Source organism: Doryrhamphus excisus, linkage group LG14, assembly GCF_037039965.1.
Source record: "Doryrhamphus excisus strain RoL-2023G ecotype Guam linkage group LG14, RoL_Dexc_Guam_v1.1, whole genome shotgun sequence".
Classification (NCBI taxonomy): Eukaryota; Metazoa; Chordata; class Actinopteri; order Syngnathiformes; family Syngnathidae; genus Doryrhamphus; species Doryrhamphus excisus.
This window is the reverse complement of record NC_136370.1, coordinates 6,952,337-7,096,515: the sequence shown is the minus strand read 5'-3', so window position 1 is coordinate 7,096,515 and position 144,179 is coordinate 6,952,337. Positions and strand designations below refer to the sequence as shown.

Below are 144,179 nucleotides of genomic sequence, written 5' to 3'. Positions count from 1 at the left end.
GAATGTGAGTGTGAATGGTTGTTTGTCTATATGTGCTCTGTGCTGGGATAGGCTCCAGAACCCCCCGCGACCCTTGTGAGGAAAAGCGGTAGAAAATGAATGAATGAATAATAATGTAGGCCACACATGAGATCAGGAGATTGGGAAGATTGGGAATCTCTGTGTGGGTTTTCTCCGGGTACTCCGGTTTCTATAGGTATGAATGTGAGTGTGAATGGTTGGGTCACGGGATATGCTAGAGCCTATCCCAGCACCCTTTGAGCAAGAGGCAGGGTACACTCTGGACTGGTCGCCAGCCAATCACAGGGCACATATAGACAAACAACCATTCACACTCACATTCATACCTATGGACAATTTGGAGTCGCCAATTAACCTAGCATGTTTTTGGAATGTGGGATGAAACCGGAGTACCCGGAGAAAACCCACGCATGCACGGGGAGAACATGCAAACTCCACACAGAGATACCCAAACAGAGAATCGAACTCGGGCCACATCATGGTTACTATATTTTTTACACTTGTATGCCAGTTAACATGATACCACTACCAATACTTAGACAGTCAGTGAATGTTTTACAATGCGGCCACTAGCCTACCAGATGCTATTGTTTTCAACCTTAAGTGGTTCTACTGTGTGTTAAAGAGACCATGTGATGACTGAATATTATTAGAGCGAAGATAACAGGAGAAAAACACATGTGTTGACTGGGTTTCGTCAGTCAAAGTGTACACTGATCTTCCAGGATGCAGCAAGAGCACAGATGTGCACACACACACACACACACACACACACACTGCGTCCCAGCTGGAGGAGTCAGAGCTGAGGAGGTCAAACGACCAGGTCAGGGGTGACACTACAGAGAACAGTGATAGAGGAAAGAGGAACACAAAGGAGCATACCACGCACAAACTGACACACACACACACAGTTAATGACTGATCAAAAATGTGTCTACATGCTGACTCTTCATCAACATGTCGTCTAGGTCGGAGGTCATAGGATTAGAAGGCGCACTAGTGGTGAAAATGGTGGTGAAAGTATGTACTTTGTCTGTTTGCTTAATACAGTATACTCATCAGTGGTTCCCAAACATTTTTTGCAGCACCCCCCTTTTTGGAGATGTTTTCCAAAATAAAGAATGAAGTTTTGGAAAATTATGTTAGGGAAAAGTTATAATAATGCAAGAATAAAGTCAAAATGTCATGGGAATGAATTGATAATAACGAGAAGAAGATTTATGAGAGGAAAGTTGAAATAGTTGGAACATTTTCAAGCAACAAACAGCAGCAGATATCAAAATATTAAGAGAAAAAAGTCACAACTGTATGAGATTGAAATTGCATTATTCATTCATTCATTCATTTTCTACCGCTTTTTCCTCACAAGGGTCGCGGGGGTGCTGGAGCCTATCCCAGCTGTCTTCAAGCGAGAGGCAGGGTACACCCAATCACAGGGCACATATAGACAAACAACCATTCACACTCACATTCATACCTATGGACAATTTGGAGTGGGCAATTAACCTAGCATGTTTTTGGAATGTGGGAGGAAACCGGAGTACCCGGAGAAAACCCACGCATGCACGGGGAGAACATGCAAACTCCACACAGAGATGGCCGAGGGTGGAATTGAACCCTGGTCTCATAGCTGTGAGGTCTGCGCGCTAACCACTCGACCGCCGTGCTGCCCAAATTGCATAATTATGAGGAAAAATAATGTCAATTCAGTGGCATTTTGCCTTTATCACAAAGCTGAAATGCTATTCTTTTTCTTTATATACATACATATATATATATATATATATATATATATATATATATATATGTTTGTGTGTGTAATGTGTTTATATAACTGCTTAGCCCTGATTTAGTATTTGTCACAATGGCTCCTCCCCCTGCCTTTTACATGCACAAGCCATTGCTAGCCAATCAGTGTATGTTAACTTAAAAAAAGGTAACAAATAGGGGGCATCAGGTCACAGCATGTGAAATAAAACTAAATGTAAATTCAACAATGTGCTGGTTAAGTGTTCTAATTACAGAAAAGTGGATTTAGCTGTTTGCCTACTGTGACCTTTGAATAGTCCACTGCATGGACTATCAGGTGGACTTGGCTCTTTTTCGTGTAGCAACAACAAACATTTTTGACTATTCAGCCACAGAGTCAAGATTTTTTGACAGAAAATATGAAATTGCATTCTCGAGTCTGCATCACAAACAAACGCTGCCATTGTACTCAAGCAATCACGATGCATTGTTGTTGGCATGATGGCTCTTCCCATTCCCGACGAGTTGGCGCCACTGCTCTGATTCTATATTCTGACGTTTATCATTCCTCTGCTCGTCAGAGAAGCGATCACATGAATTGCCATCTGTTGTCTTTATTCCATGCATGGCGATTTATTTTGATTTGATGGATTCTTTACTCATTCATCGCCTCCCCTCCTCCATATTTTTTCATTTATGTCCGAGTTTGTTTCAAACAACTTTTAGTTTATTAGTCCTACAAAGGATGCGGTGATTGGTTGTTTGTCCGAAATTTATAATTGTGCCTAAATCACAATTTTAAAACAGTTTCATGCAGAAGATTTTGCTGCCCTACACAGCTCAGAAAGGACAGGGAGAGTTGGTTAAGCAGTTTTTAGTCCAGTCCAGAAATTCTACTACAGTAATCCCTCATTTATCTCAATTAATTAGTTCCAGACCCGACAGTGATGCAACGTTTTGGTAGTCAGAGCATAGAAAACTTTTTTACGGCCTTCTAAATACATTTTTAACATGATCAAAGCCCTCTAGACATGAAAGAAGACCCTATAGTCACCTTTATACTCATATTTCCCAAAATAATGGTTTATGTTATTATTGTTGTGCCTATTGTAAGATAATTCAAGCCTGCAATAAAGGCTTGTTATTCCAGCAATCAAGTGTAGTGCTTGTCTCACCAAACATTAAAGCAACAGTGACACCTAGTGGCCAGGGTATTTGAATATGTCTTCTTAATGCCTGGTATTTCTATTTTCTATTTCTATTTATTATTATTTATTTATTTATTTAGATTTCTGAGAGGAAGGCGGCACGGCGGTCGAGTGGTTAGCGCGCAGACCTCACAGCTAGGAGACCTGGGTTCAATTCCACCCTCGGCCATCTCTCTATGTTCTCCCCGTGCATGCGTGGGTTTTCTCCGGGTACTCCGGTTTCCTCCCACATTCCAAAAACATGCTAGGTTAATTGGCGACTCCAAATTGTCCATAGGTATGAATGTGAGTGTGAATGGTTGTTTGTCTATATGTGCCCTGTGATTGGCTGGCGACCAGTCCATGGTCTCGCCTGAAGACGGCTGGGATAGCACCCCCCGCGACCCTCGTGAGGAAAAAGCGGTATAAAATGAATGAATGAATGAATTTCTGAGCGGAAGTCCGATGAAAGTGTTTTGGTATTCTTTGGCTTTTTGGTGCATCATTGTGATTCCAGAAGGAAGAAGGAAAATCGGGATGCTGACCATAGAACCAGAAACAGGAACTTACTTCTACCTAAAGAGTGAGTTGTTTTACTTTATTTTTGTTTTATTATACTCTGGTGAACTCATGTTTACGCATGTATGACATTCAGAGATAAAATGTTTCCTGTAGAGGCGATGATGGATCGTGGACACAGAATTTATTTATCATCCTTTCCAATGGATTTGAACTATATTGTTAATGGCAACCAAGTTTAGTCCAATGACAGTTTTTATGGTGCCAAACTTTCCCGTGAAACACATGATAAGGTATCTTCCCTCCTTTCCTCCTGATTGTTGTTGTTCACTTTACTTCAGCGCACACGCGTGATCTTATCAGCGCGTTAAGATATGCTAATCAGCACGCATGATCAGCGATGCGCGCTCGTGACCCCGAGTTCAATTGGGCCTGGCATGCAGCCTAATTTCACGTCGTGACCCCTGCTGCTAAACAAGACGCACGCTCACAGGCACTCCATCGCATCTCTGCTGCTCATCAATGCGCCCTTTGAAGGCCAGGCGAAGGCTCGAAAGATCCTTCGGAACGGAAAGTGGCGTCAGAGCACTCTACTTCAGAATGATGAATCGATCACAAGGAGAGATTTTGAGATGCCTGCTGACCTTTAACCCCAGCCACAGGGCAACAACTGAAGACAAGTGAAACATTTGTTTTCAAAATGAGGATGGAGAGCAGTCATGTGTTTTTTTGTTTAATGATATGTGTGATATTTTACACATCAGCTGATTTCCCGCAGCTCCTTGCACAAATGTTGTCTTCTTCATTTGTTAAGAATTCACCAGCCTCGGCTTTAGTATACCTACGTCACATTGAGAGCTGCATGGAGCGAACAACAGCGACTAATTCATCAAGTCCCGGTCTAGCGTGTTATTATTAAAGTCGATAATCACGGTTGACAGTTTTTTATTTTATTTGAGATGCAAATTTTCATTCATTCATTCATTTTCTACCGCTTTTCCTCACGAGGGTCGCGGGGGTGCTGGAACCTATCCCAGCTGTCTTCAAGCGAGAGGCGGGGTACACCCTGGACTGGTCGCCAGCCAATCACAGGGCACATATAGACAAACAACCATTCACACTCACATTCATACCTATGAACAATTTGGAGTCGCCAATTAACCTAGCATGTTTTTGGAATGTGGGAAGAAACCGGAGTACCCGGAGAAAAGCCACGCATGCACGGGGAGAACATGCAAACTCCACACAGAGATGGCCGAGGGTGGAATTGAACCCTGGTCTCGTAGCTGTGAGGTCTGCGCGATAACCACTCGCCCGCCGTGCCGCCCAGACGCAAATTTTGATGAAAAAAATTCCACTTATTCCACTGCAGTCTCAGTTTTTACGATGCTCCTATTATCAAGAGTGATAAGATGAATGTTTGTCTTACCACAACACCATTTCCACAGCATTTCAGCCATGCTACTGACATCATTAATGATTTTTTGGTTAACATAAGTGAGAGTCTTAGACAAAGGCTGAACGAAGGTCTGTTTGAGTGAGAATAACAGACTGGAAGCTTTAAAAAGAGGGATGGTTCTTGAAATCTTTGTTTTTTTCTCTGGTAACCATGGTTACCTGCAAGGAAACACATGCAGTCATCGGTGATTTGCACAAAAAGGGCTTGACAGGCAAGGATATTTATGTTAGTAGGACGCCAACCTGAATCACCCATTTATCAGATCATTAATAACAAGAGGTTCAATTGTTGTGAAGAAGGCTTGAGGGTGCCTAAGAAAGCCCAGTAGCGTATGGACTGTCTCCGTAAGTTCATTTAGCTGGGGAATCGGGGCACCGCCAGTGCGGCGCTTGTTCGGGAATGGTAGCAGGCAGGCGTGAGTGCATCTGCTCGAAGACTTTCGGAAGATAGCCTAGTGTCAAGAAGGACACATAGAAATCCTTACTGATCTTTTTTGCACTCGCTAAATGTACTGCAAAAAAGGTCAGTAAGGATAATTCATAATGCCGCCTACAGAGAACATACTAACTCCTTATTTCTAAAATACAAATACTTCAACTTGCTAATATAGTTCATCTTCAAACAGCTAAAATAATACATAAGACTAAAAATAACGAATTACCTAAAAATGTCATCCAATACTTCTCTACAAGAGAGGAGAAATATGATCTCAGGGAAGAAGTACATTTGAAACACTTCTATGCTAGGACTACGTTATGCTAGCCATAGCATTTCAGTATGTGGAATCAAACTATGGAATGGATTGAGTAAGGACCTCAAACAATGCACAACGATGAGCCAATTCAAGAAACAATACAAGCAGTTGATGTTTGCTAAATACAAGGATGAAGAGTCTTGAACCAGTCATGATGTGCTATATATATCACTATATTGACACTTACTATGGTACCCATTATGTCATTGGATGGTCATATCATCTTGTACTTTGGTACGAGGTACATTATAAAAAAAACTGTATTATGGAAAGCAGGAAGTGAACAAATGTAACAGTTACTGATTGTAAAAGTACCAGATGGAGGGGTAGGATTTAATAAGCTTTGCTTCTTCCTACTCCTTTTGGACATGTGGAACTGTGAACTGATTATGGGATGCACTCAATTGTAATCTGATGCATGTTCAAATGAAATAAAACATTACCATTACCATAGAAACCACTCCTCTCCAGGAAAAACATCAGGGACGCACGGATATTCTGCAAAAGGTAACAGGTATCGGACTCCTGAAGACTGGGGTAAAACCATTTTCTCTGATGAATCCCCCGTTCTGAAAAAAGCAAACACTACCAACAGTAAAGCATCCTGAAATATTGAATGCTTTTGAATTCATTTAAATGATTGCATTTCTTAGAAAGTGCCAATAAAAACGAGCTTTAGACACCCCTGAGTCGATACAGTAAAGTGCACGGCCATGCATTTGTGCATTCCGGCTCGTTAAGTTCAATGACAATCATTCCAAAGATGCCGCACAACCAAAATTACAGTACGTCTGACTGTCTGCTCTTGCAGCAATTAACTGTGACTGCAATTAACTGCAGAACCACAAATTTGACGGTGAGTTAGACCTCCATCGAAACATCAGAGACATCTTATACATCTGTCATCAAAACACAAACTAAAATCACAGTTATTTTGCGTTCACAAATTCTTCACATATCATAACTCTTTCAGGATTGTTGCAAGAATTTCCCTCATATTTATATCTTATCTTATCAGACATAACTGATGTTAGAGATGTTCTTTGTGCGTCTGGGCTCCTCGACCAGTCGCTTTAATCTTTAAAAAATTCCTCTATGAATTGATGAACAAGCAACATAATTTTATGTAGCTGTGGTTAAAAAGGTCAAATGTTGCTTTTCCTGCCCATTGATGTCAGCAGGCTAATGTAGCACCATAAATGTATTATATATATATATATATATATATATATATATATATACAGTATGCGTCAGTGACAAGGGGAGGGTCTCAGGGATGTTCTTGACTGTGTCATCTCTAGCAGCTGTTTCCCTAAAACCCTGCCCCAAGCCTCCCACCCCACGGCCACACAATGAAACCAATACAAAGGAACAGGAAGTGCCTCCCGTTAACTGGGGGCCCAATCAAAGCCATCATTATTCCCTTGTCAGACTTTTGACAGGAAATAGCTTCTCGGCAAAAAAAAAATGGCAGCTGTGCAGGGAGTGTGCTCTTATTGTCTTATGGGTCTTGTCTCTGTCTTTTTTTTTTTTAACTCATCGGTCGCTGCTTACAAAAGGACTCATAGACCCGTCTCCACCACGTGTGCTGCACACTGTCGCCGTCCCGCCCCCTGCTGTGCCTGCACCGGCTCCTCTAGTTCCCATCCTGAACCGAGCAATTGTCTCTCAAATCCAATGAGCGCTCACACACATGATTGCCCACACACACACACACACACACACACGACTTGGCAGCCACATCTGTAAGAGCAGCGCTCGAATTACAGCATAAACGGTTCAGGTGAGGCCTAACGCTTGCCAGATGCTGCGGTTAAGTCACCAGGAGGTTACCCTAACATCACTGTGTTGTTGTTGGTGGACACATCTGGAAACCGAAAAAAGTCCTTTTATGGACATTATCTAAGGCTGGAATTACACTGCGGGTAGTAATGCCCAGTTCTGATTAGATAGTAGCTATCTGGTCAGTTTACATCTGCTCTTACGGACACACTCACCCTAGGCTAGGGGTGTCCAAACCTTTTCCACCAAGGGCCACATCGGGAAAAATGAAAGGATGCAAGGGCCACTTTCATAACACATACTGTAGCTATGCTAAGAAATGTTTAGAAAAAAAATATACATATATATATAAAGAAGAAAAATATTACTAGTATCAACTTTGGTCTTTGCTTGTGTTCCCCATTTTTTCTGTTTTTTTATATTTCAACTGTCTTCTGAAATAATCTTTGTTAATTTTCTCCTAATGTTGTGACTTTATTCCCATGATATTATAACTTTTCCCCAACCTAATTTTCCAATAATGACAACATTAGTTGGTTTTCATTTGTTTCTTACTTAAAAAAAAATGTAAACAACTTATTTCTTCTTTATGCTGCTAAAATAACATTATTTTCCCTCATAATATAACGATTTATTCTTATAAAATTTTAACTTCTTTTTCCTTAGACCATGACGTTTTTCTAGACCTCATTCTTTTAAAATTACCGCTTGTTACCGCTTGATTTTTCTTTTCTTTTTTTTTTTGCTATTTTTTTGTTTTGTTTTTTTTCAGTTTTCTTGTTAAATTATATTTTTAGAATGTGCTGGGGGGCAATAAAAAACAGCCGCATACCTCAAATAGCCTCCAGGCCACGCCTTGGACACCCCTGCCATAGAACATCGGTGAAATTCTTGAACCCAAAGTCCATATGCCCAGAGTAAATCAGAATTAATATGATCACTCCTCCTTCCAGTTATCAATGATAACTGCCACCTTGTATAATGGAAACAAATAGGAAAGCTCAAAATAATGTAATGTATTCGATGTAATCATCGTCTTGCAAAATAATCCTCCAAGTGAAAGCTCATGGTAGGCAAATGTGTCCGATAGTTAATACAGTTATTAATGATAACTACCAACTTGCATAAACCAAACAAAACTGAACGATTGAAGTCATCCACAAAGGTTCGAACATCAACACATGCAAGGATTGCGCCTCTTGCCAGTTAGTTCTAGTAACCGCCATTTTGCATTATATAAATACCCCCCCAAAAAAAGTCAAATCGAATTAATAAAGTCAGACAGTTAGCAGTAATACAGGCTGTAACCAGCAGGGGTACATTGTAAGTAAATCATGGAGTGGAAATCAGTTAACGTCAACGATACATATTTGCTTTATCTGTCATATTTAAATACTAGAAATCGAAGAAAGGCTGTTTATCTAATCTACAGTTTGTCCGCCACCCCCCCCGCCCCCCTTCCCGCCTGTTTCTGGTAGACGTCTGGAGGGCAATAATTAACTCACTTAAGTCCCTCCACACGTTGACACAGGTGAGCGGTGCCTGGGTTGTTAAACAGTCATTACAGGCCTGTTGTGATGTGATTCAACACACACACACACACACTTAACTGAGCGCCTCGGCCTGTCTGTCACATTGGGCAAAGGGCCCACTCAAGCCCTCTCCCCTGATTGGATAAGGCTGATGTCTCATTGCTGATACTTCAACACACTGTGAATACAATGCAGTGATCAATTTAACACTCCTACGACTCTGGCAAATACTGGTCTTTGTCGGGGCCTATCCCTTATTGTGGACCTGTGCAGTGCGTCCTTCACTGCGGAAGCTTATCAGCGGCCTTTTAAGTGACGGTCTTTATCTGCCTGCAGCCTGACCCCGCGGTCTTTTACCCCTTATGCTACTCATTATTGGCAAACATTTACCCAGATGTCCTCATGTCCCTCTCTCTCATGATTTTGCTTCTTTTTAAACATGATGTCCATTTCTTAATCATTTATTTGTTTATTTCTTTTTTTTCACTTGTTTAAAACCAACTATGATGTAATCTGTCCATTTCCATACAGTACACCCATAGCAATCTATTTACAAGGTATTTGCACTTGCAAGGATGCTGATACCTTAAAACTGCTGTAATGCTGATAAATTGAAAGACTGAAAATAATCCACCAAGTCAAAGATCACAGTATGCAAGAGCATAGTAATTTAATTACAAAGTACTATTAGATATTTGCACTTACTTTAAAACTGCCATAATACAGATACGTATATTGAAAGACTGAAAATAATCCACCAAGTCAAAAGATCACAGTATGCAAAAGCATAGTAATTTATTACAAAGTACTATTAGATATTTGCACTTACTTTAAAACTCACATAATACAGATACATTGAAAGATTGAAAATAATCCTCAAAGTGAAAGATCACAGTACCTAATAGCATACCAATCAAATTAGAAGTACTATCAGGTATTTGAACTCACAAAAACAGATACGTTAATACTTACATCCATCAATACTGATATATTGAAAGACTGAAAATAATCCACAAAGTCAAAAGACCACGGTATACAGTAGCATAACAATCTAATCAAAAAGTACTATCATGTATTGTCACTCGCAAGAACAGACACCTTACCTTGCCATAGTATAAAATACATTGAAAGACTCAAAAGTAATCCACAAAGTTAATACTCACAGCACACGCTGACTCAGCATCTACTGTACAGTATGTGCCATATAATTTATATGACTACTCCTTCCACCAGTTATTAATGATAACTGCCATCTTGCATAACATACCACTATCAGGTATTTGTAGATACCTTAGAACTGCTATAATACAAACACTGAAAGACTCCAAATAATCTACAAATTCAAAAGGTATTTGGCACTTCCAAAAATGCAAATAGAGCAGGGGTCTCAAACACATGGCCCGCAGGACACTAGTTTGAGGCCCCCGCCTTGATATGAAAGTTTAATGTTAGTGCGGCCCACGCAAGTGTGATATGGATGCTGTATGGTATCATGTACCCAGAAAAAATTATTACGTTTGATTAATGTTCATGTTAAAGGTTAAATAACTGGTAATAGTTATCCTCCCTCTCCGGGTGGAAGTGGTAAGTTTTTGGCTATTTAAGTTTAAAGGAAATAACTTGAAGGCTACCGTTTAGGTCGCTAGCTCTCTAGTTTGCGAGTTAGCATGTGTCTCAAGACCCTGCAGTTGCACAATATGTTGTACATAAAAAAAGTATAAATGTGACTATAGTCGTGTTTTGTCATGTCTACAGGGCTCTAATAATGCTTTGTTCATTTTAATCTGAAAAAAATAATTTGTCTACCCACCAACTATAAGTTTTTATTATTTGCCATTTTATTATTATTATTATTATATTTATTTATTACTGATTGATTGATTTTCTTTATTCTTGATTTGTTTATTTATTTTTCATCTTATTTTGTGTAGAAAAATAAAAATTAAGATATTTGAGAACAGTGGAATGTTTTATCAGAGCTTTTCTTGTAGAAAATCGGAACCAAAGCAAAGTTTATTCATTTTCCTGTTTTTAATAAATGCGTTTGTTTTGTTTTTTTTGGAAAACCTGATGCGGCCCAGTCTCACCTAGACCCTAGCTCCAGTGGCCCCCAGGTAAATTGAGTTTGAGACCCCTGAAATAGAGTATCTAAAAGTGCCATGTGTATGTGTTAAATGTCTTATCTAATAAGCCAAAGAAATGTTTATCATTGCGGTTGTGGTACAGAAGTGTATATTCAGCATACTGGGAAGTGTGTCCTTTTCAGATAAAATGTAGTCAAAATATTAGAAACAGCTGTCAGCATGATGTTGTGTAGTTGTACGTTCTACCAAAATCATTAACAAATACCTTGTTTGCCCCTTTTTTCAGTAAAAAAGAAGCAAAAAGCAAAAAGAATGGAAAGGAATAAAGTATATATATGCATATAAAAGCATGTTTTTGTTGTGTAATCATCTCATCTTTGTAGAATGGGTGACAACCCAAATTAGTCAGAGTGTGATATCTTATCATTTAGACTTGTTTCATGGATTCTTTTCAGTGCGTCCCTGCATTACATGATAAAGCTGGCGAGTGTGTAGTATCTCAGACTCGACAACATTGTTTTCTTCTTTGTTCTGTTAGATCTTTATCCAGGTTTAGCTAGAATCCACCAATTTCCCTATTAGGATTGTTGGGCCTTGGTGGCGCTGTCCACTCTCTTTCAGTGGAGCCTGTTTTTTCATCATGATGCATCACTTCCTTGGGCCTTTTTTTGTAGTGATTGTGGAAGATTTTAGGAGGAAGCGGTATTTTTAGCTTTCTTGAGTAACTGCGACCCTTCGCTTTGGGCGGCAGACGAGCGTATTTTCAGTAAATGACAGTGCAGCTGCAGAATGTGAGCAGGAAATATCCACTATCCACTCATATGGCACACATGGCGCTATTACTGTAGCGGTGGGGCATCATAGAAACACTCACAAAAAGTCCACTAGCAAGGTCAGAGGGGTGTGTTGTGTTTGATTAGCCATGCAGCATAACAATGTGTAGATTCTAATCAGGTCACTCGGATCCCAGACCTCCTTTCTCCCACTCCCTCCGTCTGGAAGGTTCCGTCAGGGTTGACCAAAAGGGGCACCGCTGACCCAGATTGGGAAAGTATAGATGGGAGGCAGGAGGGGGGAATCAGCTGCGTATCATGTCTTCAACCCCCATGGCTTCAACACAACGACAAGGAGGTGTGTACATGTGGAAGTCACTGCTGCATCCAAGATTTCAGAGACCCTCTTGACCTAGAAAGGGTCTATTGAACACACACACACACATTCACAGGTGCAGACATACCCACCGGGGATCTGCTGTCTATCTGTGTCTCAGTGACCAGCTGAACCCCATCAGCAGCATCAGCATCCCTCATCCTCTTTTTTTAGTTTTTGGCCCAGTGACCATCTCTCTGCATCACTCTCCTTCCTCAAGTATCTCTCGCAGTGATTTCAAGTACTGCTCTCTTCCTCTCGGCTTGTTTGCACCCTCTAATTGGCTCTGTGAGCTCGTGTTTTGTTGAGGGGATTTTCTGTGTGCGTTCGCCAATGAGCTCAGCGGTTAAGCACCAGACCATTCAGCCTGCAGTGAATGTTTGGCATTGCAACTGTGGGGGTGATTTTTATCAGCAACATGCTGCAAATTTTTCACGAGACACTAAAAAAAAAAACAGACAGCATATTATAACAGCATAAGTATGTCAACATGGCTAACTGTACCAACATATGTGACATATGCGGTGCAGCTTTTTACAAAGAGGGCAAAAAATAGAAGACCGGGTGCCACTTTGATCAATTTTGTAGATTAAAGATGCTAAAACTACAATTTACCTGTCTGGGTGGGCATTAGAGGCAGGAAGTATTACTTACTAATTACTAATACTTTTAGTATTAGTGTATTTGTGCAGCTAATTTGCCAACAATATGCCAACATGTATCATTCATTCATTCATTTTCTACCGCTTTTTCCTCACGAGGGTCGCAGGGTTGCTGGAGCCTATCCCAGCTGTCTTTGGCCGAGAGGCAGGGTACACCCTGGACTAGTGGCCAGCCAATCACAGGGCACATATAGACAAACAACCATTCACACTCACATTCATACCTATAGACAATTTGGAGTCGCCAATTAACCTTTTTTGGAATGTGGGAGGAAACCGGAGTACCCGGAGAAAACCCACGCATGCACGGGGAGAACATGCAAACTCCACACAGAGATGGCCGATGGCCGATGGCTGTTGTATTTCACTGGTTTCAGTTATGACTTCAGTCTGTACACGGTACAGATGAATAAATATCAGTTTCTCAATAGTGTTTCAAATCGGGGGTCGGTGTTGAGGAGTCAAACCATTCTTGTCACCCAATGGAGGCATGTCAGAAAATAATTTAGGACCGCTGATGTACTCACATTTGATGCCATTATGTCATTCAAAATCTCCTTTGCATATTTTGTTGATTTAACCAACTCTTGAAGAAACAAGACTGTCAAGACTGAAAGATCATCTATTGAAAATGCCACCAACAATTTGTCCATTTTAACCGTTATAGACCCTACCCAAAATCTCATTTGACTTTTCTTCATTTTAACTGACAAAAAGAAACAAAAAGGAAGTCATTGTGAACAATAAATCCTAGACTATTTTCTATCATTTGTCTCTGATGCACGTACAGTACATCTCCATTTTAACCAGTTCTTAAATAAACAAAAATAGGTCTCAGTAAATATATTTAGACTATTTTCTCTGATGCATTTTTTGATGCACTTACGGTATATCGCCATTCCAAATCTCATCTGCATTTTGCCCATTTTAACTGTCATAAAGTGTACATATGCATGACGATGCACCTTACGTCTCCATTCGCATTTTGTTCATTTTAACCAACTCTTTAAAAAACAAAACTGTCATATCATCTCTATTTTGTCCATTTGAAGCCACTGTTATAGAATTGAATCATCTATCATCATGTGATGATGACCTTGTGTCTCCATTCAAAATCTCATTTGCGTTTAACTGTAAAATTAAAAGGAGTCACTGTGAACAAGGCTGTTTTTATTCTATTTTAGGTACTGTATTTATTATATATATATCTGTATTTTCAATTTAGACTGCACAGCGGTCGAGTGGTTAGCACGCAGGCCTCACAGCTAGGAGACCAGGGTTAAATTCCACCCTCGGCCATCTCTGTGTGGAGTTTGCAGTTTGTTTCTCCCTGTGCATGCGTGGGTTTTCTCCTGGTACTCCGGTTTCCTCCCACATTCCAAAAACATGCTAGGTTAATTGGCAACTCCAAATTGTCCATAGGTATGAATGTGAGTGTGAATGGTTGTTTGTCTATATGTGCCCTGTGATTGGCTGGCGACCAGTCCAGGGTGTACCCCGCCTCTCGCTCGAAGACAGCTGGGATAGGCTCCAGCACCCCCTGTGATCCTCATGAGGAAAAGTGATAGAAAATGAATGAATTTCAATTTACATCATTTTGTTGTGTGCACAAGAAAACAAAATGGAGATCTGAGCCCTCGGAATGAGACTTTATAATAGTTACTGGTTGTTCATCACAGTTAACTATTTTATGTTTTAGCATATTTCTATAGTTGTTCACTTATTTTTTTACACTTGCTGTTGTTGCTAACCCATAGCACACTTTGTCCTTTGATGCAAGCCACAGTGCTGAGTGGGATCTGTCACATGTGATGGCAAACACTTCATTAATTCCTGATGTTAAGTCAACACACATGTTCTTCCTGCAGACAAACCATTGAAGGAGATTATTTGCAGACATAAAACTAATTAGCGGAGGTGGTCACACACCACACAAGCTGGATGTGGATGAGTCTCTCCTCTGCTTGGCCATATGGAGACAACTAGCAGATGAAGAAGGCCAGCTTGCCTCTGTCATGTCTGCACACGCTCATTCTGCTGTTTATTCGCCCTTCCGAAAACAGAGCATTGGAGAGATTAGGGCCCATCGTGCTTCCATGAATGGTCATCCAATCGTACGCTCCGTCAGTGCATGTTCAGTCAACTCACTCCCCCTAACGAGAAGCAGCCATGGATCAATCCCGCTTGGCAGTGATGCCTTCAAAGGTACGGGAATTGATTGCATTATTCCATGCATTACTCTACTGTTTACAGTAGACAGCGTTGTTTTATTTGCTGATTGTTTGTGTGATAATACTGTTCAGGGGCTGGAAAATATCTGTATCTAATATCTTTTGATATGCATTCATTTTCCACCGAGGGTCACATATGAAGCATATTTCAACTCTATGCTACTAAAATAACATTATTTTTCCTCGCAATGTTACCAATTTATTCTCGTAAAATCGTGATTTTTTTTGTCATTAGAATACAACTTTTTCTGTTCATATTTTGACATTATTCTTGTGAAATTATGCCATTTTTTATCATTTTTGACTATTTCTAACTATTTCAACTTTTTTGTTGTAAATTTTCTTCCAGTAATTATAACTTTATTCCCATAAGATTTTGACTTTATACTTGTAATATTACAATTTCTCTGTAACCAAATTTTTCCAAAATTACGACATAGTTTGTTTTCTGTAATATCACTACAACATAAAACAATCACATATTTTTTGTCGCATCTTTATGCTATTAAAATTATGTTATTTTTTTCATAATATTCCAACGTTATTCTCAAGATGAAAAAGTGACAACCACATATTAGAGACTGAAAACCTAGCCACCTACGTTAGCATGTCATCCATGCTAACATGAATTGATGCAGAATCCATTTACACAAGATCATATTAAATGGAAAGAAATTAAAACTATTTTATTGACCGTTTGTTGACAAGACAGTAGCCTATTAAAACCTGAAAACATAACTTGTCGCGTTGGACGCCATCTCTGCTGTTATACCGTCCCCACGGTTGAACATGCTAACATGCTAACAGATCTATAGGCTGTTTACACAAGTTTTGAACTGAGAACTGTATTGTTTTAGACATTTTTTTAAAGCAACAACTGCATTTGTGAGCTAGAAAATGTTACCTACCTTGGTGGATGTTGCATTCACGTTGGTCATACATGCTAACCCAAGTTTTTAACTAAAAGTATTTAGGAATATTTATGAAGATGTGGACGACCCCGGCTTGGCTTTGTCAACATGTAAACTGGTGCTAATGTCATTGATGCTAACATACAAATTAATGTAGGGTCCATTTACAGAAGATTGTTTTAACTGGAAGGAAATCAAAAGCTAGAGTCTTGGCCATTTGTTGACATGATGATGGCATCATTTTCAAGCCTATCTCTGTTGATATACTGTACCTTTACTTCTGTCAGCCATGCTAACATGCTAACTGATTCATAGGCCATTTATACACGTTTTTTAACTGAGAACTGTATTGGTTATATGTTTTGGGAATTGTGTTGTTTTTACTGTGGTGTTAAACTGTTTTTGTGTTTTATGGCATTGGAACAGTAACAACTGCGATTCTGGACTTTACTGTCCATCCTTACTGTTATTAATAGAAATGTGACATATTTACGAGGATTGCAAAGTAAACTCCACATTAGAGAATCATGCTACGTAGCACAGGCCTGTCAAAGAAAGCTGGCAATTCTTAACAACGTGGGAACGAGGCCGTCGATGCTCTCATGTTGTCAGGTGACCCTGCACTTGTCCTTGAATGTGAATATTTGACACGCAGGAGGAGACATAAATGGAGGCAAAGCAACTGTACAGCAGGTGGGACGACAGCCCGCAGAAGGCCGTAAAAAAAAAAAAAAAAAAACACGACTGCCGTGCCAGGGGCCAAAACAAGCTGTGGGTGGTGTGACTCAAGTATGGAGGCTGCCAGCTGTTGGTCACACTTTTGTTTTGTCGTTTGGTTTGACCCTGAATGGAACGGGCCGCTTCTACTACAGTTGGCCATTGAGCTGAAACACCTGGGTTTGGTTAAAGCAAGCTGGGGCCATCCAGTTGAATCAAGTTGGGAAACACTGACTTGGATGACATTGGTGACGGGATCTGGTGTGACGACGGTGACGTTGGTAAGCGTTAAACCCACTCCCGGTATTGTGGAACACCCTTACATACACAGAGTGTCCCTCCTCTGTTACTTCTCTATTAGAAGCCAGAAAGTATACTTTTATGTGTTTATAAAGAACATCAACATGGGAAAAAGAAAAAAAATTGTGTATTTTCCTGGGGCTAACTGTATCCATGTGTGCTTGGCTCGGGGGTGGACAAACTTTTTGACCTATGGAACGTATTGAGTTAAATAATTTTGCAGTGGGCCGGTCCATATCAGCTATATATATAATAGTGTGAAAGGTTCTTTGCCCCCTTGTCACAACTAAATGTTTCAGATCATCGAACAAATTTTAAAAATGAGTCAAGAGGCCACAAAAGACCCCACAACAATATCCAAAGAACTGCAGGTCACACTTACCTCAGTTAAAGTCAGTGTTCATGACGCCACCATAAGAAAAAGCATGGCATAGTTCCAAGATGATAAACTACTGCTGAACAAAAAGAACATTAAGGCTTGTCTCAATTTTGCCAGCATATATCTTGATGATCCCAAAACCTTTGGGAAAATAAGTTGAACTTTTTGGAAGGTGCGTGTGCCATTATATCTGGAGTAAAAGTAATGCCACATTTCAACAAACATCATACAGTAAAATACGGTGGTGGTAGTGTGATGGTCAGGGGCTGTTTTGCTGCTTTAGGACTTGAACCATGAATTTTGCTGTCTACCAAAACATGCTGAAGGAGAATGTCCAGCTATCTGTTGGTGACCTCAAGCTGAAACCAACTTGGGTTCTCCAGCTCCAAAACACACCAGCAAGTCCACCTCTGAATGGATGAAGAAAAACAAAATGGAGACTTTGGAGTGACCTAATCAAAGTCCTGACCTGAATCCTATTGAGATGCTGTGGCATCACCTTAAAAAGGCGCTTCATGCTGGCAAAGCCTCCAATGTGGCTGAATGACAACAATTCTGCAAAGATGAGTGGGACAAAATTCCTCCACAGAGACTCATTGCAAGTTATCACAAACACTTGATTGCAGTTGTTGCTGCTAAGAGTGCCCTAACCAGTTATTAGATTTAGGGGGCAATTAATAAAACATTTAATTCAGTTGTGTTGTCACTGACTAATATTTGTATTTGTTTGAAGATGTTTTGAAGAGATGATAAATATGCCAATCACTTTTTCACTGTGTATGAATTGACATGGTTTTGCTGAATAAAGCACTCGGAATGTACATGAATGTTACTGTATAACGTTTTCAGGGAATCCCATGTCATCACTCATGGTAGGTTTAGGTCGTAAACGTGCACGCAGATTAATATGGCCGTGAGGCGTACATGTCCATACATGACATCACCACCGGAGCTCCTTCCCTGCAAGACTCCACATTAGACTTAGGTTGGTGAGTAAGATGACCTTTTGCTTCATACTTCCACAACAACAAGAGTTACTAAGTCATCCCAACCTTTTTAAAGCTTCATGTGTGACATTTATTGACATACAGATGTATTGGATAGGAATTGAACTGAGAAAAAGAGGGGATAGAGTGGAGAAAAAAGAAGAGGGGAGCTTGGTGTAATTATGCATGGCGATTGTTGATGCCTTGATTGTCTGCGTCCAGCTGCATGGAGTAGGCGGAGGGAGGAGAGGGGTGAGGAGGAGGAGGAGGGAAGCAGACTCACTGACGCCAGGCTCGGAATTCTCCCATCCATTGAAAGAGAGAGGCGATTGTGTCCGTGCTCTTTGCAGGCGAGCACCTGATCCTGCGTGCATGTGGACGTGCATGAGTGCTGAGAGAACGCTTTTATTTCGCCCCCACAAATACATCCATAAAAGACTAACTTTGGAATATTTTAACTGTTGTTTTCCCAACAGCCCTGACGGCAAATATGAGGGAATATCCATCTCCCCCCCACCCCTTGTTTGTACCCAATTTAGGATCATAGTTTGGATTTTGCCCTAAGACACAACACATAAGTAGTCGTCTTTTTTATGGATCATAACATTTATTTTTTAAACGTTTTTATCCTCAAATAATACCCGTGTTTGAATCTATGCACCAGTTTTGAATTTAGCTTGGTTGATTGACACTCAGAGTGAGCCAATCAGAACCTGAGCGCCTCCGAGGGCGGGAGGAAGGGCGGGCCGTCTGCCAAAGAGAGGGAGTGCGCGTCGGGGTGAATGGATGACGTCAGGAGGCTGGCGCCAGCATGTCTGGGACTGGCGCGTTAGATCAACACAGCTGGGCCGGGATAGGACACACAGCTGGCTTGGGCCTGCATTCCTCTACAAAACAGGATTGTGAGAAAAAAAAGAAGGGGGGGGGGGGGGGGATAAGACACAAATATAGGAGCAGAACGGGACGTGCTTCCCTGTCAGAGGACTTTCCGATTGTTTCACTGCACTTTTGTTTTATTTTTTTTCTACAAGAGACAGATGTGCAAGATAGATGACCTTTTGCCTTCATTACGCTAGTAACAACACTGTTGCCTAACTATTCAACTAGATAATACTCATGGGGCATATCATTTCATTTTCTAAAAGGGATTGCAAGATTTTTTTTTTACTTTGCTGAGCTTGCATGGAAGAAAAGTTATTGCAAAAGTTGTAGACAGTGTTGAAACATATTTTATGTTTTTAGGTTAATCTTTTTATTTTTCAAATACCCATATTACAAAAGTATTATTCTATATTTTAGTGCCGATAGGTATAAAAAAAATAGCTTGCAAAACAAATGTAGTATTATTTACCTGTGAATATGTTCGAAATTCCAATAAAAATGACTCCCCCAAAATATAATATGTTAATGTATACATGCTCCAAATATGATTTTGCTACACTACATAACCGTAACTAATGAGTCGTGTAAGGATTTTAAATATGATGTGATATTTTGTTTTTTCGCGAGCCAAGACGATGTAATTGATTGACAATCCCTTGAGGCAACCCCAGTCCTGTTTCCTCATTCTTTTCAGCCCTCTTCCACTAGCAGCCAATGAGAAACAGGCTCTCACCGCAGCATCCAATCAAAGACGAGTGCGGGTAAGGGGGCGTGACCGCGCTCCTGCTGTATAAATGTGTACTGTAGCGTCCCTTTTTGACAGCGTTGAAGGTGCTACTCAACAAGGCGGAGGTCAAGCTAGTTTTCGCTTGTAGTTCGCTTCTTAAAGGTCCGCCATGAAAGCCATCAGTCCCGTCCGCTCGGTGAGGAGCTGCTACAAGGCCGTGTGCTGCATCTCGGAGCACAGCGTGGCCATCAGCCGGAATAAACACGCGTGTGTGGACGAGCCATCCGGTGCGCTGTGCGACATGAACGACTGCTACTCCCGCCTCAAGGCGCTCGTCCCCAGCATCCCTCAAAACAAGACGGTGAGCCAGGTGGAGATCCTGCAGCACGTCATCGACTACATCTTCGATCTACAGATCGCCCTGGAGGCGGAAGAGCCACAAATGCTTTTGTCGATAAAGGTGAGCAGGCTTTTGACTGTTGCTACTGTTGCTAAGGTTGACTCCAATTCTCTTGTGTGATGTCATAAAAACTTCATGTTAAAAGCTCATCCTCTGATCTTGTAGGCTGCTGACCTCACCAGAACTTTCTCCAAAGATGGACGTTTGTGCCATTAGGATGTATCATTATGGTATGTACCACTCCTTCACCAATTAAACACCCTTTTGAATCACACGGTGGGGGCAAAGGTCAACTCCGCTTTTCATTGTTCCGGACAAGAGAGTCAGCCATGTCGGTTTCTTTTACAGTTGCCACTAAGATTTTGAACAGTGACACATAATCTTTTTTAACTGTTACTTAAATTGAAGTCTTAGCATCTTGAACTGAGGCGCAAGATCATCGACATAAGGTCAACCGAATGGAACCTTAAATCGAAGAAAAGGCGAATGACATTTTGAATGGCATTCACCAGTTTAACAGTTGCTTAAATTGAAGGTAGTTCCCAATGAGATTTTGAATAGAGACACAAGAACATCAGCATAGTCACGGCATGATGGATGACTTATTTCAAAAAATAACCACCACTGAGGTTCACTGAGCAACAGGAAGTGCAGAGATGATGAAATGATCCAGTAGTTTTAGCCTCTAATAGAAAGTAAATAAAGCAGTCAATAGTGAGCCGATGAAACGTGTCTTATGTGCTGGTGTAGAGGAGCAGAGAATTGACATATTTGGTGTGAAATGACTTGAAAATGAGACCTAAGACGCCACAGTTGAGGGCATTGATGTTAGAAGGCATTGATGTGCGTGGAAATGGGAGCTACACCATCCACCCATCCACCGCAGTGGCTAATTAGGCGAGTCGGGGCCCATGTGTAAGCGGATTCATCGCTATCTGCCTGGGGTTAATGAAAGTTCCATGCTCGGCGCCACTCTGTCTGCTCCGCTCCACAGAGAGGGAGGGGAGGGAGGCAGGGGTGAGAGATCTGACTTCACTTTTCTTCCTTTTTCTAACCCCCCCCTCTCTTTCTCCATGCAGGTGCAGGGAAACACATGTCTCCACTTCACTCCAGGCAAGAGGACAAGAGGGGCAGAGAGGGTGGGATAGGTATGTGGGAGAGTGGAGGAGAAAAGATGGAAAGAGCTGACTCTTTTCCGACTTTTTTTTTTTTTTTGCTCCAGGATGGACACAACAACACACCAAAGCCTCAATTTGGAAACATCCCGATACATTGAATTGTTTTTTTTTTTTTTTGCATTACATTCCAAATTGTAAACGCATTCACTCTCGCATGAATCGGCCGCTGTTACACCGCCATTCAAAATGTGTACATATCTACTTGGTAGGGGTGTATGTGAGGGTTTTTTTGTTTCTTTTTTGCCAAATAGGTTTTTTATGATAATCCAAACTCTATAATAGAGTTACTTGTAAATGTCTGTGGGGATTGTTTTATTTCCACAGACACTATTCAGTGAGTTTTATAAACTCTTTATTGTAAAGTATGTGTGGTTATGTCACGAAATAAAACGTTCAACAACAAAATGATTTGGTTTCATGCTTGGTGTGATGTCGCTTACCACAGGATGTATTCTTTTTGCGTTAACTTGAGTGGAAAATCAATTAAGGGGGGTTTCCTGTGCACGATTAGTTTGATATGTTAGGACATTTAGCTTTTGATATTGAAGCAGAGTTACTTCCGAATCAAGTTCATTTTTGAGGTGTTGAATTGGACTACTCTCTAGATTTTTCTCCATTAATTCATTAATGAATTAACTCCTATTGTATTCCTTTGTTGATGACAGGTGCACCTAATAATGTAACGGTTTCAAACTCAAAACGCTTTATTTGCATATTCCACAGTACTATATGACATATTAAGCCATTGAAAACACTCATTACTGAATGTTTCCAGGTAAGATGTAGTGTTCGTCAAAAATGGGAAAACAGCGCTCTCTTGTGGCGGTAGCTGGAATTACTACTCAAAAATCTATACAGCTTGTAGACTGGATAAGATGTTTTTTCATTATTCTGATGGCCTCACCTGGCTAAAACATGTTTGAAATGCCATGTAACGTAGCCATGCAAAACCTACAGCTAAAGAAACAGTGGACTTACATTGCCATCTAGTGGTAAAAGGCGGGTACTTCCTCCAATTAAATGGCATGGAAAAAATATGTTCACTTTAATGCCTGATACAACCAAAGGTATATGATAACATAAATAGCTCATGACAGTTTAATTCAAGAGATGATATCTAGAAACCTCCATGGATTTCAAGAGTTTTTCAAAATCACTTATATTCTTACATGAACATCTATAACATTGTTTTGCCAACAAAAATTTAGTCTTACAAGTTGTTTGTTGTCATCATTATATTTGTCCAAACAACTGTGCTTTTAGTTGTACAAGGCATATTTTTTTCCATGACTGTATATACTGTATAGTTCGATCATGAGTGCTAAAAAGCGGATATCAACTTCAATCTTTACTGCCATCTAGTGGTAAATAAGCGACTGTGCGATTGTACAAACCATATTAGGACATCCGGGATATAACGAACCAAGCGGTTAGCATGCCAAATTAGGTTGATTCTGTCCGTATACTGTATGCAATATATTTGAAGAATTGGTTTAATAATACAATTCTGTATTTCTTGGGTTGTTTTTTGTATGCAAAAAACACTTGAAAATTGGTTTAAATATATGATACATGAAATATATGAAATTTCTGTGAACGCACGAAATTATGCCACAAGGTGGCAGTGTTACATCTCATGCTAATAAGATAAGATATGCCTTTATTCGTCCCTCAGTGGGGAAATTTGCAACAATAATAATAGTTATAATAGTAATAATTAATAATAATTCATAGCCTATCTCAATTTTAAAAATGATAATACCAGTTACTTTTGTAACTGATTGATTCATATTTTTAATGCAAAATACAATATGTCTAATAATAACAGTTTTTTTGGCATTAGTAATCAGAATAAGGATAATTTTTTTGAATTATTATTGGAATACATGAATGAATGATGAAAGAATGAACATGATGAATGCTTTAAAATGCTTTCAAAAATGTAATACGAGGGACATGAGAAGGGACACTGCATGTAACAAATTGTACCACAAGGGGGTACTATGGGACGGAGATGCTACAAACTTGCAGTACGGTAATCACTGAAGGTCAAAAGAAGGAAGCCAGTTCTTAAAAAAAGTAAACAATAACCTAAACCTTTTTACCAGTTCCAAACATTAGATCTGCATGAGGGTAATATTGTGGTAAAATAATATAACTTCAACATACAAGTGCATTGATGCATCAACGGGTATAGTCATATTCATACTAATGCTATTGTTCATTGTTTATATTTCAACCAACATTTAACTCATTTTTAATTCCTTTTTGTATGGATATAAGAACAGTAGAAATCTATTTATTTTTACATGACTAAACTGCACAAATGTTAATATTGGTGGCAAATAATGCTAGCTTCACATGATATATGCTTCCAACTATGACAAAAGGCCTCAGTGGGATGTCCCAGCCAGCCAATGGAGATGGCGGAGCGGGAAGGGGGGCATGTCATATGGCTTGGTGTGGGGGAGGGGCTGGTTTCTTTCAGTATGTTTTCTGAGCCAATAAGCAAGAGTGTTACTGGATGAATCCAATTATCATATACAAACTATCTTAGCCTGTAGTCCACAATAGCCTTTGTGTGTGATGACCCTTTTTTCTTCTCACACATGCTATTTTGAACACTGACATGAATAAAGTTTAATATATAGTCTGAATTTCACATGTTATATTATATACAGTTTATGCACATACATGCATATATATGGTGGAATTATTTTATAGAAAAGAAATTCATGTCATTTATTCATTTGTATAGAAACATTCTGTGTATAAATAATATATGCCAAATACATACAATAGATTTTTTCACTTTATAGTATCATCTTTAAAATCATTATTAATGTATTTTCAAATATTGTTATATTTAATTTAGTTGTTAATGTAATTGGTTAAGGGACTACAAATGTTCTGATGCATATTTATATATTTTTTTTGTTACAATTTCATTGCACGGCAGGCTAATCGTTACCCAAATGGCTATAAACACTTGTCATTCCTAATTTGTTACTTTTTTAACAACATTAAAGTTACATTTAATCACACTCTCCCTCGTCCTATTCAAACTTTTACACTTTTTGTCGGTCTCTAAGAACAATGTGTCCTCAATGTAAAAAAAAAAAAAAGGCTACTGTCTCTTTAAGAAGACCAACCCCCTTCGTGGCCACTCAACTGCTTTATGTAAATCCTGACAAGCCGAGCGTGCCGTCAGCCAATCAGATTCGAGTTTCAACCGCGGGAGATCTAAATTTCGCGCGACGAAGTTTGGCGCTAAAAAAAGCTGAGTTGTTGTTCTTGTTGAATGGAGATTGACTGGTGGAGCTGCCTGGGCGGACTGGGTCGGACTGTTCACATAAAAAAGCCGGAAGCTGAACTCTGTGTGCTGTAGGTCCTCTTTTTGTGCAAGTTTGTACACTTTCAGACATGTTTTTGTCACTTTAGGACGACTTCGTGTAGACTTTTTGTTTTAAAGCAGCCTGTTTTACTGACGTCACCACTTGAGGGTTGTTGCATGTTTCACTCATGCATTTAGTTTGTGTGGTTCTCTTAGCCCTCTAGAACCGTTTTAGTCTTTAAATCCAGCACGATTGTTGACGGATTTAAAAATGATGCGGCTGCCCAAAGGCGTCTCCCCGGCGTCGGTTCGGCCGGCCAGCCAGCCCAAGATGAAGGTTCTGGCTAGCCTCCCTGCTAAAGCTGACTTCTTCAGCACCGGCTTGTCTAGTCCGCCCTTGAGCACGGTACCGGTGGGCTACTTCAGCCAGATCTGCTCCAACACAACCACGGTGGAACAAAGAGCCCACAGCCTGTACTCGACCCCCCATGGACCCGAAGCCAAGCCGGTCAGATCATCTACCGGACGACTGCCGGTAAGGAATCGAACAACGGAGTGACTATTGTGTGACTTGTGTGTGTGGAATAATAGTGCACTGCTATGCATGTTTTCGTGGGTTATGACGCAAAAGAGTGACGTTGAACGTGTCCATTATTGTGAAGAAGCTAACATTGTTCACTTTAAAGTCGCAGTAAAGTTTCACATTTTCTGGCACACAAATGACATTTGGACAGTTTTTTTAGGGATGTAACTGACAGCTGCCCCACCTGTTTGCCTGTGCATCCTGTTCATATGGGGTCAGGGGTCATAATGGACAAACGGTGCATTCAAAAGACTCATCTGAGCAACTGGTTCTCAAACTGTGGTACAAGTACCACGAGTCGCACACCAGAGATGCTCAAATGCTACTATTGAGGCTATGGGCTATGGCACGCCATTAGTGTTTTCAGTTTTATATACTTGCCAAACTGGAATGATATAAAACTTGACTTATATAACTTCATAAATTCATAATGGATCCAGGAATTTTATAAAGGATTCTTTAACGTTGCGAGAGAGGAGCATTTTCTGAATTTGTCCATATAATGCCACAAAGAAATAGAAATAAAAAGCACTTGTTCAGGACATTAGCCTTCATTTTAGATGTTAGTATGCTAACATTATCGTGTTAGCATATTAGCATTTTTTGCTATTTTCATGGGTAGACACTATATGAACACTTACACCATCATGCTAGGTGTAATATTAGCATGTCGGCATTGTTAGCATGCTAATGTGAGGTATGTTTTCATGGTCAAGGAATTTAAATATGAATGTAAGACTAATATTTTGAGTGTAAATCACAATATAGGGGGAACTATGGTGCAGTACGATCCAGGAATTTTATAAAGGATTCTTTAACGTTGCGAGAGAGGAGCATTTTATGCATTTGTCCATATAACGCCACAAAGAAATAGAAATAAAAAGCACTTGTTCGGGACATTAGCCTTCATTTTAGATGTTAGTATGCTAACATTATCGTGTTAGCATATTAGCATTTTTTGCTATTTTCATGGGTAGACACTATATGAACACTTACACCATCATGCTAGGTCTAACATTAGCATGTCGGCATTGTTAGCATGCTAATGTGAGGTATGTTTTCATGGTCAAGGAATTTAAATATGAATGTAAGACTAATATTTTGAGTGTAAATCACAATATAGGGGGAACTATGGTGCAGTACGATCCAGGAATTTTATAAAGGATTCTTTAACGTTGCGAGAGAGGAGCATTTTATGCATTTGTCCATATAACGCCACAAAGAAATAGAAATAAAAAGCACTTGTTCGGGACATTAGCCTTCATTTTAGATGTTAGTATGCTAACGTTATCATGTTAGGTGTTAGCATATTAGCATTTTTTGCTATTTTCATGGGTAGACACTATATGAACACTTACACCATCATGCTAGGTGTAACATTAGCATGTCGGCATTGTTAGCATGCTAATGTGAGGTATGTTTTCATGGTCAAGGAATTTAAATATGAAAATAAAATGAATGTAAGACTAATATTTTGAGTGTAAATCACAATATGGGGGGAACTATGGTGCTTGGCAGAGGTCTCTGGGTGATTTTCCATTTAAAAACGGTAATCTCAGGCATATTCTGATATTCTATCCAAATAGAAAACAGCATTCCGGGTGCCCGGAATTTTAATTTTTTTAACTGGGAAAATCAGAAAACGCTGTATGTCGCTTTTGCGTCGACAGCTGAACCGCTTCTTTTACAGAAACAAACAAAGTGAGCTTTGACAACACGCCAACATAATATCCGCATATTTCGACAGACAGGATCCTGCCCAGTTGAGATTTTGGTAGCATCCTGTGTTAAAATGCAACCAAGATCAGTGAACCAAGCTGTACTGTTTAGGAGAAATGGTCGGCGGGGTTTACGGTCCAAGACACCTAATGAATGGCAAAAAACTGTAAATAATGGACACACCTTTATATAACCCTAAAAATGCCTATTTCCACTCTCTGTTAAGGAACACATTTTAAATTGAGTTTGACACAGGCATACAATGGACAGTATTGTACTTGCAAAACATGCAGTTCCACATCACGTCGTGTGAAAGCATCTTTCTGCTGGATGTTGAAATCCATCCAACCACTGTGTATTTTAGTTACCATATAAATACCATCACAATACTAGTAACAGTGCAGGTCCACAACTGTCAAAACTAGATCAGGTGGGGGTCTACCGTATTTTGATTTTACAAGTTTAGTAAAAGCGGTCGAGTGATTAGCGCACAGAACTCACAGCTAGGAGACCAGGGTTCAATTCCACCCTCGGCCATCTCTGTGTGGAATTTGCATGTTCTCCCTGTGTATGCGTGGGTTTTCTCCGGGTACTCCGGTTTCCTCCCACATTCCAAAAACATGCTAGGTTAATTGGCAACTCCAAATTGTCCATAGGTATGAATGTGAGTGTGAATGGTTGTTTGTCTATATGTGCCCTGTGATTGGCTGGTGACCAGTCCAGGGTGTAGCCCGCCTCTCGCCCAAAGACAGCTGGGATTGGCTCCAGCACCCCCGCGACCCCTCGTAAGGAAAAAGCGGTAGAAAATGAATGAATGAATGAATTTTCTGTTCTATTTTTAAAGCCAGCTACCTGCAAGTTCAAGCAGAGGTAGCAAAAAATGATGGTATTTGGTATGAAACGTTTCAGAACCAGCATGTTTATTGGTTGGCATGTTCTAAAAATCAATTCTGAATGAGATGTTTAGATATTACATAGATATTACATTATCACTTGTTTTGTCACTAAAACTGGAAGAGGTTTAGTCTAACCTGTACACTCGAACCAGCAGCTGTTGTTTGTCAATTGCAGGTCACCAAAGCTAAAAAGGTTAAGGGTGGGTGACACTAGTTAGGGCCTCACAACAAATCTTATGTTAACCCCCCCTCCCCCTGCCCTCACGCCTGCATTCACTAACTACCGCAAGAGGATTAGGAAGTAAAGTAAGCTACTTGGCTAATCATACGCTAACGTGGACATGCAGTCATTAATAGTCAGAAGTTGCATTCAGGTACTGCTTAAATGTATTACCATAACATCAGCAGTCCTGTACCAGCTGATAGTCCTTATTGTATGGTCATCACAACTGGGCGACGAGCTGCTGATAAGGATGCAATATACTCGGCGTGTTTGCACACTGATAGTATATAGTCTTTGCCCCTCCCACACTCTGACCTACCTGGAGATAAATACCCAAATGTGCACCAGAGGCGTTTAAAAAGCAATGGGATATTGTTTGAATGCTATTGTTATTGGTGTCAAAGTGGGATATCAACGTAGTATTGGCACACTGTTACTGCCCACTACTTGCACAGCCTTGTTGTACAACTTTAACAAATAATATATCATACATATGTGAAAATGCTTTTCTTATCTTAATACTAATATGGTAAACGCAACCGGTGGCACATTTTAACTGTAAAGACCTTTTTAGCTAAACAGAAGAAAGTCATTGGAATATTGATTTTTGCATATATTATATTGTAATATTATAATAATATATTATAAAGCAGTTTAGCACAATATTACCATGATATAGTGTAAATTACAGTGAAAACCCAAAGTACAACTTTGTCAACAGAAATGACGATGTGCATTAAATGCAGCTTAGTGATATCAATTTACTTTTTACGGTGGATGAGTGGTTAGCGCGCAGGCAATACAGTGAGAGACCCGAGTTCGATTCCACCCTCTGGCATCTCTGTGCAGGGTTTGCATGTTCTCCTCGTGCATGTGTGGGTTTTCTCCAGGAACTCGGGTTTCCTCCCACATTCCAAAAACATGCTAGGTTAATTGGCGACTCCAAATTGTCCATAGGCATGAATGTGAGTGTGAATGGTTGTTTGTCTATATGTGCCCTGTGATTGGCTGGCCACCAGTCCAGTGTGTACCCCGCCTCTCGCCCGAAGACAGCTGGGATAGGCTCCAGCATGCCCACGACCCACGTGAGGATAAGCGGTAGTTAATGAATGAATGAATGAAAATGGAGTTTAAAAAATAATCTAAACAGAAAATAGCACATTTTTTAAACGGCACATTTCCCTGCAGAGGAATCATCAGTTGCGCTTTTCGGCAAAGGAAGAGAGTGGTCTAATGTTTTGCCACTGTTTTGTAATACGACATGTAGGAAACTGAGTGACTCATTGGGTCTCGTGTGCAAACCCACATTGTTCACTTTGTGTTGCTGAAGTTTAAAACCAATCACTGATATTACGAAACAGTGGCACACGTGAATTCTATACTGTTATAAAGAAGGATTTAGGCCTTTTTAGTCTTTTGTGAGACAAACACACACTTTTCCTGCCATGGCCTGTTGCAACATCGCCCATTGGTCAATTCCTCTTTACCTTTGACAGTGCTGTCCTCATGTGACATGGCAGCTTGACCCACGTCTGTCAACAACAATCACGAGCCATATTTAGGTTAGCTAATAAGCAATTTATCAATGATTATTGGATATTTGTATTGTGTGAGGGGAAAAAAGGACCCTTGTTAATAAAAGAACATACAGTGGAACCTTGGTTGATATCGATCAGTTCCAGACGGTCCGAAGTGAATAAAATTTCTCCTAAGAAATAATATAAATCCAATTAATCCATTCCAGAAAGCCAAAAATGTTAACACGGAACCCACTTTTATGGTATTAGTTTACATTCCAAGGCATATAAATGAGGACTGAAAGGGATAAAGAACGGGACTTGGACTAAAGACGTGATAGCCAAAGACGGCGCAGCGGCAGAAAGATCCACAAGGTTGCTGCCTTGTGTGTTTTGCAAACAAATAAGTCAATAGTGTATAATAATAGTGTCACTTTCTTTTGTCAAAGTGCTGACACTTTCAACTTTCTTTGGCTCCATTGTGGGTTAGTTTACGCCCTCATCAATAAGAAAATCGTAGACTTGTGGCGTAACTGTGTTGTCAAAGAACTACAGCATCAACCGCTGATAACATTGTAGAGTAGTGACGGAGCTGACTTTTGGTGCCTGTTTCCATGTATTAGCAAGCCAACAAGGATGTTTTGTGGTTAAAAAAAAATACACTAAGAACACAGCTGGACTCATACGGTGTATTGACAACATGACATATTGTACTCAAAGGGTTAAATGTACAGAAGGAAAGTAAAAATGTTGCTGTAAAATGTCTGTTAAAGGGGGACCTGTTATGCTTTTTCCACTTTTCTGACCTATAAATGTAGTTAAAATGTTGTATTCTCATGTTAAACAATGCCAAATTTTCAGATAATGAGGTTTGCACATTTGGAAGTGAGCCCTGAAAGAAGTTTGGGATGGCTCAAAATGCTCTGTTTGAAAAGGCGTAGTCAAACCGTTCCTTTGTGATGTCACAGAGGGGCAGATTTCCATATATGGTTCATAGTTAGCATAGTCAATAGATTTGGCATGCCGGAATGAGGCGGAATAAGGGTGGATTAAATTAAATCAGACCGTTTTGGGAGGAAGCACATGGTGCATAGGTGCAGATTCTGGAAAATCTAAAGTTTTCTGTGCAGGTTATTGTGTGTAGCTGCTCTATTGGAGACCACAGCTCAATACAAAGGGTTGGAAAATGTGCATTAACCAAAAATCACACTAACCGAGGTTCCGCTGCAGTAGAGCTCAATAACATGTTTTTTGTAGGGGTGTCATCACGATTGGGACGAAAATGGCTATTGGCCCGCATTTTGGTTATCTCTGGTTTACAGCGGTTCTTTTTTCAGAAACTGCAACCGTTAAAATGTGATGGAGATATAATAATGTTACTAAAGCGTCTTTAATCATACTAGGTGTAATAAAAGGCAAACAGAGTGTTGTAAACATTTTTTTCCATATTGATAGTTTTTTAAATGTGTTACACGATTAAAGAAAAGATCCTTCCAAAGTCCAAGACGTTTTAACTTTCACATGCGTTCTCCACCTCACTCCCATAGGATCTGTTTACTACATGGATTGTCCGTAAATGGCGGCACCGTGTTGTCAGTTTAATCATCTTTTTTTTATTCTTATGAAGCGTGTTTGTTTTCTCGGCTTGGAGACCCGTATGGCGACCACCACCCAGCCCCTAGGGAGGCTGTCACCTTCAGGGTGTGACGATGGCCACGTTGCCAACTGTGTGTTTATATTTACATAACAACAACCCTGTCAAGACTATCACCATTCACTTTGACGTGCAAACGCAACTGAAAATGCTGTAATGTGCATGCCAGGCCTGTAGTTGGTGATATCACAAACTTAACAATAAATGGTCAGAACACAAACGGAAAATGACAAAAATTGGCGTGGCACAAATCGATTAGTTTGGTAGCCTACACATGGTTTGAATGGTAAACGAAAAAGTCACTAAAATTATTAGGATCAAATCTGACACTAAACAATTGGAAGCCCATTTCACACAGCCCAATAAAGCCAGGATTTTTTTTGCACCGTCTGCCCCATGTTATCGGTCAGTGTGAAAAGCACCAAAGTTGATCCTGGAATATTCCAACTTCAAAGATGGCAACAGAGGCGCGGTGACGCCTTTGTGAAAGCATACCATTTAAAATAATAGGCTTCTAAAATCCCACAGAAAAAGGGCAAATTTGATGTGACAGAGTTGATATAAAAACTAACTTTGCCATGTTTATGCCTTGCTGTTCTGTGTGAACAGCACCAACATTGTCAAAGATGTGCGACGGCATATCTTGCATTGTCATTCTATTGAAAATAATCTTATTTCTCTATAAAATTGACAGCTTTTTCTTGGCTTTGACTGAGATTTTTGCTGCATGAGCAGTCCTAACAAGGAATGGGGGAGGCGAAGTGAAAATATATCCCTCAATGCCATACCAGTGAAAGTAAGCCTCTTCACTATAGACTTTCCAATATGTACGCATCAGAGTAGCAGCAGTTGATCCCACATTTATTTGTCATTGAAATTGTCATTTTTTTTGCCATGTCAGTGTTCTGTGTGAACAGCACCAAAGTCAGCCCAAGAGTGTAGTGTAGTGTAGTATGAATGCATATCCATCAGTGTTTCCATGGGTTCTGTGTGAAAGGCATATAAATACAAAATCGACTGTCACTGATGCGCCACTTGTATGAAACTTGTCTAAAAACACGGCTCAATGTTAACTCAATCAGTTCCCGCCAAAGTCAACTCCCGCCAAAGCTCAAAATCCACCCTACTCCTGTTTCTCATCAGCAATGCAGCCATTGTTTTACTTCCACTACGACCAGGGTGTGGTAGTAAAAGGGGGTGTTGTGTACTGAAGAAGAGTCACTATTTGCAAGACGTACTGTAACTTGCCCTTGGCTCAGTTGGAATCTGGAGTCTCATACCAGCCTGACAGGAAAGGTTTGATGCGCACTTTTCAACTGATGACTCCTGCGGCGGCTACAATATGTCAGGCTGACTGGGTGGGAGGCTTGTGATGCCAAACTTAGGTGGGGTGAGGTCACCGGTGTAAAACGTGAGCGTTGTGATACTGCGAGTACTTGCAGATAAAGGAGTGAAGTTTGCTCAGTAGCAGTGACTCACTACATAGCCACTTTACAATGTATCTAATGATGGCTTCTAAATGCAATATTGGATTCCTAGAAAAATCCCTATGCATACATAAAAGCTACCTGAAGTCAATGCTAAGTAACACTGACACAACAACAAACAGAGTAAGCTAGTATGTTGCTAAGCAGATAATGCAGTTCAGTAGTGGTTTTGGTCTTGGAACCATGCAAGCCGTTTTTGCACAGTGTCTTTCCGATGGTGGAGTCATGAACAATGGCCTTAACTGAGGCAGTTCTTCAATTTCTTTAGATGTTATTGTGGGGTCTTGTGGGGTCAGGAAGTGAACAAATGTAACAGTTACTGATTGTAAAAGTACCAGATGGAGGGGTAGGATTTAATAAGCTTTGCTTCTTCCTACTCCTTTTGGACATGTGGAACTGTGAACTGATTATGGGATGCACTCAATTGTAATCTGATGCATGTTCAGATGAAATAAAACCATTATCATTTTAACAAGGGGGGAATCGCTTTTTCTCACAGGGCTGTGTAGGTTTGGATTTTGTGTTCAGTTGTGTTGTCAATGAATAATATTTAAAATGTTTCAGATCAAATAAATAAATAAAACCACTTCACTCCACGCCACTGTATGCCAATAGGCGATACTTTGCAGGGTTCAAAACCCTTACTTGTCCATTTTCTTGCAGGGTTCTAAACCCTTACTTGTCCATTTTCTGCAGCTCCAGATGTCGCCAGCCAACAGGTGGACGTGTCGTACATTATTAGCACAATGGCAGCTTTCACTATCTAACAAGACGACTCAGCTGTTGAAGATAATTTACACTTCGAAGGTGTATTATCATTGTAGTCAAAATACACAACAAATTCAAGATTATCTTTACTCTCTTTATTCTCGTAAGATTACGACTTCTCTTGTAACTTTACTCACTCACACCGGAAGAAAATCCTTTACTAAAACCACTTCTTCTTATGTCTATAGCAAAAATCACAAGAACTAAATGTGAAAGCAATGGTGAGTTTGGGTCCACAACCGCTTATGTCGATGTCATCAGCCAGTTCAAAAGGCATCAATATAAGCTCTATTAAGCTGTATGAAAATGTTAGGACTGGTGTTTTTTTTCTAAATGGTTTTAATTATTTTAATACTGTGAGTTAGTTGATCACTTTTGTATTCATGGTGTAGCGTTCATGGGTTTCACTGTGGAAGAGCCAAGGAGATGTGGGAAGGCTTAAGGGGGAGGGTTGATTCTGAGGATTTCCTGGCGTTATGCCGGCAGTGGGTTGAGAGGTGATTAATTCCCCCACTGCCCCCACCACCACCACCACCATCTCCCCACCTACACGAGCTGCCACTGTTGAATTGCATGGGAAAGTGTGAGGGGATGCTTTGTTCTAGTACTTGAGGGCTGTTGGCACATTTATGATGGGGGGGGGGGGTAACTTTTCAGCCTTCCTTTAGCACTTTTGACTGAATTGTTGCCTCGGTTTTATGATTGAATGTATTCAAATCAATGGAGGAAGCTTGGAAGCCTTTTGCTAATAGGGACTTGAAGGGAATTGGCGTTTGGTTGGTGAATAGATTTGTTTTATTTTTTTGTTTTATATGCATGTCTCTACTTCCTATAGGCTAAAAGGAAGCTGGATCTGGAGGACCCAATTTTCCTCCCGGAGTTTCGCACCCCTAAAGGCAAAGGCAGCATTGCAGCAAGTCCAAGAAGTGAGAGCACAACTTTTATCTCATAATATATCATTCAAATAAATTTTACTCCAAATTGTCCATAGGTATGAATGTGAGTGTGAATGGTTGTTTGTCTATATGTGCCCTGTGATTGGCTGGCGACCAGTCCAGGGTGTACCCCGCCTCTCACCCAAAGTCAGCTGGGATAGGCTCCAGCATACGCACGACCCAAGTGAGGATAAGCGCTACAGAAAATGGATGAATGGACAATATATACATTATGATAATAAAATTAAACAATAAATAAAATCAATGATTATAATGAAAACTTGATTCTCTGGTCTTTGCTTTCAGCTCCAAAGTCGCCGGGTGAGCGAACGAGATACGACACCTCCTTGGGCCTACTGACTAAAAAATTTGTGGGCCTCATCGCGGAGTCTCCCGATGGTGTTTTGGACCTGAACTGGGCAACTGAGGTTCTGGAGGTCCAAAAAAGAAGAATTTATGACATCACCAATGTCCTGGAGGGAGTCCAGCTGATCCGGAAAAAGTCAAAGAACAACATCCAGTGGTTGTAAGTGGAAAGAGGTCCAAACGGGGAATAAAAGCACCCATCTGCCCTCTAGTGGCAGCTAAGAAGCATCGAATCATACAACACAGCCATAAAGTAACTGTTTGCTAATAATAATAATGGGCACATCCATAAAAATGCCTATCGTTGACTCTCAAAGCCCTATAATTTTAATTGTTAAACACATTTTACAAAGTAAAATGTATAATAAAAGATGATCAAAGGGAGAACAGATGGAAATGGTGTCATAATGAAGCCTTTTTGCCTGATCCTCAGGTAACTAGCAATGGTGTACGCCACCCCTGGGTCCTCCCAACTAGTCCATGATGATGCAGGCGTTCCTCCAATGCCATGTCTACATAATCCAATACAGATAGAAAGCAATATAGAATAATAATAATAATAATAACTATAACAATATAGAAAGCAATACAATGTAATTGGCTTGTACTATTTAACCCAGGGGTCTCAAACTCAATTTACCTGGGGGCCACTGGGGCTAGGGTCTGGGCAAGGCTGGGCCGCATCAGGTTTTCCAAAAAAAAAAAAAACGCATTTATTAAAAAAAGAAAAATATACAAACTTTTTTCAGTGCTTTGGTTCCGATTTTCTACAATAACAGCTCTGATAAAACATTCCACTGTTCTCAAATATCTTAATTTTTATTTTTCTGCACAAAATAAGATGAAAAATAAACAAATCAAGAATAAAGAAAATCAATCTGTAATAAATAAATATAATAATAATAATAAAACGGCAAATAATAACTTAAGAAACCACATATAGTTGGTGCGTAGACAAATTATTTTTTTCAGATTAAAATTAGCAAAGCATTATTAGAGCCCTGTAGACATGACAAAACACGACTATAGTCACATTTATACTCTTTTTACTTACAACATATTGCGCAACTGCAGGGTCTTGAGACACATGCTAACTCGCAAACTAGAGAGCTAGCGACCTAAACGGTAGCCTTCAAGTTATTTCCTTTAAACTTAAATAGCCAAAAACTTACCACTTCCACACGGATAGGGAGGATAACTATTAACAGTTATTTAACCTTTAACATGAACATTAATCAAACGTAATAATTTTTCTGGGTACATGATACCATACAGCATCCATATCAAACTTGCGCGGGCCGCACTAACATTAAACTTTCATATCAAGGGCCTCAAACTAGTGTCCTGCGGCCCACATTTGGCCCACGGGCCGCGTGTTTGGGACCCCTGATTTAACCCACACCCACATGGTAGCCTGTCTTGACCCCACCCATAGACTGGTACTAGCCCGTGACCTGGGGGTTGGAACCCCTGGTATGGGAAGCCAAAATGGCCAATTTGTGGAATCCATCATATTTTCTTGGGACAAAAACTCAGTGCTCTTGTTCCTGCAGGGTCGGGGATGTGTTTGAAGGTGGCGCCAGCGGAGGACAGAAGGCTCGAGCCTTGAAGAAAGAGTTGGGAGACCTGGAGAGAGCGGAGAGGTCCCTGGATGAACTCATCCACTCCAGCGCCACCCAACTCAAACAGCTTACGGAGCACAAAGACAATCAGAAATATCCTTTACAGCACTGTACATACTGTATATAAATAAATGGTATTCTGTGTTATGTACAAGTTGTGACCCTTGACCCCTTTGCTTCACATTGGGCTATGTGACGTATCAAGACATCAGATCTATCGCGAGCCTCAGGGACCAGACAGTTGTCGCCGTCAAGGCCCCCTCCGAGACAAAGCTGGAGGTGCCGGACACGGCTGAGGTGAACATGCATCTTTGGTTGACAAAAACCTCTTTGACACAGAGATCCTGCATCAGAGACATCATGCATTTGCGAAACATTTCACACAGAACAAAGCAAAGTAGAATATTGCTGTGCGTGCTTTCGCGGAATACTGCAATCAATGAATTGGATGGCAACAGTGATCATGTTTCTGTGTGAAATATATGGAAATGTTTTACTTTTACGTCGGACAAATGCAGGATCCCTGTGTGGAAAAGGCTTATTGTTTTCAATGGGATGGTAGAAACGCTCACTGAATGTTCTGAACTCCTGTTTCCACTGCCATTTTTTTTACATATTTGGACTATGATTAAAATAATTTAAGAGATTATCTGTCTGAGCGATCCGATCAAAGCCAAACTGTCTCTGTTCTATGTCACACATCAGGGCTCATTACAAATCTATCTGAAGAGCAAGAACGGCCCCATCGAGGTCTACCTGTGTCCAGAGGAGGGCCTCGAAGACGCCAGTCCTGTTAAGAGTTTAATCACACCCGAAAAGCCTACTACGACCCCAGCGCCATCACTGAGTTTCTGCGTCAAAGAAGAAAGTGTAGAAGGTATGCAGAAGAAAAGCTCCAATTTGAAGTTTGAAGACGTCTTTTTGTGACTTTTGTAGGGAAATATTGTCTTATATTTGGGTCAATACACTAACAGTGGCTCAACTGTAGATTTTTTTACATAATAACCTGCAGTAAATGAAATGACTTGTTTGAAACTACCATAAAACAACTCAGTGTTGTTAGTCATTCCCTACAAAATGTAACTAAATTTTAACCCCCCACAGAAAACGTGTCAACCTCAGCCACAGTTCCTTCCTCCGCCACTGCGGCAAACAGCTCCTCTCTACTGGATGTGGAGGGTCTTCTGGGTTTGCCGCCCAGCCTGCTCCAGATCACTGAGGACCAGCTGCCCGGTACGTCCTTCACTGCCGACCCCAACACTCCCTTTGTCAGTTTCTCCCCACCTTTGGACCACAGCGACTACCTGTGGAGCCTGGAGGATGGCGAGGGAGTGTCCGACTTTTTCGACACGTACGACCTCAATGACCTTTTGTGAATGGACATTTAGGAACAAACTATGATGCTTGTTTTACTGACGCCAAGGGTTGTGTTTTTACCGCCTTATCAAACTTGGCTGCAATTCCCCTAAATATCTCAATCATCAGAGTTATGCTACATATCACATAACTGACAAAAACAGAGGGCGGACAGTGTTTATAGCGCATTTAACTCAGGAATTATGTCTTGCCCTTGCCCCCAAAATCTTAATATCATGTCAGCGTTTGTCCCATAGGAGGCAGCATTGTACTGTTAGCTTTAATGGCCGTCACCGTGCAGCTTTACAGGTTGAAATCACTGGAAGGAAATCAACTTAAAGCCATACTAGAGCACCGAGCACACAACACATGTCAACTGCAGTAGTTTATGAAGTATGTGAAGTTTTTTCCAACGAAGGTGCATCATTCTGACTGCACCAATTGCTCAGCAGAACAGATTTTGGATAATAGTGAACAAAGGATCTGTTTGGAAGCCTAGATTCCAAAATATTTGTTTTTATAATTGCTTTAAATGACGTAGTAATGCACAATTACTATTGTATTGTATTTCTGATGTTGTCATGTTAAGGTTGTTTGTTTTTTTTGCCCCTTAATGCATGTTGTGGTTATTTCTTTCCTTTTTTTAAATTCAGAATTTTAGCTGTTGAGTTATTCCGAGACGCTCTCACCACTCGGAACTATAAAGTTGATGATATGGTTGACATTCTTTCAGCTTTTCCTCTCAGCTGTCAGAGATAAGCTAAACGGTCCTGTCCTAACAAAAAAAAGAAAAAACTTGAAAGTTTGGGTGTGAATTTGACAGCATTGGAAATAGGTTTTATAGTGTGTGCGTGGTGTGTGTTTTTTTTTCTTAGGTTTGAAGATAGAATTTTGTAGTAATTTCAATTGTCCATTGTTTGTATTTTGGTCTGTACATAGGTGATTTTGTATTTATACTTTATTTTTGCTGATGTGTTTTCATACAAGCTTTTTTGTATGACTTGCAGCACTTAATGTTTTTGTAATACAATATTGTGTATTGAAATGAATACCGAAACCATGTTTGATTAAACTTTTGCAATGCAATTCATATGTATATATATGTACAGTATGTATGCATGTGTAAGTTTACGTAATCTGTGTGTATATATAAGTATACGGTGGTGTGAAAGTGTTTGCCCCCTTCCTGATTTGTTTGTAAAACATTTTTGGATAATAAAATATAGGTATTAGTCAGTGACAACAAAATTAAATTTTTAAATGAAACTGAATTTACTAGGAAGTGAGAAAATAAGTCCAAACCTACATAGTGTGAAAAAGTGATTGCCCCTCTCCCCTGTTAAAACGTTTATTTAACTCTGGGAAAAGGTTATAAAGCCATTTCTAAAACTTTGGGACTCCAGCAAACCACAGTGAGAGCCATTACCCACAAATGGTGAAAACACAGAACAGTGATGAGCCTTCCCAGGAGTGGCCAACCAACCAAATTGACCCTAAAAGCACATTGAAGACTCATCCAAGAGGTCACAAAAGACCCCACAACAACATCCAAAGACCGGCAGGCCTCACTTGCCTCAGTTAAGGTCAGAACATCACGAAGGAGAATATCCGGCCATCTGTTGGTGACCTCAAGCTGAAACCAACATGGGTTCTCCAGCAGGACAATGATCCCAAACACACCAGCAAGTCCACCTCTGAATGGATGAAGAAAAACCAAATGAAGACTTTGGAGTGGCCTAGTGAAAGTCCTGACCTGAATCCTATTGGGATGCTGTTGCATCACCTTAAAATGCAGTTCATGCTTGAAAACCCTGTAGCTGAATTACAACAATGTTGTAACAACAATTCCGCGAAGATGGAGTGGGCATAAATTCCTCCACAGTGCTGTAAGATACTCATTGCAAGTTATTGCAAACACACACATGAGTGAACCTCTGTGGTGACATCATTTACAGTATTACAACATGAGACAAGACATTCCATCACACAGAACGGTGATCAGCAGCATCACCTAACCCTATGCAATTTTGTATCAATTTTTAAAATATGTATCATTCATTCATTTTCTACCGCTTATCTTCTCGAGGGTCGCGGGGGATGCTGGAGCCTATCCCAGCTGTCTTCGGGCGAGAGGTGGGGTACACCCTGGACTGGTGGCCAGCCAATCACAGTGCACATATAGACAAACAACCATTCACACTCACATTCATATCTGTGGACAATTTGAAGTCGCCAATTAACCTAGCATGTTTTTGGAATGTGGGAGGAAACCGGAGTACCCGGAGAAAACCCACGCATGCACAGGGAGAGCATGGAAACTCCACACAGAGATGGCCCGAGAGTGGAATTGAACCCTGGTCTACATATATGTGTCATATTTATAATAATGATGCAGTATATTGTTCTTTCTTTACATTTAATTTGGCTATATATCATATGGGTCTATGTTTTAAGTTAACATTCACTTTCTCAGCACATCCATATTTCCTGTCCATTTAGTATGTATGTTACAGGGGCCACCCTAAAGGCCATTGATTTAATGTGAAGTGACATTGTGCTGCGTAGAGAGAAAAGGTGGACATGAAGCGTGACACTGACTGGGGGCTGAACTATGAACCCACTCTAAGCAGACTGACAATAGACGCACACCATTCTTTGTGACTAGGAAACCAGCTGAAAAAAAAGGGTCCAGGGCACCCAGAAGGTCAAAGTTCTGTGGGTCACTGGAGCGTTGCGGCAGAAAAGATTAGATCATAGATTTAGGAGTACATTTAAGTATACAAGAATGTGTAAAAGATAAAGTTTTTCATCATTTTCAAATATCAACCTGGCAACAAAGTAGGCTATTATTCAACCACCAACAAATTTGAACTCTTTATTCACATGTCTATGTCCTTGCAGGCTACTTCCTGTTTCATGGACAACAACGCTGAAATTATGTCAATTGAAAATGATAAGAGTATTCTGTATAGACTCGCATGTAGACTGACCAATACAGGTCATAATTGACCAATTCTGAGTATTTGGTAATGAATGACATGTGTCATAGGTGACCAATTCCTAATACTTGGTAATGACTGAGAATGTAGAATGACCAATGAAGAGTGAGGATCCAATTAATTGTAATTGGTAATAAATTGAGATTAAGATATGCTTTTATTCGTCCCTCAGTGGGGAAATTTGCATTGCACAGCAGCAAGAGTACAGAATCAGTTAAGCAGTACAAAATACACAATATAGAAAAATAAACAATATAAACAACCCAAGTATTAACAAAATCAACAGTTTTTCCAAGAGTTATATACAATACAGTATGTAGATAATATAAAACGAGATGAGAAATAACATGTTGACTAACCAATGAAGAGTGAGTGACTATGTGTCATGATTGACATGTAGATGAACCAATGAACAGTGAATGATCAATCATTACCATGTGTAATTATTTACATGTAGACTGACCAATTAAGAGAGTGACCAATTTGCAGTACTGCGTGTAATGATTCACATGTAGACTAACTATTGAAGAGTGATTGACCCATAACTAGACTTGTTTATAGTGACTACCCAGCATGTCTTGTGGGCATTCGGAAATAACAGTTTTAAGTTACGCGTTATGTTTAGTTCGACCACGCCTGGTCTATATGCTAATTGTGACACACGCTACTAACGATTGGTCACTCACTCTTCCATGGTCAATCTGTATGTTGATCATTACATAGTACTAGTGATTGGTCACCCAACGAGCCGATCATTAAGTCCAATTATGGTCGCTCACTCTTCCTTGGTTAGTCTATCACTTGTGCTGTGTATATTGATTGACATGTAGACTGACCAATGAAGAGTGAGGGACCAGTCAACACTTCTGTTTATTAACAACATATTCTTCGGGGGGGGGGAACTATATATTTTACACGTAACAGTCCACCTGGTATTATTGTAAAATTGTCATGCAATCTGCTATTATTATTTATTATTTTATATTTATATTTAAATATTTTAAAAATAATAAAATATTATAATAATTACAATAAAATTTAAATAATAATTATTATATTAATATTATGTAAAATATGCAAATATAACAATAATATTATATATAATTAATATAATAATTAGCATTAATATAATAATTATAATAACCATAATAGTTCTAATAATAATTATAATAATCTAATAATAATAATTATTATGATTATTATTATTATTATGTGCTTGTGTCCCTTTTTTCAGGAGCACTTTGTAAACAACAGACCATGTCAAAAAACGAAATTGATAAAACCATCAAAAGGTTGGCTCAGGCCATGATGCCAGGTTGTATGTTGAGTTTAAATGAAATACTTTGGAAAGATTGGGCGGGCCGTATTCAAACACTTGGCGGGCCGGATGTGGCCCCCGGGCCGTAGTTTGCCCACCCCTGGTCTAGAATCCTTCAACAAGCTTGTTTTTAAAAGACATCCAGGTGCAATGGACAAATGGAATGCTATGTTTTACAATCATTCAAGCCTGTTTTTTGTCTCCATTTCCTCCCATTCCAAGTCATCCATGTCGACCAGAAAGAGGAGCGAGTTTACCGTAAGCCTGGGCCTCCTGCCTTGACGGGGCTGGTAAATTGATAGCAGGACCTAGAGGAGCTGAGTCAACTTGGAGGAATGGAGAGAGAAAAAGAGGGTGGGGGCATGTTTTGGAGGGATCTGCTGGGAAGTAGCACGGAAATCCGCTACGGGAAAATGTCCTAGCGACCTCACTCATTTTTTTTTTTTGGTATCTACAGTAGCATGTAGAGATTCAAGTAAGGAATGTAATTAGATTGTTCTTCCCCTGTGTTTTAGTGCACGGTGCGAGCAGACCGGTTTGTTAAGTTTTTGCAAAAACACCCAGGAAAGCTGAAAGGCTGGCAGTTGCACAAAAGCAGGGCCTCTTTTACAAGGGGCCTGCAAAGAAACTGAAGGAGGGTATTGTTGGGACGCTGCAAGACCGTATTTCATCAGCCCAGACAGGCGTCATGTAAGCAGAATGCATAATGAATCGAATAATTAATCAATTCAATGAAGTGGATGGATGAGACACTTTACCCCCCCCCCCCCTTCTTCTTCTAAAAATTGTATGTTTCCAACTTTGCTCCAAGATGCAGAAATGGCAGTCACAAATCTTCTTTTGGACAAATGGCCATTTGTCCCAATATTTTTGAGTCTTCCAAACGCTACATGTATTTATTCTAATGTGTTTTTCCTTGTCACAATTTGGTTGGAGTTGATGTGCCCTCACTTCCTTGTAATCCGGCATGCACGGCTCTTAATGTTTAATAGACGCTGCATGTGTTTCCTTCATTGCACATTTTAACAAAGTATGTATCTAACATGAGGAGTGTTCGGCCCACATAACAGCCTGAATGTGTGTAAACATACACAATGGTGCACATGTGACAACATTAATTGCTGGTTGAAGGCGTAACTGCACAAAAAGGAGTTTGTCTATCGGTGTGAACGACTACCAGTGTGAGTGCACACAAGCTATCCAAAGAAAAAAAAGTAGCCTAGTCAGCCTTTTATAACTTTAATAACCAGATGTCCATTTCGGGGGGAACTAAAAAACATTAAAATCATTCATTCGCCTGTGCAAGAGCTGAAAAAGTCCACAAAGAGGTTTGTTTATTATTGTGATTGATTCATGTGGTGTAATATCTTCTACCAGCAGGGGGGGTGGTAGATGAACAACACTCATGCTCAGTGGTCTCAAACATGATGCCCGTGGGCCAAATGTGGCCCGCAGGACACTAGTTTGAGGCCCCCGCCTTTATATGAAAGTTTAATGTTACTGCGGCCCGCGCAAGTTTGATATGGATGCTGTATGGTATCATGTACCCAGAAAAAATTATTACATTTGATTAATGTTCATGTTAAAGGTTAAATAACTGTTAATAGTTATCCTCCCTATCCGTGTGGAAGTGGTAAGTTTTTGGCTATTTAAGTTTAAAGGAAATAACTTGAAGGCTACCGTTTAGGTCGCTAGCTCTCTAGTTTGCGAGTTAGCATGTGTCTCAAGACCCTGCAGTTGCGCAATATGTTGTAAATAAAAAGAGTATAACTGTGACTATAGTCGTGTTTTGTCATGTCTACAGGGCTCTAATAATGCTTTGTTCATTTTAATCTGAAAAAAATAATTTGTCTACCCACCAACTATATGTGGTTTCTTAATTTTTTATTATTTGCCGTTTTATGATTTTTATTATTATATTTATTTATTTATTACTGATTTATTGATTTTCTTTATTCTTGATTTGTTTATTTATTTTTCATCTTATTTTGTGTAGAAAAATAAAAAGTAAGATATTTGAGAACAGTGGGATGTTTTATCAGAGCTTTTCTTGTAGAAAATTGGAACCAAAGCAAAGTTTTTTTAAAAAAAATTTGTTTTTAATAAATGCGTTTTTTTTTGTTTTTTTTTTTAAAACCTGATGCGGCCCAGTCTCACCCAGACCCTAGCTCCAGTGGCCCCCAAGTAAATTGAGTTTGAGACCCCTCCTCATGCTTTTCCCACTTTTCTGGTTCTACTTTTCTGACCAATAAATGTTGTTACAATGTTGTATTCTCAACATTCTGACGTAAAAAAAATGTGGACCTTCATATCCGGAAGTCCTCGGAAGCGCTTGGGAGTGTGACCAATCAAAGTGGAGTGGGCGTACCTAAAGGAGGGCTGGGTGTGGAGTAAATTAAATAGGGTGAGAAGCACATATCTCATCTCGTTTCATATTATCTACATACTGTATTGTATATAACTCTGGGAAAAACTGTTGATTTTGTTAATACTTGGGTTGTTTATATTGTTTATTTTTCTATATTGTGTATTTTGTACTGCTTAACTGACTCTGCATATCTTATCTTATCTTGAGCAGGAAGTCCATGGAAACACTGCAGAGAGGGGAGCAGAATCAGGAAGGTCTAGAAACCTGCTCTATAGGAGTACACAACTCAATACAAAGCATCAAAAATTAGAATAATAGGTCCACTTTCTTAATAGATCTAAGAAAACAAATTCTACATTTCTCCTATTTTTATGGATACAAGTTAACTGCTGCCAGGTTGCTTGAATAATGCTGTTTTGCCGCCAAAAAGGTGAAAAAAAATATTGATACAATGGAAACTATAGGCGGCATGGCGGTCGAGTGGTTAGCGCGCAGACCTCACAGCTAGGAGACCAGCGTTCAATTCCACCCTCGGCCATCTCTGTGTGGAGTTTGCATGTTCTCCCCGTGCATGTGTGGGTTTTCTCCGGGTACTCCGGTTTCCTCCCACATTCCAAAAACATGCTAGGTTAATTGGCGACTCCAAATTGTCCATAGGTAGGAATGTGAGTGTGAATGGTTGTTTGTCTATATGTGCCCTGTGATTGGCTGGCGACCAGTCCAGGGTGTACCCCGCCTCTCGCCCAAAGACAGCTGGGATAGGCTCCAGCACCCCCCGCGACCCTCGTGAGGAAAAGCGGTAGAAAATGAATGAATGAATGAATGGAAACTATACAGCTATACTATACAGTTAGACATCCTTCTCATTTCTCCTGTTGCTCAGGAGTGTGAGAGAATGGCATTCATTCATTCATTCATTCATTCATTCATTCATTCATTCATTCATTCATTCATTCAACCAAGCACCCGCCTGGGTTTGCATGGAAATGAAAGTTAAGAATGGGAAAGCAAGCAGGAGCAGCCAGGACCCACACAAAAACATTACCACGTGATAGTAGAGGTTGCGCCTCCCTCGCCCTCCTCCTGCCCCCCTTCCCACTAGCGGTGGGCTATACGGCTAATTTTGACATCGACTCAATACCAGGTAAGAACGAAAAGCAACAAGATTAAGTACACGTTTTCTTAATTACATGGAATTATATGTAAAATTAAAATAAAGTGGGAGATTCTGTAAACTCAGACATTGAAGGAAATGAAAATTATTTACCTCATCTTGCTAGCATCAACCGAATCCTGATACAACCCTCGGTATCTACAGTATCGACATATGAATCACCGCACCCACCCCCTAATGTGCACAATAGAGTCAGAGTGTGCACTAGTCACACACACGCAGTCTCTCGTCCGAGCTCGATCAGGACTACTTTTGGACACCTTTGGACAATTTTCCCACCTTCCTCACCCCCCTCACTTCCAATGGAAATTAGTCCCGTGCGTATAAACTTTGCGTTATTTTCTGCGCATTGATTTTGTTTTTTGGGAGCTACAAAAGAAAGTTTCGCGGCAACGGCAACCATGCTGGAGAGAATCAGCATTTCTGACTTTGTGGTGCTGACAAATGAAGATCTGTCTTCCCCGGGGACCTCCACCTTCCAGGCCAAAATGAGCGACTGTCGAGGAACAGTTTCCACCGTGGAGGAGGTGAGTGTTCTTGGGTGAGGTGTTTACCTGCGTGTGCATGCTGTTTGACTTCCGTGCACACAAAATGCTCACCTTTAGACTGGACTGATTTCTAATGCCTCACTTAAAGGGCTCCAGTTTTTGTTCATCAAGGGACAAAATACTTTCTTGACTATATTGGGTTGATTATTTGGCCTCTAAAATAATGTTGTGTACTATTTTCAGCTCTCAAGTTGTAAAAGTCAAGTGAAGTGTCAAGGGTGCAAAACATTGGCCACTGATAAGCACTCCAAAAGTTAACAAAATGACAGTAAAGTACAAATGACATATTGTTCACAAATGTTTACCCTTAGTCTCATCATTTTAATGAAATCTTTATACATATATGTGTGTGTCAGCAGGATATGTCCAAATACATTGTGATTGTAGTCAGATTACACATGATTATTTGCACATGTTAGGTTCACTGAACGCTCTACATAAGGGGTCTCAAACTCAATTTACTTGGGGGCCACTGGAGCTCGGGTCTGGGTGAGACTGGGCCGCATCATCAAAAACAAAAAAATTAAAAAAACTTTGCTTTTGTTCCAATTTTCTACAAGAAAAGCTCTGATAAAACATTCCACTGTTTTCAAATATCTTACTTTTTATTTTTCTACACAAAATAAGATGAAAAATAAATAGACAAATCAAGAATAAAGAAAATCAATCAATCAGTAATAAATAAATAAATATTATAATAATAATAATAATAAAACGGCAATATAATAAAAACTTAAGAAACCACATATAGTTGGTGGGTAGACAAATTATTTTTTTCAGATTAAAATGAACAAAGCATTATTAGAGCCCTGTAGACATGACAAAACACGACTATAGTCACATTTATACTATTTTTATTTACAACATATTGCGCAACTGCAGGGTCTTGAGACACATGCTAACTCGCAAACTAGAGAGCTAGCGACCTAAACGGTAGCCTTCAAGTTATTACCTTTGAACTTAAATAGCCAAAAACCTACCACTTCCACACGGATAGGGAGGATAACTATTAACAGTTATTTAACCTTTAACATGAACATTAATCAAAGGTAATAATTTTTTCTGGGTACATGATACCATACAGCATTCATATCAAACTTGCGCGGGCCGCACTAACATTAAACTTTCATATCAAGGTGGGGGCCTCAAACTAGTGTCCTGCGGGCCACGTTTGGCCCGCGGGCACCAGGTCGCACCCCTCCAAGCCTTTTTTTCAATGAGGTTTTCTGTTAATAACATGACAACACTAGAAATATGTGAGTTGGAAATACCAGCATTTTATTAATGTTGCGGTAAAACAAGGATATTCAGTTTGTTTGGGTTGAAATAAGCTATGAAAAATGTTAGCTCTTGGCCATTTTCTGTTCTACATTGACTTTACTGTTTAATGATATTACAATGGATCATTGAAGGCTTTGAATTTACTTTGCTGTTTACAAAAACATACATGTTAGGCTACTTTAAGAATGAAGGTTAACTTCAATTTGTACAAATGTATTGCTAAGATAATTGCTGACTCTAGTCTAGAGTGTCTGTAATCTTTACTAGAAGGTATTTTTGATTTGACTTGAGTATAAAAAAAACAAAACATGGTGACTTCCTCCCTATTGGCTTCAAAGTATACAAAACATGTATGTTAGGTTTATTTAAGACTTTATATTGTTGCCGGTCTTTACAAAAACACAGTTTAAGTCAACTGAAGACTCAAAATTGACTCCACTATTTACAAAAATATGCATGTTATGTTATGTAAAAAACATGTATTTTATATTAAAAACTGTATGTTTGGTTAAAACATGTATGTCAGGTTTAAAAACAAGTACAGTATGTTATGATAAAAAACGTGTTATGTGGAAACGAATAATGTTATGTTAAAAACATTTATGCTATGTTAAAAATGTATATGATAAGTTGAAACCATGTAGAGTATATTAGGTTAAAAGCATGGTTGGTTAAAAATGCGTTAGATTAAGAAAACATACATATGATGAATAAAAAACATTTGAGGTTAAAACCATGTACGTTATGTTCATCCATTCATTTTCCGTGTCTCTTATCCTGACTAGAGCCTATCCCAGCTGTCTTTGGGTGAGAGGCGGGGTACACCTCTCGGGGCGCATGAAGACAATCAATCACACTCATTCATACTTTGTCACCAATTAACCTAGCATGTTTTTGGAATGTGGTAGGAAACCGGATTACCTATAGAAAACCCACACATGCACAGGGAGAACGTGCTGGAGCCTGTACCAGCTGTGTTCGGGTGAGTGGTGGGGTACACCCTGGACTGGTCGCCAGCCAATCACGGGGCACATATAGACAAACAACCATTCACACTCACATTCATACCTATGGACAATTTGGAGTCACCAATTAACCTAGCATGTTTTTGGAATGTGGGAGGAAACCGGAGTACCCGGAGAAAACCCACGCATGCACGGGGAGAACATGCAAACCCCACACAGAGATGGCCTAGGGTCTCCAAGATATGGGGCCTGTGTGCTAACCAGCACACAGCCGTGCAGCCTTTTCACACACACTAAAAAAAAAAAAATTGCATTGATATAAATTATTATTGATATAAATACAATGATAAAACTGCATAGAAATCTGACATGGATGGATGGATTTCATCAATCTGGCATTGTTGTCTTTTGCCCTTTTTTCTCTGATTGTTGCCTGAATGTTTCTTCCGATGATCTTCTGCTAAAGGAAGAAACACAGGAGCGGCTTCTGTGAACTTTCCCACAAAGCAAATAATCCAAGTGTGCTTGTGTCTTGTGTGGACTCAAATGTGGACCGTGTTTTTTCGACAGGGCTACAGTGATGAAAAATATCACAGCAGATGAATATAAGACGATCCGATATAATGGGGGTTCTTTTTACAAAGTGGGGGAGGACACATAGGTTGGCATATATGTTTAATGTGCTAACCTCCACACAGTTAACCATGTCTATATTTAGCATGGGACATGTTTAATTCATGGTATGGGGTTACATGTGGTTAGGCAGCATCAACTTCCCCCCTTTCTTCCTCAATCACTGCCTGCTTAGTAAATGATTATGGTGGGTATTTACAGGATTTTTATAAATAGATCCAGAAGATAGAATCACTTTCCTGTCATTTCTAGCAGCTGTGATATGGAATACTGTAAGTATCAGCTTGCATAATAAATACATATTGGTTTATGAAAAAATCTCTATATGTGCCGACCTGACTGAATGCATTGGAATAAGGGGTGCATCTACGCTGTGGTGATCTAGTAAGAACATTTTGCATCCCAGCAATATCGTGATATATGCAAAGGTCTATATCGGCCAACCCACCAGGCCATTTGTTGGCGATGCATGCCCACTGTTCCTCCAGGTCTTACCCAAAACCCCCTTTATGTGTGTGTCTACCCACATGTGTTTCAACCAAACTATAAACACTACATGGTTTGTTGCCACTGTGTTTATCTCCTGCCAGTGCGCCAAAGAACACTCCCATCTTCTATCTGGGCTCTAACCGCTTGCCCGTTCACTGAGTCACATTTCGCAGCATCTACTCAGCTCTTTAATTAGTGGACCCCACGTTTAAGGGCGGGGGAAAACTTCACAAAAAGTGACAAAGTGAAGGCGCACCGAATGACATAGAGGTTCGGTTGCATCGAGATTTCTGGCTCATTAAAGCTATTCTTGGTGACATGGAAAAGCAGCCTGTGTGAGGTCCAATAAACAGGTTTAAAACATGGTTTGCAAGCATAAAATACACTGCTGTTGTTGGTTGGCAACTCCTGGGAGTCTCCCCCAGGAGCTTTGGGGGTCCTTAGTGATGCCTAGACTCTGAACAAACCTCAGAAAATGGAAGAATGGATGGTTTACATTATGAGTGTCAAGTTTCTGTGGGGGGCCGTCATACAAAAAGATGACGCCATGCATGCTAAGAGCAAGACTTTGGAATGTAAGGAAAGGGGAGAAGTCCAAATTCCCATTCAGAGTACTTCCATAAGTTACGACCTTTAGGTCAGGATGCACCAATCCACAATTTTTCACTTTTAATCTGATCTGGATCTGAATTAATGATACCAGAGCTCTTTTTGCTTTAATCCGTTTTCTATGCTGCTTATCCTCATTGGGGTCGTGGGGGTGTGCCGTAGCCTATTCCAGCTGACTTCGAGTGAGAGGCCGGGTACACCCTGGACTGGTCGCCAGCCAATCACAGGGCACATATACACAAACAACTTCTGTAACTTCTAAGTTCTGAATGGATTTGGATGAAATTGACATGGGATATGGAAGAATTGATTACATTTAGGGGGTGATCTGGATCACCATCTGGATATTTTCCATATGTGAATTGCTAGTCACTTGTTTTGCCAGTTAATTAGACAATAAAGGCGTGGATAGTAAATCTACACTGCTGTACACTGAGTACTCAATTGTATATCCTTAACTTCCTGTCTCATTGTCTGGCTTTTTTTTTTTACAGACTCTGGAGATGGATCACATAGCCCTACAGAAGATGAAGAAGATGATCAAAGCCATCCACAATTCCGGAATCAGTAAGTGTGCCAGCCATTCAAAGTTCTCCAGCTCTCTGCGGGATGGGCTTTGTTTGCCCGTAATTTGACATTTAACAACTCTGCTACCTCAATAAAGCAATCACTGGAGGAAGTACAGTAGGATTGAATGTGTTTACATGCATTGGGAGGCCAACGTGCAAATGGCACGTGATTTTCTCAGCTTGAGGTCACCGGGAAGTTAGTGAGTAATTGTTTTGTAATTGTGTGTGTGCCCCTTGAGGGCATGCACCACTCGAAGGAAGTGGGCAGCGTACACTAGTATTCTTAGGAGCTTCCCCTTCCATGGCATCGACTTGACCCAGAAGTGAGTCAGTCAGAAGCGAGTTTTTTTTTGCACTTAAATCAATCCCGATTCGGCGCTCTATGACTCACTATATGCGCTGATCTTACTGGGTCACATGTGCAAAAAAGATGCCATAAACCTCAAAGCCTTAAAGACTTCTCTGCCAAGTTGCTGTGGTGTGTGTGAACAGATGAGCAGTAAAACTCATCCCTATTGAGCACATGTGATAAATGCATGCATGGAGTTTGTTAGAGCTTTTTAGGTGCTTGTTTTTGTTATTTTTTTACATACCATTTGTGGTATGGCAGGTATTTTTATGTTGTATATGGTAATAGTTGTCCTGAGCATACTGACTGCAAAACACGTTAACCTTTGGGTACCAATAAAGTAACCTAACTTAACCCTTACCACCATTTGACCACAACTGCTGTGCTTTTGTTTAGTTAAACCCACACTTACAGTAGGTCATCCTTAAAGTGTTTTCTGCACGGTTCAAGCTTGAAAGTCGTTTTTCCAGATTTTCTTCAAAGTGAAGGGGAAATTATTATCACGTGTATCGTGTTTAGTCTATTGCTACACATGCCTGATCAGTATGTTCAATACAGCCTAATGTTTTGCCCTCAAGAAGCCTGTTTTAGGTGTACCTAATATTGTGGGCAATGATTACATCTTACTTCTGAATCTGGTGCCAAGAGTTTTCAGTCAAAATCCCTTGGAAACCTTTAGTTATTTTAGGCAAAAACACCATAATAACGCCCGGGCAGTTCCAAATCTAATAGTTTCCTAACCTCAAATAGAAAAACCTCACCCTTACAGCAAATTTTCCCAACTTTAGCATTTACGTTAAAGCTGTCCTTGTGTTCTGTTTTCTACCACGTAGCAACTGGGGAACTTGTTTAGCCCGTGTGACCATTTCTTATTGCTTTTACACAACCAACAAAATGTCAGGAGGTTAGGCTTTCTTTGTTGAGGGGCTCATGGCGAACTCTTACAAATATGCTGTGGTTCGATTGTGACAAAACGGTCGTAATGAAATGCAGGCCAAGCAAGAAAAATGAGTGTTGGATTCTGCTTTAACAACATTTTCACATCTGTGTTGCATTTAGGTGACCACAATTGTTTTTGTGCTTTTTTTTTTTACATATGGTTTCATGAGAAGTGTGTTACAAAACAGACAAATGAGATGAGAAAAAGCAGTATTGGTTGTTTGTTGGACAAAACTGGAGTTTGTATAATGACGGTGACTGCATCATCTAGTTTTTTTTTTTAAGTTTGGTTTTACTTCAGTTGGAGGGCCAAGTCAGATGTCTGCATGAAAGATGTTGAGGAATTTGACCTTCCAGCATGACCAAAAAATATCCAAATCAACTTGAAATAAAGAAAATAAAATGTTTAGAATGTTTTAAAAAGTAGGTGGGGCGACCTTAAGTGGGTTCTACACAAGAGATGCAATGTGAACTACAGGGAAACAACTAATCTATCCCACGTGTTCTCTTCCAGCCCATGTGGAAGCCAAGGAGCAGTACATTGAGGTGCTGGAGAACCTTGGCAACAGCCACCTGAGCCAGGACAACAAAGAGGTCTCCACAGGCTTCCTCAACCTGTCCGTTTTCACCAGAGAAGTCACGGCCCTCTTCAAGAATCTGGTGAGGAAAGTGGAGAAGGGTAGAAAATGCAAACCATGCACAGAAGTAACGACTTCAATATGAAGCCAGTCAAGTTTGTGTTGACATTTTTGAGAAGAAATCCATCACTAAGATGACACGATTGTGTTAGATTGTGTTAGAGCTGCAAGTAGCAGGACACCATAGCCTGTGTGACAAACATATTCATTAGGAGTTTCTAGAATAGTGTGTGTATGTGCAGATGTAAGACAGCTGCATGCTAGCACCTTAAACTTGCAAAACCAATGATAATTAAGACCAGACCTCCATGAGTGATTCAGTGCACACACTCTCTCCAGTCCTTATGTGTGTCAATCATGGTCTCACAGGGGAATAAAGGGAAAGACAAGATTGCTTTTACAAATTATGGTGCAAAAGAAAGAAAAGGTAGCATGTGCGTTCACATTACAGTATATGCATTCTTTTCTAAGCTAGCTAAAGGAAACTTTCACATATAATGGTGGTGGACCTGCAAACCAGGCAATTTTGTGACCTCAGATGAACTTCGGCTCAGCTTACACTTCACCACACGCACACAAACACAGTTTAAAACTTCATCTACTCTGCTTTGACTTGTTCCAGGTGCAGAACCTCAATAACATCATGGCCTTCCCCTTGGAAAATGTGCTGAAATCAGAGCTGCGCGACAGTAGACTGGTAAGTGAAAAGTTCATGACAGACACCTGTAAAAACCCTCTCACTGTGAATCAATCACAACACTCGACGAGAACAGACCTCCACCAAAGCTCAATTGTTACTCGCTAAATCACAGAGTGAACTGCTATAAGGATAGAAAACACAATACAAAGTGAAGTGATTATCGATGGGATGTAAAATTTAGATGGATGCCAAATACATAATCTGGATCACACCTGGATAAAATGTGGTTTAATATTACGGGCTGCAAGCCCTAATACAAAAGGCAAATGTTGTTACAGTTGAGATAAGATGAAGGTATGATTTATTTTTTTACTATTTCACCCATTGTACTGTATTTTTAAGATAATTGATGAATAACAAATCGTTTTTAGTGTGTGGATTGCCACCAAAATATTATTATTAATGTCAATAGTAATAACTAAACAATATTAATGAGTATTATTAATATTATTATTTTGCGTTTCAGTATTATTTTCTATAATTTATATCTAAAACGTCGACAACCCCAATGAGGATAAGCGGCATAATAAATGGATGGAAAAATATCTAAAATGTGATTATTAAGAGTAAACCGATAATGAAGTAACAGTAACCCTACTTTTGGCCCACCCTGTATAATATAAAATATATTTAAGAATTAATGTTATGACAAGCAATGTGCAGATTTGCACCAAAATTACGAAATAAATAAAAAAATATATGTATGTATGTGTGTGTGTGTGTGTGTGTGTGTATATATATACACAAATAACTAAGATTTTTACATTTTAATAATAAAAATATATATTTTTTATTAAAATGTAAAATTCTTAAATTAATAAATAAATAAAATTAATACAAATAACTAAGAATATATATTTGAAAATATATATAAATATATATATAAATATATATATGTGAAAATATATTTTTTTATTAAAATGTAAAATGTAAAATTCTTAAATTAATAAATAAATAAAATTAATACAAATAACTAAGAATTTTACATTTTACATTTTAATAAAAAAATATATTTTTTTATTGATGTAAAATTCTTAGTAAATAACTAAGAATTTTACATTTTAATTTTAATAAAAAAAAATATATTATTAGTGTAAAATTCTTAGTTATTTGTATATAATATATGTATATATTTTTTTATTAATGTAAAATTCTTAGTTATTTGTATATAATATATGTATATATTTTTTTATTAATGTAAAATTCTTAGTTATTTGTATTAATTTGATGGGGAGCTCTATAAACATACTGATATAAACATAACCTCCTTATTGAAGGTGATAATCTAATTCCAAATCAAACCATCAAAAACCATAAAAAAATAGCTTTTCTTTTGATGGTAGAACATCTGCTTGACGGTGGATTTCCCCGTTGGAGCCTATTAATAATACTGTGGCTGAGATGTTTATACAGATGAATGGAAGAATAAAGCAAACATTGTTCCAAGCAGATATATCCTGCTTTCTGTTTGATTGTTTGATTCACCATGGCGACAGACGAGCAATAGTGAGCAAATGCATGTGTCAGCTACTGTCTCAGTGTATTAATACTGCAGAGTCAAAGCTGTGCGGCAAAGCTGATGTACTGTTAGAAGCCGGTTTAGCCAGATTGCACACGAGTTAGTAGTTAAAGCTCAACTTGGAAAAACACTCTAGCTGAACGCTAATGTCAGATTGGGAATTTTCTTCTAAGAAAACCCTAAACATGGTAGCAATGGAAAAGGAAATAATCTGTTCCAGGGTGGCCTTCATGATAGTTTTTGTTATTTTATTAATATTACTCCAAAATTGTCCATAGGTATGAATGTGAGTGTGAATGGTTGTTTGTCTATATGTGCCCTGTGATTGGCTGGCGACCAGTCCAGGGTGTACCCCGCCTCTCGCCCGAAGACAGCTGGGATAGGCTCCAGCACCCCCGCGACCCTCGTGAAGAAAAGCGGTAGAAAATGAATGAATGAATGAATGAATATGCTTGTTGAATTTTCTCTTGCTAGCAACTGTTGTAAACATGGGATCAATACTATTCAACTTCAGTCCTGTAGGTGGCGGTAATGTTGATTAAAACATGAATCCTCACCAGAATACTTTAGAGTAGTTTTTGTTCAATTTTAGCTAACATTTGTTGCTTAGCTAAGAAGCTAAAGTCCCGTAATGACAGAGATTTTTCTTTTCTAGCGTAGCAGCTAGTGTAAAACTGTACTGAAGAACAGAATAAGAAACAACAAAGTCTGCTTGAAGTCGTTTTATGCTTGGTGATTTTTCTATTTAAATTCAAACATTTACCAGTTTGGTCAAAATATAAAATTATAGAGTAATTTTGCCTCCTTTTGAATTTCACAGCTTCACTCTATTACATTTTTTCAACAAATTATTTGCTCAGAAATCATTGTTGTTTTGTGGTTGATTAGGGCCTATTATTAGTCAAGCTAATTTTAACATTAAGCATAAAAATTTTGCATAAAAATGTCTAAATATGAGCATTTAGAAGATGCATTCAAAGACATTGTGATACTTAGTATTCTACACTGTTCACTAGGTGTCAGTAATGTTACATTATGTGTGCTATACAGAAAACAAGTAAAAAAGGAACAAGGAACTCTCTCAATTCTAACATGTGTGAGTCTATATTATGTCTTATTTATGTTGTACATGTTATTTTTTCTAATAATGTCTATTATATTTTGAAATTCAAGTGTAAAGGTGACTTAGAGTGTGTTATTTCATGTCTAGAAGGCTATAATAATGATAAGAAATGTATTTAGCGTGTATTCCATTCATGAATACCTCGGCAAAATATACTTATCACGGTCGGGTCTGAAGCCATAACCGTGATAAACAAGACAGTACTGTGTTGTAAAATATCCCTGGTTAACTCAGGTTGTGTTTTTCATGTGTGTTATGCTCAGGAACTGAAGAAACAGATGGAGAGAAGTTGGAAGGAGTACGACTTAAAGATGTAATTAACCATATGACATTTTACTGTAATGGTTAGCTTTGTGTTATGTTAATGCACAAATAAATGTTTAGAGCCAAGCTGGAGAAGGAGCGCAAGGAGAAGGGCAAGTTGATCAGGACGGAGGCATCGGACGGAGGGGAGGACATGGAAAGGGAGAGAAGGACCTTTCAGCTGCAGATGTGCGAGGTGAGTCCAAACTCTGCACTCATGCACAAGTTGCACATACTGTACCTGAGTTAGCCCAAATGGGTGGTCTTCCTTCTAACGGCTTCTATCTATGACCACACACGGTAGGCTGATCCCTCGTGAATCAGTTTAATGGGGAAAATATGTCAAGGCGTGGTTCCAGTCCATTGCATCCTGCAGGACTGTCAGAGTTGGAGCCATTGATTGAAAAAGAGAAAAAAAAGTTTTATGACTCACCTGAAAGCTCAGGGAGTTGTTACACAATACACAACTGGACATTCAACTGATATACTGAGTTATGTGGAAAATCTAAAAAGTCCAAAAGATGACCCAGTGGAGGGGTGGAGGAAGAAGGAAATTGAACTTCAAATTGACTCCTCTAAAACAACAAGTCAAACTGCCTCCTACTTAAAATTTGTGCTCCCTGTTTCTTGGAAGCATTACGGTAAAACCAAGTAAGAGTTAGATTTTAAGATCAAATCAGTTTTTTGGCATGACTTTTTTTTTCCCTGTTTTTGACTGTTGTCAACAGTCACTGATATTATATAACTTGTTTGTTTTTTGCACAATAATAAACTACACTAAAATATATGTACAGTAGGAGGGCTGTAAATGCAAAAATGGCTGGAACTATTTATAACTATGTTTGTAACTATAAGCGGTAGAAAATGAATGAATTAATGAATTACGTTTCATTTTTGTGTAATTAATGCACGAGCAACCACACCTCTCTGTTATGACAGCTGACAGAATCAGAGTGGAGCGTCCGCACACGGTCACACAGAATCACACAGAGTCTGATGCTCTTTCGCAACTTCCTTCTGACCTGAACACATCTTCAGCAGTACAATTCCAACACCATATACCATATAGTTCATCCACTCTGGGAATGGCACTTCCTCATTCTCATTGGGATGCATTCAGGGACACTCCGAATATCATAAAAATGGCTTCATAATTTGTGTGTGTGTAAATAAACAGGAAGATAAATAAAAATATGAAGTTGATATTCTGGGCGGCACGGCGGTCTAGTGGTTAGCACGCAGACCTCACAGCTAGGAGACCAGGGTTCAATTCCACCCTCGGCCAACTCTGTGTGGAGTTTGCATGTGTGGGTTTTCTCCGGGTACTCCGGTTTCCTCCCACATTCCAAAAACATGCTAGGTTAATTGGCGACTCCAAATTGTCCACAGGTATGAATGTGAGTGTGAATGGTTGTTTGTCTATTTGTACCCTGGCTGACCAGTCCAGGGGTACACGCCCGAAGACAGCTGGGATAGGCACCCCCCGCGACCCTTGTGAGGAAAAGCGGTAGAAAATGAATGAATGAATGAATGAAGTTGATATTCTTAACTCATTCACTTTATAACTCTTAATACAGATGTGAAATTTGCTACATTTAAGTATGCTGGAAACTACAGTACTCATGTCATCTATGTAATTCACATGATCTTTTTAAATTTTCAGTATGTGGACAAAGGTGGACTAAATTTGGACACATTTGTGCACACTTGTGGAGAATGCCTAGTGGGTTTTATTGTGGTTGTCTACAACCAAATGCTCCAGTGCATTTTGCTACACGAAATGGTCCATAATAAGAAGTACTGAAGCTGTGTCTATTGGGTTTTTGCTTCCTCATGTTTTCAGTACCTTTTAAAGATCCAGGAGTTGAAGGTCCGCCAAGGCCCTGATCTCCTCCAGAGCCTCATAAAGTTCTTCCAGGCCCAGCTGAGGTCAGTTTACTCTAAGCCCTTTCTGTATGTGTACTTTCCATTTCTTCCCTGGGTGTCAAGTTGGCATGAAAAAGTGACATTTCATCATCTTGCACTGGTAAACTAACCACATGTGCCAATTGGACATAACAGTGTTTTCTGTGCGAGCTATTCCAGCATGTGATGTTTTTTGGATGACATGTCTGGACTGAAGTGACAGCGTGACTCAGTCTGCCCCCCCCCCCCACATCCCCTGTCCTCCTCCTCTCAGTTTCTTTCAGGATGGGCTGAAAGCTGCAGAGAATCTGGCCCCCTTTGTGGAGAAGCTCGCTTCTTCGGTTCACACGGTAACAAACAGTCTCTTTGTGAAGGCTTTTATATTCACCGCTGTTGTGGCAACGTGCTTCAAAGATGATGTTACATCACTGAGAATGTTGTCTTCACAATCATTGGAACTGAAGAGAGGCTGAGCTGAAATGGCAAAGCCAGAAATGAACTGAGGATATTCCCGGGGGGGTCCAAAGTGGCGTTTTTTTTATTGGCCCGCAGATATTCATTCATTCATTCATTCATTCATTTTCTATGGCTTTTTCCTCATGAGGGTCTCGGGGGATGCTGGAGCCTATCCCAGCTGTCTTCAGGTGAGAGGCGGGGTGCACCCTGGGCCGGTCGCCAGCCAATCACAGGGCACATATAGACAAACAACCATTCACACTCACATTCATACCTATGGACAATTTGGAGTCGTCAATTAACCTAGCATGTTTTTGGAATGTGGGAGGAAACCGGAGTACCCGGAGAAAACCCACGCATGCACAGGGAGAACATGCAAACTCCACACAGAGATATATATAATAATATAATAATATAAATGTAATAATATACATATATTCATATAAAACTGTATTGTTGTATTTAAAAATACAGCAATATCACTCCTTACCTTAACACTGCATGAAGTAAGCCACGGCATATCTGACATAAGACTGGAAAAAGTTCTCCTCCCATGCCTTGTGGAAGTGGTAAGTTTTTGACTTCTTAAGTTTAGAAGAAATACATTTGAGGCTAACTGGTTGTCTTGCTAGTTTGTTGGCTTGCTAGCTCGTTATCTACAGGACTATCTACACTACATGTCACAACGTCTGAATGTGTCTTCTGAATGCGTCTTCTGAATGCCTTATATTTGTGTTTTAGTTAATAAGTAAAATTTGCTTAAATAAGCACATTTTGGACAAATGTTAGGCCATATTCAACCACAAAACAGCATTTATGTATTAATATATAGTATTTATATATATATTTTGTAAAATATATGTGAGTGGAGTCATGAAATTTGAAGTGCAAAGTGGCGAGGGATCACTGTACAGCAATTTGTGCAATGATGCTGCTCTTTTGCACTCTAAAAACTATTGTAATAAGAAGAAGAGGAAAAAATATATACATTTTAACGCACAACAACGTGAGTATTGACCCAATGTGGCGCAGAAAATAAATCACATTAATCACATGGAGTGTGAATCTCATAGTGGACCATTCCACTGTTTGTTTTTCCACAACACCGCCCCCCCAGAACCACAACTGTTATTGACTGAAAATGAAAGCATCCCTTGTGCCTCATACTTTCCCCCTACAACCACTCACACTTCTGCTCAAACTTGCCCTGTTAAGATTGATTGATGGATGAATGGATGGAGCAAAAACAGTTACGGCCGACACGTTTTTCTAGTTTGGCACAGGCGGAGCACGTCTTTGTTCAGACTCGTCGCATCATAACATCATTTCATATTAGATTACAGGAACAAGCGTCTTCTCTGTGGGTGTGACACACCCCGCTTCTCAGTCTGGTCTGCATTACTGGGGACCATGACGCAAAAAGGACTGAGACAACCCCTCCCCCCTCCTAATTTTTTAGGAAACAAATCAAGATGTGGTCTCTGATGCAAGTGTCTGCGTCGTTTTTGTTACAAAAAGAAAAATGATGATGATTATGATACATCGATGTAGGCTACATGACAGCAAAACTGATCCCACTTGTGGTGGCCCCAAAGCTTTGCAATAAAACCAAAAACTGACACCATTTGAAAAGCAATGCTATGCCAATGATCTATAAGACTAAGAAATAAGATGATGTCACAGTTGAATCACAGCTCTATTAATTATACTGTAAATACTATCGCCAATACAGCTAACGATTTGTTGCGGTGCTGTTGGTTTTGTGTTATAGGTGAGGCTGGACCAGGACGAGGAAGTCAAAAAGCTCACACAACTGAGAGATTCTCTTCGATTGCTGCTGCAAGTGGACGGCAAAGAGGTTAGTCATTCGACGTAGTGAGACCTTCTGTAACGTTTTGGGAATAATGCAATAACTTGCATTCTTATGAGAATGAAGTCGTAAATTTACAAGAATAACACATTTGTAACATTATTCATTCATCCATTCATTTTCTACCGCCTATCGTCACAAGGGTCACGGGCGTGCTGGAGCCTATCCCAGCTGTCTTCGGGCGAGAGGCGGGGTACACTCTGGACCGGTCGCATTTGTAACATTATGAGAAAGAAAAAAAGTCTTAACCCTATGAAAGTAAACAGACAATTTCCAGAGAATACAATTGTAATGAGATTAAATGAAATGTAATCTATTAATCGTTTCAATTAAAAATGTCCTGCAAATGTAGCCTCTCCTTAATAAGAAAGTAGACCTATTATTTATGTGTTTCAGGCAAAACAAGATATTCATACACATCAGCTTTGACATTGTATGATAGTTGTTGATTATTTGGATCATTGATTAATCATTGCAGCTTTAATTTCAACAATAAATTTCATTTATTGGTCATTAATAATACGTTATTGGTTAATCTATTGTATGGCCAGCATTTATTTATGAATTATACAACATTTTTGTCAGATTTTTTGCTCCAATATTCATTAATGCATTTATGTTTAATCTCTTTCCTTATGTTTTTCATATTTATTATTAAGTATATTTATTCTTAGATTAAACACCCTTAATATTATGTCATAATTTTTTTTTAATCTTTTACTTAATATTTATATTCTCCTATTTTATATTTCATTTTTTCCATTCATCTATTGCTACACATTTCTGCCCCATTAGAAGCACAAGAAGTGAGTAAACATTTTAATGACAAAATATAAACTAATATCAGTGTAAACATGGTAAACATATGGTGTGAATTAGTTAATAGACATGGAGAAAGGGTAGGATGAGATCAGCTTCTTCCTACTCCTTCTGGGACATGTTGAATGATGCAAGTAAGCATGTCCCAAACAAATAAACCATGACCATGGTCATTAAAATGAATATATGTCACGCCTCCACAGAGGGAGAGGTACAGCGTCTGTCAGTCTTGGACTGTTGCATTTACGAGCATGTGGGAATTTTGACATTGCCTTGTTGAAACGACTATTACTGCTATGTCCCAGGAATACCTGAACAGGAAGAACTCTGGCAATGGCTACAGCATCCACCAGCCGCAGGGTAATAAGCAGTACGGCACAGAAAAATCGGGTTTTCTGCTCAAAAAGAGTGACGGGTATGTATCATCAACTCATCATCTCAATGTATTAATCACGAACATGTGTAAATATTATTTAGAATCGTCACAGCATTTCAAGCTTAATGCATGGACCAAGAGGGGTTGGGTTTGTGATGGGGGAGGGAAAGGAAAGGAAAGAAAAGGAGGGGTCTCAAACTTTGCATCCCCTCCAGCTGCTTTCCATTACCCTGACATGTAGATTCAAACAGGGGCCCCTCTAACTTTTGGTAAAATGGCTTGTACTTACGTATCTCTCACACACACACACACACACACATTCACACACACAAGGTTAGCATGGTTACTTGCATGATTTTGTTATACTTTTGCATTTTAAAACTCTCAGAGCATTCACAGCCATCTCTGTGAATGAATGAATTATTAGCGCGAGTTGATGTGGGATCCCCTTTGAAATGTTCAATTTTGTAAAAATGCTTTAAAAAATGTAATTTAAAGGCAAATATTTGTCGTACATCCTTTACTCATAGTTAATTCACCCAACCGAGATAAATGAATTTCCCCAAAGTAGGATTACTTGTTTATAAATAGAATATTTTTGCAGCAATAACAGAGAAAACATACTTATGATCTTCTAAATATGTTTTTTTAACATAGTTAGACATGAGATAACACTCCTATAGTCACCTCTACACTGGTATTACCTAATATGGAGACATGATGATAATAAAACATAATAACTGACATGTTAGCAAGTTAGAAATCTCCTATCTCTAGTATTTCAGATGGAATGTGGGGTGATGTGGGCTGTCATCCATTCTGACTATGATGGCTGTCACTTGATTGATATACATGGCAGTGAGTCTACCAGCATCGAGCATACGTACATACATATACAGTACTTACATCAGTAAAATAATGGACATGGCTGCACTATTGCATCTTTGTCTGCATTGCATTGCACAACTCTTGTGCACAGGGTACAGGGTTTTTGCAGGGACACAAGACCACCTCTTTAAGTGTAACAAGTTACCAAGCTAACTAGTTAGCCTCCAATTGATTTATTTTTAACTTAAGTTTGAAACTGAGTGGGGAAGCACCAAGTAAGAAGCAACTACCACTGGGAGGATATTGCATCTATGGCTGACTCCATGCAGTGTAAGTTAAGATAATGTAATGTGTCTTCAGTGTAACATTTGCTAATTCACCACAGCTGCTTGGAAAAGCCTTAATGTGGTTCTTGAGTGTGGACATGACCTCCAGTAACCGCATTTCTCCTACAGGATAAGGAAGGTGTGGCAGAAGAGGAAATGTGGAGTGAAATTTGGCTGTCTGACCATCTCTCACAGCACGGTGAGGACCGGGAAATCCGTCCAACTGTTCAGATTTAACAAAACCTCACAAAAGTGCGTGTATCTGTGGGTGTGTTCAGATCAACCGGCCACCTGCCAAGCTGAACCTCCTGACCTGTCAGGTGCGACCAAATCCGGAGGACCGGAGAGCCTTTGACCTGGTTACTCGTGAGTTTGACCTTTGACGCTTAACCCAGAATTCCTACAAAAGCTTATATAAAAATACCTACAATTAAAAAAAAATATTACCCAAATTATATAAAGTAAATTAAATAGATACAGTATGAATTGGTTTTAATTAATGGTTATGCTGCATTGTCATGACACAAAATGCCATTAAATAAATACTAATTTGTCATGGAAAAAATACTCCCAACATGATTATTTTAGTTTTCCGCACCTAGCCGCCCAAATTCCAAACACCATCTCACAAAAACATTCACTAATCCTCGTCAACACGGCATAAACACAGCAAACCCCCCCCCCAGCCAACCACCCTTACCCGGCCCAAGACACACAACCATGTGCCAAGAGCAACCAGTTCATTAGTCACACTACAATCCACAGCATCGTCAAAACTTCCAAACCACCCCAACCGTTTCACAACCCATCATAAACTAACATGAAGAGAAATCTGGACTCTGGTCCAGCATCAATAGTGTTGTTTCAGGGACATATCAGACAAACAAAAAGAAAAAATGATGAGATCGAGCAATGTATTACAATAAATAAAAAAATGTAATTGACTTTATTCCATTTTGACACAAAGAACTATATTATTATCGTTATTATAATGCAAAATGTCACAATTCATGTATTATTATTTTTGGGGGCAAAAAAACATGTGCATAGGACACTTTAGCATTGATATTATATTTTGTTGTAATGTTTTTAATGTGGCCTGTACTAATAAGTAATTATTTGTGTTTTTAGATTATGTGCTCATTATAGTGATTATTTTTACAATATACGTATATGTATTACTTTTCTAATTTTTATTCCGATCTTAGTACTGTCCAAGAGTCATTTTCTGCTGTCACTTTCATTTCACGCTTTATCTCCACTTAACCGTCTTACAGTCATTGTTCTCTTCTTGGTTAAAAATTGAACTTAAATCAAACTCTTTATGGCTGCCAATGTTTTTTCTTCACAGATAATCGGACATACCATTTCCAGGCAGAAGACGAGCAGGAATGTGTGATGTAAGAATGGACTGTGCCTTCATTTGTCTTCCTATCTCTTCTTCTTATGCTGCAGGTCACTGCTTGCAATGCTCTATTAAGTTGCAGCTTAGGTATGCATAAAAAAGAAAGAAGGATGCGGTGCCGTAATGTAATAGCGTCAAACTGACATGCACCCACACCTTTTAGTGGGATCCATAACAAGAAAGATCTGTTTTTAAAAAGATAACAAAGGCTGATTATTTGTATTATACCTCATTTGGACTGTGCAGGTGTACGTAATCAAGTGTCCCAAGGTTGTAATTGTTTAAAAACAACAACGTTGTTGCAAAGGATGCAAAATGGAAAGTCCTACACTCAGGATCACTGTGGGCCAGATGGAAATTCCCACCATGGAAAGAAGCTTTGTTTGATAATGAAGGAATGGAGAACAGTGCATGGTGCGTTTTATGTGGCTGAACCCCGGAGGACTTTTGGAACATAGGTGAACAGTGAAACGCGCTTAAATTGACATCGATATAATGGTTGATGGTTTGGTTGGTCAGTATCTGGTGTGTTCACCATTTGTCAGAAATATTATATCCCAGACATGCTAGCACTTCGGTTTGTTGTCCATAACATACGTAGATGTCTGCCCATACCGTAACCCCACTGCCACCATTTTACTGTATTGATGACATTTTAAATGCACAGAGATGCCATGATGAGAGCCTGAGGCTCATGGCTGTGTCATTCATCCACAAGCATCACTTCGTGTTGCAGCATGATAATGCAATAATGCAACCAGCATCCAATTCCTAGAAGCTGCAAACACCCCAATACAGTTAAGCTGTACACTGCCTTTTAGTGTGGCCAACCTAAGGCATACTTGTGCAATAATCGTGCTGTCTCATCAGTATCTTGATATGCCACACCTGTGAGGTAGATAGTTCATGACTGACAACGTTTACATGCAGTCAATATTCCGGTTTCTAAAACATTCGGAAAAACCCATTTATATGCGTGAGCAAACAGGGTTATTGTAATCAATTGGAATATCCCGATCACAACAGCGACACACGGACAACGTCTTGACGCACGGAGAGCTTCTTCTTCCTGTATTAAAAAATAATGGCGTCATTCACGGAAGGAGAGAACGTGAAGAAATAGAAAATGGAGCCAGAGCTGTGCCATCCATAGCCATGCTACGCTTTCCCCCTCGCTCCAAAATGGTGTCACCATGTTAACAAGTACAATACTTTCTGACAAAGACCCAAGATTCCTTTCATATAGAACATGCGTAGAACACAAATTTATATTCCTTATGATGCGGATATCCCGATACATGACCCAATATTCAGGTTACAAAATGAGTGACCCAGGGGTTATATTCAGGGATGAAAAAACCGGAACATGGGTATATTCAGGTTTTTCAAAAGGGTTATTGGTGTTTATAAATGGGGTTATTTGACTCCATGTAAACGTGAGAGAGAGAGGCTTTTTGTTTACATAGAAAAAGTTGTACATCTTTGATTTGAGCTGATTTGAGTGTTGCATTTTTATTTTTGTTAAGTGTAGTATTGTCAACTTCATCATTATTGCCAAGCAGCATGACAACTGTTCAGTTATACAGCATTAAAACATGCACATAGTAACTTGCATCATAGTACTATGAATAATAAACATGTTTGTTCCTCAGCTGGGTGTCGGTGCTGCAGAACAGCAAGGAGGAGGCCCTGAACACAGCACTGGGAGGAGACCAGCTTCACCTCCAGGACAGTGGCCTGCAGGAACTTTCTAAAGCCATTATCGCAGAGCTCCGCCACATGCCGGGCAACGAGGCCTGCGCTGACTGCGGCGCCCCAGGTCACAAGATTTATTTCATACTCTGCCACCGAGAGTTTCCATGGGTGTGGGGTTGTACTAAGTGCAGTTTTAGTTGGATTTAGATTCCTCTGAGGAGGAAAAATTGATGATTTTCCGCAAATCATTTATAATGGACACAACTTTTATGTCTAATCAAGTCAGGATCTGACAAACATTGCCCATTTGACTGTCACAACATTTGGTATATCTGCCTGATTTGCTTTTATGAAGTTCTCGGTTCTGATTATTCATTTAATAATGTTTACAGTAGTGTGTCAATCTTTGGTACTGTAACACTGAAGCTTGGGGTACCAAAGACTGGTATTCTCAGGCACTTTAGGTTACAATACTACAGTCACTATGTGCAGCTATTGTTTTTTTTTGCGCAGATTTGACCTGTGTAATTTGTTTTTTTATTATAGATCCAACATGGTTATCGACCAATCTTGGCATCCTGACCTGTATCGAGTGCTCTGGCATTCACAGAGAGTTGGGTGTCCACTACTCCAGAATCCAGTCCTTGACTCTGGACCTGCTGAGCACATCTGAGTTACTGGTACCAATCAGATACACTCTTTAATCCCTTAAAAACACACATTAGAGTCGTCCCTCGCCACGTTGAGGTTTGAATTTCAAGGACTGCTATTTCATGGTTGAATATGGCCCATTATTAGTTTTAAAACATTTATATTTAAGCAAATGTTACATATGTTTTGCCCAAGTGAATTATTTTCAAGCAAAAATACAAAAATAAGGCATTGAAACGACACATTCAAAGATTTGATGAAATGCAGTAATGCACACTGGTCACTGGATGTCAGTAATTGTACTGTAATGTTAAGTGAGACATACAAGCTCCAGACTTGATTGCTATTAGCCTTTATTGCAGGTTCAAATTATTTCACAGCAGGCACAATAATTCCTAATAAAAAAAAAACACAGGATACTATTTACTCCTGCTATGTCTACTATATTGGGTAATGCTTTATAAATGTCTCTGAATATGTAATGTAAACATTTATGTGACAGTTGGCTGTCAGCATCGGTAACACAAGATTCAACGACATCATGGAGGCGGGGCTTCCAAGTGATGCTGTCAAACCTTTACCGCAGAGTGACATGTGAGTCTTGTATCCTTACATGCAGTACACCTCCAGAAATGTATGTATATTAAAAATAAATTTCTCCCTTTTGCCCACCAGGAATGCCAGAAAGGAGTACATTGTCGCAAAGTATGCCGAGCGTCGCTACGTCCTGCGAAGAGAGACAACGGAACCCGGACAGCTCTGTGACGCCGTGAGGAGCCGAGATCTGACTTCTCTTTTACAGCTCTTTGCAGAGGGAGCGGACCTCGCCAAACCACTCTCGATATCGGACGTACAGGTGACAACAATTGATTAATGCAGACAGCAGAGCACAAATGTATGCCACTTGCAGGTTAAAAATAAGAAGATACGGTCTTACCTTCGTACAACATACATCATCATTGCGCCTTCATGCTATCGCAGTTTTTTTTTATTTAAAATTTTGATTTAAAACATTACCGAAACTTCCTTCCGAGGCGCATTGATTTCACATCGAGAATTTAGCTTATGCTGCTTCCGCCAACAACAGCGACATGTCCGCTCTACTTAGGGTGGCTGTGTCTTCCAGCACAAGACGTGTGCTCCAGTCCTTAGATAAATATCGCTGACGGCAAACATCTTGTTGCGTGCTTGTGGCAAAATTGAGAGCTAGGTATCCACTCTACGTCTGTGAGTGATGCTGAAACAAGTGGCTAGCGAGGTGTTGTGTTGTGAAAAAATTTAGTTTTTCATGTTAGTTGCTACTGATTATTGGTATAGTATATATAGTCGTTTGTTGATCATTATTATAATTACTATTATTATAATAAAAGTAAAGTCAGTAAAACATTTTAAGGAAACGAAAACACACATAGCCTACTACAACTGACTTAGTCGCGCATCTGTTCAGCAATATAGTGAGAAATCACATATGTTCAATTAGCACCTCCTTAGATTTTTTTTAAATTGCATGTGCACGCATGTCACCCGGTGTGAAACCAGCACCAGTAAGAATTCATGTTTTGAATGTTAATGTTAATGAATTCATGTTTTTAACTAATGTTTTAAAAACGTGAAATAATGTTCCACATTTCTCAGGACACAAATCAAAAGCCTCCTTTTTATCCATCCACACAACTCCAGTGTGTATATTGTTGTCGAGGTGGCATTTTTACTCTCCAAATACACGAACAGCTCACACAATGCATATTTGTCCGTTCTTATTTAAAAGCAGTTCAGGGTAAATAACCCCTCCATTTTGCCTGAAGCCTGGTCATCTTGTATTTCATGTAATTGTACCCTCCTGCTAGCTATACACGCATTGTAACGTAACCAGTGTGTCTAACGTGTGCTTTGTTTGTATTACTTGGATCTCGTTTGTTATTTCAGCTTTTAGGCCAAAGGAGCTTGTGTCTCTTGAGGATAAATGCAACTAACTTGTTGAATTACACATGCCTCGGCTCTGTATTGCGTTTCCTTTTATCTCCTTGCTCTCGCCGGATAATGCGTAAATCTTTGTCGTTTTATCAGTTAATAAAAAACAAAAGATGTTGCACAAGAAACACGTGACATCAACTACGCGACTTAAACTAGTTGTTTGTGCAGTGACTCAGACTTGTGTTGCAGATGACTGTTGGAAGCAGTCACTAATTAAGGTCACGCGCTGATGTGACCTTTGAGCCCCAATAACCTCAAGGATTTTGTGTCATTCAAAACAGATATGTCGCTTTCTTTGACATAATGTAACAAAAAGTATCATGTTTTGTCTAGTAAAGCCATTCAAAATGAGTAGGGTTCTTCTGTTCTGCAGGGAAACTCAACATGGGTTTGCACCATGTCTGTTGTAAATAGATCAGAGATCCTAAGTATTGAGATTAATTGCCATTTATTTTATCAGTTTTCATAACATTCTGGAGTTTAGTATGTGCAAATTGACACAGCATACTTTATGAAAGTTAATGTTTGTCATTCTCAAAAATGTGTGTCTAATCCTAGAGCTAAAATTGCAGTAATGTTTGTCAACTTTGTTTTTGTTACTGCTAGGCTGCCAAAGAAACTGCTCTTCATCTGGCTGTGCGCCTAGAAGAAAGAAGCTCTCTAGCTATTGTGGACTTCCTTTGCCAGAATGGGTCAGACCATAATCAATCAGCCAGTCGGCCACGATTTGATGAATTATGTCTTGTTCAGTTGTCTTCAACTTGAATTTATTTTTTTTTTTTTTATCTCACAGCAACTGTCTGGAGAAGAGAACAGCTGAAGGAAACACAGCTCTGCATTACAGCGCCCTCTACCATAAGCCTGAATCCCTCAAATTGTTGCTTAAAGCCAAAGCCACTCTTCACATCGGTAATTTTTCTTTGTATATTCTGTTTCTCTATTGGGCGACATTGAATGACAGTGTTTTTTTTTTTTTATTGCCACTTGTAGTGAACACAGCGGGAGAGACTGCCCTTGATATAGCCAGGAGGCTGCAACACACACAATGTGTTGAACTGGTGAGATGTCACCCGCATATTTGGTTCATGCAAGAATGTTTTTCTTCTTTTTTCCTCTTTCTTAATTTATTTCAGACATGCATACAATTTTACATAATGTACATCACATATACGCATATACAATATGCTACACTTCATTGCTACACATGTCTGAAAAGGAGCAGGAAGAAGCAAAGTGCCATTGCTCTAAACAATGTGTGGTTTTGGGTTGTTTGCATAATCACAGCATTTTTGGATACTGAAAATGTAAACATTTATATGAACTGTACAGGCAAAGTTGTAATTGTTGATAATAGTAATGGTTTAGTCCCTCGTTTCTCACCGTTAAGTGGTTCCTGACCTGACCGCGACAAGTGAGTTTCCGTGAAGTAGAATTCAATGTAAAAGTAATATTAAGTAAACTGAATATTTTCTTAGAGCATAGAAAACCTGTTCACAACTTTCTGATGGCTTTTAACATTATTAGAGCCCTATAGACATGAAATAACAATAACATAACAATAACAATTTGCCCTCCTATTATTCTTTGTTTTACCCCATTGCGCAGGCTATGTAATCACTGCAGGGACATAAGAGATGACCGCCGCTAGCAGAGCTAGCTACTGAGCTAGCTACTGAGCTAGCTACAGAGCTACAGTAACTAATTAGTCTCTCCAATTTACTTATTTTAAACTTAAAGTATTTCTAAGGGGTTGGGAAAGAAGGACAAAGAAAGAAGCCAAAAACATACCACTTCCACATGAAATAGGAGATCGTTTTTTCACTCTGTGATGTCAGACATTCTACCTGCTACTGATAAATGACGAAAACCTGGCTTCCATGTTCACGTCCTATGTTCAACATGAGCCAATTTGCACAAGAATAGGGTAATGATGTGATATAGTAAAGTTCATGGAATTTTTAGATACCTTTTACAGTAATATACCCTGTAGTTACATATATACTAGTACTATGTGTTTGTACTGTGTCTTGAAATGGCTCATATTAGTGCATTGTAAGTAGGATTTTAACATGCGTAACTGTCATACAACTGTTACAGCTACAAATACTTTATGACTTGAGACTGTTACTTGTGTTTGTAGTTGGAGCTAGCTCACAGCGGGAAGTTTAACTCTCAGATTCACGTCGAGTTCATGTGGCACACTCAAGCTCAGGAGATGTACGACAGCGAGGATGACCTGGACGAGAGGGTACACATCCAACCATGCATTTGCACACCTGTACGAAATGGATAGTTAAGAGTTTTCATCTCTCATTCTAGGTAAGCCCATTACCAAAAAAACTCTCTCCTGTGTCCTCAAACGGAGGCTTTGGATCCCAGTGGAGTGTGATTGGTGGCGCTGGGGGCAACCCAACCAGCAGGCCTTGTCAGACATATGAGAACCTGGACTTCCTGTACAGAAATCCACCATCCAACAGCGCCCCCTCTGGAATAGCCATGCCACCACCACCACTGCCTGCTAAATCCACCCCAAAAGGTAAACACAACAGAGAAAATCTTGATGCATATTAAATTGGACAGGAGTACAATGAGTAGCTTTTATTTTCCCAATCCAGGTCGCTCCGACCCTCAGCTCTCGGTCACAACACAGGAGGTGAACCTCCCTGCACCAAGACGAGGTTCTAACCCGACCGTCAACACCCCAAGTCCACAGATGCAGGCCAGACAGAGTCCCCCTTTACCCAGTTCAGAGAGTCAAAGCCCAGGTGGTGGAAAACCACATAAGGGGAGTGTGTTCAGGGGTCACAGACACAGTGGCGAGGGGCAAGCTTTTACTGGTTGCACCTCTCCAAGTACTCCCACATCATCTCAAAACCACATCGGACCCGTCAGGTAGGCTGTGAACCCGAGACAGGACTAAAATAGACATGGTAAATTAGCTCTGCATCCTACCATTGTCATGTCATGTGACCGCTTCCCTGAATCCTCTTCCAGTTCTGAGAAGACCACATCGTACCGTCGGACCAACAGCGGAGGGAACCAGGGGAAGTGTGCCGTATTATCACCCACCAGCAACCAGGAGGAGCCATATTGTATTTTAGGGGGAAACTGTGCAGGCCTCAGCCCAGTCCCTACTGCAGCAGCCCCCTTTTCCTCTCCCGGTGTGACCCCCGCATTGCGACCCCGCAGGAACGCCATGGTACTGCCATAAATGACCTCTTTAGCCTTAAACTTTTGTATATTTTCTTGTGTTCTGCTATGAAATCTCATTCTTCATCCTTCAGATTTCTGGCAACAGACACACCAATAAGCGGGTCAAGGCCTTGGTGGACTGCAGACCCACCAACTCGGAGCATCTTGCCTTTTTCAAAGATGAAACCATTGTGGTCACTCTCTCTCGTGACCCCCACTGGTGGGTAAGTGCAACTACATATTTATTGGATTTGAATGCTTCCTATTTTACTATCGCTGTAAAATATGCTGTGATGTACTATGTAGCATTGTTTTTTATTTATTCAATGTTTCAGTTTGGCTCATATCACATAGCATACACTTTTAAAATATTGTAATTTATGTTGCAATTTTGTGACATTTTTCGAATTAACTTTTTCTGTGTTTTTAAGTTTTTCTTTGTTTTTTTTTTATCAGATGGGTTACATAGAAGGGGACTCGTCCAGGAATGGGACTTTCCCTGTCAACTATGTTCAAAAAGTTGCAGATTAAAGGACATTTGGAAATGAAGAACTGAACCCGCATTGGGCTCCAGGTGGACTTTATGCCATTTTCCTCACACAGCTATAATGGATTTACTCAAACTGGAACATCCAACCATTTTATATGCTGCTTGTCCTCCCGACGGTTGCAGCGGTGAGCTGGAGCCTGCTGACTTTGGACACGGGGCGGGGTACACCCTGGACTGGTGGCCAGCCAATCGCAGGGCACATACAGACAACCTTTCACACATTCATACTTATGGACAATTTAGGGTCGTCAGTAAAGCGAACATGTATGTTTTGGAAACGCAGGAGGAAGCCAGAGTACCCGGAGAAAATCCACTAAGTCACAGGGAGAACATGCAAATTCCACACAAACGGAGAATCGAACCCTCTACTCAGTCTACTGACTGTGTGGCCTGACATTGTCTCCTGACAATGTGATTAAATTCTGGACACACACTCAGCGTCGGCTGCGTGAGGATGCTGTTTTGGGATTTACACTACCAATAAGGAAGTTTCAATCATTAACAAAAATTGTCCATGTTGCTTTTTTCACTTCTCTTAAACCTTTGTATTAATAGGTACAAAGACATTTACAAACATTTTAGCATTTCCGTGCTTGCTAGGCTAATCCCTGTTTAAATGCACTTTAAACCCATGCAGGATAATTTCTTGGAAAAGGCCAGCTGCTGTCTAAAGAAGGCCAGGGTTTTTTAATTAAAGAGGGAAAATGTTTTTTCGGCTTGTAGCCAAAAACCCTTTTAGGTCTGCAAGCATCCAGAACTATCGGTAATGATGGACTCTTTTGGATAAAAACCAGGAATTTACTTTTTTTTTGTGAATACAGTTACTGGAGGCATGTGTGCATGGTAACAATGCACACATGCACAATTGCACTTCATGTACATGTTTTTTGGAACTTAAAATGTTTTTAAAAGGTATTTTTATACTGACAAATAAGGCAACAATGTAACTCATACTAACTGATGTACATACTTGTCTAAAATACCCACTGGTGTGTTTGTGTGTGTCTTTACTGTACTTGTCATCTACAATAATCAGGTAGAATTGTAACCCACTGCACACCACAATAATAAACATTCTCACATTGAGTGCCAATAGTGCAAGTCTACCTAATATTTTCACCAGTAAGTTTGTAGTGCAAGGCAGATGATGATGATGATGATGAAATGTTTCCAGACACAAGTAGAGCAGAAACTCAAACAGAACAAAAGCTCCTAAGTGCTTTTTTTCGCTCGATACAAGCACGCATTTAATACATTATTCATTACGGCGGTGCACGCATAACACAAACCTTTAGTACTTCCCTTTTGTCTTGCGGGTCTGTGGCACTTTTTACCACATGCTAGCACAAGAAAAACACATGTATTTAGATTTTAAGATGGTGTTTAAGTTAAAATATTTCTTTTAATAGTTCCAATAGTTCATAATAGTTAATAGTTTAATAGTTACATGGGAAATATCTCATGTTAAACGAAGCAAAAGCGTGGATAATGAGGTTTGCGCATTTGGAAGTGAGCCCTGAAAGGCTACGGATGCTCAGTTTTAAAGAATTATTTTCTAACATTGAGTTTATAAAGCTAATTCAGTTTTTGGTGGTTCGAATTTCACAGCTGTCTAAATGAAAAAAAAATTATTAATTAATTATAGCTGTTTTGCAGTTGAATATGTGCTAGTATAAGCCCATAAAATGCATATTTAAGCTAATTTGACATGTTCTTGACCTTAATTAAACATATTCAAAGTCATTCAGAAGATGCATTTAAATATATGTAATATTGCAAAGTGGTTACTAGGTGTCAGTAATATTACAGTAGCGACAGATGTATTGTGCAGTTCTGAGCTGTTGTTTACTTACTTAATATCCATAGGTCAATACAAATTTCAGCCACTTGTCTCTGTCCACGTCAATGGTCTTGGGTTCTGGCACCATTCCTTGATGTCATCTTGCCATTTTCTCTGGGGTCTGCCACACTTGTTGTTGCCTTCAATGATACCAAAGATCGCTGATATATGACTAGCATGGGGGTGAGCAACCTTTCTGACTCGCGGGGCCGCATTGGGTTAACAAAATTGGATGGGGGCCAGCTTATACAGTGCATTGATACACATACACTGGTTTAAACTTGCAATTATAACAGTTCACCTGGAATTATGTCTTATTTTATCTGTAAAAGTGTCATAAATCTGTTATATGTGGGTTATAGGTTTTTTCAGGGGCACTTTAAACATCAGATCAAATCAAATAGCTAAATTTAATTTTACGACACCCAAAATGGAAATGAATAAAGGATGTGTGATATGCAATATGAACTATGAATGATAAAACATTGATTGACAAATCACGTTACCAGCTTGTATGTTAAGAGTTTAAATGAAATACTTTGGCAGCAACAGCCAGGCTGGATTCAAAAGGTTAAAAACTATTAAAAGAGACTAGTGTCAGATATATAGACTTTTAGACTTGTGTGGTATCTTTTAGCTTGGTAGACGTATTCAGCTATTGTTCTGTTCATTAAATACAGTCAAATAAGCATATTTCACACATAACGGTGATTAATCATGCTTAATTTTTTAGCATTTGACAGACCAAATTTTTACATGAACACCTATTAAAAATTAATGTTATCTCAGAAGACTTCTTCTTACTGTTCAGGTATCTGAAAAAAAATCTCTTGAATCTAACATGTTTGTACAATTTGGCAGCTGCATTCACCTCTTTAATATTCCCATCACGCCTGCCTCTGTGACTCTTCTCCAAGCTCTCTTCTTCTCTTGGCAGCTGTAGTGCGCCATGTTCATCCTACCCCGTGTCCAGTGTAATGACATTCCAACCTGTCACTTATGTAACAAAGCCCCGAATAATAATGGTGTTTGTCCTAGAAGAGTGATTTTCAACCACTCTGCCGCGGCACTAAGTGTGCCGTGAGGAATTATCCAAAATCACTCTAAAAATGTATTTAGTATTTATTAATCATTTTCTGCAAATAATATGTCATTGTCGAGTGTCCGTGGTGTAAAAACCGGCAGAGCAATATAATATTCGTCCGTGTGGCAACACCTAGCTTATTGCTTCGTTCCTCCAATCGATTTAGTGATGCACGTGAGGTGGTTAGTGGTGTAAAAAACGTGCCGTGGCTCAAGGTTGAAACTGTCCTAAACACACACTTTTCCTCGCTCCCTGAAGTGAGCAAAAGGGAAAACATCAGCTTAATGTAGCTCCACAAATCCTGGCTTAAAATAATGAGCACTAAGTTGGCGGTGGGATGTATTTCCTTTCCATCTAAATACACTGTTATCTAACTGGGATTTTAATACATTCCACAGTAAAGAGCCTCGAGAGGAGAAGTGAGTGATTAAATGACCACATAAACCTGCCAATCCAATGCAAAGTGATGTCATTTTCCTCTGAATCAAACACAAACCATTAGGAATTCACAGAATAACAGCTTCATTTCTTATGTAAGATTTTTAATCATTTAGTCAGTTTAATCCTAACAATGTGACCTTATCTTGTACACTGCAGCCCGGTGCTTAAATAAACACTCAAGAAAATTCAACTTAAACAAGAAACTACAGTGAAAAAGTAAGCAGAAAACATCATAAGAACATTCATTCTTTCACTGTGCAGGAGACAGCTTGTTGCAAAAAAAATGGCAGCAATATATATATATATATGATAATCTATAAAGAAGTTCATCATTTCATTGTCAGGGATTAAGGCTGTAAATTGAAGGTTACCAATGAGCACAAAGGACTTACAATCACTGTGAGGGCCAAATAAGATAACTGAAAGTGGAATTTACAGCAAAAAAATTTAATTTTAAGGAAAAAAAAAAGTTCTGCACTTAAGTCTACCACAACACACACGCACATTTACAATCAAAGAAAGAATTCAAATGAAAAAAATAACATGGAAAATAGTGTGGACCTTTGTATGACCTGTTTGGCTAAGTGTGTATATATATATTATGTTATATTTTCTTTTAATATTTTTATTCTTCAGTCATGGGATTCTGGGTCCTTTGGTAGTAGTATTTTAAACTTGTTAGATCAAATTCATTCATTTGTGTTACATGACTGACGTAAAAATATTAGGTAAGGTCCAAAAATGAATCATAATATTAAATACTCAACAGTCAAATAAAGTCTTTTTGAATTATTAAACATTACATTCATTCTGCAAGTGGGCCCCGAGATCTTTGGGAAACTAAAAATAGAGCCTGAAAACAGCATTGTTGTGTCTTTTTTTGGATGTGTTTGCTACTTTTACCATCACTTTGTCAGCAGTGTGATCATTGCCAATGCACAGACATTGCAGAAGGCATATGACAAGCATTATAGGCGATATACTGTGTATACTTGTCTAAGGCCTAATCTGCGCTATAGCTATTCGCTCATAATGGTTGGCAAGCAGACCGACGTTCACCCTGTTGGAGTGGAATGCTTTATCGAGACTTAAGTCAATCGTAAGGTCGTTTATGGCTATCAGGAATTTGAAAGACCAGAACCGAAAAGTCTCCCCTCTGTTCAGCGATGTTCTCATATCGAACGGATCCTTTGAGCCCTTTAAAAGAGTTGATGCAGGAAAAACAATCAAAGCTAATAGTGCATACCACTTATGTACAATGTACCTGCGCATTTTAGGATGTGTTCACTGTAAAGTCCCTTTAAGACAAAACAAATAATCTCCTCTCTTCACTTCTCTTGGTCACAGGTCATCGATTCAGATGTGGATCAAATTCTCTGTTCTGATTCCAAACTACTGTATAGTGATTTACATCCACTCTAACTGGCAAATCAGCCAATCAGGTTTTAGGTGTGAGCATTAACCAATGAGGTAAATGTTTTTTTTAACTCTCAAATTTACATTCATGACCGATGAGCCATCTCATGTCCTGTATTTTAACTTGTGACAGTGTGACAAGGAACTGGGAAAAAAAAACAACAACAACAAACACGCCACGTTCACAAAGCCATCAATTCATTCAGACAGAAAAAAGCAAACTTTAGCACCATTTAAGTGGACCTAGTAAAGTGAATCAACAGACAAAAACCAATTTGGTTCTCGATGTGTTCACATTGCGCTTAATCTCTTTCTGGTCCACTTCAATGCTAAAAGCAATACAAGGCGAAGTGAACCTGAGCTGCTTTGTGTTCACATTGCACCGGTTCGGAATTGACACCAGTTTGCTTTGTTTAAAAGTGTGCTGTCATTTGCACAAATGACTAATGACTCAAAGGGACCAAGAGTAAAAACACCCTAATAAGTAGGGATGTCCCGATATCAGTATCAAAATGCAATATCGGTATCAGATTTTTTTTTTTTTCCAGAAAACGATATTCCAAAAATGCAGAATGTGTTCATTCCACCACAGGAGATATGTCATATTACATATCAGTATCGGAAATTGTGAGTTGGACACTATCAGGATAGCCATTTTCAGAAAAAAGCCAATATCTGACATCCCTACTGAAAAGCCATTTTCGTTCAAATGCTTCTGGATTACAAGCAGACTGGTACCAGACCAGCCCCATACTGGGTTTATATACAAGTTCCAACATTCTAAACAGTGACAGTCTTATAGCAGAATGGCAAGAAACTATTCTAAAACATTGATGCTCAAGTAATATGTCCATTTTCCAGCTTGTGCACTCACATCCCGCATACAGTACACTTCCAATGAAAGCTGAGCTGAGAGTGCTTGGAGCCTCTCAGGCCTTCACCTTCAGATGCCAAGAATAGACATGCACACTCACCGGCCACAGTATCGGGTACACAGAAAACCGCTCAATTTTGTGTGGGTTTTATGGAAGGTTTTTGTTGGGTGTTGGGTAGCTGTGCAAAACATGAGAAACAGTTGTATTTACAACCACAATGAAAGAAATATTGATAAATAAACATTCCAAAATTACATTGCAAATGAATTTGGACTGATTTTTTTTCCAAATTGAAATTATCATGTTTATTTTGTATTTGATTATTTATTTTCTATGCCTTTCTAGTGGGTGATTGGATTCTAACTCACCAAATACAGTTTTATCTTTACTACAACTGAGCATTATCTTGTGTACCCAATGTTGTGTCCGCTAAGTGCCACGTTGTTTCTGTAAGTATAGGATAAATCCATTGCACATGACACGTCGCACGTCTAACCTTGATTCTTTGTTTTGCAATACCTGCTGTCTTCTGGTTGGATACATTCTGTGTGGCTATAGAGAAAGAGCAAACAGTGGTTGCTAGGAGACAGGAGGCCACAGGTGGAGTCCTGTCTCGCTGGTCCGCCGTGCTGCCAAAAAACAGCTTTTTGTAGCAGATGAATCACAGAGAGACGTCAAGGCACATTTTCCCCGTGTTCGAGTGCCTTCGCTCAGTTCCATCTTATTGAACAATGCAGCATCAGCGAGCATCAGTCTCATTTCATTCCTTTAAAATACCTTAAAACATCCAGCACTACTCTGAATTAAGCGTGAATCACTCCATACGTGACTCATCCATGCAGCACCATGCAGTCAGCTGCTACCTATTCTCTTTCTAGGTCCAATCTTAAAAAGCAGCATGGTTTCCATGACAACAAGGAGAAGAGCATCTCCTGATAAGCTCTTGTAGTAGCGTGTAAGAATATTGCAGGCACTCTAAAGATCTGAAGGACCAGCCTCAGGGTAGAAGAGCAAATAAAAAGAGAGTAATGAAAGCGAGATCAAGGACGGCAGAAGCATTTCACAGTAGTAAAAATTGCACTACTTAAGCTTCACAGGCCAAGGCAGGCATGTTCGCAGTCCCAACATAGAGGAGAAGACGATGGTGGGCCTGTGCTTCTTGAACTTCAGGCCTTTCTTCAGGCGCTGGCTGCCCTCAGCCACGTAGATCTCCCCTTGCTGGGAGGCGCCGGACATCCTGGTGAGCAGCTCCCCGTGCAGCACCACCTCCTGCTCTGAGCGCACAAACACCTCTCGGAGCTCCTCCAGACGCCGCTCCATCTCCCTGATTACGCGCTGGCGCTCCTCCACCTCCAGGAGACGCCGGCGAGCGGCTTCAAACTCCATGCTGGAGCTCGGAGTGACCAGTTTGGAGGATGGGGCTGTGGCCGAGGTGGACCCCGGCTCCGAGGTGGCGAGAAGTGCGCCTGTCACCCTCCGGAAGTCGCCCATGGAGATGGAGCGACGGGTTGCCGGGGAGGCCAGCGCCAGGAGGGCGGATGCGGATGTGGAGGGCGGCATGACTGAGTCAGGAAGAGGAAGAGGAGGAGGAGAGGGGGATGATGAGGATGAAGGCCGGTAGGAATCGAGCTGTATGTTGTCCTCAGTTGTGTCTTCATCCTGGGCGATTCTCTGTCGTCTCTTCATGGTTCTGGTCCTGCTGCTGGTTCTGGTTCTCCGTGTGGTCTATCCAAGAGTGGGCAGATGTGCAGTTATGCGGCCTGTTTGACGCTCCATTCATAAGTGATGAAGGACGCGAGCCGGGCTGTCTCTCCATCTGTGGGGGCTCTGACGGGGCTTCAAGGGGTGGAGCTCTCATCGAGCATGCTGGCTTCTGATTGGCTATAGCCTGCCTCTGCTGCTGATGCTACTCTCTCTAGCTCCATTAAACCCTCTCTTTCTGCCGTTCCATCACTATGGTGGTTGCCCCTAGCAACACCCACCAGAGATGGGTGGGGTTAGAGCGAGTGATGCTCCAGTTTAATGTCATTCCCTTTATCACCTCTCTGCTCAGTATGAGCACCATTTCCTGGTCCCCCTTCTATATAGTTCACACTGTGACCCATTTACCCATTTTTCCATTAATTGTATCCTTCCACTATTCCTCCACCTGCAATTGCTGCCTATATTTTGTGCATATTGCGGCAAAAACGCTTTTACATATCTAAAATAGATGTATTTTACCATTTTGTATGAGATTACATGCATCAAACATAATTGCTAACCTCATTTAACATATAATAATGTTTGTTCTATGTTATTCTTGTTCCTATCCAAGCATATTCTGTAATTGTGGCTGTATATCAGAGAGCTATTCTAATATTCTGCATAATTCCTTTATTTTATTTATAGCCAATAAAACACACTCCATTATTTTGAGATAAATTGATTAAAAATCACATAATTTGAGAATAATTTTGACTATAAAATAGTTATTATAATTTAAACAATTCACCACAGAATAAGCAGTGATGTACATAATTCTATGGTGTAAGACAAGAAACACTTTATTCTACCAAAAATAGTAAGTTTGAGTACCCTTACAGTGGCTGTGAGCACAACTGATTTGTGAAGTCAGGGATGAAGACCGAAAGTAGTAGTCTACAATAATGCCTTTGGGGGGGGAAGATTTATATGGTTGCGCAAGATAGCTACTCAATCCAAACTAATCCTACATGTTGCACACACAGTGTAATCACCGGCAGTGAATATAATTTGGACTGCCTGTAAATTCACACACACACACAGACACACACAGAAAACAAAAAACAAACCATAACTGAAATCTGAACTCAGTATAATGCACCTGACATATTTGAGTGTGTTCATTCCCCATTTTATAAGCTCCAACTGTGATTACATCTGCATGACTTTCAATCTGCCAAACCGCACCCTGCCTCTGTGCCAGATTACATTAATCTGTGTGCTGTTTGTTTTTGGTGCACATTTGTTTGCTTATTTCATGATAAATGAGTGTGAATATCACTGCCTGAAAATAATTGTTGTGTGTCATTAGATGTACATGGCAGTGTCATATTTTTGAAATGTGAACATTCAGTGGACAAAAATGTTTCTACCAAAATGGAGCTACAACATGCTGTTTGTTTTTGAGTCTTAATTTTAGTTTAATATTTTAATGTTATATATATATGTATGTATGTATGTATGTATGTATGTATGTATGTATGTATGTATGTATGTATGTATATATATATGTATATATATATATATATTTATATATACACGACACATTTTTAAAAAATCTATTAATCTATTATCTTTTATCTATTATTAATCTATTAAATTCTATTAATTAATACATTACAATGGCTGGATATACTAATTTGGAATAAACACACGTATGATGTAGGTCTACAACACAGAAATGTTGCTTTGTCACATAGTTGCATTGGCATAGTACACAATTTATTTGATTTTTGGTTAATTATCACGCTCTAATTCGATTGTTTTGTTAATGTGCAGCATTTAGATTTTATTATGAAAAGCCACGGCTCACCGGATATGTTGTTTTATTTTGAAAATAACCGCTCAGGATATGTCGTTTTGTTTTGAAGCTGTTTTGACACAGCTGAGCTAATGTGTCAGGGACATCGACCTATGTCATGTTACGTATACCAGACATTGCAGCTTCAATAACATGAGAACAAACGGTACGAATGTGTCAAAAAAGCTCTGCTGGTTATGTTTAAAGTGCGTTTATGTTGTAAACCTGCTAAAAATTGCTGTTTTTTATGTCCGTCTCAATCACCTGTTTTCTGATATTAGCTGTATAGCTAGCTCTGTGTCAAACGAGACAGTGCTGTCTAACAGTCAGCTAACATTCATGGCACAGTTGAGAATGTGTTTTTTTTTACGAGTTATGTCTTCCATTGCCGTAGCACAAGTATAGCGTAGGAGAGTGGTAAGAAGATAATTTTTTTGCAGTGAACATTTCACTCTCCGGTTGCTGTTGATATTTAGCCGCTCGTCCATGGAGTCGTTGTTCGAGAGCCGCTCGGAGCTGATTGCTCGCGAACGCAGTGGACACACGGCAGTGGTAGAGGGGAACCTTCTGTACGTGTGGGGAGGCTACATGGTAAATATACGCATTAATAAACATACCTGACAAGCTTGAATGTTATACCACACATATCACTTCATTAGGTACACCTGCAACCCAATCAGGGGCGTATTAAGTCATTTAGGGCCCAAGGAAAACCTACCTAGTCATTGTGGCCCGCCACATCTTTTTTATTTTTACAAAATGTGAGTGTAATTTTGAACACTTTACTGGTTTGAAATAAAAAAATGATTTTAAATATTATCATCTTCTGACAAGTGTGGATATTAAAAAAATATCCTTTTCACTGAACTGCATCTGTTTCTAATGATTTGGTTAGAAACAAACAAAATGCCGCAGACTATAACATAACAAACAGAGTGGAATGTTATCCTAATACTTTTTAGGGAGTGTCACTCAAAAATGAGTATTCCCTTAGTTGAATTTGCATGGATTTTATTAGATTGTGCATGTCTACCTGTTACTTATATGTACCTTGGGTCACAAGTGTCCTCTGGACTGCAATTTGGACACCTCTGGTCTTCTATAGTTATATGTAAAAGAATGGTAGGATTATGTCTTCAAGTAATGTTTATCATCTCCACAGTCAGTTGATGATGATGAAGTCTTCCTCCCCAACGATGAATTCTGGGTATATGACCTAGAACAAGGCATATGGTAAGAATATTAAATCTGTGTGTAACATTGTTGCAATAATGCGGTGTTGTAGTCCATGTACAACGTTTAACAGAAAAGTTGCTCATCTGCATTTTTTCTTCTTTTCTAAGGCAAAAGTTCCACATGACGGGCGAAGTCCCACCCTCCATGTCGGGGGCCTGTGGTTGCTCCCTGAATGGTCACATGTACATATTTGGAGGTTGCGATGACAACGGGCAGACCAATCAAGTGAGACACATGAGGCTAATGCTGTTAGCTGATTCCACAGGGACTAAAGTATTGAGAGACTCACCGCATAATTAATTAATTAATTACTCGGCTGGATGACAGTGTCAGAATACTGCGGTGCATATGCTGTAAATGACTTGACATATAAAATAAACAGATCGGTTTGATGAATGCCTTATAAAACAATCCTTAATTAAGGTAGGACTTTCCAACAGATCTATCGGGTCAACCTGACAGGCGGTGAATACAAATGGATGAACGTCGAGCACCGAATCGGTTGTTCTCCATCACCTCGAGACAAACTATCCTGCTGGCTTCATAAAGGAAGGTAAGATAGCACTTCCTTTCACGGATATAAAGATATTTGAGTATTATATAGGCATAGTCAGTTTTGATCTTTTATTAAAAGAAACCATTTTGTGTTCTCCAGAATCATTTACTTTGGAGGATATGGTCACAAACTTCTGGCAGAGGTCGACAGAAGAAACGGAAGCTTCATTGTGGATGATTTATCAGAGGTGAGTTTATTCCACAAATATATACATTTTTATTGCTACTTTTCATTTGGATAGTTCAGTAATCCCCTAAAAATGCTATGGGCTATTTGAGGCCCTTGGCCATCTCTGTGTGGAGTTTGCATGTTCTCCCTGTGCATGCGTGGATTTTCTCCGGGTACTCCGGTTTCCTCCCACATTCCAAAAACATGCTAGGTTAATTGGCGACTCCAAATTGTCCATAGGTATGAATGTGAGTGTGAATGGTTGTTTGTCTATATGTGCCCTGTGATTGGCTGGCGACCAGTCCGGGGTGTAGAAGACAGCTGGGACAGCCCCCCACAACCCTTGTGAGGTAAAGCGGTAGAATGAATGAATGAATGAATGAATGTTATTGTTGTATTATTGTATTTATTCATTTGGAAAAATTAAAGTGCATAAGAGTGCACAATTATTATATTTTTAGCAACTAAAATGTGTAGTGTAATTAAGTAATAAGTCATTATTATTATCATACATTATAATTTAAGTACATATAATTTTTACATTAAGTCATGTGTGGGGTACCCATTCCAATTATCTAATAATTATTATTTTTTTCCATGGAAAATATATTTTATTATTTAACTTTATAACACATTAATTTTAATGTTATATAAAACCATTTATATTCACTTAGCCATTTCTGTCAAGAAGTGTTGATCTTCCTCAGAGGGCACATAACGTTTTTCCTGGGATAAAATATAGTTTGTCTTGTGTGTTGTTTGAGGACATGCTGTGGGGATGGAACAACGAGGTGCACATATTTGATCCCAGACAGTCCAGTTGGAGTCAAGCTCAAACACACGGCCATGCTCCCGCCCCCAGAGCGGCCCATGCCAGCGCCAAGCTGGGAACCAGGGGCTACATTTGTGGTGGCAGAGTGAAGGTAAGAGCACTTGTCAGCATTATTGGAAATAAAATATTCATTATTTCTGCTTTTTTTTCCCCCTCTTTTTGATTTATGCAGGAAACGAGAACCAGCGACATTTACTGCTTGGACCTTGAGTCATGGACGTGGTCAGAAATGTGAGTTGCTGTGATGCGTCACCCTTGCATGTCATTGTTTTTGACATTGTTGTCAATGACTGTGTACAGAGTGGCAGTGTCGAGTGTTCCAGTGGGCAGGTCGTGGCACTCGCTCACGGCATCGTCTGAGAGCACCTTGTTTCTCTTTGGCGGTCTTAGTGCGGACTGCAAGCCCATGAGTAAGAACATTACCTGATATTGCTTTCACATGCTTCTCCTGTCCCATTTCCTTGTCTTTTTTCTGGACCACCAGGTGATGGCTGGCTGTTTGACATGGAGACAAAGACATGGAGAGAAGTGGAGCACCCTTTTAAGAACAAGCCAAGGTAGCGGATTATACTCAAACCATCAATGAATATTGTGCAGCATTGTGATTCTGGTCCTAGGTTGTGGCACTCTGCGTGTCCTGGCAAAGACTCTGATATCATTGTGTTTGGAGGCAGCTGTGATTACATCCTCCTTGTTGACACGGTGAGTAGCTCCATGTCAAAATAGGCATGGTGAATCAAAGGAAAGAAATAGTGTTAATAGGACAGTGACACTCTTTTTCTCTTTTTGACAAGGAAAACTGTCTGTCAGCATTAATATCAAATTTTGGGGGATGTCTCTTACGTTGGACTTGGTGGTTAACTGAACAAAAACAACTAAAAACACACAGGAAGAAACTGCATTTACAAAAATCAGTATGTGTGACATAAAGCAAGCACATCAAATAGTTAACAATTTAAAATCCATCCATTTTCTATGCCACTTATCCTCATTAGGGTCGTGGGGGTATGCTATTATCCCAACTTCGGGGGAGGTCCACCCTGGACTGGTCACCAGCCAATCACAGGGCACATATAGACAAACAACCATTCACACTCACATTCATACCTATGGACAATTTGGAGTCGCCAATTAACCTAGCATGTTTTTGGAATGTGGGAGGAAACCGGATAATCCTGAGGGGGGGGGGGATACTTGTGCGCTAACCACTCATCCGCCGCGCAGCCTGTATGTATAATATCTTGTTCAAAATTCTTTTGATTAAATGTTTACAATTGTAATAGTAAATTTGCTATTATTAGAAGAAACAGTTGTTTGTATTCTGAAAGTAGAAACAAATTGTTTTGAAAGCATCACGTTCGGGAATGCTGTAAGACCAGAAAAGGGTTTGTTTCTGTGAGCCACTACGTCTCTTCACAGGAGAGAAAAAGTATATCAGACAAAAACACCAGTGCACTCCCCTCCTCTCCACGTTAATTTCACTTGCAAGTTTAAGTATAATAATCTGTCTTACATATACTGTAGCCTAGTGAGATTGCTAGTGAGTCAGCTAATCATCAATTTGTCCTCAGGGTCACTGCAATGATGCTCTAGTGTTCCAGATGGCGCCGTACCCGCTTTTCAGGTGAACAATTCTCTATTGTTGAGGTTCTTCATACATGGACACCAAACTTTTTTTTTATCATTATAGAATTTGCGAGGACTACATTGCAAAAAACGTTAGCACCTGTGATGCTCTCCGACAGCAGCTCCCTCTCCTCCCTTCCAAACTGTGCACGGCGGTGAACAGGAGAATAACATTCTACAGGCCTTCAAAGAAAGTCAGTCACAGTCAACTCCTCTGAATGCCAACAACAATGTGTTTTATTAGCCTTAATCTTATTTAAATTACATTCATTTTAAATATTTAACTTCAAAGGTTGTTGGTTACAATTTTTACCTTATGTTTTTAAATGCATATTGTAAAACATTTAAAGAATGTTGCATTTATGTTGGTGGTACAAATGTAAAAACAAAACAAAAAAACATTAAATGTTTTTGTACTATCCACCTGCCTAAACTGTCATTATGATGATTAAATGGCACATATGACATGTTTTATCGACCTTTCTATTGGAAAAAGTCAAAACACACAACACAAGTTTGTGGTGGGAAGTCACCAGTCGTTGAACACACCTGAGGCATGCAGAAAAGTATTAAGGCACTAAGAGAAGAATAAAATACTACCGCAAAACAGTAGAAATACTGTGTTACCTGACAAAAATAAAGTTAGCATAAAAATAAAGGCATTTTCCCTCACTTTTAACAGTGCCAACAACTTTACGTTTAAGTCTGTTCTCATTCTATAACAACTTTATTCTTGTAATTTTTTTCTTGAAGCCCACCCACTTCTTTTGTTTTTTGTTTCAAAATATAAACATTTTACTGCCACAACTGTACACCTTTTTAAATGCCAATTTTCCTAATATTGTGGCATATTTTGCATTTAAAAAAAGTATTATCTTATTTTTATTTACACGTGACGGTCTTAACCTCTTAATTTTACAACTTTATTGTAACTTTTTCAATGTCTCATGTCTTAATACACACATAAAGTACATGCTGGTATCCCACCACTAGGTGGCAGCAGATCTGCATGGCTGAAAGTGAAGCGGTTTTGGTCCATTAGAAGGCTTTGAAGGAGAATTGCTCATTCCATGTGGTCAGGAAACCTTAAATAAACATGGCTAGCAGCACATGGCTTCCTTTGCACATTGGCAGCATTAACTAAAAGTCGCTCACTTTGGAACACTCTTATTTCCATAGCAACGCCCGACAATGTTTTTTTTACTAAACTAGACTGGTTCCATATGAAGTGGGTGTGTTGTCTTTACATGTTAAATGCAAAAACAGTGAAAGGTCAACTAAAGTCCCTCTCAATGGTGTCCATCAGTTCTTCTTCCGAGCCGTCATACAGGATGACGGGCGTGGCTAAAGTGCTGAAAAGAGAGGACAGATATGGGAAGTTTAAAAAAAATACTAAAAATAAATACTTTTCAAAACCTAGTTTCTAATAGTAATGTAACATAACAACAGGCACAACAATATTATGTAATAATCATAATATAGAATATGAAAAAATAATAGGGCAGTCAAATGATTAAATGTTTTATCAAATTAATCCGTTTTCAAATTAATTAATCATGATTAATCAGCATTTACCACTATTTGCGAAATATGCCCATTTTTACTGTATTTTATGATGAGAAAGATAAATGACAGGACATATGTATCTATTTTAACAGTGCCAAATGAACTGAAACATTTGAAAATGTATTTGTCTAAAGCGAGGGTCCCAACCCGCCATACTTGTACTTGTGTGCTCTCTATGTGCAAAATCTTCTGCAATATCTGTGGATCTGTATTTGGTGCATAACCCTAATAAAAATAGGTTACAAAAAATAAGACGTATAAAACAAAAACAACTTGTTTTCACGCGAACATGCTTCTTGTTCCTAATTGAATCTGCTGTATTTGGGCAATATGATCTGACTAGATGTTTAACTCCTCCACTGAGCTCTCCAATTCATTATTGATCAGAATGATCGACTTACATCTGCTTTTGTGATGATGGAGGGACGTCTCCCAGCATTGGTCCTGTTGTCAAGAAGGCCTGACAAGGAAAAGGAAACATGTTAGTTTGATAATTAGTGGTTCTAGTTATAATTAATGAGAACTTGTAAACATTGCACTTTCACAAAGGTTACAATGAGCGATGATTTTGTTTTTGTTAGGTTAGCACTTCCCAGCAGATGCACAGACCCACCCCCGAGTGATCTAATAATTTTTGCCATGACTGTATGTGTATGTGTAAATAAATATAATATAAATACAGTGAGAGTAAAAAGTATTTGATCCCTTGCTGATTTTGTTGGTTTGCCAGCTAATAAAGACATAATCATTCTATACATTTAATGGGAGATGCATTCTAACACGGAGAGATAACATTTCAAAAAGAAAATACAGAAAATAACTATATTATATACTATATATTTTAATTCATGAGGGAAATAAGTATTTGATCCCACTCGCCAAAAGCACTTGGTGGCAAGGACCAGCGGTCAGACTTGGTTTGTTGTAGTTAACCACAAGGTTAGCACACACACCAGCGGGAATTCTGGCCCCACTCCTCTTGAAATGAAGATCGGTGGGCTGTCGCTTGGCAACTTGGACCTTCAGCTCCCTCCATAGATTTTCGATTGGATTGAGGTCCAGAGACTGGCTGGGCCACTCCATGACCTTAATGTGATTCTTCTTGAGCCACTCATTTGCTTGCCTTTCGTCTGACTACAGAACCTTTTTCCATCACATTTTGCATCTTTGAGGTGATCACTGGCATACTTTAGGCGGGTCGCAAGTGCCTTCTTAAGGAGGGGTACCTAGCATGAAGTGTTGCCAATTGTTTTCCTGGTGACCGTGTTCCCAACTGACTCGAGTTTTCAGTATAGTATAATTAATATAATGTAATACATATGCGCTATGTTGACATTTCTTATATGTTTGTTCCAATAAAGTTATCTAACAATGTACTGTAAATTATTGTGTTAAGTGTTTCAACATGACCTTTGCTGAGTTGTGTTTAAGTGACAAAATATGTGCAAATTAGAGACATTTCAGTGTTTCTTACTTTATGTGCGGCAGTGAAGGCATCATCGCTCCTCTCGTTGTTTGCTCCCGGGGAGCCATGTGGCCCCTGTGCCCCACTCAGGCCTGAGTGGGACGCCCCCTGCTGACCCTCATCCTCCTCCCGGCTACTGAAATGACACAGTCCGTACGTTCTGGACCTTTTGGAACACTTCTTGACACAAGTCCTCTTCCGTTCCTCCACCACCACGTCCTCCTCCTCATAGCCGGCGAGGACGGCGTCCAACTCGGGGTCCACGTCGTCGTCGTCCCCGGAGAGCTCCGAGTCGTGCCCGGCGCTGTGACAGTCCGATGGTGGAGCCCTGCGGCGGGCGTGGATCCTCAGGAGGTGGAAGGCTCGGGCCGGAGTGTGTTTGGACGTAGAGACCGCTGCGGTTGTTTTGGCCGCCTTGTTAGCCTCGCTCAGCCCCGCAGGTGCCACTTTAGTCCGGCGGCTTGTCCCGCTGCCCATCGCGACTTCTCTAAATCACGAAACGGAGCAAAATAGCCATTTTGTTGCGTTTAAAGTTGACTCGTAAAAACGAAAGTTTGTACGACTTCAGAACTGACTCGTTGGATCTCCTCGCAGGGATCTGAGGCAGAACTTCTCTGTGTTACATAACGCTACTTGGACCCACAACCACATGCTGAAAAAAAACAACTCCGCCTCCTTCTTATAAAAAGGACAAACATGACACCTCCGTCATGATGCCAACTTTCCCCCAGTACCTGAAGGGGTCAATGACGTCATGTTTCTCAAGCATGATTTCTGAAGCAAAGGCTGTGTTCAACTACTTAGACTTAGTGAGGTCAATGCTGCTCTCGTTTTCATTTAGAGGAACAAAGAACATTCCTTTCTGACAGCTGATTTTTTTCTGTCCTGTTGCACATACAAAAGACACAGCAGGGACATCTCCATGGGTCTATCTCCATGGGTCCATCTCCACGGGTCCATCTCCAAGTGAAGATGTTTGCTCTGTCTCCATCTGTCCTGTCTTTCTGCGAGCAACACCAAATGTTTCCAGAGAAAAGGACTAATTGGAAGAAAATGTCAAGTGAGTGACATTTCTTGACTTTTAGTTTGATTTTAGGGGTGACAAGAGTGTCCCGTTTCTACCAGTGGTGTCCAAAGTGCGGCCTGGGGGCCATTTGCGGTGGTCCGTTTGTTTTGCATTCGCCCAGGTAAACACTTGTCACTTCCTTAGGTACACCTCCAAAACAACAGCTGTGTGTCCAAAGTGTACACGTTCTAATTGATACCACAAGAATACTGCATTCCCACATAGTATAAATAATTTGGAAAACTAGTTTAATCCTAAAACTTATTTGTGAGGATTTACAATACATTGTTCTCTCGTTATATCGCGGTTCACCTTTCGCTGACTTGTTTAAGTGCATATAAACACACATTGTGTTCTGCATTCTTGTGGTGTATTAAAGCAATCTATCAGTGCTCTGTTGTATGTCTGCTGTATTTACTACTGCTAACAGTAGTCAGATTTGAATTTGTGTACCACTGAAGTAAAAATGTCCTTCATCCTCCTCCTCAGAGCCACAACGTCATGATTGGCTAAGGGAGAACCCGCCCATTGTGTTCAGATTGGCTGTAGTCCATAAATCTCCTTGTACAGGACTCCCAGTTTCCTATTTGCTAGTGCTCATAGGTCGCATTTATGGAATATTGGAAATGAATCTTCGGTTCAAGGAGGGCTACCAGGAGAAGTAAAACCCAACAATATTAGAGATATTTCAGTGTTTTTTTCCCACAAGGATACAAAAACACTACAGCTGAATGGTGCTGGGAAGAGGCTCATCAGAGGAGTTGAATAGGGTGAGTCAATAATTTATTGAGTCTAAGGTATTCCTCAAAAAACATGTTTTTGATATCATGCCGTTCACATTTTTAACTTATCTTTTATACATTTTAAGAAATTTTTGTTTTTGTGTTACTACCCCAACCTTCCATAAGCGGGTCAAAAATGACCCGGTCAGGTTGTTTTCTTGAAATATCTTCGTAATGAAATTTTTTTTTATCATTTCATATTCCAGGTATTCCTCAAAAAACATGTTTTTGATATCACGCTGTTCACATTTTTAACTTATCTTCTATACATTTTAAGAAATTTTTGTTTTTGTGTTACTACCCCAACCTTCCATAAGTAGGTAAAAAATGACCCGGTTATGTTGTTTTCTTGAAATATCTTCGTAATGAAAATTAAAAAAAAAAAACATGTTTCAATATCATGCTGTTCACATTTTTAACTTATCTTTTATACATTTTAAGAAATTTTTGTTTTTGTGTTACTACCCCAACCTTCATAAGCGGGTCAAAAATGACCCGGTCAGGTTGTTTTCTTGAAATATCTTCGTAATGAAATTTTTTTATCATTTCATATTCCAGGTATTCCTCAAAAAACATGTTTTTGATATCACGCTGTTCACATTTTTAACTTACCTTTATGCAACACACAATGGATCCTCACATTTTCTATTGTTGTCATTTTCTTTTTCAAAGATGTAAAAAAGTGAAAAATTAAGATGTTTCTAACATGAAATCATTCTTGTGTGGTTCTAAATATCATACAAGTGATTATTCCTAACCAAAATGGCAAAATTGGCATAAAAAGGCATTGATTCTTGTATGGGTCATTTTTGACCCCCTTATGGAAGAGTGTAGGGTCCAGTCACTTGTGCATTTAAGGGTTAAAGTAACAACACTGCTTTGCTTCTTACAGAGCAGTCTTTTTCTTACTCAAACTAGTAAACGACTGTACAACTATAACTTCATTATTTATAGATCTAATCAAAACACCCACGAGAGCTGCTTTTAATATTTTCTACACTCAAAAAATAAATGTTTAGCCTCAACAAAAAAAAATCAACGCAACAGTTTCCATTAGTCTTTCTTAGTTATGACAACTTAATTTGAAATTGCTTTGAACCAACAAACAATATTGCATTGCACGAATTAGCTTTTCCTCTTCACTCAAAGCTTATTTTAAGTAATGCTTACTGAATAATTGTTGTCATAGAGACAAGTTTTTAAGTTTGTGACTCAAAAAAATATGTTAAGTCAACTGACTTAATCATTTTATTCAAAGTAGTTTAATTTGTTGTCTACTTAATTATAATAACAATGCACACAGCTTTTTTAAGTAGCAGTAACTTAATATATATATATATGTTTACTATATATATATATATATATATGTGTGTGTGTGTGTGTATTATGTTACCAAGCGAATTTTATTAAGTCATGGCAACTTGAATTTTGTTTTAAACTTACCAACAATAAAATTTGAGTGTATATGACATGCTAAATTAAGTCCACGTAATAGCCAACATTATTATTTGAACATAACTTAAAAAATAAAGTTAGCAACTTAGAAAGTTTATCTAAATCAATTAATTATTGCATTTATGTATTAAATCAAGTGGTGTCAATAGATACTCTGAATTACTTTTTAGAGTGTACTCTAAGAAACAAAATATTATAAATAAACACATTATGTGTTGGTGTGGCTCTTGTTTTGTTTGTGTGTCAGTACCAGTGGATCCTTAAAGAGACAAGGCGCACATCTGGAGAACAAGTCAACAGCTTCCATTCCAGACGAGGAGGAAGAAGACGGAGGCCACAGCCCAGCTTGCTGCATAACTGTGGCTTTTTTTTTCCTTCTTCACACGTCGACTTCACACTGCTTCCTGCACACAAGACTAGCAAGACTTTAGTCTGGGTTTTTTTTTTTTCAGTGCTGTAAAAGCATAAAATACTTTCTAAAGGCAGGCGGTAATCAAGCAAGCAAAGGCCTATGGAAATGTTGTAAGTGTGACATGGTTGCCGGGGCAACAGACAATGAGGCCAACTGGAGTTCAGCTGGAATTAAAAAAAAAAAAAGTATCTCTCTTTGGGCTATCTTACTGAATGTAGTCCCATTAGAACATGGAGATGAAGACATCTGCTGCCTCGCTGACGTTGCAAGTACGTCACGCACGTCAACCTCCGACCTCGTCCGCTTCTCTTACATTTGTGTTGACGTTTACGACCGCTAGAGGGGGCCACCATCTTGTTTCAAAACGCTTAACGACAGGAACTAACTTGAATGGATTCATTCTCTGTACCAACAACTCTATACTACCAATTACATACTTAACTTCAGAGAGTACCAGGCACCTACAAGTAAGATCTTTATTTGTACATATGTCGTTTTTATAGTAATACTCAAGCTTGCATATGCATTTGTGCATTTTTTAAACTAATTTTTGACTGTTTTACCTTACCTTTACATGACTGATACATAAGTGCAACAATGTATTTCAATTCCTTCAGTGTTTCAAAGAATATTATGTATCAGGTATGGTACTATATTTTATACAATATTGTATTGTTTTTTTTTTCCAAGAAAGGCACCTATAGATAAAATGTATTAAGATATTCTTTTTGTCATTATCCACTAATAATTAATAATATGTATAACACCATATTTACAGCATTATCTATATTATAATAAATAATAAAATCAACGTTAAAAAACACACAATGAAGTAAAACATGGTATTACAAAGAAAAACAATGACCATTACCATAATAATTTTTTTTTTTTTTTACATAACAAAATTAGTAGTTCTGTTTCTCCGGGTACTCCGGTTTCCTCCCACATTCCAAAAACATGCTAGGTTAATTGGTGACTCCAAATTTTCCATAGGTATGAATGTGAGTGTGAATGGTTGTTTGTCTATATGTGCCCTGTGATTGGCTGGCGATCTATCCCAGACAGCTGGGATAGGCTCCAGCACCCCCACCACCCTTGTGAGGATAAGCGGTAGAAAATGAATGAATTAATGAAAAATAGTAGTTATTTATTAGAATTAGGGATGTCTCTGATATTAGCGAGAGGCACAAAGAGGTGATGATGATGCAATTACACAATAGACGTGATCATGTGTAGCCACCAGGTGGCAGAGGTGCATTTTCTAATAGGTTGGCATGCATCTCTCCCATTGAAGTACATGCTCCGCATCAACCAGGGAGTGAAAAGGAGGGAGGTTATGCATTGAATGGAAATTTCAACTTGTGCAAGCACACAGTTCAGTATCAAATGTCAAAATTCTATATAGTTTATGGTGTAAAAACATGGTTATTTTCTTGTAAAACAACAATTTTTTTGTGTTGTGTATGTTGTGGCATCATTGTTTAGACATTTTGGCTAAATATATATGGTTACATTTGAGTCATAGTGAAAGTTATACTTGAAATGTTCATATTTTGATGATGAAACTTACCCATGTGCTACTGCTAAATACTAAAGAATGGGAGAAGGTAGAAACAAAGGTTTTTTTCTGATGAAAGATGAAAGTCTAATCTTGTCATACAGGTATGACATATGATGTACAGCTTTTGAAAAAATTATTGAATAATGCATACATTGCGTTTTTTTAAATTAAATTGTATTTATTTTAGTAAAATGTCTTGATTAGCATAAAACAATCTAAAAAAGGAAACTTAATTTAATGTATATCATTTTCTTTTCTTTGTTTCTATATTAGATGTCTTTCTTGCCAGTCTGTGCTCACGTCATCCAAAGGCCATGTAATCAACAGTAAACAATTAGCGGCTCCCTCCACCTCTGTGAGCGCTCGATATCAGCATGTGTGTGTGCACACTCGCCTCCTAATTACTTACAAGAAGCGAGAGGCTTGATTTGGAGGGGAAACTGCTGCTAATCAATCCTAGCATTATACCTGCACTTGTTTGTCAGCATCCGAACTGGTTTCAGGTCTATTTAATTAGCGTCTATCAATGTCGGACAATCATGTTCTTGTAATTACACCACTCTTGTTTTGTCACACAAGCAGCGTTCACAATGTGTGTGGGTAGAAAGCTATATGCTGTTTTGGACCTGCAGTAAAAAAAAAGTGATGACAACCATAGAGCCATAAAATGGTCAAAGGTTTTTAAGTGTTAAGATGGTCTGTCTCTCTTCTTCATGATAACTTTCCCCAAAATATATATTATATATATCATATATAATATTTACCTTTTATATACCTTTTTTTACATTTTAAATTACATGCTATTATTTTACATAAAATAATAATAATATCTTTCTGCAATTTTGTTGCCTTTAAAAATTTTCTGGCTATTTCAGCAGTCTTTCACATAATATTTTCTCTTAATAATTTGGCTTTACTCAATTGTTATTTTTTTATTAATTTTCTTTTTAAATTCTATTTTAAGAATGTATTGTGCTTGTACTGCACGGCGGTCTAGTGGTTAGCACGCAGACCTCACAGCTAGGAGCCCTGAGTTCAATCCCACCCTCGGCCATCTCTGTGTGGAGTTTGTGTGGGTTTTCATCGGTTTCCTCCCACATTCCAAAAACATGCTAGGTTAATCGGCGACTCCAAATTGTCCATAGGTATGAATGTGAGTGTGAATGGTTGTTTGTCTGTATGTGCTCTGGGATTGACTGGCGACTGGCGACCAGTCCAGGGTATGCCCCGCCTCTCGCCCGAGGACAGCTGGGATAGGCTCCAGCACCCCCGCGACCCTCGTGAGGATACAAAAAATGAATGAATGAATGTATTGTGGGCCAATAAAAAAACTGCTGTGTTCCTGCAAATGGCACTGGGCTGCACTTTGGACACCACTGGCTTAGTGTTAGGGTGGTTAACTTATTTTTACACTTCCGAATGCTAAAGACGTTTGACACAGTTTGACTCTGGAACAGATAAATTCGATTTCCTTTATTTTCTATGGAGGGAAATGCAGTCTACTATACAAATAAATAAGGTGTCACTCAGCCTCCGTTGTACACGCTATAACAGATTGTGTATTTGAGGGAATCCTTGTCAAGTGACATGCATGTGCACACACACACACGTGTGATCTATAAATGGACCTGCGGATGGCTGGCATCATTATAGGCTGGTACCTATGTGTCCCGGTCTAAAAATATGTCTCCAGCAGAAGAAGGCGTTTATGTTGGTAAAGACATCACAAAATGCCTCCGTGGCAGTCAGGAGACAAGTTGACAGAGAGGCCAAGCCATAAGTGTGTGTGTGTGTGTGTGTGTGTGTAGGCAGTATAATAGGTGTGGAGGTGGAAGAGGCGCCCCTCTATTACCTTGGCACATACTGAACACCTCTGCAATACCCACCTGCAAAGAAACATCAACACTTATTAATATAAGTGGAATTTATAACCCTTAAACGACATCACTCGGTGTGATAACATCGTGCACCAAATTAATCATCTTTTAATTTCCCAGTAGTGTGAACAAATTAAATCTACACTTTTACTTATCACACGACAGACATTCATTTGCACCACTTTTGGAATGGAACACACACAACTTGAAAAGAGTAAACATGGATGAAAGCCAGCATAAAAACTGGAAATAGTCTGTAAAACACAGTGGGACCAGTAAGCCTTTTTGTTGATTTTTTAAAACTTTTTGGGTGTGTCATTACAGCATCGCATTGTTAGGAGATAAGTTCACGTTTCTTGTATTGGGTCCTTGCGGGGAGGAAACACAGATGTGATTATTTTCCAAAGGGATTGCATTTTTAAAATCAGTAACATTTAGGTAAATTGTTGCCCAGATAGCTTTTGTTCTATTTGTGTATTAAATAGAAAATATTCTATTTAATAGTATTAAACAGAATATAATTAAATCGTACTGGACGTAACAATCGGATACCATGCATTAAATTCTGGGTTGCATCCCACTTCTGACAATTGGTGTCAGAGGTGGATTGTCTAGTGTTGTCCTCAAGTTTACATAATTCAGGATCAAATCATGGTGAGGACATTAAGGAGTCAGCACCAAACATTTGATGGTCTCTTCATTCCAAAAGACCCTTATTTAAATATAGGCTGCATAGTTGGTGTCAGAAGAAGGATGTTAAACAGTGCTGCAGTCAAGACCACGTCAACCAAAACCATGTCAAATGGAGCTGGGACCTAGTCAAGACTTTGACTTTGTGTCAGAAGTGGGATGGCTAATGTTGACCACATAATCGAAGATTTGGTCACCTGTAGACTCTTCGTACAACATGTAAATATGTGAAAAATGGGGAAACAAGTGTCAGCTGTGAGCGTTGAATTATTCAACCCAGGCCGCTGAGCTGTGATAAGACGAGTACACAAACAACAGCGTGAAGCTTGAACTTGAGAAAACTGCTCAGAACCAAATCAGCTCATGTCTAGTTTGGTGTCACAGTTTGCTCACCACACCAAACAAATATGGAATATATAAATGGGTCAAGTTCTGTGATTGGCTGGCGACCAGTCCAGGGTGTACCCCACCTCTCGCTCGAAGACAGCTGGAATAGGCTCCAGCACCCCCTGCCACCCTCGTGAGCATAAGCAGTAGAAAATGAATGAATGAATAAATGGTTCCAGTTCCGATGATTTACACTTTCCTACTAAATCACCTTAAGGTCTTTATAGTTATGCACCACAACACGGATTGTTGTAATTACTGCTTTACAAGGGCTTCTTCCATATTTCCACACAAATACGTAAATGTCATACAGTGACCTTATTAGACAATTCCAGTCCCTCCCACATGCCTCCAACACAACACCCCCATTAACAGGCTGTGATCAGCATAATCAGCATATGGTTAACTGGCTTTTATTACATGACAATAACCTTTACAACCACTTTGGAATGGCGTGTGTTAGTAACAGTTCCTGAGCTCTCGACATGGGACAAAAATAGAATTACCTTCTTCAAAGCGGACAAAGTGAGGATATTTTTTTATATAATCTTACTGAAAAAAAACATTTAAGCTGATGCTAAAGTATAATACTTGACTGTTTTGTTGTTCATGTGTATCATATCAACTGATTTATTGCGGTTTAAAGCAAAATGTGGTGGTTTGTTTAATCATTAAATATTAACTAGAAAATTCCAGCGGAAATTTTGAGGGGCATGGGACCTGTGCTGTGAACCTCGGGCCCAGTGTCTGCTGTGCCACGCCACCGAGCAATGCCGTGTGTACATTACATAAGGAATTTGGCAAAAAAGCAAACATGCTAACTGTTAGCATGGTAGCGTCTAGCAAGATAGCACTGTATAGCGAAAGCATCAAGACGGTCCTACAATATCCTTGCATCACACCATGTCTGTATTAGCCTTTAGATGTGAGGAATACAGCTAAAATGTTAAGATGCTAACAGATTTCATGCTAGCACCAAAAGTGCAGAGAAATCATTCCTGCATTATGCCATGTATATGTAAGCCTTTAAACCGCAGTAAAATAGCCAAAATTCCAACATGCTAACAGTTAGCGTGGTATCATCTAGCAAGAAAGCACCAAGTCCCAAAAGTGTTACGGCAGTCCCATAGTGTCCCTACATCATGCCATGTGTGTATTTGACTTTAGACATGAGTAAATTAGCTAAAATGCTAACATGCTAACAGCTATAAAGCTAGCACCTAGCAAGAGAGCCTCGAGTACCAAAAGTGCAGAGGCTGTCCTATAATGTCCCTGCATAATGCTATGTGTGTATTTGCCTTTAAACATTAGTAAATGAGCTAACATGCTAATAGTTAGCATGGTAGCATCTAGCAAGAAAGCACCGAGTCCCAAACATGTTAAGGCAGTCCAATAATTTCCCCACATCAAATGTGAGTATTTGCCTTTAGACATGAGTAAATTAGCTAAAATGCTAACATGCTAACAGTTATCATGAAGGCACTTAGCAAGAGAGCCTCAAGTACCCAAAGTGCCAAAGCTGTCCTATAACCTCCCTGCATAATGCAAATTAGTAAATGCTAACATGCTAGTAATTAGCATGCTAGCATCTAGCAACATAGCATCAAGTAGTGAAAGTGATCAAGATGTTATGTGTTGTTTTACAATTGCATGCAGCACTTGCATTGTCATGCAGTACTAAAGGGCAGAGAGGTAGTGACGTGCGGGTCGATACCAAACTATCGATTCCTGACATGATGATAACACAGCTTAATGATGTATGATGGATTCTATGAAAATGTTGATATTTTGATCCTTCAATCATTTGAGGTGACTGCAGTCACTGTACTTAATTAGAAAGATAGAACTCTTAAAATCTCCCAGATACATGAGATGTATGGTATCAGGTGGATAGGGAATCATTGTATCGTTGTAATTGTGCCTCAGAAGTTGGGCTGCAGAGGCATGGAATCTCAAGCCTACGGAAACAACTCAAGCACCGGACATCATCGTTGATAGCGACGTACCAAAGGAGACAACACAAGCTTAACCTGATGGTCTTAGAAGTGGGATGCTAACCAGGATTGAGTATGGGGCAGTTAAGTTAGACTGAAGTGGACCTACAAAGTCTTAGTCTTAACCTGGGCTTCTATTATCAAATCAAATCAAATCAACTATATTTGTATAGCACTTTTCCTGCAAAGACATGCAACACAAAGTGCTTTACAGAATTAAAACAATTACCACAATTAAACGGAAAAAACAAAGAAACAAAAGAAAGCCCCTCCTTCCCACCCTCCATACTAGACCCACACACACACACACACACACACACACACACACAATCACACACAGTAGGGCGACATAGCATGGCACTGAGGAACAAGGAAACGCCACCTTTGGGGCCGTCCACACTGGGAGGAGCTGCAGGCTGTGCCATCGGGGGACCAGAACTGGGGCCCCCCGACTCCGACAGACGGGCGGACCCCCACATTAAAGGGAGGAACCCCCAGCCGGCCGGGTCGAAGGGACCCAAGGATGGCACCCCCTCAGCAGACCCGACACAGCCCCCAGTGTGGAGGATCCCCCTGAGGAAACATTGGAGTTAAAAGCTGAAGACTAAAAGCATAAAATAGGACTAAAGAGATAAAAACATAAGAAAAGTTAAAAAATACATTATGTTGTTTTGATGCCAGCTAACAGAAACGACCAGTCAGAAATGGGGTGCTGGATTTGTGGGTCTATTGGGAAGCGTGAGAAAAGTTACGTAGCAACAAGAAAATAATTCAAATGTTTCTGTCTGTTCTTCATAAAAGCCATCGTCAAGGACAATAACGTCACGGCTACTAATAAACACCAGCTGAAGGTCAGACTCCTCATAGTGCAGGCATCCCAAAATAAATAAAAATTACATAGTGCTGTTGCCGACAGAGCAACTAACAATATGTCATAGTAAATTAAATTCCCCTACAGACATATACATATGCAGTGGCCTCAGACACTGACCTCTCTTTTGCAGGAGAATGAAACGAAGGCTGGAAAAAAAAGGCCAGTGTTGCTGCCAGCGATGACATCACAGGTGTTATTAGCATATAAATGAGATTAGGGCTGCTGTAATTGGCTGAATGGGGAATGGCAATATGCATTCATGCATGCATAGCCCATGCAGTATATTGACAACAACCAATGACAGCAAATGAAAATAAAATATCAACATGGGTTAACGTCCCTCGGAACCTTGTTAATGCGCTTGATCTGCAATGTGATGACCGGTAGCACTAAAAGAGCTGTCGCATTACAAATTAATCTCCACATTAACCACCCAGCTCAATTAAATCTCGATAAGTGCAGTTAATTACGGCCAGCGCTGAGGTGGGTGTCACGCACCGATTTTTTTACGGGGTTGTTGTGTCATGTTATGGTGCAATCGGAGGCTATGGTGGCATTTATTAGCAGACCGAACAGTCCACCTGGAAAAAGGGAAGGGAGAGGATGCGAGCGTGACATTTCAGCAATTAGTCGTGGCCTTCTGTTGTGGCTCAGCTCATCAAGGCTTTGATTTGGACATATATACGCACATACAGAACAACATCTGGGCTTCATTTCTCTAGCCACAACCCTTTAAAGGACAGGTTGAAAGACAGTTATACCAAAACTGGATTTCAAAACAAGTTTTTCATTAGGAAATGGTCTGTTCCAGGGTCAAGCTGTGGCATTGTGACATTATATCAACTGTACAGGAAATTAACAATTTGAGTTCACGCTCAGCATTCAGCAGCTCTATCTACTTCTATATGCTCTTGCATACTCTTGTTGATGTGAAACTCATGCTTACACTTGCCGAACAGTTGTTGAAGAAGAACTTTGATCTTTACCGCTATCACAATATTGGTTCTGTTGTTGCAGTGTTTTGCAATATACAGTAATACCTTGTTTACTGCGGTTAAACAGACCTCTTTCAATATTAATAAATGTACTATTTTTATAGTTAGAGCATAAATTTGATTTTTAAAACTATTAGAGCACTCTGGACATGGAATAACACCCCTATAGTCACCTTTACATCTATATTACTCAATATAGTAGACTTCAAAAACATACATAAGATGTTTCGGAGCTTGTAATACGCTTGTGTGTGTTACTATAAATGTGTTCCCTGGGGGTACTGAGTGGTGGGATGGACAGGAAGTGAGTTAAGTTTTAGCTTGGAGTGTGTTACGGCTGCCACTGTAGCCTGTGGTTGTTTTCCAGATTATTGTTCCTGTTGTGAGATAATTGAAACCTGCAATAAAATCCTGTTGTTTCACCGATCAAGTCTGGTTCTTGTATGTCTCACTGGATATTACTGTAACATTACTACTACTGCGTACTATCACGTCTTTGGTTGTGTCGTTTCAATGCCTATATTTGTTTTTGACTTCATTTAGATGTTTTTATGTTTAAAAATGCTTTACTGAGGCAAAATATACATCCAATTTACTTAAATATAACTGCATAATTTATTAATATATTATTGAAAAAAACATGATTGAGTGAAGTCACTAAATTTGAACCACGGTCAGAACCAAGGGATGACTGTATAATGAAGTTTTACATTTGGCTTCTGTAGAATTTAACACCCGTCTGTAATTAATTAGATAATTTACATTATTTTTAAATGTCATGCAAGAAATGCTCAAATAAGGCTCACAAAATATCTTGAGGTCTTGTGAATTGTCATACAAGATGGCGGTCTGATTTTCAATATTTTTGTGTTGCTTAAATTGGCAAATTTCAGTCAGTGGAAAGAGTCTCAAATGAATAAACAGTGTCCTCTGCTGGTAGCTGCTAAGCAGTACACCCCAAGTCAAATGTCCCTGAGTACATTACGGTTCAAACAGCAAGCCCACACTCTGATCACGGTTCTGCAAATATTGATCAATTAATACATTATCGCTATTTTGTGATTGAATATGATTTATAATGAGCAAAAAATAAAAATAAAAAAATCTGCCTAGAACAGATGCAGTACATCCAGAATGCTGCTTCTCGAGTCTTGACTAGAACCAGGAAATATGAGCATATTAGCGCAGTACTCGGGGTCTCTGTAATGGCTTCCTGTCACTCAGAATAGACTTTAAAACAGTTCTGCTAGTGTTCAAGTCTCTTCATGGTCTTCTCTGACATGTTAAAGCCACATAAACCATATTGACCAGGAAGTGGTCTCCTCTAGACTAAACAGCCTGCATTTCACTTCCATGCTGTCAAAATCTGCAACAGTCTTCCAGACGATGTGCATTGAAAAAGGGAAAGTATTTTACCAGCACTTTTCTTATTTTGTTTTATGGAATGATTTATGGAATTTTATGTAATGATTTTAGAATTATTTCACGTTTTTATGGAACGATTTTATCATATTACCTTGTGTACAAATGCCGCTCTATTAATAACCTTTCCTTGCCATAAAAATGGCAAAATGAATGAAAATACTAATATAAGGCATTCAAGTATAGAATATCTTTGACTTGCCTTAAAGAAGCCAGACCAAGGAAGTGACATATGTGACGTCAGGGCGCTAGATTTGACTGTTAGCTAAGTGCTAGCAGCAGGTTAGCAGCGTAGAGAACGGCCGACAGCAGCTCCTGTGTGAATGTTCACTGCATGTGTTCGATAAAGCAATTGAAGTGCATCACGAGTCTACCAATTAACAAGTGAAAAAACAATTGAGGGATGAGTGTTTTGTTAATGGCACTAAGAAAAATGACTCTAGAGCAGGGGTGGGCAAACTACGGGGGGGGGGGGGGGGGGGAATCACATGCGGTCCACCAAGCGTTTGAATCCGGCCTGCCAGTTGCTTTCTAAGTATTTCAAATTTTAACATACAAACTGGCAACATGACTTGTAAGTCGGATGTCTTATTTAGTAAAAAAAAACAACAAACTGTAACATTAAATGCCATATTTTGATGTGGTCAGATGTTTAAAGTGCTCCTGAAAAAAGGGACATGAGAACATACAGCTGATAGTATAACATTTTTACAGATAAAATTCGACAAATAATTCAAGGAAAATTCATTCATTCATTCATTTTCGACCGCTTTTTCCTCACGAGGGTCGCGGGAGGTGCTGGAGCCTATCCCAACTGTCTTCGGGCCAGAGGCAGGGTACACCCTGTACTGGTTGCCAGCCAATCACAGGGCACATATAGACAAACAACCATTCACACTCACATTCATACCTATGGACAATTTGAAGTTGCCAATTAGCCTAGCATGTATTTTTTGGAATGTGGGAGGAAACCGGAGTACCTAGAGAACATGCAAACTCCACACAGAGATGGCCGAGGGTGGAATTGAACCCTCTGTGTGCTAACCACTAGTCCACCGTGCCGCCTCAAGGAAAATTATAAGCATAAAATAATGTGTGTGTACAATTTGTGTGTACAATTTTGTTAACTCAATGCCGCCCACAAGTCAAAATATTTGCCGACCCCTACTCTAGAGGGCGGTAATGTTAAATGCATAGTGGTTGTTTCATTGCCATCCATTTTCCATGGAATCGTAGTTCCACAATAACAAATAAAGTTTTTTTTTTTTTTTGAATGGCCTTCAACAACAACCAAGAACGACCTTCTTTGGCCATCATATGATGTGTGCTGGATCGAAATTAGCTGCAACCTTTCCCCATCATGAAGCCATGAATATGAAACCTTGCGAAATGACAGCACGATGTTACCATTAACCCCCTCCGCACCCCATCACCATCACAACTCTCTCCACCGCCTGAAGGTCACGGCAGCCTTTTAGCATCGCACGCTGTCGAGGACTCTTCGTGGTTGACCTTTTTGCGTCTGTCACGTTGCAGACTTGAGCCCGTTGCGATGTGGGAGTATGATCGCACGACAGGTTGTTGTATTGTCTTAATGGTGTACACTTCCGGCACTGGAAGACATGTTTGGATGCTGATGGCGGAGGAAGCGTTCTTAAAAAAAAAAAAAAAAAGCCACGCTGCTTGTGTTGACGGAATCCTTTATGTGAGTGATTTGTTCCTGACAGCGTCCTCTCATTAATCTTTTACATCTGGCCTCTGGTTGTTATTGCTGAGAAAGCTGTCAGCCTCTCCTCGCTTATTTTGACAGAAGCACTTACTTTCATCCTCACTACAAAAACAAAGGATAGGGAGAGTATTGCTAGTGTTGTTGTTGTTCCCGCCACCTTCTTCCGATTAGTAAGTAGATCACGCAGAACACAGTGCGAGCTGATGACATCTTGCTTGCATCAGTTGCGTGCTCAAGATTGTTTATGAGTGCTTCATAAATCATTTATGAAAGAATCGTTAAGATATTTGAGGACATTAGGGCACTATTGGGTCTGGAGCTCTTGGGGTCCGTAAAATTTTTTTTGATGATAATTGAGATGTTATCATTGCCAGTTTCTGTATCCATCCATTCCCTGGTTACAATCCCAGCAAAAGGTACGTAATATGCGGGTAATAGCATCAGCAAGCTTCTATGACTGTGTTCTCTCATTCCTCTTTGCCTGTCGTCTTTAAAACCATGCACTGCTCAGTGGCTTTACAAACTAGAACAGGAGGAGTATTACCAGAGTCACCTGTTGTACAGCAAATCTGGTCTGGCCAAATAAACATGCAGGCCACCCATACTGAATGACGAAGCTGCCGGTAAAAAAAGAAACTTAAACTTATATTAATAAATAAACAAAAATAAAAGAATAAAGGGTTCAATTCCACCCTCGGCCATCTCCGAGATCCGAGATTGCCCCAGATTGTCCACATTTTGCCCCATTTAATCACTCAGTGATCATCCAAATGATCATGGCATTTACTGTATATAATGTAATTTTTATATTTAGTTATACAGTATCCGGCTGTAGTCAACCATCAGTTCACTACGATGACTAGTAATGAACTGGTTGCTTTTGGCACGTAGTTGGGTGCCTCAAGCTGGGTGAGGGTGGTTGGATGTGGGGTTTTCATTCTGGTAGACAAGGAATAATATGTTTTGTTGGGATGAGGTTGGAATCTGGGTGGTTAGGGGGGTAGGACTAGATAAGTCTTGACTTCTTCCCATTCCCTTTTGAACATGTGTACGTTTATATGTACATAGGTATTTTTATTTGTGTTGATTTGTGTTTGGTTTGTTGTGCTTTGGATGATGTTAAAAAAACAACTTGACCAACAAAAAAGAAAAAAAGTGTCATTTTAAGCCATGAAAATTGACAGCGCCAGAAAAGTGGCATTTTTGAGTCCCACCAGGATCATTAGTGTGAAGGGTTTCTAGGACCGCCTGGCCTGACAATGGGCAATGAAAAAACTGACAATCTGGAAACATGGCATTGACAGACATCTTGAGGCTCAACTGGCGTGGGTTTGGAAGGTTTCCAGTTCTGATGTGGAACTTGGAATCGTTTTGACAAAAATACAATTTTGCGGAATTTACCACTTGGTAAATTGGCATTTAACAATGTTTTGGGGTTCCACTGAAAGACCCCTAGTGTGGGTTGTTTTAAACTGCACTTTATTCAGGGTGTTTTCACAATATGCTGGGAGCCAGCACCACACATTGCTAAAGTGATGTGTTTAGAGTTAACATAGTTAACAATAGTAGTAATTTCCCTGTGTAGGTCTATCTACATATTGCTTGTTAAGTTGCTGTGTGATGGTTATATAGTGTTTAGGTTTGTCTTCAACAAAATATTTTCCTCGTCGAATCTGATCATTAGCTTTTGTCCCTAGTCAACTTATAGTCAAATATTATGTTTATTTTCCCAACAGCATTGTCTGACTCCATTGTTTAGTCATGTCTTTATGGAAATGATGACATTGTAGTCCAAACATCTCTTACTGTGGGTGATGTGACGTTGTAACTTGTCCATTTTAATTCTCTAAAGACTGCATATTTGTGAGAAAAATGCTCGATAAGCTGAGTGTCAGCAGCGTGTTAGCTTGAGTTTAGCTTGTAACCCTCTTGTATCCCCATTCCTCGCCTTTAACAATAATCATGGTTTATATTTACGTATATAGTGCATTTCAAGGTAACCAAAGTGCTTCACAATGAAGTGAACCCATTATTTATTCACTCTTCAGTCACACACTGGTGGTGGTAAACTACATCTGTAACCACAGCTGCACTTGGGTAGACTGCCAATTTGCAGCTATGGCCTCTCTGACCACACCCGACATTCACACACTGGAGCACTGGAGGTAAGGTGGTTGCCCAAGGGCACAACAATGGTGATTGGGTGAAGGAAAGACTGAACCACCAACCTTCCGGTTTTTGAGCCAGTGCCGTTCACATTCTGAACGACACTCAATGCCACTCAATGGAACTGCAAAATCTAATCTGTATGACCCGATGGTGAGATTGGTAGTCAAATCTCCTTCGAATCGAATCATCAAATTGTCCTTATTAGTGTTATTCCATTTATGACACTATGAGTCGGATTTTGATGCCCTCCTGTTTGTCACATGGTTGAAAAGTGATCCCAAACTGAATACTCGATGCTGCCCAGCCTCATCCAGATTGTACCTCCAGCAGCTCCTAGCTGAGTTAACTTTGAGACCTCTGTTATAAAATATCCAAAAATAGACCACCAACCTGGGAAGAACGACAGAAAAAAGCCTTGACATACTGCGGCCAAAAATGGACCTCTGAGAAAACTGACATTTATGGTCATTTTTGGTGAAGGTGGGGGCGGTTTCCTGTCCTGTCTGACCAAAAAGGGATCAACATTGTAGCCAGAAATTGACCACCCCAGAAAAATTGGCATTTTGGCCATTTTGGGGTTTGGCCAGCACCACTGGGGTGGGTTTAGAACAGGGGTCTCAAACACGCAGCCCGTGGGCCAAATGTGGCCCGCAGGACACTAGTTTGAGGCCCCCGCCTTGATATGAAAGTTTAATGTTAGTGCGGCCCGCGCAAGTTTGATATGGATGCTGTATGGCATCATGTACCCAGGTAAATTGAGTTTGAGACCCCTGGTTTATAAGGTTTCCTGGCTCCCATAAAAGTGCCATTGCAGGCTGAAATCATACTGCGCTACAAGATATTAGTACAAAATAGAGTAAAATTAGGATGCTATTTTACTTATTTCATATCTCGCGGCCAATCAAATCTTTACATGTCAATGGCATCCTTTGTCATTGTTTTGCTAACAGGACAGCTTGCTTCTTGAGGACATTTATTGTTTGACTTTGTGTATTCCGTCATATTTTTGTCTCGAGAGAAAACCCTTTTGGTGAATGATCTTGTCGAGTCTGACCTCCCGTGTTGCCGCTTCAAACTGGAATAATTTCAGTATTCTGGATCGCAAACATCATCAACCATCTCCTGATCATTTACAACACACTTATGAATATTCAGAGCAGGAGGCAAATGTCAGCCAGTTATGCTACGTAACAATAATACGGCATGAAGTTTGCAGGCGAGCGGGCACATGAAGTAAAACGTGCTTCCCTCATCTTGATTCCAATGGTTTGATTGACTCTTTAACTCACCATGACCTCAATCTAAATGCTACAGAACAACAAAGTTTAACCACAAACTTTTATTAACAATGTTGTTCAGAATGGATTTGTTGGGCATTCATTCATTCATTCATTCATTAATTCATTCATTCATTTTCAACCGCTTATCCTCACGAGGGTCGCAGGTGTACTGGAGCCTATCCCAGCTGTCTTTGGGGGAGAGGCGGGGTACACCCTGGACTGGTGGCCAGCCAATCACAGGGCACATATAGACAAACAACCATTCACACTCACATTCATACCTATGGACGCCAATTGGAGTCGCCAATTAACCTAGCATGTTTTTGGAATGTGGGAGGAAACCGGAGTACCCGGAGAAAACCCACGCACGCACAGGGAGAACATGCAAACTCCACACAGAGATGACCGAGGGTGGAATCGAACTCCGGTTTCCAAGCTGTGTGGCCTGCACGCCAACCATTCATACACTGTGCAGTGTTGGGCAAACCTTATAACATTTACTTATACCTCTACAAGCAATGTTTAAAATGCCAAATATTACATACAGTATCACATGTATTTCAATATGTTTTGACTAATAATACATCATAGTCTACCACAAAACAGCAATCATTAATTAATACATTTGTGAAAAAACACAATACAGCGAAGGAGCGATAACTTAATCATAATATTGCAAGGGACGACCGTATTATTATTATTATTATTATTATTATTATTATTATTATTATTATTATTGCGCTGATAATAAAACCCAGCTTTTCCGGCGAACAAGTATGATGCTTGTCCTACTGAATATGAATGTGTCTTCCGAATGCTTTGTATTTTAGTTTACTTTGCCAGTTTTAATGCTTAATTTAGGCAAAAAATAGTAACATATGCTTAAATATGCAGTATTTACTAATAGACTGTATTCAACCACAAAACAACATTTTTTATTTATCAATATATTTTATATTCAGTAAAGATTATAGTCACGAAAAAATTTTAACCACTTGTGGCGAGGGATGATAGTAATCCTTGCTCCTACGCTAGGGTTCACAGCGCCCTCTTCCCCCTCCAAAGCGTATTGTGTCCCTCTCAAAAAATCCAACCTTGCATAACAGCATAACCTTGCAATATTGATGGATTATTTATTTTTGGGACGTATTTATGGTTAGCTTACTGCCTGCAGGTCAAGGCAGGGGCAATACCTCTGGATGTGATGCATATTTTAATTGACTGATTATATACATAAAAAAAATGATGTTAAAGTTTCACTTGCCAAAAGGAGCCACAACAAGGAGGCTGAAGAGCCGCAGCTTGCCTACCACTGCTCTGGTTAGACTGAATGATTCACATTATTTAGTTAGACAGGCCAGATGTGGCCCCCGGGACGCCTATTGAGAACCTCCAGTTTATGGCGTAAGCCTACATCATTTCTACATGACACCTCCTGGCAGTCTGTCAAAGCTGCCGAATGCACAAAATCAGCCTGAGCCCCATTATTGAGAAGTTTAGTGCGGGTCTATGGCATAAACATTCCTGCAAAGGATGTTGAAAGTTGTTTCATGGTATCTCCCGCCTGCTGGGAGACTGAAATCACGGTGCAAATGATGTGTGCATGCGACAAAATGCAGATGCACCGTAGTTAGGCTGATCATAAATCAAGCTCCATTGTATACACAGGAAGGTCTGATATGCTAATTCCCACTCATGAATGCACGTCTAAGCTGTGCAGCCTCAAGGGCACATACTGTTGTGTGGGATCATGTGAAGTTCAAGTTATGTATTTATCAAAATTCATTATTGTGGCGTGTCACTGCATAAAGACCGCTGCCATGTTTGAATCATCACCAGGAACATTTGTGTGACTAAAGTGAATATTTATGGAACTAATGAGACTATTTGGCTGCTTGTTGATAAACTCCAGCTGAGGTCTTTCGTGAGCCCACAGATGAGATCCATACAGAAGAACTGGGTCTCACGCATTCTAAATACTCACATAGAACGTAATCTCTTCATATAGACGCCACAATCTGGCTTTAATTATTCAAACACAGTCACGTTGATGTAATAACCCAAACTTCCCATCTGGCTTAATTGTCCTTTTATTATTATTTTTGCTTATAAAGATAGAAAACACTCTAACTGAAGCGCGGATGCTAATTCCCTTTAAATGAATGCTCTTAAGACTCCATCAATTATACCAGATGACTTTTTCCCCCCTCTCAAACAAGCTGAATGAGGGGATTTTCTTTGTTGTTGCTGTTTCATAACGGAACCACACAATATGGTTAAGGTTAATTAGCTTTATGCACAACCACGAGTTGCGTTGTTGCTGCTGCATGTGTAAAAAATGATGACAACAATTGCTCTCTGATTTATTGTTCGCTCTGCACGCACAAGCTTATATTCAATTAGCTTTGGAAAATAGTAAAAAAACACACAGAAGGATGCAGAAATACTAGAGTATCTCACACAAGTGAGCACATCTGTCACATTTCAGCAGAATCTTCTTATAGTATATTTTGTCAACACAAAGCTATTGTCTAAATAGCTAGTGAGTACCAAGGCAACTGCAGGTGGTGGTAGCTGCAGTTGAGTGCTGCCAACTGAGTGCTGCCAACACTGGGGAGCTGTGGTTTGACATGTACTGTGACACAGTGATGCAGTCACTGGGTGGAGGAATGCAAGATGTCTAACATTCACCAGTGATGTCACCATGGAGGAGTGGAAGTGGATTCCAGTAAAAGCCTGTGCAGCTCTGCTGAATGCCCAAGAGGATTAAGGTACTAGATGATAATGTTGCTCACATCAAGGATGGACCAGGTTTGTTGTGAAAACCTTGAAATTCACTTATTTCGTGAACTTTGAAAACCTGTTTATGACTTTCTAACTATGGGTTTTAATACTATTGGATACCTCTAAACATGAAATAACACCCCTATAGTCAGCTTTGGACTCTTTTTACCCAATATAGTAGATATATAAAAAAAATTATACATCTATATATTAAGTAATTCCCTCCCAAATGTTTTATGTTTTTTGCGTGAGAGGCACAACCAGGTGCTGCTGATGCAACTCCAGAAGAGAAAAGATTATGTTTGGTGCAGTTGTAAGTCATAAAAATGGCCACATGGTGGCAAAAGTGCATTTTATAAGAGCTCGACATGCATCTCTCGTAGCAAAACATGCTCCATAGCAACCAGGAAGTGAAGAGGCGTCTCCCCAAATGTGAAAATTGTAAGTACTTCATGCTGTCATATGTGTAAAATAAATTGTATTTTCACTTTTCCTTATTAATCCTTCAATGCGTGAGAGAGTTTTTTGAAAATAGTATCGGCATACTGTAAATAAAACCATCTGCATATTATGACATCACCAGGGGGGCAGCACGGTGGTGGAGTGGTTAGCGTGCAGGCCGAGCAGCTTGGCCTCCCACATTCCAAAAACATGTTAGCGACTCCAAATTGTCCATAGGTATGAATGTGAATGTGAATGGTTGTTTGTCTATAGGTGCCCTGTGATTGGCTGGCGACCAGTCCAGGGTCTTTCAGTCACAGTGTTGCAATGTGTTATGTGTGTATTTCATTTACAGCTCAGGTTGGATTGCATTTAGTGTGCTGGGGTTGTACAAGCTGTAGTGTACACTGACTGCGCTTCGATATATCCAAGTTTCAATTCTGCAGTGTTGTCCGTTGAGAAGCTATATCCTGGTGTACTTACTTTTGTCGGATACGATAAATGATCTATCAAGGATGGCAAATACAGACTGATACAAGGTGTAAATGAGAACATATGGGGACAAAAAGCAGCTTTTTAAACTGATAAGCGAGACTGAGCACAAAAAGCTACATATGGGTTTGTACAACACTGCTCCGTCCTGCAGGCACTTTCCTTATATCCGGTGTAACTTTAATTAGACATGTGATGAATGAGTCCAATATTTAAAATATATATGCCTGGTACCTTCCCTTGTGATACTAACCGAGGCAGGAAAAAATAGATTAGGAAATTGAAAATTATGTATTTGTGTGTAAACATAATTCTACTTTTTTATTGTTTTTTTTGTTATAGCTTCATAATATTCCTATTTAAACCATATTTTGTTGCCAAAATACATTTAGTAGGTATTTCTCTGATAAATGTGGGACATTTGTAAATACTTTAGGGTTTGAATGAAACCAGGTCACAGAAAAATGCCGCTAACTCAAACAAACAATAACATTCCATTTAACAAAACCACCAAATATTTTGAATCCACTTATGTAAATTAGCATGTTCACTTATGCACATGAACTGAGACGCAGACACTGATGGGATCAACTAAAATGAAACTTGATGTTGCCAATGGGGGAAATAAAAATAATTACAAATAATGATTAATCATATAAAGCATATATCCTAATTTGCACCTGGACAAAAATAGATGATGATTGATTGTGAAAAAGAACTCTTCTATTAGACCTCATTAGATTGTGCAGGTGTCCAATGAGTGTATATCATCTCTCAACAATATTCTCTCATTTTTTCTTGTGTGGGTGTCTGCATCACACAGGGATTGTTATTATGATGATATTTGCAGTTTCATTATGTCGGTTTAAGTCATTATATTTCATGGCTACAGTTGAGCGTGTATTTTACATTTTTGGGGTTTTTTTTGGAATACCTTTTCTTCACTTCTCAGTTGGTTTATTGATAATTGTCTGATTTCACTCAACTGGAAAATGAATTAGGTTAATGATATGCATCTTTGAAGTAGCTACCATACTGTTTCAATGTAAAAAACAATTAAAAAAAAAGATTATATTGTAGTGGTGTCCAGAGTGCAGCCAAGGGACTATTTATGGTTTGTTTTTGATAGGACCAGCATAGTTTTTGATAGTACATTGTACAAATAACAGTACAGTCGCCCCTCGTTTATAGCTGGGGTTGGGCATCATTTGAATCGTTTTGATTCCAGTATACATACCTTCTTTGCTGTCTCCATGTTGGTGTAAGTTATATTTTAATGACTTGTTTTGGAACAGCGGTCAACAGTATACAGCCGAAAGCGTTCTTATTTCGATGGCCGGAAGTGGGGTGTGTGTGACTTGAGAAGATCCCTTGATTATTGCTAACAGAGACTTATTGTGCAAATGATGAACTTACTAAGCTGTAGTCATAGCTACCCTTCCTTAATTTACACCAAACCTTTATTTCCCTTCAAATGTGTAACATCCTGCATGCTTTTTCACTTCCTGCTTGAGTGTTTCTACATGCAGAGGTCTTGTAAAATGCAGTTCTGACACCTTGTGGCCATTTTTATGGCTTAAAACTGCACTAAACACTTTTCTTTTGTGCACTTCCTTTAGCCTCTCTCGCAAAAAATGTAAAATACGTAGAAATACGTCTTTGGGATTGGGCGTTCAGGTTAAAAAAAAACAACAACGTATAAATGTTATGTTAAATATGTTATTCACTTATTCTATTTTGTATATGGAATCTGTTTTAGAATCCAACAAAATCATTCTTTCATTCATTTTCTACCGCTTTTCCTCACAAGGGTCGCTGGGGTGCTGGAGCCTATCCCAGCTGTCTTCGGATGAGAGGTGGGGTACACCCTGGACTGGTGGCCAGCCAATCACAGGGCACATATAGACAAACAACCATTCACACTCACATTCATACCTATGGACAATTTGGAGTCGCCAATTAACTTAGCATGTTTTTGGAATGTGGGAGGAAACCGGAGTACCCGGAGAAAACCCACGCATGCACGGGGAGAACATGCAAACTCCACACAGAGATAGGTGGAATCGAACCCTGGTCTCCTAGCTGTGAGGTCTGCTAACCACTCGACCGCCGTGCCGCTTCCAACAAAATTCCAGTGCATAACAGATGAGGTCTTGATTGAAGTACTCTTAGCGATACTGTAAGTGTACTTCAACATGCTGACACACAAACTCCCAGAAAGACATCTTCCATTTGGATCAGCAATACTTCTACCTCCTAAAAGTGCAGCCTGAGCCTCTCTGGAAAGATTAATGACCATTGATCCTCAAGTGCAAGCCACAGGGGCAGCGAACCCCCCCTGCCCTGCCCCGCCCCCTTGCTTCTGTACAGCACCAATGAGTAGCCAAATCCTTATTGTACATTTGTTCTTCCCCTTCTTCTTTGCATCTTGTGTTTATTTTCCCTCTTCTGTAAACCACAAACAAGGTCGACTAGCTTTGGTTTGTTCACTGATGTTGTTTTAATAAATTATATGAATTTATATATATTCAGGAAGGTTTCAGCATCAAACGTTATGTGATAATACTTTGAAAATTGTTCTTTAAACAAAACAAAATCCACAGTCTCAACCCTCTGATGAAAAGGGAAGCCTTTACTGTATAATCAGCCTGCTCTTTGGAAAGCGTCATCTCCATTTATGCTTTTTTTTAATGTGTGACCTCGCTAATCATATGAGCATTATCAAAAACCCACATTGCACAGGGTCATTGCTGACGTGGGATTCCAACGCTACATTAGCATTTGAGGAGGAACATTTCTGCTGTATTTTACCTCACACTTTATTCTGATCGTGAGCTAACCGGCCAACCTCTGACCCTCTTCCACACACTCGCACATGCACACTGCATTTGAGAGAAAGTGTATGTGCAGGCTTTCATTTTAAAATCAATACCAGAGAAGTTTTTGGATCCACAGATTTGAAATACTATTGAGAAATTGATAATATCTATTTATTTATGTGTACTGTACAGACTGAACTCGAAACTGAGATAAGAAAAATCCAACAAAATGGAGAGCTATAAAGCATATTTAAGAGCAGGGCTCCAGACTAACTGTTTTTTTTTTTTTTAAATCAAAATTTTAGGAGCACAAAAAGAAAATTCAGGGTCGCACACTGAAAACTTGCAATGTAAAATATTCCCTTTCCCTTTCCTTTCCTTTCTTCTTCACTATATTATGGATAACTACTCAAACAAGCAACTGTCTTTTCTGTTTTCTGTCCATAGCTTCTGGAAGGCCTAATTTTGGCATCATATACATTATAACTCCAATACCACCCTCTTTTCTTCTTCTTTGGTGTTTGCCTGCTTTCTTCCTTTATAGGCTTTAGTGCAGGTTGGCAATCACACTCCATTTGGGTGGATGTACGGAGCACATGTTTGTCAGCAACAAAAAATATTCAATAATAATCAAATAGAATTGGCAAATTAACTTGTAAGGTTGCCAGGTTCTGTCAAAATAAATAAGAGACACCTTGTTGCAGGGCCAACCAACCCAAGACATTATATTATCCAATATACTGTAGTAGACATAATATTCTTAGACATAAATAAGATAATTTCACATGTTAGCATTGACAGCGTACTTCCTGGTGACTATTGTCTCAACAATGTAACATTACTGTCCCCTAGAGACCAGTGTTCATAATTAAAAAAATTGTGTTTATGTTTGACAATTGAATGAAAACAATAGTTAATTGCGTTGGAGCAGACTTTGTATGGAAGCGATAATAGTTTGTGTTTCTGTGGCTGGGTTGGCAATTTCAAATCAAATGAGCATGAGGAAAGAGACACCAAACAGGGAAACACTAATCTTTCAAATCGCAGGAGCGCTCTTACCGTTGCTGCTCACACAGCCAATGTGGTTAGCGGCCATATGTTTGTGCGATGATACGAGATGGATTTGTGATGTTCTGCAGCCAAAAATGGTTTTAATGATTCAAACATGGCACAACGAATGCCTTCAAAAGTCCCTTCGAAGGCCCATATTGCTGTTTCATAGGCAAAAGCATGTTTTATTAAAGGATGGGTTAAAATAAAGCCCATTGCTCATTTGAATAATTCTTGCATTTGTCCCTGTTTTTTTGTCCCAACATAATTAGATGTTTGTGTGTGACTTATTAAGAGGGATAAACAGAGGCTGTCTTGGCACATCGTATGTTTAATACAAATAATAAGGCGAGATATGCTTTCCCCAGCCTTGGCTTAACAATTTTCTGCTTCCTCTGGGAGAATCCTTTGCATCAATTCAATTTATTTCAGTAAATGGAGCGATTCATCAGGGAAATTTGCTTTGTCGTTTGTGTTTTTCATCAAGCAATATGTTTCTCTGCTTTTTTTTTTTATTCAACACAAATGAATCAAGCAAGCCGTCTTTAAGGTAATGTCTGCGTCTCGCCTGTGAAGCTATGGCACAGACAAGGATTCATAATAATTAGCAGAATGTTTACCGCTCACTCACACTGAGCTCATATTGATTGACGTGTTAGCTGGAAAAACACTTTTTCTTGCATAGCCTGATCAATTGGCTTTAATGAAGTTCAGGGAGGGGAAATCAGGCCTCAGCTCACAAATCCGTACTAGAAGAGATACGATATGCAGGGTCATGCAGCGCAATATGAAAGCAGATTGGCAAACAGCGAGTTAGGAGGTTCGTATACGAACACACGTCTCTATATGGGAGCCCTGTGACATTTTCACAGCCTTCACATCTCATCAGGGCAGTAATTAATCACTGGGCCAAACAAGGTGGCTGGTGCATGGAACAGCGACACTTGGCGCTTGCCACCGGGTGATGGGCAGACTGTTGCCATGGTGACATTTTTAGTTTAAGCCCTAATGTCAAATATGGGCTTGAAACTTTTGGAATTACGCGGAATATAAATACAGTACAAACTTGGTTAGTGTACACCCCATTTAGTGTGTTAACATAAAAGATTTTTGTCTTGGTTTGCAAGCATTTTCTGGTTAATGTTAGAATTGGCTAGAGGTCCTCGTCCGCACACGTGTGGCTGAGTTCTGTAATAATTGGAGATTTAAAATACTTTTTTTGGGAAGACCAGAGAGCAGGGCATTAGAGTAATCTAAACGACAGGATATAAAAGCATGCATTAGCACCTCCGTACTGGCCTGAGAGAGAAACCGGCAAACTCTGGCTATGTTCTTAAGGTGATAAAAACCTATTTTTGTTAAATTTTTGATATGTGGGATAAAATTTAGCTCAGAGTCAAAAATCACGCCCAAATTTTTAACTGATTTGGCTGGTTTAAGATCCTGTAGTTTTGGTAAAAGTTTTTCTCTCTGGCCTTCAGGACCTATAACTAAAAACTCACTTTTGTCCTGGTTGAGCTGTAGGAAATTCTCTGCCATCCACGACTTGATGTCTAAAATGCAGTTAAAAAGGGCATTAAGTGGCCCTGAGTCATCAGGAGAAACGGCGATGTATAGCTGTGTATCATCAGCATAACTATGGAAGCTGATGCCGTGCTTCCTGATGACGTCCCCAAGGGGAAGCATGTAAAGATTAAAAAGGAGTGGACCTAAAATTGAGCCTTGGGGAACCCCACATTCAGTTTCATGGGTTCCTGAGGAACATGTATCCATACTTACATAAAAGCATCGGTCTGTGAGATAAGAACAAAACCAGTTAAAAACAGTACCGGAGAGGCCGACCAGGTGTCTGAGTCTATTTAATAAAATGTGATGGTCCACTGTATAGGTTATCCCTAAAATAGGTTTTAGGCAAGTAGTATATTGATGCCTTTTTTTTGCACCACAGCTTTTGATGTTCTTATTGGTTATACTGTAAACGGTTTACTGTGTCATAAAACTATTTACCATATTTAGTCAGGTGTGCAGTTTGAGGAAGTGGTGAGGCTTGCTAGAGTTTTTCCAATGTTTGTTGTTTCCTTTTAATTTCTGAATGCATTTTTAAATCGTGTTAAAAGAAGAAACAGTTCAAAGCTTTTGTGGTGCAGTATTCCATCTTATGGAACTACATAGTAAGGCATCAACTGCAAGACAAATGCAAGTCAAATGCAGTACAGTAGGTCAGCAGGTTTTGTATGTACAATACTGTATTCTGCATTCCTGTAATTGGTTCTTAATGTGCAAAACTGAATTTAATATGTATTTAATAGCTGCAAGAGGTCACATTTTTAGGGCTTTTTATGGGTGCTTCCAATATTAGCGTCTTACTGTACTGTAAATATCAGATTGACCACACTAAACAACAAAATGGGCTATAAGAGGCCTGCGGGCCGTACTTTGCCCAACCTCATACTTGTGCAGTGCATCTTTGAATGAAAAATTTACTTTTTTTTTTTTTGTACATTTTAGAGCGTCGTAGCACCTTGTCAGGGCAGTTAAGCTTGATGAGAACACAGCCTGCAGGCAAAAATGAGGGCTGACAGAAAGCCAGATGAGGCCCAGACATCCAAGGTGTATTAAGAGTTGGAGCACAGATAACCTACTTCTATAATGCCACTTTGAATAAGACATAACGGTGATCATTATTTCATGAAGGGGAACTATTAGAGTAATGTAAAGAAGTGCAGTTTTCCAATTATTGCTTTGTGTTCCGATTTGCAGCAGCTTTTCACCTTGTCACAGCGACCTTTTAACACGGTCCTCTTTATCAGCCCAAGATGATGAGAACAGAAGCGGCATCACTTGCTGGCTTTTTATGTGAAGCGAGGGCATTTGTGACAAGAAAAAAAAAAAAAAAACAACAAAAACATGGCTCCAATCCAGGACGGTGCTGTCACAGAAGACATTAGAGGAAGTTTGTTGTCACCAAATGACCTTTGGAATCAAAAAAAGGGGGCTTCAGGATGCTTGCTCGCTTGGCAGTGAAACTCCCCAAGTCAAGCACACATGTGAGGTCAGATTATTATCAAAGCTGCTGAAGCAGAAAGTTGAAGTAGTGTATATATGTGCTCGCTAGGGAGGATGCTAGTGTCAGTTCAAGGCCTTTGAGTCGCTAGAAATGCATCTGCAAGCACTGGAATTATTAATATTTAGACATGCTTACCACACTGTATTAAATCAAAGTAAGCAAAAAACAAGAGGAGAGAGTGGGGAGGGAAAAGAGAGAGTTTTGTAGCAGTGTTGCGTCGATGGACACACTTTTTATTTGCTCATTTACAATTCATGTCAAGTCAACCCTCACTCTATACCCTACCTTGTGGAGGAGAGAGAAAGGCGCCTATGGGCCAGTGCTTTTCTCCTATTTGACCTTCACATGGTGCTGATCATTGATAGGATGGTTTTTGATAGTGAAGAACACGTTTGAACTATAAAGGAAGCCAGCAAAGCACAGAGCAGTGGACCTCCAGCACCAAATTGTAAACCTTTATAGATACCCACTACCTCCTGCATAATTTATTCCCTTATTAAGGAAAATCTCACAAAAATGCCTTGCACCTAAATAGAAGCGAGGGAAAAATATCCTTGATCACTTTTATGATTTTCAACAAACTTTGAAAGAAATTGATTGTATGAACATGTTTACAAGAAAACAAACAATAACCATCCATCCTCATTAGGGTCGCAGGGGTATGCTGGAGTCTATCCCAGCTGACTTTGGGCGAGGTTACACCCTGGACTGGTCGCCAGCCAATCACAGGGCACATATAGACAAACAACCATTCACACTCACATTCATACCTATGGACAATTTGGAGTCGCCAATTAACCTAGCATGTTTTTGGAATGTGGGAGGAAACCGGAGTACACAGGGCTTGTAGTGTTATAAGTAAATGTTATAAGATAAATTGATTACCCAACACTGTGGTTGAGTGGTTGGCGTGCAGGACACACAGCTTGGAGAGTTCAATTCCACCCTCGGTCATCTCTGTGTGGAGTTTGCATGTTCTCCCTCTGCGTGTCTGAGTTTTCTCTGGATACTCCGGCTTCCTCCCACATTCCAAAAACATGCTAGGTTAATTGGCGACAAAAAGCCCAGGGTCTACCCCCCCCCCCCCGCCCAAAGACAGCTAGGATAGGCCCCAGCATGCCTGTGAGGATAAGTGGTATAGAAAATAGATGGATATCTCCTTGTTGGTTACCCATGCTTATTGTAATGTTATTGTTTTTTTTAAGTCTCAGAATAAAATAAACACAAAGAATAGGTTCAAATACAAATATGCACTAAACAACCAAAACAAAAAGCTGAATAAACAAGTGGCCTTTTGTGACATTGAGCTGCAAACCATTTCCAGTCCAGTCCAATCCATCGCTTAAAAATAATATTCCTTCTTTGCAAAGTTGCATTCCCAATTATGTTTCCAAGGAAACCTCTTCCTTCCAGTGCAGAGGAGAGAAGAACATTTGCACAGTAACAATGGACTTCTCCTCAGATACTCAGGCTACATAGTATGAGTATAAAGTCATCCCTGGCCACAATCTAGTTTGAATTTTGGGGCTTTACTCCATCATGGCTTTTCAAAAATATATCACTTAATAAGCCATGCTGTTTAGTGGTTAAATATGGCATATTAGTAAAATATTTAAAACATAATAAAAATTTGATTTTTTTTTACCTTATTGACACATTTTCACGCATAAAAAGAGCAAAATGAACTCTAAGACAAATTATAAGCCATTAAGAAGACACATTCAACAGGCTTTCTTTGCAGGTTTGAAATACCTTTGTATAAAACAGTTGACTAATCCAGGCCATAATCCAGCTAAATCTCAACTCAGAAACCCCAATGTCACGTCTTGTTTACATATCTGGAACACATTATATGCACCACACACAAGCAGGACTCTTATTTGCATCTTAAATGGCTTATTGTATCTGATTATATCTACTATATTGGGTAATAACAGTGTGAAGGTGACTATTGAGGTGTTATTTATGTCTAGAGGGCTCTCATAATGTTAAAACTAGGGATGTTCCGATCAGGATTTTAACCTGCCGATCCCGATAATCCATAAGTGAAATCGTCTGATACCGATACCAATTCTGAGACAGTGCGACCACGGCAAAACAAGCCATTTTTAACTTGTCGAATGAGACGCTGCTTAGCTCCTCTCCCGATACACTGTGTGTGACTGTCCAATCACAAAGCATGAAGAGTGAATACATAATGAGCGTTTTATTTAAACACGAATATGTATAATGACAAAATGTACTCATTTCATCCGGTAAAAATGGATACTTGTTATAAACAAGTACCCATTACGGATAACGGCTCATCCCTAGTGGCAATGTTTAAATCAACTGACTTATTTTTAATTTTCTAAATGAAAAACAGTGACATTGAAAGCAAAACACTATTAGCGATTTGAAAGATGGAAGCAGGATTAGTCAAATTTCCTTCTAACTAAAACCTGCTCCAGGGCGGTTTACCAGAACCACATACGTAACATCATCACATGCGTTTTGGTGGGATTTATAATCTAGATGCACAGGAAGTCTACTTGAACCACCCACCTGCTAACCTCCTCCGGTGCTCTCGTGTTACAGTGGCGAGGCGGTACTCAGACAGTCCATCCCTTTGGTGCCTTCAAGGCAGTCTGCTGCCTTGACAGATGAGGAGTGAAAGCCCGATCAATAGAGATCACGACTTAAATGAAGAGTGATTTTAATTGGCTTACTCTTATTGATGTGCGCTTCCCAAAGCTGCTTGGACTTACTCCGGGGCCGCACTCGCCAGATGAAGATTTGCTGATCCTCAACTGTTGGTGTAACAAGAGGTGGCAATATCAATTGAAGCGGGTGTTTATGAGCGGTAGCCTCTCATATCAGCATTTGTCAATCACATTGTCCCCGGATCAGAGGATTACCTGTTCTTTGCCATTCAATGGGGGTTAGCGTATTTTTACACTTGTGTCATGATTGAAAATGTCACATTTGTCACGGTCCGGCTTGTGAGTTTTGCAGTTCGACCCCAGGATGCAGAGATTGGGACCCAAATGCAGGTAAAAAAATATTTATTTTCGCTATGCAGCAGAATGACGCACTAGCAGGTATAACTCAAACAATGACAATGAACCGAAAACGAAGGGAGCGCACACCTGAACTAAATAGGCAACACAAAATAAGAAACAGGTGCGGGAGATAATTGAAAGGAACGGAAAACAGAACAGAGCAACAGAGGAAGTGAATACAAAATAAGGGCACGAATGAGGAACAGAGGAAAAGACGAAAATTAAGAAGGCTGTCACGAGGGGGCTCTTATTAGTCCAAATATATGCATATTTAAGCAAATAATTTACATTATTGTTCAGCTTTGAGCTGCACGACGGTCGTGTGGTTAGTGCGCAAACCTCACAGCTAGGAGACCAGGGTTCAATTCCACCCTCGGCCATCTCTGTGTGGAGTTTGCATGTTCTCCCCGTGCATGTGTGGGTTTCCTTTCCGGTTTCGTCCCACTTCCAAAAACATGCTAGGTTAATTGGCGACTCCAAATTGTCCATAGGTATGAATGTGAGTGTGAATGGTTGTTTGTCTATATGTGTCTATATCCCCGTGATTGGCTGCCGACCAGTCCAGGGTGTCACCGCCTGTCACCCGAAGACAGCTGGGATAGGCTCCAGCATGCCCGCAACCCTCGCAAGGATAAGCGGTATAGAAAATATATTACAATTAAGAATCTTAAAATGTGAGAAAAATAATGAAAGCCAGTTAAAAAAATTAGTCGGAACTGGGCTTTGATGTGTTGAAACTACGTACTACAAGCAACGTTAGCCAACTTGTTACCTTGCATGGCCTTGTTATTGTCACTGTGGTCCTCATGACCCGGAAGTGGAAGTAAGCTTGTTGAATGTTTTAAACAATATTGTGGGTCAATCCAGTGTGTTAATTCTACAATAGGAAATATGTGATCAGTTGATATTGGAGTTGCAAATTGAGTGTTGGACAATATTGGCATATCCGATACCGGTAAAAAAGCCAGTATCGGACATCTAGTTTATGCTTTTTAATATTAAATGTAAAAATATTAAATTTAAAACTTCAGTGGCAACAGTTTGAACCCTGTAACTGACTATTTCGACTGTATCATCGTTGTTTCTTGGTTGACTGTCTCTTATTACTCGAAATATATGCATATTTAAGCAAATAATTAACATTATTATTCAGCCTTGGGCTGCACGGCGGTTCGTGTGGTTAGTGCGCAGACTTCACAGCTTGGAGACCAGGGTTCAATTCCACCCTCGGCCATCTCTGTGTGGAGTTTGCATGTTCTCCCCGTGCATGCGTGGGTTTTCTCCGGGTACTCCGGTTTCCTCCCACATTCCAAAAACATGCTAGGTTAATTGGCGACTCCAAATTGTCCATAGGTATGAATGTGAGTGTGAATGGTTGTTTGTCTATATGTGCCCTGTGATTGGGTGGCGACCAGTCCTGGGTGTACCCCGCCTCTCGTCCGAAGACAGCTGGGATAGGCTCCAGCACCCCAGCGACCCTCCTGAGGATAAGCGGTAGAAAATGAATGAATGAATGAATGAATATTCAGCCTTGTTCCCCCCCTCCCTCCCCTTTGTTTTACAGCTGCCTATTGTTAAAATAATGACCCTTCATAACAATTGCACTCTGTAAAAAGCCCTAATGAAGCAGACACAGCAAATAGGGTTGTTGCCAATGCATTTTTATGAAAATATATGAGACGGCTTTGTCTGCCAAGGTTGCCTGTCAGTCCAGACACATTTTTAAAATGTGCTGATGATTCCTCTTTTGGCATTAAGGAGCTTAAAAAGCTGAACACAAGAACGTCCGAGAAGATGCAGAGCTCAATTTGGAATAAAACTGTCTCACGATGCAATCGATGATTTAAAACTCAATAGATAGCATGAAGATTTGGTGATGCTAATGCTGCAAAAGTGGATGTTATATTATGTTACAGACTATTAGCTTCTTGTTTTCATATTGAACTGCATGAATCATGGACGGATTAAGACACTTTTCGAGCACACTTAAATGAATCTTGAATCTTATGACATTTTAACTGGGTTCCATGCCATTTGTATTTATTATTTATTTGTGTTGCTAGAACCCGGCCTCTTGCCCGAAGACAGCTGGGATGGGCTCCAGCACGCCCGCGACCCTCGTGAGGGTTTTGATTATTATTTACTATTTTATTGTTATTTGTATTTTATTTATTATTATGAGTGGTCAGCACGCAGGCCACACAGCTAGGATAACCGAGTTTGATTCCACCCCCAGGCATCTCTGTGTGGAGTTTGCATGTTCTCCCCGTGCATGTTTGGGTTTTCTGCGGGTACTCCGGTTTCCTCCCACATTCCAAAAACATGCTAGGTTCATTGGCAACTCCAAATTGTCCATAGGTATGAATGTGAGTGTGAATGGTTGTTTGTCTACATGTGCCCTGTGATTGGCTGGTCCAGGGTGTACCCCGCCTCTCACCCAAAGACAGGTGGCTTTAGGTTAGGATAAGTGATAGAAAATGAATGAACCTTCATAATACCATGCTAATGCTAATACTACAAACCTGCCATGTTCTACGTTAGCAGCACAGTCACTTGCTAGCTCTTGCTAGCTCTAGCTCTTTTCAGTTGAAATGCTAATTTTAATCACACCAATCAGTGGGGAATTTTGCCTCCTTGAATGATACATTTTTTGTTCTCTATTTTGTTCTCTAACTTGTGTTTAAATGAGTTGGCTAGCTGTTAGCTTACCTGGCCCCCTGAGGTCCTTATGATGCTTGAGTACGGCAGCCTTTGAGAGTCAAAAAACAGTGTAGCGTATTGTAAGACTGTAATGAGTCGGTATAAGTAGCATAATAGAAGTAGTACTTTAAAATGTATAAACGCTGCATTATGGAACGAGACCTAAAGATAACTGCTAACTTTAGACGAGTCAGCAGCAGCTGAATGAAGACCAGATTGATTGCGTTAATCTTCAAAATGTGTCAAGTACAGCAGAATGAAATAATTTTTATAATCTTAACAAAAAAAAACTACATTCCATATCACTCATTGAGAAGCTATAACAAATGGTGACCCTTCATTTGCGACCGTCTCGTTCACTCTGCAACCGCTGCTTATCAGTCGTTATGGGATTTAATCACCACCCCTTGCGGGCGGTATCTCCAGAGACACTTTGGATACTTGGGGGAGTTTTAATTGGTGGGTGGCTATAACTGCAAGGCTCAAGCTAGACTTATTAAAATGACAGCATCTCCTCTCTTGGTGCACCTTTACCGGCCCAATTAGGCTATTTTTATGAAGCCTGTAAATATCCAAACGAATAACAGGGGAGTTTTTTTTTTCTTTTTTTGCAGAGGGATGGCTGAAATCCAGTATAATTGCTTTGATCCGTTAATTGGATGGTGTTGTGATATTATGCCCACAGTGCTTCTAGTCAAACAAGCTAAGACACCATCTGCTTTACATCTCGCCTTGTTCTTCAAAGAAAACCTGCTGCTTATTGGATGTTTGAGCAACAGAGGCAACTATTATTCAACCTTACTTTTCTTTATTGAAGCCACAAATATTTTGTATTGTATATATTGTTTAGCTTGACAGTGGTTAACGTCTTATTAAACTTTGATAATTAAAAATGCAGAAAAAATGAAGAGAGTGAGGTGCATCTGCAACTTGACGCTTGCTGATTTGATTCCTGTTAACAGCAGCTTATTGACAGTCTCATATCTAATAGATATAGTGTAATATTTGTTGTTCATGTTACAATGAACAACAAATATCAACACTAGCAAAGCTATGTGAACTACAGTGTTAACTTTACAGGCATGCTGTTGCTATAGAAAAACAATATGATCAAACTTTTAGCTCCCACGTCTCTAACTTACCGAAAGTTGATAGTTTTAGGCTCCATTTTAAGCAGTTTTACTGTGGTACAACAGGTTTTGTTACTCATTTCTTCCAAAAGGTTATATAGAAAATGCAAAACTTATAGGAAATAACGTACATTTTACAGACAATAATTCATTCATTCATTCATTTTCTACCGCTTTTCCTCACAAGGGTCGCGTGGAGCTGGAGCTTATCCCAGCTATCTTCGGGCGTAAGGCGGGGTACACCCTGGACTGGTCGCCAGCCAATCACAGGGCACATATAGACAAACAACCATTCACACTCACATTCATACCTATGGACAATTTGGAGTCACCAATTAACCTAGCATGTTTTTGGAATGTGGGAGGAAACCGGAGTACCCGGAGAAAACCCACGCATGCACAGGGAGAACATGCACACTCCACACAGAGATGGCCGAGGGTGGAATTGAACCCTGGCCTCCCAGCTGTGAGGTCTGCGTGCTAACCACTAGTCCGCCGTGCCGCCCAGACGATAATTACGATGATAAAATAAATAATGATAAATGATCAATGGCTATCTTAATCTTAACTTCTTTCTCAAATTGCTGGCACTTGCAAATACCTTGGCCCCATGGCAGGTTATTGAGCAGACGCACTCAATAAAAAAAAAACATGGAGAGTGACTCAGCACATTTTTTGAGTGCACCATTTTGCGGAATGATACAGTACATTGCAAAGGCACTACCGTCGTCCTTTTCCAAACATTCATGAATTAAGAACTGGTGGTTGACTACAGCCGGATACTGTATAACTAAATATAAAAATTACATTATATACAGTAAATACCATGATCATTTGGATGATCACTGAGTGATTAAATGGGGCAAAATGTGGACAATCTGGGGCAATCTCGGAGCACTTCTTCTCCTTTTTGCAGAAGACAAAAGAGTCTGGTGGTTGAATAATTCAACATGTGAAAGTCTAACGCTCCCACACTCCCGTTAGCAATCGCCGGGGACTGAGCTTGCGTGGAGTATTGATAAAGAATAAGATCCCAGGAATGTGATCTCTCCAAAGTTGTGAGAATTGATTGCTAATGTCTGACTCACTATGAAACTAACTCCTTGAAACTATTATTTCAAGGAGGGAGGATGTGATGCAGAGTCGCTCACTACTGTCAAAGCATTTTTTTTTTTGTTGTGAGAACCGCCCAACAAGAGGCGGCCAGATTCCTTATTTCATTTTTAATACCTCCAGATCGGATCCTTCCGAAAGTGTGTTGCTCCGCTAATCCCTAAGATGGATCCCCACCCCACCGCCCCACGTGTTCAATATGTTAATATTGAATCCCCTACCGGATGGATCGTTCAATCAGGCAGACTTGGCGGATGGGCCTGCAAGAAAAAAGATGGATGTCACGATGCAGCATTTTAAAGAGCAATAAAATGTATGAATTTGACTGATGAAAGGGATTTGGGATATTTTTCCAGGCATTACATTGTCACTACCTCAAACGTGGGAACATAAAGGAGGATTTTGTGTGTCTCAATGGCCAGAATCATTCCTCAATGTGTTGCTTCTCAGCCAGCCAGATAATGATCTATGTCTCAGTTCCACTGTGTCCTACTTGGCCTACTTATCTTGCTTTCAGTAAGTTGGAGGCTGGTGCAGGAAGGAGGAGGGGGGGGTTGTAATAATCATTTGATGTGGAGGAGATTTGCCTCCACGTCATACTAATGCTGTTCTGTCCTTGATTGTTTGACTTATTATTTAGTAGCTGTAGGTCAGTTTAGGAAGGAGACTTTTTATTGCATCTCCGCATTTGTGAGGCGCTGCTTCGTCCTGATGAAAATAAGAAATAAAAAAAAAAAACGTCTTTGGATGAAGGTGAAGAAAAAAAAAAAGAGGCTTGCCCGATTAGCAAATCAATGTTTTGAAAGAGTGATTTGAAAGAAGTACGCGGCGTTCCCCCTCAATATTGAATAGCCTGCAAGCTGTTATGTTTTTGTACGCTACACATGATTTATTGCTGCACCTTCTGTTCCATCCGGACCTCACAGAGAGCACTCTGACAGGGAAAGTGAGGATGTTGCTTTGGCTCATTTCTATTAATCAACTACTGATTCGTTTATGGGCTGTTTTCATTTGCCATTTATATCATCAATTGAATGATTTTTGATTTACACTCAGGTGTGTTGTTTCATACCGTAAATGCTTTAATTATAGCTGATTTATTTACCAAAGAGGAGGATGCATTAATTGAATATCTCAAGCGATACTTGAGAGTTGCTTGATCTATCTATATTATTATAAGGTAGTGTGGGTCGATCACATTCTGATTGCAAAGAAAATGAGTGGTAAGATGCCTTTATCTCTAACAAAAATTATACATTAATTTGTAGTGGCAAGTTATGTTGAAAAAAGTGAATTGTTTAATAGCTTTGGTTCTGTTTGCTTTTGTTTTCTACACGTGTGCCGGTTAAACCATTACGTCAAGATTAGTTGGAAAATATGCCCATTGCTGAAACATATGTTAAGATGTTACTTTGACTTCAGCTACATTTGTCTTCTGTCAAAAACAGACTGTGTACATATATTTATACTGTTTATTCTGTATATTTTGTATTTTCATTCTTTTTTAATAGATGTGTCTGCACCTACTTCACCAAAACAAATTCCTAGTATGTGTTTGATCATTCCTGGCAATAAACCTTTTTCTGATTCTGATTTCTGATTCTGATTTTACATAATAATTTTTATTTATTCGTACAGTCCAGAGTGTACCCCGCCTCTCAGATGCATCTCAGACAGCTGGGATAGCCGCAACCCAAGTGAGGATAAACCTCATCGAAAATGAATGAATGGATTTTCATTTCTTGTATTATATCAGTGCGCAATGGTGCAACATACGTATAACATGAACATGCAAAAACTATAGTATTTGTAACTGTATATAATTTTTTAAAAATAAAATGGCCCATCCATACATTATTTTCTATGCCGCTTATCCTCACTATGGGTCACAGGTCCTCATGAGGGTCGCCGGGGTGCTGGAGCCTATCCCAGCTGTCTTCAGGCGAGAGGCGGCGTACACCCTGGACTGGTTGATAAAATGTCCCATATTTCCAAAATTGATATGCATTTACATATGTTGTTATTTACACATGCATGAAAAGGGGACCTGTTATGCTTTTTCCACTTTCCTGAACTATAAATGTAGTTAGAATGTTCTCTTCTCTTGTTATACGATGCCAAAGTTTCAGATAATGAGGTTTGCGCATTTGGAAGTGAGCTCTAAAAGAAGTTTGGGATGACTCAAAATGCTCGGTTTCAAAAGGTGTGGTAAAACTGCCCCTTTGTGATGTCACAGAGGGGCAGTATTCCTTATATGGATTGTTTTGGCAGGAAGCACAAATCAAAGGAAATACAGCTGGAATAGGTGCAGATTCTGGAGAATCTAAAATGTTTTCTGTGTAGGTTATTGTGCGTAGCTACTCTATAGGAGACCACAACTCAATACAAAGCGTGGAGAATTTGCACAGTAGGTCCCTTTTATTGTTTTTGTATTTAAAAAAATATTGCACCTCAAAGTTCCCCGCAACTGGCCCATGGGCGAGGCCGAACAGGGCCCCAGTCCAGTGGTTGGGGACCTCTGATATAGGAGACTCAGCAGTAAATCAAAAAATGGGGATATGGATTGTTTTGACAGGAAGCACAAATCAAAGGAAATAACAGCTGGAATAGGTGCAGATTCTGGAGAATCTAAAATGTTTTCTGCGCGGGTTATTGTGTGTAGCTACTCTATAGGAGACCACAACTCAATACAAAGAGTGGAGAAATTTGCACAGCAGGTCCCTTTTATTGTTTTTGTATTTTTAAATAATTATTGCATCTCAAAGTTCCCCGCAACTGGCCCATTGGTGAGGCCGAACAGGGTCCCGTTCTGGTGGTTGCGGACCCCTGATGTAGGAGACTCGAAATCAAAAAATGGAGTGCCTGAGCACATCTAGCAGATAAAAATGGTGCAACACTACTGGTGTATTAAGTAATTTCCTTTGTTTGTCTGAACCCTCTGTCCTTTCTCTGATGTGTCGGGCCGTTGAGTTCCCCTAGTTTACCCAAAAGGAGCAAAGTGGAGACAGTGTAATCCTACAGGGCCCATAAGATAATAAGCATGTTTGCGCTGCTATTTCTTACCATTTCTAGTGAGTACCAACCATATGGGAGTGCTGTGAGGTAGACTCGGTACTTGAAAGAGTACCTGATAGTACCTTTGATGATCGAGAGGAACTGTGTTCATATTTGCACACAGCCAGGTGTTGTTTACTGAAGCTAGCGACTTGGACACATAAAGGAGTGAACAAAGATATCCTCTAAGAACCTTTTTTGAAAGCCGACGGCGAATGCGAATGAGCTACGCTTCAAAGTCCCTTTTTCTTTTTTAATGATTGGCACAGCGAGGAGCTTCAGTTTGTGCTTTTCACATAGAATATATTTGAATCTATTTTATGTTTGAAGCACTATTGAAACGCAGTTGCATCTCAGGATGGGCCACAATGTCCAATATTGGAAGGATCAAAACAATAAAGACGAGATTGTTATTGCTCAGGAAATAAATACAAGAAGGCTTTCATGTTCTGAGTGGTGAGTACATACAATAGAGAGCGGCGAGGAAACACGTTTATTCTTAAAAACGCTTCTGCATGTGTAGTTTAAATCACAAGCCTTACAAGCAATATAGAGCTTCACACACACACCGGAGGAAGAACACACACACACTCTCTCATGTTAAACGCCTTAAAGCTCTCATTAGTTTCCCCTGCCAGCTTCTTTTTTTGGCCTGCCGTGCACTGATATACGGACAATAGATCTCCAGAGACATGGATAATGTGTGAGCATCTCAAGGAGCCTCATTATCAGCGCAAGGAGACACGTCATGCCTCCCATTCTCACCCCACCCGGCAAATAGACTGCAGCTGTGCGGTTTAACAGGGTTAATTGAACATTTCGGGGAAATGGTTTGCCGTCACTTAGACAGACAGGCGTCACTCTTGTTTCGATGCAGTTAGAGCCTCCACTGTTACACATTAAATTTCCATTTGTCAGCTAATAAATAGATACCAGATGAAAAATATTACTTGCTGGCTTTATGTTGATTTGTATAGTCACAATTTGATGCCATGGCATGATATTTTGTTTTGAGAAATGGAGACATGGAACTTTGGACTTATGGAAGCGCTATGCTGAGTATAACATGTTATTCCAGACAGTGCATGATATGCTGCTTAGTGCTACTGCTTCCAGTTTGCAGCAAATAAAGAACATGAAAGATTGACATGTATTTCATATATCTTAGCAAGTTTTTCACCCCACACCAATCTGAATATCAATAGATGGTGCAGGTTTGCCTGCATTTGACTTTTCTCCTTCTTTATTTCGAACATCATCCAAAGCACAACAAACCAAACATAAATCAACACAAATAAAAATACCTATGTATATATAAAAGTACACATGTTCGAAAGGGAATGGGAAGAAGTCAAGACTTATCTAGTCCCACCCCCCTAACCACCCAGATTCCAACCTCATCCCAACAAAACATATTATTCCTTGTCTACCAGAATGAAAACCCCACATCCAACCACCCTCACCCAGCTTGAGGCACCCAACTACGTGCCAAGAGCAACCAGTTCATTACTAGTCATCGTATCGTACATAGTCCAGTACAAAAGAAAGAATGAAACCACTCCAACTATACAGTCACCACACCAGTCATCACAAACTAACATGGATATAAAAACATCAATGTTATGGTATTGTTTCAGTGACATTAAAAAATAAATGTGAGAGAAAAAAGAAAAATATTCTTTAAAATACCTCAAATTAAATAATCACATTTGAGTCTTACTACTTCCCTTATTGTCGCTGCTATCCCAACTACAGTGTTTTCCACTTCCACTTCCTTTATTCTTTTATTTTTGTTTACCGCTTTTCCTCACGGGGGTCGTGGGGGTTGCTGGAGCCTGTCCCAGCTGTCTTGGGGCGAGAGGCGGGGTACACCCTGGACTGGTGGCCAGCCAATCACAGGGCACATATAGACAAACAACCATTCACACTCACATTCATACCTATGGACAATTTGGAGTCGGCAATTAACCTAGCATGTTTTTGGAATGTGGGAGGAAACCGGAGTACCCGGAGAAAACCCACGCATGCATGGGGAGAACATGCAAACTCCACACAGAGATGGCCTAGGGTGGAATTGAACCCTAGTCTCCTAGCTCTGCGCGCTAACCACTAACCGGCGCTAACCGGCGCTATCCCGCTGTGCCGCCCTATTTTTGTTAATTTATTAATTTATTTAATTGTATTTATCATCCTTCCTCTTTCCCCTCCCTATACATAGTGTCATGCATTAAAAACCCCGGGTGTGGAATGGGCCTGTTGAGAGTGGACTGCAGCCCCCAGTCAGAAAGCCCTCACCTGACTTAACACAATAAAATACTGAACAGGGATTACTCATACTGTACGTCTTCTGTAAAGAGTGAACATAACTCAAACCACATATGACTGAAATCCTGCACTCTTCCAGTACAAATATGGTGTCTTATTTGATTACCAAAATGCCCATTTAAATAATTGTAATTGAATCAAAAATGTCTCCTTGTGGGTTGGCTGCTGCAAGCTAGAACCAATCAAGCCTAAAAGCATTACTGCTAGTATTTCTGAGTGATTTTGCCTTTTCAGTATGGCATTTTTTTTAGTTTTATCAAATTTGAGGATATCTGAGGCACAACTCAATCTTTAATGGCCATCTTGGTCTCAGTATCCTATTCTGGAATGCTTTTACACTGTCCGGCCTCCGCTTGAAGACCATCTGTCCCTCAGCAATGCATCATCTCATTCATTCGTTCATTCATTTTCTATACCGCTTATCCTCATGAGGGTCGCGGGGGTGCTGGAGCCTATCCCAGCTGTCCTCGGGCGAGAGGCGGTGTACACCCTGGACTGGTCGCCAGCCAATTACATGGGAACAAATAGACAAACAACCATTCACACTCACATTCATACCTATGGGCAATTTGGAGTCGCCAATTAACCTAGCAAAAACACCCACACACAGAGAGTGGAATCGAAAATGTAAAATTTTTATTTGACTCATCTCAGCTCCTACACACCAGTGACAGGAATGAAACTGGGAAGCGTAGTCATGTCCTCCTCTAATTCAGATTAATAACTCCAAGGGTCATACTTCATCTCCGTCTACATCAGTCAATCAGGACTGGCCTCACTTTTACTTTTAGATTTTTTATTTTTATTACTTCTCCATGAATTTGGATTTGTTGAGACAGTCTTCATTAGCTGAACTGTTTAAACCTCTGCAATTAATTCATCTTAAGTGTTTTGTCTCAGTTTCACCTCTAGTGTCTTTGTCTCTGCTGTGATACTGAAATCAATTCGTATAATAGATCAATCTTGAATATTGTTGTCCCTGCAGGAAGAGTGTCTGAGCTCCCTTAAATTCAGTGAAGTCATCCATCTGTGGCATCTCGGGTCAACCAAAGAAAATGCATTTTTTTCATGAATGTCCTACAGTCGTCCCTTGACACTTTGCGCTTTGAATTTTTGCAACTCATTATATTTTCCAAAGTTTATTAATTAGTAAATCATTGCTGTTTTGGAGTTGACTATGGCCTATTATTTGGGTGAGCTTTGGGGGCCCGGCCTTGGTTTTGCACAGCCCTTACGTACGCTCACAGTACATAAGTAATTCCCCACTTAACTCACCAACCTATGTCATTAGCTGTTTTTTACAGTCATGATGATATCAGCATTAAGATTACAGTTATTAATTGATTCATATTTTCATTACAATTATTACCGCTAATGCGGTATGTTTGATTGTTTCATTTCAGTAATATTACTATGGCATGAACATCTGCTGATGTAGTCCTGTTTGTTTTTGTTGTCCTGTCATTGTCATTGCAATTGTTGTTGCTGCTGTTAATCCTGTGTCTCCTTGTATTGCCGCCCTCTTGTCCCTGCACTCCCTCTGTTTTTTTATTCTTATTATTTTCCATCCCCTCCTGCTCTGGTTTGGACGCTCAAAATCTGCATAATGACAAAACATCAAATAAAGTCAAATAATACTCCATATAACAGGGAAGGTGTAGCCTATATAAGACCAAGTTCCTAACCTGGGGAGAATGAGCCTTCTCCATCGCTGCCCCCACCCTCTGGAACTCTTTGCCCCATTCACTCCGTGCTTGCCCTGACCTTCCCAGTTTCAAAAAACAACTAAAAACCCACCTCTTTAAATCTGTTTTTAATGTCTAACTTTTTACATCTGACTGCTGTGCCCCGCCCCGCTTTTACTCATGTTTTAACTGTGTATTAACCAATGAATGTTGTATTTTGGTGTGTCTTCTATTCTGTTTACTTGCTTTATTCAACTTCATTCTTCTGTAAAGTGTCTTTGAGGATTTTGAAAAGCGCTATACGAATAAAATGTATTATTATTATATACTTTTTCCTGACAGAGCAAATCTGTTTAGCATGTCAGGGCATTTAGATCAATAATCAATGGCTGGACAGGACAAAAAAAAACCCAACTTCACCCCTTTATTAGGTTTAACAAAGTTAATGCTTGATTAAATCCGGTCACACAGAATGATGAAGAACGCCATATCTGCCTCTTTAATTTTTCAATTTTTTTCAAAGCACTGCACCGTCTTTCTCCTAAAAATTATTAAAACTGCAATAATGATTAGCAATTTTAAGCAGGTGCCACTTATCAGCCCCATTTTATATGGGAACCACAGAGCTTTAGTTTTGTTTTCCAGTTCCACACAAACAACAGGCAGCTTGATAACAAAATAGATGAGGTTAGGAGTGGAAGGGCCTGTTTCCAGCCTGATATTAGCTTGTTAGATGTTTCACACACATGGCATTATCAGCACATATTCAGGGAACACTCTGTGGATATGGTTACTGGCTGGGGCGTGGGGGACAAATAGGATGTAAATCCCGATTAATTGTTATAAATGTCCTTGCAGGCAGCAACGCTCTTCAGGTGTGAGTGCAATGGAAAAACCGACAATAAAATTATGCATATGGGTGGTCTGTTTGCATTTCCATTTTGATTGTTGTATGTTGCGGGTCTTTGTGTGCACAAAAGTGCGTCCCACTTTGACTTGTTGCTTGATTTATCCAGTGGCAACAATGACCAAGCATATAATGAGATAGTGTTCAAAGACAAATCTGTATATTCCGAAGTTCTTTTATTGTGGTGTATTAAATAAATATATTCCTTTAATTTCAGGGGGATTGTTCCCAAATAGAAGGGTGTTACGTTAAATAGCAACAGGTATAAACAACAGGTAAAAGTATCCCTCCCTCACACAGCGCCAACTAAAGCAGAGCAATAAACATTCAGGGCGTGAAAGCGCTCATGTCTTGAAATGAGAAATGTTCAGTCTGGCCGCTGCATGAGTCATTTCTTCTTCTTCTTCTTCTTGGAAGACAAACACTGAAAGCCAGCGTCCTTTTGTCTGGCGGAGGTTGAAGTGAGGAAAGAAGGAGGGGAGGGTGGAGCATGGCCCGATTTGTCCTGGTGTTTCATTGCCTTGGAAAATATCCTGGAGGTTACTTGTGTTGGATTGTGCTGTTACACACTTTGCAGCATTGGAATGCACCAGAAAGGTGGATGAATGGGGAATGCAGCATAAGATATTATGCTATAATGTTATGGATACAGTACCAATATCATTGACGTTGCATGAAAAATATAAATATCATTTCATCAGGGACACTTGTAATTCTGTAATTAAAAAACTTTTCAAGTTTTTGACACAGAACACATTGAATGACATTAAATTTTGAATGTAATTTTGAATTTTTTTATATTTTCACAACACAGTATTGACCCAAATATAAGACAATAGGGGTTGTAAGACAGCTCCACATACGTGAATGAAGGACAGCAATATCGCAGGGGATACTGCTACATACCAAAATAGGTTGCGAGTGGCCAATTCTTTTGACAGTTAATATTTACTGTATGATTTAAGGCTGTAAAACCCCTCACATATTCTCACATTTCTCTCTTGTTCAAACACTCTCAAAACAGTTCAAACTTTTGTGTGAATTTTAATAATCAACCAATATGTTGGACACAAGAAATTTCACTTATGTGACCATGTCTTTTCATCCTGGTACTGGAACTGTAGCGTTTTTCTATCCTTGGTAAACATATTGCTGCTGTACTCCTCCTGTTTAAGTCTTCCTTTTTCAAATACATTGTTTTTTTGTGCTGGTATGCTGTTTGCTGGTCTATGGTGGTCTCCAGACCAGCATACCAGCACAAAAACACAGCTGGTCTGTGCTGGTTTTTCCAGCAGGGGAGACATGGCATGGCAGTGCGGCATGAAGGTCACCAATGGACAATGGTCTATAGATGATAAAGACGCAAAAGACAATGGATGGTGCAGACGAGACGAGAGACTGAAGAGAGAGAGACACTCAACTTCCCGAAATGCACTTCCTCTTAAAGGGCCAGGCTCATCCTGTAACTGCGTTCATACGCTGTAATAAAGAATAAATAAGCACTACAAAAATATGCGAAACAGCTAATCCGCAAAAGGTGAACCACTCCCCCAGTGCTGGTGGCACTCATACTGTTTACTGATAATTTCCCATATGCCTACAGTAATTTATGGCAGTGTTTTTTACATTGGAAAAATCTTGTGGCACACCACTAACCAAAAATGTTACAAAATGTCACCATGACCTCACACGTGCATTAAAAGTCTATAGGAGGAAGGAGCTAGGTGTTGCCACACGGACCAATATTACATTGCTATGCCAGTCTTTACACCACAGACACTTGACAGTAGCCACGTTTTTACATGACGACTTTTTCTCTTTCCGAATGACCTTTCGGGAAACAATGGTATCCATGGAAAGGAATATTCCAATCTCTTGAAAATCAACCAGAATAGTCAATGGGTAAACATCACGTGATACCGGCTTCCCTGAGTTTTTCTTTCACTTGTTGGAATAATTCCATATTGTCAGTTTTTCGTTTGTCCAGTCTTGAAATTTAGTTTGAATCAAAAACAAACTTTGCTTATTCCAGTGCTGATTGCTGGCCTCCATTTTTAAAATGAAGAACGTCTGGATCTGCGTGTTACGTCATATCGGAGCATGCGCTGAAAGAACGCACCCGGGATAAATTTAAACAGGAAAAGTTCAAATTCAATCTTGCTAATATTTTATAATTAAACTCAGGACATGTTTTATATAGATATATATTTTCTTTTTTAATAAAACTGGACTTGTGAATAAAGTATAGAAGTGTTTAGATTCTGTTCCACAGATGGCGCTAATGCACAAGAAAGCTGCTTGCCAACCGCCAATAAAGGAATATTCCATCCCTGTTCAATTCTTCCCGTTTGAGCAAATAAACCAAATGCAATTGGAATATTTGGGTCCATATATTCATGGCTATTGACATAATATTTGCAAATGATGATTAATCAATGTTAACTCTAAAAAGTGATATTGGATAATTCCTTACAGCACACCTGACGGTTCCTCAAGGTACACTAGTGTGCCGCGGCACAGTGGGTGAAAAGCCCTGATTTATGGTATAATAGGAAGAGAAAAGAACACATGTCCTGTGACAAATGGAGGAGAATGGTTATGTTCTTAAACTTTTTATCTGCATCCAATCTATGCAGGGTACAAAGACATCTCAAGACTATCAAGGCAGTGAAATGTGTTGCACTGGTCCTCCAAAGGACAATGAGCCAAAACAGCCAAAAACACAGAAGAATGGACGAAACATTGGAGCTTTATGAAGTGGCCTTTGATGAGTTGTGATATAAATCCAGTCAAATGATTGTAGGAAGAGCTGAAACAGGCAGGATGGAATTGTCCAGAGTTTTCTTTTTTTTCTAACCTTTCTTACTGATTGATAGTTGAAGATTTTATTATAGCATGACTGTTGGTATTTATATTTTCAATTGCTATTTTCATTCATTCATTCATGTTCTACCGCTTTTTCCTCACGAGGGTCGCGGGGGGTGCTGGAGCCTATCTCAGCTGTCTTCGGGCGAGAGGCGGGGTACACCCTGGACTGGTGGCCAGCCAATCACAGGGCACATATAGACAAACAACCATTCACACTCACATTCATACCTATGGACAATTTGGAGTCACCAATTAACCTAGCATGTTTTTGGAATGTGGGAGGAAACCGGAGTACCCGGAGAAAACCCACGCATGCACGGGGAGAACATGCAAACTCTACACATAGATGGCCGAGGGTGGAATTGAACCCTGGTCTCCTAGCTGTGAGGTCTGCGCGCTAACCACTCAAATGCCGTGCAGCCCCGAATTGCTATTTTGTAGAGACAAAATGTATAAAATATATATGACACTTTTTGCATTATTTTGCACAGGCAGTGTTTATTTGTCAAACGCAAACAGTGGCAGCACAGTAAAAGATGCATCATGGGAGGCCAATATCGGTCTCATAATGAAGTGCTGGACAATATTGGTAAGAAGCCAATATGGAGCATCTCTCAAAGCAACTTTGGCATGATATCATGATATCTATCACAGATATATGAGACAACACTGCTCCGGTTTCTATCAACACCTATCCAAGTTAAATTGTCCCACATGTCCACACACACACACACACAGAGTCGTCTATACATATATCGCAGAAGACCCTCGGCTCACATCCTGGCCTCTGTCACATTCGCTTCTCGTCGCCAGGCTCTGTGTGAGACTCCCTCGAGTGCGTTGCCGGGCAACCGCAGCTACATTAATATGCAGGAGGGAGCTGGGGTGGTGGGGTGGGGGGAGTACAAGGGGATGCCGCTTGTCTGCTGAGCGAAAGCAGCAAACAGGACGCCGTCAGCACGAGGTGACGGGTGCCTCCTGTCGTACCCGTATCACTTAAGAGGAAAATGTGGAGCATGGAAAAAGGTCCGATGCTATAGAAGCAACATCTAATCTCCCCTTTGTTCACTGACAGACACAAAAAAAAGTTTAATTAAAAAGTGTTTACAGCTTCACAAGACAGACTGAAATTGTTTTCTGTTTGTTTGCAGAGATGAGACAAAGGAGGATGGAGGTGTTCACATGAAACAGCTGTGCCTCTCTCCTATCTCCCCATCTGCCCATCATCCATTCTTCAACTTGACATCATCCTTCCACCACTCAGACAAGAAGAAGAAGAGGAGGAGGAGGAGGCAAGAAGAGGTGGTTGCACATGCAGTTGTAACGCTTCCAAAGGTGAGCAAAGACAGGGGAGGGAAAGTGGCGGCAACTTCCACCAGCAGTGAGATGAATACTGGGATGGAGAGAGGGAGAAGTGGACCACTTGGATGGACTGTGGATCCCTTACAAAGCTGAAGGATGAAACGGGTCCACCATCACCTTAGTTGGAAAAAGTGTCCATCTCCAGCATGTCCATGTTATTCCTGATACTTTGCAAGGTAGGTGCATTTTTAATGCCTCTTTTTCGCCCTCATCTTATGGCTATAAATTTATGATGTGACGTGATATATACTTTATACGTGAGTGGGAATGGGGGTGGTGGGGGGGTGTGTATTCCATGCTCAGTTGTGTTTGTGTAAAACATTAATGTAGGGGGCAAAAAGACACTCTGTGTGTCAAACCGCACACAGTGGGAGGGTCGGGTGGCCGTGCTGTGTTCTTTTTCCCGAAGGAGTTGCCCGTCATGTCATGTCATGCATGCTCTTAACAGGTTGAAGTGGTTCTTACATAACTGCAACTTAAATTGAAGTCTGACCCTTGTTTGGCCTGCCGGTGTCTTCTTTAGAGCTTGAAGCATCTATGCATTCTTCCTGTCACGTCGACACTGAGTTACCTCCCATGAGAAGTATTGCTTATAGTTTGTTTACCTTATTTGCTAACGTTAGACAGAACGCAGAGTGTAACCACGCACCGCATATACTTCCCTAAAACTTTATAGGAAGCAAAAGTGTCTTATTGGAGGACGATATTTGCTGTTAGTGCACAAAATAAAAATTAGCATCAAACCCTATCGGCCCAGAATGCAAAAGGTCTTACTCAGTCTTACTCAACCTCTACCACACTGTTCTATCGTAACGTTCTATAAGTAACTTTGTGGAACTGCTTGTAGCAAGGAATAGGTGAATATTATAGTATTTTGCTGAAGGGATGTATAAAGCTGAGAATGCATCATTTTTTGCACTTTTTAAAGCACTTGTTACAATCTTTCTGTTTGCATGAGCACTGACACGCAACCTGGACAACTCAACCTGTTGTGTAATCAATGTGACAATGATTGTTCCTCCCACCAGTTATTATTGACAACCGCCACCTTTGCATAACAAAAAATAATGAATGCAAATCAAAATAAACTTCAAAAAGAAAAACCTGTGGTACAGTTGCTCATGCCCAAATGTACAATGGGGACATTTCATATAATCAATGCAATCCATCCTCTCACCAGTTATTAATGATTACCACCACATTTGCATAACAAAAAATAATGAATGCAAATCAAAATAATCTTCAAAAAGAAAAACCTGTGGTACAGTTGCTCATGCCCAAATGTGCAATGGAGACATGTTATATAATCAATGCAATCAATACTCTCACCAGTTATTAATGATTGCCACCACATTTGCATAACGAAAAATAATGAATGCAAATCAAAATAAACTTCAAAAGAAAAACCTGTGGTACAGTTGCTCATGCCCAAATGTGCAATGGAGACATGTTATATAATAAATGCAATCAATCCTCTCACCAGTTATTAATGATTGCAACCACATTTGCATAACAAAAAATAATGAATACAAATCAAAATAATCTTCAAAAAGAAAAACCTGTGGTACAGTTGCTCATGCCCAAATGTGCAATGGAGACATGTTATATAATCAATGCAATCAATCCTCTCACCAGTTATGAATGATTACCACCATCTTTGCATTTAAAAAATAACTATCTTAATATATAATCTAAAGAACTATTCCAGCGGTATACTTGCTCACGCACAAGCATGGAACGTCAATGTGTTATACAATCAACATCCTTCCTTCCTCCCACCAGTTTATGACGAAAACTGCCATCCTGTATCACACCAAGAGCGACTTAAAATAATTCACAACACAATGTACAAATGTCATAAAAATAATATTGCTTCTTCCTCTCAGGAGTTATATTAACCACCGCCCTGCACAAAAATAAAGAGAAAGACTCAAAATAATTCACAAAAAACTGAGCTTGCGATATGCTTGCTCAATGGAAGTTTTATATAACCAACAGTTAATGATAAAAACGCCGCTGTGTACGACAGAAATAACAAGAACGACTTGAAATTATCAACAAAAACAAAATAAAATAAAAAAATCTCATACACAAGCATGCAATCTACAGATATATAAATAATATCTTCCTCCTTCCTTCCACCAGTTTTGATGACAATTGCCACCTTTTTGAACAAAATTGAACAAAAAGACTCAAAATAATTTACAAGAAAAAGCACAAGCATGGAACGTAGACTTGTTATATAACCGACGCACTTCTTTCTCCCAAAATTCTGCAAAAATAAACAAAGTCTGTAATACATGTAATGTATACATGTCCGGCAGTTAATATGCTTCTTCCTACCGCTGGTTATGATAACCACCACCTTGCACAATAAATACACAAAAGGAAAACAACTGCAAAACAGCACAAAAACTCAACTCACTTGTGTGCTTTTGTGCTTTTCTCTAAATGCATGCCTCTTACTGACAAATGAATGCTCTGTTCATTGCATCTATAGTTTTAAGAATTTGTGATTCAGTTACTGTATTGACCACTAGGGTACCTAATAAAGTGGTTGATGACTTTATTGATACTCCCTGACAGTTCTGTGCTTTCCTGGGGACCCCCCTCCCCCTCCTTTTTGTCACATATGGAAAATAAATACTACAAGGTGCTTTCTAATGTTTTCTGTCGATGCATGTGGTGGTCTTGCACCTGTACGTGCGCTCCGCTTGCTGTAAGGCGGCAGTGAAACGATGCCAAAAGCAACCGTGCCTTGTCGGAGCACGTTAGCATCTGGACTTGTTTGACATGCATGGGATTATTCAAGTGGCAAACGGTTTCACTCTCCACTGATCTGAGCACGTTAGCTTCTATTAGGCGCATCAGGAGTGCTGGGATTTGTTGTTCCAGGTATGGCAGCATCACCTCTCCACACAGTCTGCGCTTTTTTTTTTTGGGTTTGTTTTAAAGCGCCTGCAGGCTTCTTGCTGCACAGGTGCGATCCCGGTCTTTTGAAAGGAGAAAAACTCAGGAAAAAAGATTTGAGGCTTTTGTTTTCAGACATCTTGGCATTAGAATGCTGAGTGGGTCTGACAGCGACAGTCCAGCTTAATCAGGCAATGAAGCAACGTGAAGGCATAAAAGTGTTAAAATGAGCTCTTGAGTGACAGGAGGAATCAATAGTGAGATAACTGAATCCTCTTTACTTCTGCGGGATCGGGCAAAGTCAAATCAATGTGAGCGTTTGCTGGAGGAGGAGCACTGGAAGGTCTTGTCGAGGGAAATGATCTCCTCATTGCATTGTAATGTACTCTCACCGGAGACTTTATTAGGTACACCTGTCAATACGAAAACTATAGCTTTACAAACATAACAATGCTCAGTTTTTCAGAGAAGTATTAATTAAACAGTGCGTATTATTACTGGTGTACAATTGCTCAGCATCGTACTGAAAGCTGTTTCTAATGAGGTAAGTTGCGTTCCAGATGTGCCTCATGCATAGTTTGACTTTAGTGGTTCCATAGACTGTGGTAGTATTCCGTGTTTTATGCATGTTCATGTAGCGTACACAAATATTACACAAATGCTGCTGGATCACAATATTGCCTTCTTAGTTTACAATAAGTCTATAAATGAATCATGTTAAAGATGTTATAGAATGGTCCAAACTCTGAACATCACAACAAAATATTTATTATTCCTGTATATGCATGTCTAAATATACAGAGAGTCAAAGAAAAACTAGAAGTGAAAATGATTCTCCCTAACACACAATAAAAGTCACTCTTGATATAAAACATCATCATTAAATTCACTTATTCATTCCTATAATGCACTGAAAACCATGAACACATCCATAACTTCTTTCTAGCACTCTCAGTGCTGACGAAGCATTGTTCACATAACTCTTCATGCAGAGGTACAATTTGCTAAGTATGCTTGGAAATACCAGAAAATACACTCAAAACATGTGACTTCAACTTCAATTAGGTGGTATATGTATTTGAATGTTGCCCTCACTGCTCACAATCACACAGTCCACATGTAATTCAAACGTGTTTTTTTTTTTTTATATTTATTTGGGCAAATACACGAAACACCACAGTGCATCTCCCACACCAATCAAAATACAACTCTCCATTATTTACATCTGTATTCAGCTATCTGATCACAAGCCCAAAAGGAGTAGGCTGAAAAAGCTTATAAAATGCCTACCCATTTTTGCAAGATATAATCATGTTCATGCCACTGTCTTGTTTTCCCCTCTTATTATTAACATTAACGCTAACATTAACGTTTTGCTACTAGTAAAGATTAATTTTTGTTAAAAAAAAAAGGAAAGCTGTATCTAATATATTGACCTGCTCAAGTAACTAAATAAATTGCCTTTTTCGTTACTGCTTATATGCTTCCATGTCAAGGCAGAAGGTGGAGCCAGCTGGCTGAATGCCATCTGTGGCAATCACTACACCACCAACGACAACATCATGTATTATTCACAAATAAATGGAGCAAAAATTGTCAGAAATCTTACAACAGATTACCACAGTTGTTACATGACACGCACTTCCCACCAGTTATTGATGATAACTGCCAACTTACGCAACAGAAGTAAGCCCAACAACTCATTATAATGCAACAACCCAGAGTCCGCAGCATGCTTAAACATGCACATGCACATTCATTCAAGTGCGTGACGCAGACGTGTCATAATTAATGCACTCCTTCCTCCAACCACTTTATTCATTGTTGTGCATAATTAAAGTAATCAGAGCAATTTCAAATCATCCACAAAAACAAAGCCTGCGGTGCAACAGAGGTGGCATTATAAATGCACACCTTCCTCTCACCAGTTATTAATGATAACCTCTAACTTGCACAATAGAAATAAAAAGTAAGTCAAAATAACAAATTGCCTGTTTACTCCAAACTATCTTTCTGCTGCCCAATTACAGTTTTCGGCTGCATATTTCATTACAAGCATCTTGTAATCTACAGAATAGGATTTTCTTTTTTCTGTCATGCACATGAGGGGTGCTACAACCATAGACTGGGGCAATTTTAGCCAGAGAGACCGCTGATGTCATTTCTGTAGACGTAAATATGTAATACTTTTACTGTTTTTTAGGACTTGTCTGTCGATCTCCTTTCTATCCTCCCGAGAGTTATCCTATTATTTTATAATGATAACCACCACCTTTCACAATGGTAATGAACTGAATTACAGAGCGAGTGGACATTACATGTCACTTTTACATGTCGCAATGTTAGTCCCAGTGACCGTTGATGCTCCAGACTCCAGACTGCTCCAGACTCGATGCCCAATGAAAACTCCATGTGGAAAACTCACAATGTGTGAATCACATGTATTATC

At 39.7% G+C, this 144,179-nt stretch overlaps 7 protein-coding genes and 2 long non-coding RNA genes across 12 annotated transcripts in view; 5 read left to right on the top strand and 4 right to left on the bottom strand.

Annotated features, from left to right (window-relative positions):
• Positions 1-20,100: 20,100 nt before the first annotated feature.
• id3 (inhibitor of DNA binding 3) lies at positions 20,101-22,017 on the top strand. Its single transcript, XM_058090288.2, has 3 exons — positions 20,101-20,491; positions 20,597-20,661; positions 21,511-22,017. The coding sequence occupies exons 1-2, from the start codon at positions 20,201-20,203 to the stop codon at positions 20,645-20,647; spliced, it is 342 nt and encodes a 113-aa protein (XP_057946271.1). The 5' UTR covers positions 20,101-20,200; the 3' UTR covers positions 20,648-20,661; positions 21,511-22,017.
• A 2,882-nt stretch (positions 22,018-24,899) lies between these two features.
• e2f2 (E2F transcription factor 2) lies at positions 24,900-39,330 on the top strand. Its single transcript, XM_058090287.2, has 7 exons — positions 24,900-25,478; positions 34,626-34,716; positions 35,032-35,251; positions 36,645-36,808; positions 36,898-37,010; positions 37,419-37,590; positions 37,818-39,330. Exons 1-7 carry the CDS (start codon positions 25,215-25,217, stop codon positions 38,087-38,089), a joined length of 1,296 nt encoding a protein of 431 aa, XP_057946270.2. The 5' UTR covers positions 24,900-25,214; the 3' UTR covers positions 38,090-39,330.
• Positions 39,331-46,118: 6,788 nt separating this feature from the next.
• asap3 (ArfGAP with SH3 domain, ankyrin repeat and PH domain 3) lies at positions 46,119-73,731 on the top strand. Its single transcript, XM_058090286.2, has 26 exons — positions 46,119-46,455; positions 50,948-51,020; positions 52,825-52,970; positions 53,571-53,645; positions 56,554-56,603; positions 56,675-56,789; positions 58,437-58,522; positions 58,773-58,848; positions 60,726-60,812; positions 61,949-62,058; positions 63,303-63,372; positions 63,452-63,539; positions 64,525-64,573; positions 66,231-66,397; positions 66,820-66,953; positions 67,427-67,518; positions 67,600-67,780; positions 69,505-69,590; positions 69,692-69,807; positions 69,889-69,956; positions 71,039-71,146; positions 71,218-71,434; positions 71,514-71,790; positions 71,893-72,097; positions 72,183-72,314; positions 72,547-73,731. The coding sequence occupies exons 1-26, from the start codon at positions 46,330-46,332 to the stop codon at positions 72,619-72,621; spliced, it is 3,009 nt and encodes a 1,002-aa protein (XP_057946269.2). The 5' UTR covers positions 46,119-46,329; the 3' UTR covers positions 72,622-73,731.
• On the bottom strand, positions 48,463-75,543 carry LOC131140135 (uncharacterized). 2 transcript variants are annotated; one of them, XR_013629780.1, is made up of 4 exons: positions 75,352-75,543; positions 74,494-74,620; positions 56,835-56,971; positions 48,463-52,967 (listed from the first exon to the last, which is right to left on the bottom strand). It is a non-coding gene; the product is annotated as an uncharacterized LOC131140135 (long non-coding RNA). The 2 variants fall into 2 exon arrangements; XR_013629779.1 differs by lacking the exon at positions 56,835-56,971.
• Positions 75,544-77,044: 1,501 nt separating this feature from the next.
• Positions 77,045-80,130, bottom strand: LOC131140293 (uncharacterized). The gene has a single exon (XM_058090568.2). It carries the CDS (start codon positions 79,980-79,982, stop codon positions 79,377-79,379), a length of 606 nt encoding a protein of 201 aa, XP_057946551.2. The 5' UTR covers positions 79,983-80,130; the 3' UTR covers positions 77,045-79,376.
• A 1,745-nt stretch (positions 80,131-81,875) lies between these two features.
• LOC131140007 (kelch domain-containing protein 1) lies at positions 81,876-86,890 on the top strand. 3 transcript variants are annotated; one of them, XM_058090036.2, is made up of 13 exons: positions 81,876-82,006; positions 82,317-82,431; positions 83,003-83,073; positions 83,184-83,301; positions 83,517-83,629; positions 83,732-83,819; positions 84,559-84,723; positions 84,805-84,863; positions 84,933-85,042; positions 85,117-85,189; positions 85,250-85,334; positions 86,204-86,256; positions 86,323-86,890. In XM_058090036.2, exons 2-13 carry the CDS (start codon positions 82,327-82,329, stop codon positions 86,474-86,476), a joined length of 1,194 nt encoding a protein of 397 aa, XP_057946019.2. In that variant the 5' UTR covers positions 81,876-82,006; positions 82,317-82,326; the 3' UTR covers positions 86,477-86,890. The 3 variants fall into 3 exon arrangements, with proteins under 3 accessions (XP_057946019.2, XP_057946018.2, XP_057946020.2); XM_058090035.2 differs by having other exon boundaries at positions 82,281-82,431; XM_058090037.2 differs by having other exon boundaries at positions 81,903-82,431; positions 84,565-84,723; positions 86,323-86,883.
• On the bottom strand, positions 86,474-93,339 carry LOC131140011 (uncharacterized). Its single transcript, XM_078796274.1, has 5 exons — positions 93,214-93,339; positions 92,843-92,996; positions 89,299-89,776; positions 88,226-88,284; positions 86,474-87,610 (listed from the first exon to the last, which is right to left on the bottom strand). Exons 3-5 carry the CDS (start codon positions 89,764-89,766, stop codon positions 87,532-87,534), a joined length of 606 nt encoding a protein of 201 aa, XP_078652400.1. The 5' UTR covers positions 89,767-89,776; positions 92,843-92,996; positions 93,214-93,339; the 3' UTR covers positions 86,474-87,531.
• Positions 93,340-120,910: 27,571 nt separating this feature from the next.
• LOC144901711 (uncharacterized) lies at positions 120,911-121,876 on the bottom strand. The gene is made up of 3 exons (XR_013629778.1): positions 121,533-121,876; positions 121,344-121,424; positions 120,911-121,269 (listed from the first exon to the last, which is right to left on the bottom strand). It is a non-coding gene; the product is annotated as an uncharacterized LOC144901711 (long non-coding RNA).
• Positions 121,877-138,360: 16,484 nt separating this feature from the next.
• tunar (TCL1 upstream neural differentiation-associated RNA) overlaps positions 138,361-144,179 on the top strand; it is a 13,048-nt gene continuing 7,229 nt past the window's right edge. Inside the window, exons 1-2 of the mRNA XM_058090047.2 lie at positions 138,361-138,484; positions 138,610-138,996. Of these exons, the coding sequence (XP_057946030.2) occupies positions 138,967-138,996 (30 nt within the window). The 5' untranslated portion in view covers positions 138,361-138,484; positions 138,610-138,966. The remainder of the gene's footprint in view (positions 138,485-138,609; positions 138,997-144,179) is intronic.

Excerpts from the sequence above, each read along its gene's own strand:
- LOC131140011 (XM_078796274.1), bottom strand. The coding sequence starts at position 89,766 with ATGGGCAGCGGGACAAGCCGCCGGACTAAAGTGGCACCTGCGGGGCTG. Across the intron at positions 88,285-89,298 it reads CCTTCACTGCCGCACATAAA|GCCTTCTTGACAACAGGACC; the intron begins GTAAGAAACACT and ends TTTCCTTGTCAG. Across the intron at positions 87,611-88,225 it reads CCATCATCACAAAAGCAGAT|CACTTTAGCCACGCCCGTCA; the intron begins GTAAGTCGATCA and ends CTCTCTTTTCAG.
- e2f2 (XM_058090287.2), top strand. The coding sequence starts at position 25,215 with ATGATGCGGCTGCCCAAAGGCGTCTCCCCGGCGTCGGTTCGGCCGGCC. Across the intron at positions 25,479-34,625 it reads CATCTACCGGACGACTGCCG|GCTAAAAGGAAGCTGGATCT; the intron begins GTAAGGAATCGA and ends TACTTCCTATAG. Across the intron at positions 35,252-36,644 it reads AAGAACAACATCCAGTGGTT|GGTCGGGGATGTGTTTGAAG; the intron begins GTAAGTGGAAAG and ends TTGTTCCTGCAG.
- asap3 (XM_058090286.2), top strand. The coding sequence starts at position 46,330 with ATGCTGGAGAGAATCAGCATTTCTGACTTTGTGGTGCTGACAAATGAA. Across the intron at positions 58,523-58,772 it reads TTCTTCCAGGCCCAGCTGAG|TTTCTTTCAGGATGGGCTGA; the intron begins GTCAGTTTACTC and ends TCCTCCTCTCAG. Across the intron at positions 69,808-69,888 it reads CAAAGCCACTCTTCACATCG|TGAACACAGCGGGAGAGACT; the intron begins GTAATTTTTCTT and ends TGCCACTTGTAG.
- LOC131140007 (XM_058090036.2), top strand. The coding sequence starts at position 82,327 with ATGGAGTCGTTGTTCGAGAGCCGCTCGGAGCTGATTGCTCGCGAACGC. Across the intron at positions 83,630-83,731 it reads TGCTGGCTTCATAAAGGAAG|AATCATTTACTTTGGAGGAT; the intron begins GTAAGATAGCAC and ends TGTGTTCTCCAG. Across the intron at positions 84,864-84,932 it reads TCATGGACGTGGTCAGAAAT|AGTGGCAGTGTCGAGTGTTC; the intron begins GTGAGTTGCTGT and ends GACTGTGTACAG.
- id3 (XM_058090288.2), top strand. The coding sequence starts at position 20,201 with ATGAAAGCCATCAGTCCCGTCCGCTCGGTGAGGAGCTGCTACAAGGCC. Across the intron at positions 20,492-20,596 it reads AAATGCTTTTGTCGATAAAG|GCTGCTGACCTCACCAGAAC; the intron begins GTGAGCAGGCTT and ends CTGATCTTGTAG.
- LOC131140293 (XM_058090568.2), bottom strand. The coding sequence starts at position 79,982 with ATGAAGAGACGACAGAGAATCGCCCAGGATGAAGACACAACTGAGGAC.